Genomic DNA, 119,847 nt, shown 5'->3' on the forward strand with positions numbered 1-119,847 from the left:
TACCCCCATGTCAGATTTGCTCTAAATGCTTTGGTTTTTGAGTTATAAGCCAAAAACTGCATTTTACCCCTATGTTCTATTTTAAGCCATGGCGGCCATCTTGATTGGTTGGGCGGGTCACCGGACACACTTTTTGAACTAGATACCCTAATAATGATTATGGGCAAGTTTGGTTAAATTTGGCCCAGCAGTTTCAGAGGAGAAGATTTTTGTAAAAGTTAACGACGCCGGACGCCTAGTGATGAGAAAAGCTCACTTGGCCCTTCGGGCCAGGTGAGCTAAAAATTAAAAATTTAGTTAGCATATTTTTTTCAAAGATGTAATAGGAAACACATATATATTTTTTTTTTGCCTAGACATATGCAAAATGGGAATTATTTGTATCCAAAAGTAACCATAGGCAAACTCACTTATGTCAGAAAGGTATACGAATAAGGAAACAATACATCATCAAACAGTTATATATCATTTTTATTTTGTGTATAATAATCTTGAAATAATAAAATAAACAACTGTTACACAGCACATATAATACACATATCACAACCTTGGCACATGTATACAACAGTATGGAAAAAAATTAAATATTTGTATAGAAAAATTAGAAGGATACATCTGTATCAGTTTTTAGTTAACTAAGGTTTGAAATTATTACTTTTTAGAAGTTGAAAGTTCATCCAACTTAACAAATGTAAAATAAAAATGTAGACTCCATACTTATCCCATCTGCAACAACTGAGCTGCATCGGATACAAATCGTCCTTATGCAAATCAAACATCAATGTATCTGTTAACCTATTCGGTTTTGAAAACCAATTGAAAAGAAAGTATAGGATTGTTTGCAAGTTGAATTGTTAATCGAATGCTACAAAACTGACAAAACTTCATCTTATATGTCATTGTTTTTCGTAAATAATTAGTCCAAAATAAAACAAGACTACTGTACATGTACATATTCACATTAACTTGTATAAGGTCAATTTCTATCTGACGCAGCTCAACTTTCATACAATTCACACAAATCTCTCACAGCTCAGACGCTCATACAAAATGCTTTCAAAACATATATCTAAACAAAGAATGTTATCAATTGGAATGGTTTTTTTAAGGTAAGGCATTGCTCAAAGAAATGCCTGATAAATTGAATACATATTGTTGCATAAAATGTAATCAATCTGAATGGTTTTTTTTTAAAGGTTTGGCATTGCTCATAAAAATGCCTTTAAAATTGAATACATATGTTGTATATAAAATGTTATCAATCAGTTTGGTTTTTTAAGGTCTGTAGTCAGACTCTTGTTTTTTAAGGTCTGTAGTCAGACTCTTGGAAATTTTTACAATTTTTCTAGTACGAAAAGAATTGGGTACTTAGAAATGTCACACTTTATGGGAAGATTGTTTCACACCAGCCAGCACATAGTTTACATAGGCAGTATCCCTTGTAATATTTTTCAATATAAAATATACAAGGTTAACTTGATGACGGTGGAACTATTGATGCCTGAGACAATTCTGCTCGTCTAATCTCACCCGTTATCGACAGCAAATCCTGAATGACTACACGGATCTGAAAACGTAATTTTACATATTATATTCTAAAATGAATCATTCCAAGTGTGCAGAAGTATAGTAATGAGCCACACAAGATGTTGAAGAAGGGGAGGTAAGTACTGGCAGCAGCAGCAGAGGAGATAACTCTATGATGATGATGGCACATAGGCAGAAGACACAAAGGTATCAGATCTTTTCAGTTCCTGTACGATGTCCTTCAGATCATACAAAAACATCTGAATCTGAAATGATAGCAAAAGAAAATCGGTCAATATTTATACAGTCAATGCAAATGACATGAAAAGAAAAACATCAAGTCATACAAAACACATTTGATGAAAATAAAATGAATAAAGGATATGGATAAAATGCAAACACTAGTTGCTAACCTTTATGTTTTATTTAAAAATGTGTGCATTTTTATTGTGATTTATTGTTAAATTACAGTGATATTTTGTTATTTAAAAAAAAACACTTATTGCAAGTTACATTCAAATATAGTCCAGATAAATTAAATATACCACTTTTAACGAGGAAATTGATATATTATTGGATTCTATATACAACCACATTTCTAGATGTCTATAAACGAGGTAAAATATATCTTTTAAGTCAAATATAAAGGGAAGCAACTCTTTTGATACTACTTTCTGTGGTCACTGGTAGGTACTAGAAAACACACATCAAATTTGTATTGATTGTTTTGGAGTGTATGTTAAAACACAAAGATATGTAAGAATTATAGGGAATGTTGATTCAAATTGGTGAAGGAATGAAGAAACATGGAAAAATTTGTGTATAGAAAAGGCATCTGTATAAATATAACATACAAAACTAATGAATAACTGAAATTTTATCACAAGTTTATACAAATCTCAGATCATAAAACAGCTCTGTATGTAAATATATTAATTTTACACCCAATTCTATTCAAAACTATTTAGAATATACTTAAAATAAGCATCAAAAATATATAATGCATAAACATCAAGTTTGCTATAAATATCTAAGCATGCTATTTTTTTTCAAAAAAAAGTTCTCACCTTTTTTCAGTGTTGGCCTTGAACTTGTGCTGCCCCAGCTTGGTACATTTAGGGAGATTGTTATACATTAGAAGCTAGGCTATTACACAAGCTAATGTGCAAGCTAAGTGTGTCACACATGCACAAGTGACACTATTACATACAACACATAGTTCAAAGGGTCAAATTAGCAAGTGTGTCCACTCACATTCACTGGTGAAAACAGGATGTGGCATTATCAAAACCATGTATAATTTAGTATTTTAAGGTTTTATTTAACAGAAATTCTTTTGATTGTTTCAATTAAAATTTAAAAAATGGCTTAACATAAGGGGAGATAACTTAGACAAATAATTTTAATTTTCCAAGGAAGTTTCATCGTATGTTTATATGTAGCCAGAAAAGTACTTTTATGGCATATTTTCCACTATTCTATGTACTTTATCACCCCTTAAGTTACTAATCTTTATTATTCAGGCTTTTGTTTATTTTTAGGTATTTTTTTTGCTTGACCCATTATTCTCTCCTTTGCAAACCACAGCTGTACCCTCATATAAGAATACAACTTACATAAGAGTTATATAACAGTATTTTTCCTACAACTAAAGGGCTAATAAAACCTAATCGTTTCAAGGAGAAGAGTGCTACACCGTCAATTCTATTGATATTTTGATGTGTATGAAATATTCCTAAGTCATGTACTCTTGTATATTACTATTTTATACTTCTATACTTTACTATATATATATATATATGATATCTACTCAAACATCTATGTGCACAACCTTATATTTAATATATGTTTGAACTCAAATCTTATTTAAGTTTAAGTTAGTAAAGATCATACTGGGTGAATTATTCATGCAGTTAGGGTATACAACATGCAGGTGTCTCTAAAGTAAGGGAAAAATGCTCTCAACAAAGGATTTAAGGCAGAGAAGTTGATAACCTGTTTTTAGAACCAAAAAAAATAGTGAAATCTGTCTAAATTGAACATGTCTTTAGCCAAAAAACTGGTCTTGAAAGACATATTGAATTATTTTACAATAAATATTTTCAATCTGTTTAAATCAAATGCTTTTCTAATCCCAAAAGACTCAAATCCCAAAGAGCTCCGAATTGGTAAAAATATTACAAAATTCTGATATAGAAAATTGTAGTTGCACTTCTTTAATAGTTATATTAGGTTTTTTTTTAAAATGTAAGTAATCTTTATTTCAACAAATTATGAAAAATAGCATCCAATGTTCAGAGCATTTTGTTATCTTAATGCAAAATAAACAGGCAATAAAAAGGAAAATTGACTGGAACTCAATTAACTGTAAAAATGAAGAATACAAAAATTATAAAGAAACATAGTCAATCAATAATTTATACTGTAAAAAAAATGTAATAATGAAAACTACTATAAGAAATCATTTTTTTTATGGCTGGTACTCGTCACTACCACTTGCTTTGTTTGAGTGCCATCGTGAAAAGATTTAGTCTTTCATTGTGATTGCTCATTTGTCAATTATTCTATGCTGAAAAATTTTGGTCAATTATATTTTATACACAAAGATAAATAGTTTAACAACACCATTTTTTTCCCTGTACCAAGTTTAACTATTTTGTCTGTAAATTATTTTTCAGTTTTAAGTTTGACAAGTTACTGCACCATTTTTTCCTATATAGGAAATCAGAATATTTTTGTCCATTTGTATTTTATTCATTTTTCACTTTGCCCATGTTTTTTCTTCCTTGTACTTATTCTTTAGGTTAGTTAGTTGTATATGAGTACCTAATTTTATCTTTCTTTTTTAGAATAAACTATTCCTAACTTTATTATTCAAATTGATATTTTTCTGCTCTACATGGGGGGTCTCATTGGGGGGTTCCAATCCCGGATCTTGCTTACACTATGAACGTACAAGCAATTCTCATTTTTTTGTAATTTCCCGGGTCCTGCTAGACCTCATTTCCCGTTTTCACGACATAATAATTTGACTTTCACGTGTCATGCTTACAAAAAAACGGCAATCCCGCATCACGCTTAGACCCCAATGAGACCCACTACATGTAGGATAGAAAGTTGATTGTAGTGTTACACTTTACCTTGTTAACAAAAGAGTTTTCTCATCAGTCTAATGCAACCAATGTTCTTATTTTTCTTTGGTGAGAAGATCACTAATTCTTCAAATTAATGATCCATATCCATATTTAAAGCTAGCTCATAGCTGTATTACATAAATCAAATCAAATGTTTCGATTTCCTCAACATATGATACCAAAATAAATATTATTAGATTTTATACTTTTACAAATGTACTTCTGCTGTTGGTCAGATGTTGTCTCTTTGACACATTACCCATTTCCTTTCTCAATTTTATTCAAAGGAAGACAATCAAAAATCTTTATCTTTATAGTGCTTTTGAAAACTTAAAATATATATATATCCTTCAAACATACAAAACATCTACGAGTACAGTTTTCACTGGCATGACAAACACGCATATATGTACATGTAAATATATTTCTTTTCACAAGGTGAGAAATCTGTTAGATTTTCCTCTCTGATTTCTGTTTTTCTAGTTTCGGAAATTCAATCCCTTTACCTTTTATAATGTTTGATCTTTATTTGCAAAAACATAGATATATCTTCCTAAAAAGTTTTATGTTTGTAGGTCATGTTGCATGAGGACTGAACTTAAACCCAAATGCTGAAGGTAACTTTGTTGAAATCAAAACATTATCTGTGTACAAAATAAATATGTATGTTTGTCTTTGAGTATTTGTATATTTTGCAAAGAAGTAAGAGAGTACTTCAACAACAGATTTCCACTTTGCTTGTCGATATTTTAAAAACCAAACCTTTGTCAAAATGCATACATATGACATCCAACACCAAATATATATATATATATATATGTGTAATTTAAGGTACAATTTTACCTGTGCTAATTGTTCATGTGTTTCTTCTTCTTCTGCTGACTGTTTTTGGTGTCGTTTAACTAACTGGTACAAATTTCTGGCAGCCCTATAGAAACAAATATAAATGTTTTTAACTATTGCAAAAACAAGTTGTTTATGAATTCAATTTATTATAACAAATCAATTATTGAGTAAGAAAATAATTTTCTTGGATCTTGCAACTTTGATCAAATGTTTGTGGGTAAGGGTAGGTTTGGTGTGAGAAAGGGGTGATAAGAAGGACTTAATTGTTGAATTATTTTTCCTTCAACACACTCATATTATTTGATCTATCTGGCATTTTGTTTGCTTTTAAATTCATGTACTGTTGACTCATTTATTTTTGTTAGTATCAATTTTCGTGGATTGAGGAAAACTTACTTTTTCATTGATATTTGAATTCGAGGTTTGCCGATTTCTGTGTACAAAGCTATAGCAAATTTGCAATTCCTTGAACATATAAATTTGTGGTTCGCCTGTACCCATGAAAACCACGAAAATTGAATAATAGCGAATCCACAGTACATGTTTTTTTTCCACCACAGAAATGTATGGTGCTTATGTGATAAAATATGCACAAATATACTATGAAAATCAACAACTACCACCACAACAGTCTGGTCTGACTTAATCAATATTGTGTGAACTTACATTTTAATTCTACCAAGTGTAAGTGTTTTTGTAGCAGCAGTATTTTTAATATGAGTCCATGCTGACTCCCATTTTACAGCCTCACTCTGAGCTGTGTCAAGTTGAGTTTGTAATCCTGATAACTGGTTATTACAGGATAAAATTTCATTGTCTTTTTCCTGTCAAAAAATATTTGTAATTATACTTTCATACTATAAACAGTGCATTAACTTTCAGTTCTTATTACTTGAGATGTTTATATAAATTATATAAAAAATATTTACCTATGTCTGCAAATAAATGTTTACTGTTCTTTCAAGAAAACAGACATGAATAGTTTCCAAGGCACTCATTATTTCTACCAAGTTCTAAAGGTTGTATATATTTTTTTTCTTATTTGTTGACAAAACATGTATTTTCTGAATCTCTAATAATGTTGAACATTTTTGTAGACCAATCAAATATGTTTTGCCCTTTTTAATAATAATTCATGATATCTTCAACATTCTTTTCCCCAGATTTATAATGTCTGTTTTCAGAGTTCGAAAACATATTCATGTCTTAGGACATTTTAGATACCTAAGCATGTACATTAATCTTATAGGTTAATATATGATATTTATAAATATTTAAATAATTTCAGTGTTACAGCAAAGCTTTTATCAAACTTACCTCAATGTATTTCATCAAATTTTGTCTTTCCTTTTCTATGACTTCCTGATTTCTTTGGTCCTGTTCTAATAAATCCTGGAAAAAATTAAAACAATTAATAAATAAATATTTGAAGTTACTACCCACCTCAAAGTATTATACTATTAAATCGTATGACGAACGGAGAACAGACAGACGCACAGACCAGAAAACATAATGCCCATAAATGGGGCATAAAAAAACTACTAATTATCTTGAATTTGTGGAAGTGGGATTAGCCCCAGATGATTAAAATGATGGGCATAACTATTCTACTTTCAGGTGAAAAAGAGGGTATGTTTGGTAGGAGCTGAAATTTTGCATAGCAATGAATTATTCATGAAACCCTCAAATAGTTGAATAAGTTGTTGCAAGGGTTCAACAAAAAACCTTTTTCTTTTCATTTCTCGTGGACTAGGTCAAGATTTATGACAATTCATTGCCATTGTTTGATTTTTAACTCCCTTTCCCCCTCTGATTCATCATGAGAGGTTCTTACTTCATGTGTAGCTGTCAAGGTGTCATGTCTAGCTATAATATCTCTCATTTCACCAAATTCCTCTCCTGCTTCTAGCACCTTTTCCATGTAGGTGTGATAAATTTTAAATCTATCTAGTTTTTCTTGTAACTTTGATTTGTCTTTTTCCAGTTTTCCCTTTTCTACTTTTAATCTGAAAAAAATAATAAGATACACTGAAGTATATTCAGACAATTCTGGCTATTTGCATAGCCTATTTGTCAGACAAAATTATGCAATTAAGCAAAATATCCTTATATCAAAATTGCATCATTATAGAATAAAAAGAGATCAATAAGAAAGGAAATCCTCAAATAAGAAAGACAGATAGCTGTGATCCATAAATACAGTTTTGAGTTTTGAGTTTTGAATTCTAATAGATATTAAATTTCTGATGTCATTTATGTTATTTTCTTTAAATTCTTTTGATTAAGTTTATTAAAAAGAATTGTTTGTTTGTTTTTTGTGTACCAACCCTACCTTTATTTGTGATATAAATATGGTTACCCTACCAAAAGATTTGTTTCTGTTACCCATGTGTACAAGGAATAATAAGATTTAGACATTTTCATGACCCCAAGGCTTAAATAGAAAAACCTGGGAAGCAAATATACCTGTGCAAATTGAGGGAAATTAATCAATATCGCATAAAGTATTCAAGAAAGAAACTGTTATAAATTTTATTGAAACAACACAAAAGTAAATACAATTAAACTGTTGACACAGAGACATGTCTTGCCTGTGGACAGAAAATGCAGAAAAAGACAAATGGATGGACAGCAACAAACTTATTAATTCAAAGTTTGCTGGACCATGACATAGAGGTCAGCACGTCAAAATGATTTTAAACTGTTATAGTACCGATAATACATCTTTATAGAAAACAGTATTTATCAATTACAACTTACAACTTACAGCAGAATGCATTGAGTGTGCAGGTAAAAGTAATATCTTTGGTTAGCTTGCTTTTTACCAAAACTGTTAAATCATTATTACATTAGGTATACTACCCTTCTTTAAGAGTAGACTGGTCCGACAAATAACCAATCTATCTGTATGTGGGCTACTCTACTCCTAAAAGAGGATAGTATATGTTACCTAATAATGAATTCACGGTTAAGCTAGCAAGCAAGCTATCCTAAGATATTACCTTTACCTACACACTCAATGCATTCTGCTCTAAGTTCATGATCAAACTGACTTAAGCAGAAAACTTTTAACAATTGTTGACATCACTGATCTTTGTCTTGTCTTCTGCAACTTTTGTCACAGGTGAGAGAAAAAATAATGAAAATAACATTGCATTAAAAAAAATTACTTACATACTTGATGTTTCAAGGGAAATATAAAAACCAGTTTAATTGAGCATATATATCTAGCTGGGGATTATTTGCTTTGCAATTAACCAAAAGGCTATGCAGATAACCAGATTTTTCAACATAAGATCTAATTTTTAGTCTTAGTTTAAATTATGAGTCCACAAGCTAATGACACCATCAAATCTTCAAGACAACAAAACAACAATTTGCTGCATAAAATGTACATAGTTGTTTCATTGAATTTCTTTTTATGACCAAATCTGTGAACTCTTCAAGAAAGGTTAGCTGGATAGGATGAGAAGTTTATATATAAAAGAAAAGAAGTGTACATAGATGATAAATTTAATCCATTTAAGGCTAAGTTTTGATATTTTGGCTAACTCATTAAACCTTATAAACAGACCAAAAGTAATATATCATTAAAATTATGTTCAATTATTCATAATACAATAAATTAGCAAAAAGGTGACTGTTTCTTAAATTTTCAAAAGCATAAAAACATCTTCAACAAGAATGTATCCATAGTACACAGATGCCCCACTCGCACTTTCATTTTCTATGTTCAGTGGACCATGAAATTGGGGTAAAAACTCTAAAACTAGAAAGATCATATCATAGGGAACATGTGTACTTAGTTTCAAGTTGATTGGACTTTAACATTATCAAAAACTGCCTTGACCAAAAACTTTAACCTGAAGCTGGACAGACAAACGGATCCACACACCAGAAAACATAATGCCCCTCTAATATCATAGGTGGGATATAATCGTAGAGGGGCAATAAAAAAATACCTTTAAAATATACAGGTATTGTGCCATGAGAGGTAATTTTGAAAAATATAATAATAATTATATTGTGACAAGGGAAGTAATTATATAAATATAAAGGTACAAATGTATTGTGACAAGGGAGGTAATTTTGAAAAATATGATAAAAATATATTGTGACAAGAGAGGTAATTATGACACATTTAAAGGTATTGTGACAAGGGAGGTTGTTTTGAAAATTATAATATAAATAAAAATATTGTGACAAAGGAGGTAAATATGAAAAAGATAAAGGTATTTGTGAAAAGGGAGGTAATTTTGAAAAATATTAAAGTATTGTGCAAAGGTTGGTTAGTATGACAAATGTAAATGTACTGTGCCAGTGAAGTGATTTTGACATATATAAAGGTAGTGTGCCAAGGGAGATAATTTCTTTAAACAGAGGAAGGTTTTGCACCAAGAGAGGTCACAATTGTTTTTTGTAATTACTTCTCAATTTCTTTATCTTTCTGTTTCTTTGAATCTCTTTCCTCGTCAGCTTTTTTCAAAGCTCTTGCTTTCTTTGAATCATTTTCCTGTAATCAAATGTTATTTTATGATGTAGTGACGTTTTATTTTATAATTTTACCAACTGATATTATAGAACTTTTAAATATGAAAGTTTATAGTTTAAGGATGTATTCTTCTGACATTTCAGTCTCGTTCAGTCTCGTTGAAATCTCGTTCTGGAATTATGTCTCAAACTTAAAATATGAATGAATTTAAAAAATGTAATAATCAAACTCAACTCTGTAAAAAAATTGGGTATTTCCAATGAGTAGTTTTTGAGTAATACATTTTTCAAATGTTATTACCAATCGAGTCAGTCTTTTTAGCCAAAATATCGAGAAAATAGGTGAGGGATACAAAAAATGATTTTACCAGAAACATGTACATCCCACATCCCTTTTTTCTTTTCAAATTTCTTAGATATGTATGTTTTCAATCATTTATAACAAAGAAGTTGAAAAAATATGCAATTTGTACTTAAAACGGAGAAAAATCACAAATTTACAAAATTGACAACATGGTAAATTTGACACAAAAAAGCATCAAAATATGATAAAACTTTCTTATATTAACACCTACCTATAGTTTTTAAAATTAAAATTTATTCAGATTGGTCCCCTTCATCTTTATTGAAAGTATGACAAAAAGTTTAATTGTAGAAATGTGATTTTTTTCATGATTAGAGCCCAAAAATAGGTAAAAACTGATGAAAAATGGGAAAATCATGAAAATTGGGTACTTTCAAAGGGCCGTAGCAAAAAAAGAAGTGCACCACCGTATGATTTTTTCTTCACCAATTATTTTTTTACAGTCATATGAACACAAAAAACAGGTTTAGAAAAAAAGTTTAATTCTAGAAATTTTTGGCTCCTCAGAGGTGTACATCCTTAAACTAAATATGAACATAATGTAATAACTTTTAAAAATGTTTATATTATAAAATAAAGTACTTTTAAAGAGCTCAACAGAAGAGTAATGTAATTTCCATCAAGTCATACATATTTACCTATTGCTGATAGTACGAAAGCTTCAGCTTCCATTTTCAAACATGAATTTTTAATCTTAAATGATATCACAGTCAACTCAAATGTAACAACATCTTCAGACAATTTTTTTTATGTTTTTGCACATACCTTTTGAAATATATATTCATTTATGACAGAATCATAGATGTTTACATGTATTTTTCCTTCGTTACAAAATCCTTTTTCAAGACATGTGAGATGCTTTTAAATAGGAATAATCTACATCTTCATATCATTAGCTGCATTTATAAATACAACCCATTCAAAAGATGTTTTATTTATAAACCTCTGATTCTAACCTTGAGGAAATGATCAAACTTCAGTAACTGCTCCTTTAAATCACATTCTTTTCTTTCTAGCTCCTCTCTTCTCTGTTGTAAACTTTCCATTTTCATTTGGAATTCCTTGAAGTAGAATATTATATGATTGTTAAAAATATGAAAGATATAGTTTCATTCTATGCAGCTGGTTGGGGGAAAGGTATATGAAAAATATTAAAAATGAGTGGTCTTTTGTTTTTTTAGATGATTGAGTTTTTAACCTTTTCTCTGCCATAGGGCCTATCTGGCCTATTCAAAAACACTACCGTTGAGTGCCACGCTAAGGCCCAAAGGCCAACGGAATTTTGACGTTACGTAATAATAAGCATTACGTCATAGTGCCAGAGTGCTTGATTTGGAAAATGGCTGGCGTCAATGCCGTGGATTCGGGTTTTGCCTGTCAGAAAAAGATGAAGAACCAGAGTTTAACGTTACCCAACGGGGAACAATTAGAAAATCAGATAAAACTGGATTTTTACAAATGTTAATTATGCTCATCATCAAAAATACTTTATCCGTACTAAAAGAAATAATCTAAGTAAAAAAAGTAGATTTTCCTTCTTTGAAATCATAAAAAAAAAATTCTAAAAAGAATTTCTCAGTTTATTCAAGGTGAGCAAGCGAGAGCACCTGATAGCTTGGTATATACATGTTTGAAATTCTTTATTTTCGAAAAATAAAATGATGTCGCATTGTTGTTTTGTTTAGGAAAGTTGTATTTTTTTTTTATACTAACTATAAAAAAAACATCAGTCAGAAACTTTAAATTGCCCTGTATCAACTATTCAAATTATCTTCTGTTGTGTTTGTCGGTGTTTCTGTTTCCATGTACTATATGGTTACTGAATGAATTTGAAATTATATAAAAAGTGTCATAAGCTAAACAAAACAAACGTATAAAAGGACAAACTAGCACACAAAATTTCGAAGCACAAACATGTTCTGATAACATTTACAGGGTACATGTTTCTGGAGAAAAGTAAAAACATTAGATGACTCAATTATCTGCAAATATTCTTCAAACAATTCTTTTTCTTTCTAATCAAAAGTAAAATCCAATATAATGTGCCTTCAAAATATATATTTTAAATGTGTTAAATATTTGAAACCAATAGCAAAAGATTAATACTGTACATCCATAAGACAGAAAAAAAACGATACAAAAATGGAAAGGAAAGAGAAGGGGTCAACAAACACTGCCGCCCATAAATTGTATGACTTGATCCCTACTACACAAATATTACACCCAATTTGATAGTCAAACATTTTTGTTTCTAAGCAGAAATTGCGTAGCGTGAGATATATAAGTAATATTTTGTGTTGTCCCCTTTGTAATCATATGTCAAATCGATACTGTGTCGTTCCCTCAAGATGCTATGTCGTTCCCATAAGATAGTTTTCTCGTTCCCTCAAGAAACTATGTCGTTCCCACAAAATAGTTATCTCGTTCCATCGTGATGCTATGGCGTTCCCTCAAGATGATATGTTGTTCCCTCAAGATAGTTTTCTCGTTCCCTCAAGATATTATGTCTTTCCCATAAGATAGTTATCGCGTTCCCTCAAGATGATATGTCGTTCCCTCAAGATATCACGTCGTTCCCTCAAGATATTATGTCATTCCCTCAAGATACTTTGTTTCCCGTCAAGATGATATGTCGTTCCCTCAAGATGCTATGTTGTTCCCTCAAGATAGTTATCTCGTTCCCTCAACATAGCAATAAAATCATATTAATATGAGGGAACAACATATATAGTATCTTGAGGGAACGACAGAGCATCTTGACGGACCAACATAACATCTTGAGGGAACGACATTATATCTTGAGGGAATGACATAGCATCTTCAGGGAACAAGATCACTATCTTGTGGGAACGACATAGCATCTTGAGGGAACGACATAGTATCTTGAGGGAACAATATTTTTTTTCTTTCATGGCCGCATTCTGCCACCGTACAAATCAGCACCTGCTTGTGGATGACATGAGAACAAAAAGTGCGGAAGATATAAAGGGTAAAACAAAACCGGTCCTCTTAAAAAGTGCCCGAGACCGACCGGGAAGAGAAAAAGAGCCCGGAGAAAATAAATAGCGCCTGGAGAAGAAAATATAGGGCCCGGGAGAAAGAAAATAAAATATTTTATAACAATATTTTTTTTCAGAATAAAAAAAAATAAAAATCATTGCTTGTTTTGTCTAAAGTGTGAAGATATTGTTGTTGCACTTTTACATTTTAGATTTCAAAATTGTATATAAGTAAGTAATTAAGACGTAAATATAAACAAGAGGAAAAAGAAAAATCATGAATGATATTGTCCTCGATCAAAACGTATATTCTGTTATTAAAAATAATCATTGCCCGAGTTCTAATATTCGCAACTGTATGGTGACAACTTTTCAAAGTTTTGTATTTTATTAAACACACTTGAATAACCATTGGACGGTCGTGGAAGGGTTTCAACATGCCTGTCACTAAGAAAAGTTAACCCCACAGCTAAAGCAAATATGATATTCTGACCTTGTGGATTGTGCAGTTAGAATTATAATTTTTTTAATTTTTTTTTTTATTAAACCAAACCTGTTCAAACCGCGGCTTCTAATTGGTGATTCAATGTTTTTTGTTTTATATCAAACACCTGCTTTTAACATGCATAGTAGAATTGTTTTATTTGCTGATATGCATGTGCGTGTCACTTTTATCGTTTTTGAATAATGTGTAACTCTTTTAATTTTATAAAATTACGGGTAACGATAGAGTAAAATGTACTGCACAATAAATAAATAACATAAGTACGTCTGAACCAGTGACAACACTACGACAAATTTTATCGGATCATTGGCTGAAACACATTCTGTATATATAATTCGTCTGAATATCAGCCAAACAATGTAATATCTGTAAATTTGCGGAGTTCTATATTCTGTTCAATAGGGGAATGGCATAGTAACGTCGTGATTAAATATTGCATTGTGCATCAAATTCTTAATTCAAAAGTTTCTCTATATATAACATGTACATTTGAAAGGATTCAAACAGTAAACACAAATTCGTGTACTCCTGTAAATATTATGTAAAACGGAAAATGTATTGCCATAAAAGATAGTTTCAAAGAGCTGCATCGGATAAAAATCGATCGAATGAAAGTGCGTGTATATATGTGCATGTATATAAGACTCAATTTAAGACTTTGTTTGATTTTGGAACATTCAAATACGAAAAAGAAGATGAATTAGTAGGGTTCTTATAACAACTCAGTTTTCAACACTTACAGACTTTCTGTAGATTAACAGATGTATTGATATACATTTGCATAAGATTGATTTCTATCCGATGTAGCTCAATTTTGATACATTTATGCACTTCTTTCTGAAGAATATTAAATTCGCTCTTTCCCACGAACTATAATATTTCTTGCATCCTTTTTTATATATATTTTCTGCTCTATCAACTTTCCATATTTCTTAAACATCCGTTAGATTGACCATTTTCGTTTATTATCAAACAAAAATCTAACTGTCAAACGTCGACCGTCGAAACAGAATTGCGTCCATACGGAAAGCATGACGTTATGCATTGTTACGCTTCCTTTGTGACGTTTTCCGTTGAAATTTGAAATCAAGGGCCTATCTCTTGGCACTCAACGGTAGTTTACCCAAAAAAAACGTGGCACTCTAAGGGTTAAAAACTAATTTCATGTGAGTATTTGAAGTACTACAACAAGTTACAGACTTGCATTGTTCAACATTTTCAAATTCAGAGGAACACAATAAAAGATCATACATGAAGTCATAAAATGTACCATACTTTCTGATACTCTAATTATGCTAATGAGCATCTAATATGGTAACCCAAATAATGCAGTAATTATGCTGATGTGCATTAAATTAAATAATTCAGTGTAGTCCAAATGATCGTTTCTCCCACTGTCAAGGACCTGAAATCTTTATAGGATTTAAAGGCATCACAAACCAAGGGTTTTAATTGGAACTCTCTGGGTGAGCTAAAAGCTTAAAGTTTTCATGGTAGGTAAATCCAGAGCTAATTCTGAATAATTAATTGGCTACTTTCCATTGTCTAAGCATTCAGTTGTTAATGTAGCAATATATTGAGGGAATCTGATTGAAATTTGATGACAAATTCTGCTTGTGCTGAATTTAAAGAAACTATGACATTTAACAATACCTCTTTCTGTGCTAGGAGTGCCTGATCAACTTCTGCCATTTCTCTTCTTTTTTCCAAAAGTCTTGTTGCAGGTGTCAAGTGATCATCTTCCCGCTCAGGCATTTTGCTAATGAAAGAAAAACAGGAAACAAAGATTTTCTCTTTTTTCTCATATATATATGTTAAACGTTACATACAAAGGGAGCATGATTAAAGATGGCCTTTCTCATATGCAATAACCAAGGGAATAAAACTTTGACATCCTAATACTAAATTTCTGGTCTCCATGAAGGAAAAATCCCGGGCTTAAAATCCTGAGGTCCTGAATTAATAAAGTAAATCTCGGCATCCTGAAATCCAAAAAAACAGAATTCCCAGATCCCAAACGGGTCAATCCCAAAATCCTGAACTTAAAAACAGTCGATCCCGGAATCGTGATACACCTTATCGCTATTAGATTTATCGGCCGGCTGACCCAGCTGCTGGAACTTTTCCATTGTGGCGCCAGATATTTTGTTTTATGACGTCAAAATTTTACGGGAACCTGTGTGATATCCAGTAATGGTGGAAAAATAGCAATAAGGTGTATAAAGGTCCTATCCCCCCTCTTGTATGCGTAAAAGTTCAAGCTGCGGGTCAGTCAGGATTATTATAGCGATAAGGTGTATAGGGAAACATGACAGAAGAAAACCACATTCTGCATATCTAGGTCTATAGTATATGTTTTCTTAAACTACTTCTTCGATTTTTTACATTGCACCAGTGTGAAATTCTTATGCATTATTTTTTATATTCTACTTATTTCTAGACTACAAAATAGGAAAACGTACACAACGAGGGTATCCTCGAAGGTCGTCTTGAAGTATTCTTCCAAATCCACAGACATTTTGACGGTATAATGTTATTGTCTAAATAAAAACAGGAATAGTAAAGGGCACTTTTAAATTGTTGTTCAATGATCCGCCATTTGTAAACCAGTCAGTAGTTGCCATGACATCGAACATATCAAAAGTTTAAAAAAGTAGAAATTAACATTAAACCCCAATGATTTTCAAATTAAACTAAGATACAATCATTTATTTACACAAATTTCACATTAAAAAGAATTCAATGAAATAAATATAAACAAAATACGCTTCCGGTTATGTTGACTTCCGGTAACTTTTCGAGGTCAAAAAACAAATCGAAAATGGCCAGCATTGTTTTGAAGCAAATATTTTCTAGAACAGCAACAGCTTCTTGTTGTCATGTTAGAGCCATCGCACAGAATTCAAGCAGGTACAATTTCTTTGTCGAAAAACATAGGTTAAATAACTTTGTTTGGTTTAAAGACCAAATTTGCAGACGAATTTTGTAACAGCTGATGATGCAATGGCTTTTCTTATGTGGGCATTGTCAGTATAGACCAATGACATTGAAGCATATTTACTGTACAATTTGATGTTCATTTAACTTATTTAGCTATAGGCAGATAGCTGATACTTAATGATGAGTCCCCTAACGGCATAAGGTTATTTGTTAATCATTATCATTTTTTAAAGGTTTGATGAGTTTACTGAGGATCACAGAGTGATTTTCGCGCTTTAAGTATAACGTTTACCATAAAATTCAGGCTGTGACATACCGTTATTAATAATTTTTCTACAGGTACAGCCAAATTAATTTATCAAATCTTTATATCTCATTGTATATAAATAAAATTATAAAAGAGGGACGAAAGACACCAAAGGGACAGTCAAACTCATAATCAAAAATAAACTGACAATGCCATGGCTAAAAAAAAAAGACAAACAATAGTACACATGAAACAACATAGAAAACTAAAGAATAAACAACACAACCCCCACCAAAAACTAGGGGTAATCTCAGGTGCTACTGAAGGGTAAGCAGATCCTGCTCCACATGTGGCACCCATCTATTGCTCTTGTGATAACAAATCCGGTAAATGGTATAATTTGGTAGGTCACATTCATTAAAGGGAAGGGGATTGTAGTTACGAAGTAAGGAACATATCCGATATCATTTGTGAAACGGTTATCTGTCAACAGAATTTTAAGGACCAACAAAAGCATGTATTTTATCTAAAACATTTAAAGAATTTTTAACACTCCAAAAAAAATTAATACCTTTATTTTCATATGCTATATTACAAAAGGGAATAACAAGTTCTTTGATAGAAGTAAGGGAGGAGGGATTAACAAGTTATTTGATAGAAGTAAGGGAGGTAGTTAGAAGCACTGATAGATTAGTAGTAGAACACTTACTAGCTGCAGAACTTTAAAAGAGGGACGAAAGATACCAAAGGGACAGTCAAACTCATAAAATTAAAACAAACTGGCAACGCCATGGCTAAAAATTTTAAAAAGACAAACAGACAAACAATAGAATACACAACAAAACAATGGTCGCATCAACTTGACACGAAGTAAACATATCAATGTTTAAGTGAACTGTTTGATACAGTTTGTGTATATTTAATTACAAAATAAGGGTTTTCATAAATTTTTTAGGTTCACTGAATATCATATATATTTTTTTGTATTCTTGTTTAGTTATTGAGAGGTTCTTTGGTTAAGCTTTGGCTATCTAATTTTGCCATTTGAATTTGAAATTGTATAAATTTTTGAAATCTCTTATTTCAGATCTTTAAGCACATCCCATACACTGCTTTCTAATAAAGAGGCTGCTAAAGTGGAACCACAACAAGAAGAACAACAAACATCCAAAAATGGAGGATTCTTTAAAAACTTACTCAGAGTACGAACATTAAATCCTACTAAAGAATCACATTCTAGTCTTCTTTCGTCCAAAGAAACAGTTTATGAAATACAGTGTAAGTACATGTAATAAGTTTTTTCGATGAATATCATCTTAATTTCTTTATTATGATTAGTACTATAAGAACACATGGCTTGAAAATAACTTCTGCCATTAATATTCATGAATGGAAAGAGATTGGATATACCTCAATGAAACAGAAACATAACAAATACAAAAAACAAAAAGTCATCAAGAGTATTTTTGTAATGCTTAATAAATGCTATAATTAATTTAATGCACCGCCATGGCTTCAATATCAGGTTTATTTACTTGAAACAGGAGGGCCTTTCAATATAAAAAAAAAGTGAAAATACAGTACTCATTAGAAAATAATTTGGTTTTTAAATCTTTTGCACAAATTTTCTTTCGAATTTTCATATTTGTCATGTATGTGCTTTTGCATTTTCAGAAGTATGAAGCTAACAGGGAAAGTCAATTTGTTAGAAGCCTAAATGCAAATCTTAACACATTGTGTTTTGGGGTCTTCTCAAAATGTTTGTTTGACCCCTTTTGTTTATAACCATGTAGTATTTTGAGATTTCTTTTCTATGTAGTTCATGCTGTGAAACCTGAGTTTATGGAAGATTACTTAAATCAGTTGTAAGTAATATAGATTGTAATTAATGGATAGAATTTGTTTTTCAGGATCATTGTTTTAGCAGATATGAATAAGTGGTATCTCTGACATTGGATATGCCATTATTTTATCTTTTCAAATTACATTTCATTTCAAAGATAATTTAATGGATTTCATCACAATTTTTTTTAATAATTATATAAAATTATACAAATGATAGATTTAGGTAGATGAAGTCAGTCTGTGACCTTCTGTAAGGCATAATTCTTTAATTTAACAAATTTGGCGTTGTTTTCGAGTGGCAGTCTGAGTTACATTTATAATATTTGTTTTTTACTTGTTCTTGGTTTATTTTAGTCACGGATTAAACTCAATACTTGTTGGTCCCTACATGAACTTTGTAAATTTGGAAACATTCAACATTTATTTTTGAGAAATGAAAAATATACTCAATTTCTGATCAACGAGGATTTAGTGCAAGAAGATATCAGTAATTTGAAAGAGCATGCTTCTGTAATCTACTATAAATGTACTTATTTCTTGTGTACTTATCTACACAAATGTCAAATTTATGTGTTTTTGAATTCATGGTACATTTTGTGTATTTCTGAAATTTCATATCTGCAGTATATACATTTTTTAACTTCAAAAAAATGAATTGGTTCTGTTGACCGAGACACATATACGAACCTCTCCTGTCTTTCTAGTACAAAGCAGAGTTGATATTCATATTGTTTTCATTTTGAATATGTATTAAATTGGCCATTGGACATTTAATGGTCATAATTCATCATCATCTTAGGTTTAAGCTCACTTGGCCCAAATGATCTGTGTGATCAATTGATATCCTTGCCATCATCACCAGCTAATTTCAGCCCTTCATGGCATAAACTTTTCTATACATGTTGTTGATTATATTTTTAGGCAGTTAAGCTGCCTTAAGCAAGCACCCTGGATTTCTGTGCTACCCAGTAAATGCTGAAATATGTGCCATTGTTATCATCTAGCTGACTACTTTATTATTTATAACTTATTGGGCAGTTTTTTCATACTTTTCATTCTGGATTACAAAGAATATGACCAGAAAAACCTTAAATGATCGTCGATTTTCCCAACAGTTTTGAAGTTGCACATAGGAAGTAGAGCACATTAGGAATCCTTGTGTAGTTTATTATCCCCTGAGCTTTTGGTTAAGATGTCAAAGAACAAATGTATGAAATATTTTATATAAAAGACAAGTAGTTAAGATTTTCCAAATTGCAAAACTCGTAGGAATATTATTTGTCAGTATATACGTCAGTGGTCTATTAATATAAGTTCAACTGATCACGCTGTTGGCGGCAATTTTGAATAAGAAGACGAAATTTTCGTATCTTTTAAATTTGGACGCAGGGTTTCAAATAAGCGGTGGTCCGAGGTCTGTGACCTTCCACTTTTGCAGACGGACTTACTTAATTACAAGCTACGCCCGACGGACCTTGAAAGAAAGTAAAAAAATAACTTTACAAACATTTTTACCAAAGTTTCCTAAAAAATGATCTCAAACTTATTTTCATCATTTCTATTCATGACAGCGATGTTCAATTTGTTCAACCGCTAGCTTTATACAGAAAATCGCCGATAAATAATGTGTACATCTGAGTGAAATCGTATCTCACTTTCTGTCAAAAACAACACTGTAAACAAAATGGCTGCCGCGAGATTACAGTAATGGATCCGATTCCGGAAGCGGATAAGGGTAATCCCGGGTTTTGGGGCTATCAACAAAAAAAATCCAGACAGGTTACAAAATACATCTATGCATGGTAAATAAATATAAACACTAGAATTGAAAACCAATATTGTGTAAAAGAAAGAAAAAGCAGAAAATATTTTGTACACCAATTTTAATGTCAAAATCCAATACAAGTGACAGTTGGGAACAGTTTATCTAACAATATATATGTTCCTGGTAACAGTATAATTTTTTTTTATCAGTGATAAATTTTGGTAATGCATGTTAAATGCTTTTCAAGTTAAACATATTAATGCAATTTCAAAGGTTATTTTTTTCTTCTCAATTTTGATAGGTCAGTTAAAATAGCTGGAAGTTTCTTATATAAAAAAAGATGTGGTATGATTGCCAATGAGACAACTATCCACAAGAAACCAAAATGACCAAAACTTGGTAACGGTCAAGATCCCCACCCATATTCATAAGTCAATTACACTTCACTACAGAGTTCGACTCGTAACGGGAAGAAGAAGATGGGACAATATAACAAATCATATGAAATATAGGTGGAGTTCGTGGGCCCAGTCTACCTCTTTCTGTTTGAGAATTTATAACGGTCGAGATCCACAATCTTAAACAATATATATTAATGTATAGGACAATGTTACAAATCAAATAAATTATAAGGGGGTCCCAAAGGTCACTCTACACCTTCACGTTTGAGAACTTGGAAAAATTCGAGATCATCACCCCTTAACCATATATACTCATGTATAAGACTATATAACAAATCAAATGAAATATAAGGGAAGTCCCTGTGGTCAACCTACCCCTCATGTTTAAGAACTTTGAAACAGTTGGGATCCCCAACTCTAAATTAAATGAAATATAGGGGAGTCCCTGCAGTCACGATTGAGAAATTGGAAACAGTCGAGATCCCCACCTTTAAATTAAACCATATATATTCATGGTATGACAACTAATCAAATGAAATATAGGGAGAGTCCTTAGAGTTACCCTACCCACTCTTGTTTGATAACTTAGAAACAGATGAGATCCCCAACCCTCAACCATATATATTCACGTATTGGACAATATAACAAATCAAATGAAATATAGGGGAAGTCACTGGGGTCCCCACCCCTCCTGTTTGAAAACTCGATAACAGTTGAGATCCCCACCCATAAACCATATATATTCATGTATGGGACAATATAAAAAATCATTGAAAAATAGGGATAGTCCCTAGGGTAACCCCACACCCTCTTGTGTGTGTTTTGAGAACTTGTAAAAGATTTAGATACCAACGCCTAAACCATATTCATTCCTGTTTTTCATTTCAAAAAGATTGAATGACATACAAGGTCAATCTCATAGCGTCATAGGCGACACATATGCATATCACTTTGCTAGCCCCTAACACCTGTCATTTTATTCCAAACTTAGACATCATGGACTTGGGGTGAAGGTGGGAGTCATTTACATTTACTATGGACAGGTCAGTCAGACCCCACCATTGATCCCTTTAGTAGTAAACATTTGTCTGATTTGTGTCTCATAACTTTTGTGCTGTAAAACACACTTGGTTTTCTTTCCAGGGAAGCAAGTTCATTCATACTTTTACAAGCTCGTACTAAAGTCAACTTGAACTACTAACAGTCAACTAATACAAACAATTACGCCCAACTAGAAGAACTGCAATCATTGCAAATTTGTACCACTGCTGACTCATGAAAGACTCATGACCTTCGTGGTCATGTGCGTTGCTATTGAAAACCTTGATAAATATGAATTATTTGCCTTAAATGAACATAAATGCACAGTCATATATGAATGTTTAATGTTTGTTCTTTTAAATCTTTTAAAAAAAGTTAAAGCAACATTGCCACAGTTTTCATAATTATGTTTGCCTTGGTTTTTGGTTAACTGCCTACAGTGCTTACAGCACTTTGATTATATACAAAAGCAAAATGAAAAGGTCGGGTCAACAAATTAGGGATAGTACATTTGTAATTGCGAAATATCCTACACAATTATTCCAACATAGTTCAACTTCACAAATGCCTTGAAATTAAATCTGTCAGGGCTAATGGACTACATTGGAATGTAAATAATTGATAAATCCTGTACAAGTTTTCTGAAGGGATTTAGTTTTGATATACAAGTATCAATTTAAAACCTGATTATACACTGTTAATTATATAAATGAAGATATTTGGGTTTTTTTGCACTTTTGTGTGTGTATTATCAAGGGTGTTTTATTTCAGCTCAAGGTTTCAAGGTCTGATGCATGAAAAGAAAACAGGTGCAAATTTAGTGGCCAGTTTTACAGTGGAAATAGGAGATCAAGATGAAGCTGGTATGTTAATAGGTTGATGTTATAAAAAACAAGAAGATGTGGTATGATTGCCAATGAGACAACTATCCTCAAAAGACCAAAATGACACAAACATTAACAACTATAGGTCACCGTACGGCCTTCAACAATGAGCAAAGCCCATACAGCATAGTCAGCTATAAAAGGCCCCAATAAGACAATGTAAAACAATTCAAACAAGAAAACTAATGGCCTTATTTATGTAAAAAAATGAATGAAAAACAAATATGTAACACATAAACAAACGACAACCACTGAATTACAGGCTCCTGACTTGGGACAGGCACATACATAAATAATGTGGCGGGGTTAAACATGGTCCTTTTCTTTTCTTATGAATAGTTTTACATGTCCTATCAGGGCCTTGTATAGCTTACTTTGCCATAAGGGTTTTGCTCATTATTGAAGTCTTTGGGAAGAACAATTAGAAATACTCTCATCTAATCAGTTAATCCCTGTTGTATAGTTTTCTCAATGGCAATCATACCGCATCTTCATATTTTTATATGCAAATCATTGATAGTAATTAGGATTGACAAGAATGGATGTCTCCACCTCAGTGAAAATAAGGCAATAGATAAGTTACAATTAGTAATATGCTTTGAAACATTGTTTATCAATTTAATCAGTTTGCAAGAAGATATATGCTAAAAGGCCAAATATTTTTCTATTGTTTAAAATTCTCAAATCTTCAAAAGAAATTGATTGACATATATTGAAATATATTTGCAGTGTCCATTTTTATATGAACAGTAGATGAGAATACAGCAAATATGATATGTTATTTCAAAATCAGCAATTTTAACAGATATTTTTCAGTTATTTTTTGTTGACTTCTAAACTTTGCATTATTTCCCCTTAGACATTGAAAATTGCATAAATCTTCAATAATCATTAACGACTAGCTTATATTTCAGTACACATATGGGAATATAAAGGTGGTTATCCAGTTTTAAACAATGCTACAGAAATTTACAGAACAGATCAGGTTAGTGTACTGTGTTTTATAATTCTTCTAGGAAGTTATAAAGAAATAATTAAAAGAATATGTTTTGAGATTAGAAATGTAATTTTATATTAAAATTTTGTTGAGTAAAAAAAATAATTATTTATGCATATATTGAAATCTACTACACAGTTTTCATGGTTTTAGATAATTATAGATTATTGTTGATTATCTCAACGAGATTGATTTTCTCGCTTGAGCTGGATGACATCTGTTTATCGCTATTTTACCTATGACGATGTTGTCAATTTCAATGTCAATTTCGTTAGCAACGCCACATGGCCTCCTTAGTTTCTAGTGATAATTTTTCCATCTCAAGCGAGAAGCATGATATGAAAATTATCACCAAAAAAGATCAAAGGAAAAATGCACAAAATAGCGATAATATGAATTAATGTGATTCCAAGAAGCTATCAAGGTTTTAGAGTTGACATCTGTATCATGTATACTTTTGCTTTTTCAAGATGAGACTTCTTTGTTGCTTATTTATTTCTCTCTCAATTTAAGTAAGGAAAACTATAAGAGTATTGAAAAAGAAACTGATAACTGTCAGATCAGATACTGAGATAGCTATCTATATAGGCTGTATGCTTAAAAGAGTAGATGTGATTCATTTATAGCTATAGAGTTTATCAATGTTTATTGTGATTTTGCTTGATGTATTTATTTAACAACATGAGATATGAAATCTGTACTGAAAAGGCTACAAATGAAAATTTCACACTCTTTAAGAAGAGGCCTTAGTTTTATCTTGCTCAGCCAAATCAAGTCAAATACAACATTTCTATTATTCAGAAATCCTACCAGTGCGGAATATAGATTCCTACACTGCAACAAGTGTATTACGATATTTCTCCACTCGAGACAGTTAAATTTAATTATCTAAAGCACGAGGCTTGCCAAGCTCTTTAAATAACTTAAATTTAACTGTCGAGATTCAAAGATTTTCAGAAACTTGTGTTCTTTATATTTGACGTCATCAGGCATGGTCACCTTTTTTCATGACGTCACAATAGGAAAATTCAGAAAGAACAAAACATTTAGACTTCATAATCAAATTTCAACTAATCATTTGCCGAGAACATATCTTTCACTAGTGAAGAGAAATATTTTTCTCACACCGTTCAGGAAATATGAAAGTAGCACAAAAATTAGAGAATGCATGTTCTTCTATCCCTTAATCATAGACTCCTTTTGTGACCTACATTTTTTACAATTTGATATATTACAATTTTTTACAAACATTTTATCTTTCTTTTTTACAGGACTTTATAGAATACAGATTAGCCAGAAATAAAATGTTAAGATCCAGAAAGAATCAGATCTTGTTAGCATTTAGTTTTTGGCCAAAACTTGAACCAAGAAAGGGTAAAAACATTTATGAGATGAGAAGTTATACACTAAAGGTATGAATCATTGGTAAAGGATTTTCTGATCTGTCTGTCACTTATCAGCTAAAAAATTTGGTTTACCAAAATTTGATAACACAAGTTTCCATACAACAAAGGGACAGGTAGGATTGGATTTGGATGGTTATGGCTCAAAATCATTTAGGAATTCGAGGCAAAAAAGGAGAAAAAAAGGGTTTCCTTGCTAATAGACAATATTAAAGCAGTGTAAGGGAGGTTATCCTGAAATAAAATTGTACAATGTTGGATTACCTTCCTTACGCTGACTTTATATATCTATTTTAGACTTTTATGATGTATTTAAATGGGTAATTAGGGTTGCAAACTCCATCAGAAATTTGAATTTCAGATGTCAGAAATCAAACAACATTTTTGCATATAAGAGGTTGGTTGGTTTTGTTTTTTTTTGTTTTTTTTTGGGGGGGGGGTCCAATATGCAACATTTCAGCAGAAAATGTCTATCGGTCATGAAACAAGAAACATTACAGCAGACCCAGTGCATTTTCTTATATCCTATAACTACATTTTGTCTTAAAAATTATATTTTTTTTTCAGGCTGGCACAATGATAGAATGGGCAAATTGTTGGTAAGTTATTCAAACATTATTACCTTTAATATATATAGAAAAACAAGTCTCTTGAAAAAAAACCTTAAAAGTGGATTAAAAGGAGATGATAGTAAACATCAATGAGGCAGCAACATAAAACATATAACAAAACTGTCAAAAGACTTGCAATCTTCAATACAAGACCTGAGTTTAAACAACATGACAAACTTTTAATAAAGCCGATAAAAATTAACAGACACAATCGGAGATCTGTTGTAAACACTCAGGAAAATACATGAAGAGAAAAATAAAGACATGGCTCCTGACTTGGGAGAGATATATCAACCTGAAGCTGATGGTCAATTAAATGACATTTATGCAAGTAGGTGCAGGTACACATTTTGTTATTGCCTATTTCAAAGAACATGTATGGTAAAGTAATATACAAAAGATTTGATTGCTATTACAATGGCAATGTTCAAACTGAATATTTAATGAGTTAAAAGTAAGATTAAGTAAAAACTATGTACATTACAGGGGAACTTGGTGAGCATTATCTGTTCAGATTTTGTTACTTTTTTGTTCCGTTAGAAAAAAATCATAGTTGTCTTTTATTATTTCAAAAAGTAAATTTTTTAACTGGAAAACAAAAAATCTTTAATATTTTAAGACTATTGTTCTTACTTTTAAGTTTTAGCGCATCAATGTTTTTACAAATGCACACTTTTACATCCATATAGATTTCCCATCAATTACAGGGCAATATAGATTTCAGATAATTTAAAAACTGTAGACAATATACAACAATTGTGCAGTTATTTGATATATCATGGAACATTGTATTTATTATTTTACAATATTACAAGGGATTATACATATTTCAAGACAAGCAAGTGCTATTTGTTAAGCAGATAAGTGTCATTAGCACTCATACCACATCTTCTTATATCTGCATAATTTTATTTCAATGAAATTGGATGCTGAACTGATAACATACCGGACCATGTTTTATTTTATGAACCACATGTTTACAACTTGATTTTCAGATAACTTCAAAAGTGAAAGGAGAATTTCTTGTATTTGATTTTTTTCTCCAGGCAAACAAAGAAGTATATAACCAAATTAGCAAGTAAAAAAGAAGAATTTAAACCAAAGAATGATTTGAATATTATCGCAAGTGATACTTTATTAAAAGACTGTTTACTCTTTAAGCAGACAGTTTATTTTTCCCTCTACAGGTGAACCAAGGCTCTCATTGAACATAAACTGAGCATTTTCAGAAATGCAGTGATACAGAATACTTTTTTTCTATTTTTAGATACCAGGTTATTTTTCAGTAGGGTTTGGATTGGGCATACAAAAAAGAAAATAATCAACCAACACACCAATTTCCAGTTATTTTTTTTTATGGGAAAATCAATTGACATAAATTTCGTCATAACATCTTTACTATTCTGTACTTTGTCTTACTGTGACAGTTATGTAATGACATAAGCATTTTGTGAAGTTGGAAATGTACAGAAAAGTGCTCGAATTCCTTAGTTGTCTATACTTTAGAAAAATTGCCCCAAAAAATAGATTTTTAAGAATAATGAGGATCTCCAAAATTAAAGAATACAAAAATGAGATACCCTATCCAGACCCTCATACATGCTCTTCCAGTTATAATTGGTCTCCATTTTCATGGTACTTTCGTTTAATTCTCTTCATTCATCATGTGTAAAAAAAAAAATCCATCAAAAAGCTGTGTTTAGCAGGGGAGCCAAGGCAACACGATCTATTGTTTTGCCTTGTAATTACACAAGTTCACCATAATGGTGTTTTGAGATGATGTTACATAGGTATAAAGATTTTTGCCTTGTGTGAACAAAGATGATGCAATGCAGATTTTATATTTTTTTCTAATTTTAATCCTAATTTAAAGGGCTAGAGGTATACAGTCCAGAGGACAGGGAGAGGAACCTGTACTGGGTGTATTTTCACAGATAGGTGACCTATATATGGTCCACCATGTTTGGGGTAAGTTGTGAGTGGACTTAACTCAGTCCACCTCTGCAAGCTTCACCCTCATAATATAAAAAAATATTTCAGCCAATTTCTAAACTCAAATGTAATAACAATATGTTTTGAAAATTTAATTGCTGCTATCAAATTCAGTATCAAAATTGTCTTTTTCAAATTTATTTTAGAAAACATATCTATATTTATATTTTTAAAATTCAAAATTTAAAGCAATGATATATTGTTATTGCATTGTGAAGGTACTTTTCAAGTTTGTTCTTTCACCAGAAAAAAAACCCCACCAAAACACTCTCTGCTGCTAGCCCACCAGGCTAAGCTTGTAAAAGTTTTATTAGGCCTTAAATGACTTCTTCTACAGGCCAATTGAATTCATACAAATTTAACTGCTGCTTCAAAGTAGTTGCACAATTACAATATTTTGGAACTTTTGACTTTGCACTATAGTACTTCTTTTTCAAAACCAGTCATTAAATAGTTTAAAAAGACCATATCTTAATTTTCTGTTGAAAGAACAATAAGCCAGGATTAAAACAAATTTCCTGTCAGAAATTGGCTGGCATGATTCATGTTTACTAATATGTTTTGATATTATATGTGTGTAAGTTTTTGTTTTGCATTTTGCTTTTGATATTCATGCTTGCATCAAGCAAAATGTCAATAAAAAAGTAATATATATGGTTATATTTTTTCAAATATTTTATAAACACATGTCTTCATAAGAAAAAGTATATGTTGCATTTTACTGACATTTTGTTATAATGTACATTTTTGTGTCAATTAATATATGATTTGCGTAAAATTTTGAGTTTATTGTAAACTATTTCTGCATGGCATTTTTTTTGTGTTTGAAATTCCAATCTGAAATTGATATTGTATATATGTTTGTACATGTTATACACAAACTGTATTTTCACTTCATAAATTGAATGTATCTTTTTCATCCTTTATAACAAAAATCCATTTATTTTCATTGGCTACATTGATAACAAGCTTTTGCTTATAAATGATTTCCTAAGCAGAGATATTTTTTATAGTCCTTTTTTGTAGCATTTAAGACATTATTGCTTTTATTTGTATATGAACATCATTATACAGTATTGCTATAATTGGAGCTTAAATTTCTTGGAAACTTTGTCACTTCCACCTTTGGTAGTTTTTCTAGGAATATAGAACAAATATTTCACTTTGTTTAAACTTGGTTGTAATATAATTGGAAATGAGAAAGTATTTAGAATGTTAGGCTGAATATAGAAAGTCTTCCAAAATACATCAATTATTTGCTTTGTTGGGGAAAACAAATTTTTCCAAAAATGTTTTCGATATTATTTTTGCATCCTTGTCTTTTTAGTGATTCATGATTTCAAACTCTTTTGCATTCTGCAGAACCTTTTCAAAAGCAAACAGCAAGATTTTGTGATTGGTCAATAATGTTCTAAACAGTGAAGAATCAACCAATGGCATAATGTCATTTTCATTTTGATGTACAATCATTGAAATAACCCATAATCCTTAGAAATTATGAAACAGCTAATTATGGTAGAGAATCTTTAAGATAATTAGTATAAGATGTTCAGATATAAATAATATAAATATTAATGCTTATGTAAATTTAATAATGCAATACTAATTCATTTCAGTGTGAATTGCTTACATTTAACATATGAGTTGCAGTTAATATGTATGAAAGTGCAAATGCTTTTAAAAATAGTCTTGAAATTTGCAGTTCTTTGAATTAAAGTGATTTCCACTCTCAGTACTAATAACTAATTTAAACAGAAAGAAATGTATTGAAAGAACTGGCAAAGACGTTCTATCTAACATTTTTAAAAACATGTCAATACATTTTTTTCTGAAATAGTCATTGTATTTAGGAGCAGATGATTCATGCTACAGAAACTATCTGATCATTTGTGCTTTTTAAGAGTTGCTTAGAGCCTGATTTTTATTGTGCTTTTGCATGTTATTTTCAGTTTTACCTCATGGCTTGTACAGAATATCATATGCGTAGTACACAGTGCAGTACTGGGTAGACGATTGAAAACTTCTTAAAATTTTCTAGTGCATGCTGAAAGAACTATTAGTTTTCAGGCCGAAACCTCTTGTCGATATGACTGGTTTGTTAGGACTTAAAACCAATAACAACTATTAAGAATGCTTTAGATAAGATTTTGATTTGTTGTATAGGGCCCGTGGTATAGAAAACCGGAAGACAAATAACGAGCCTGTCGGAGGTTTCTTCTCACATCTAGGAGAACAATATGTTGTACATCATCTATGGGGTATGTTTTCTCTATAGCATGTGACATCCCCCAGGTACAGTATTGTTCTGTTGTCAATACCTGCATAACTTTCAGTCCCATTGCATGTTAAATGAAAATCTAAAAAAATCTTTAGGTTGATTACTGTGGATTCATTTATTTTCGTGGATTGAGGAAAACTTGTATTTCATGGATATTTGATTTCGTGGCTTTTCAGAAGTCTGCATAAACTTCTATACACAATTTGTAATTCTTTGGACATTTGAATTCGTGGTTTTGGGGTTACCTTGAAATCTACGAAAATTAGTATCCAAAGAATAATAATGAATCCACAGTAATTAAATGGCATGTACTAATCAAAGTTGATAAAATTAAGAATTCAATATGAAATGCACTGTTATTATTGACGATTTAAAACATAAACACATTATAGCACTGAATTTCAACTTATTAAAAGCACTGTATTTAAAAAAGTATAAGCTTTTAGAACACTTTTATACTATTTATTTTATCATCTTTAAAAATAATTGTATTATAGTGTATATGATTAATCCAAATCTGAAAAAAAAACCCATTATATTCCTCTTAGGAATGTGAAATCAACTGTTGAAATCATCAGAAATATCACATATTTTGTTACCAGTAGGTGAATATTTCACTCATGTATGTCATTTCTATAAGATCATTTTCTAATTTGAACAAGTCTTATAATAAGAAAAACAGAATAAATAGATTGTTATAGTTTTTATCTTAGAAATATTAAATACATGTATGTCACTTATTGTTTTAGTGACAGAATATAGTTAATATACAAGGCCAAGTCATTTTTTCAGTGTACACTTTTCCTAGAGGATTTATACAACTTTTTCGGCAAATAAATATACATAACTCACATATTACTAAACCCCCAAAATGCTTAAAAGTTAACACATATAGCAAAAGACAAATGAAAAAAATCATGAAGTTGTATCAGAAATTAATCTCTTGGTAACAGAAATTTGAAATGGAAAAGCCCTTATTTAGCTATAAAAGATATACACACATGAGTTGACACTGTATATTTTCTCTCATGGAATATGGAAAATTGTTTATGATGAATCAATAGTTAAAAAATATTTCATTTACCATTACTCCTTGAATTATTCTCCAAATTTTAATTTCCAATTTTAACATTTGATCGTCTCAAGAACGGACTACAATAAAAGTTATAAAGTATTCTTTCAATGATCAAAATGTGACTGAATGTAGACTTTTTAAAAGAAATTGAGGCCCTGTTGTGTACCTTTCTTCATCAGTCTTTTATTGCTGTTGTAGGATATACAGATTTACAGACCCGTAAAGAGACAAGAGAAGCAGCATGGAGCAGACCTGGCTGGGATGAATGTGTAGCTTACACAGGTAATATTATATATATATATATATATTTATTATATACTAAGAAGTAAATACAGATAAATTGTATGTGTAATACAATCATTGGCAAGTGTGCTGTATCAGCCTACCGTGATGATATCGATATCAGCACGGTTGCAAAAGCTTTATCACACCTTTAATCTGTATGACGTCACGTCATCGATTGCATTCACTGTTCTGTATGAAGTCATGTCAAACCTATAATCAGTATGACGTATAGGAAAGTATTCAGTTTAAAGCAAATCATAAAACTGCAAATGTTGCTCAATGCAGGGTTATTGGTACCAACTTAAATAGATAAATCCACAGTATTTAAAAATTACTTTGTGAAGTGGAAGAGAGTATGTGTTATTATGATGTTTTGATAAATCTAGGAAAATCAAATATAAAATGTAAAAGCAGATCTTAGATAAAAGGCACCATATTCCTTAGATAATACAATTTATATTTGAAAGAACAGTGCATTTTTTTGTGAAAAGTTTTTTCCAAACGAACCATATGAAAATAAGAAGATGTGGTATAATTAGCCTTGAAATAACCCTCCATCAGAGAACCCATATTGTAGAAGCTAGCCAAACGGTCCAAAAATTTTAAAAGGTAAATTATTCAAAAAGAATACAAAGAGCCTATATGTACAAAGCAATGAACAAAAAAAATGTGAAATACAGCAACAGAAGTTAACCACTGAATTACAGGTTCGTGAATAGGGATAAACACCTAAAAATGTCTTGGTTTAAAAATGTTTGTTGTCCTCCAATCCCTTACTTGGGAGTACAACCTAAGAACAAAGTAAAAAAAGTCAGTTGAAAAAAGCTAAACTCATCAGTCTTTAATATCTACATCCATACCACCAATTTGCATTCAAAACCTACACCATTCTACAACCATATTATATTATCTATTTCAGTGCCATTGATAAGACATATGCAGTCTAGAATCCTGATACCAACACCATTCTCACCTCTCCAGTAGGAGAGTTACTCAGGGAGAACATACAATGTTCAAAGATTGCATTATAGACTAAACAGTATACACAAACACAGTATCTTACAAGTTGTAGGATAGCATGTTTATTTCTTGTTTATAAATTCAAAAGAGTTGATAGAAATACTTGTATTGTATATCAGACATTTCAAATGAACATTTATTTTGTTTTCATTTTGAAAGGAGTATGAATTTCTGAAGAAAACAAAATATATATTAAAATGTTTTAGGTACATGTATTTGTAAAAATGTAATTTCAAGATTATGCAGTTAGACTAGATAATTAACTTACACAGTAGATATTTAAAACATAAATAAAGTCACTGCATTTAAGAAGCAGAATTCAATAAATTAAAACCTGTAAACACGTACCGGAATTTTAGAAATAGTGATGCCTAACTTGTGGTATTGATTTGTAGATAACTTAAGAAGATTTTAATGGATTACTTGACCTTGTCCTAATTTTCATGGTTCATAAATGTTTTTGTAATACCTGTATAAACCCCTCAATCACAAAGTTCCAAATATCATTCAATCACAATCAGTAAAGCCGGGGATACTTTTCAATATGTCAATTTTTTTGCTGATTTTAATATTTCTAGTTAGTTTCTTATGATTCATTGTGACCAGTTAAGAGGTTTTTACTTTTTTTTACAACTACAAAATTCTTTACCTTATATTTTATCAGAATATAAATGTGAATTTGAGATCTTTATTGTGGGTCTCATTGGGGTCTAAACGTGACGCGGGATTGCCGATTTTTCGTATACGGGAAACGTGAAATTCAAATTATTGTGTCGTGAAAACGGGAAATGAGGTCTTGCAGGACCTGAGAAATGACCAAAAAAAATAGAATTGCTTACGTACATAGTGTAAGCGGGATACGGGAATCTGACAAAACAGTAAGCGGGATCCGGGATCGAAACCCCCCAATGAGACCCTCTTTATTATATGCATAAACTATCTATCATTTAGGGTAATAATGAATTTGAAGTTTAAACTATATTTGGATAACTTGTTTTTTTTTAAAAGACACTGAACTTAAATGTGAAGGTTTTATAGCACTTTGTTGTATTATTAACATTTTTTTATGTACATGTCTCGTCAGTTCTGGTCAAAGTTTATGTATACCTATAATTATTAATATAAGTACATATGAGAAATGTTATTGAAACTAATTTTTGAAATGAATAAAGACGAGCTGAGCGATTGTATTTGTGAATGGTTTGATTGTTCACCTAACTGTTTTACTTATGAAGACTAAAGCAGAGTTATCTCCCTGTTGTTTCATATCTATATCTTATGTTACTGGGTTGTATTGGTGCATGTACATTGTGGTTTGTGTTATGTTCAATTTTCTCTTTTTATTATATTATATGTTTTTTTCATGGAATGAAATGATGAGTTGTTAAATAATACTGTCGGTTTAAAAGTATTGATATTTTACTGAAAATAAAATAATTAAGTTATGGAAATGTATAAATAAAATAAATTTAATAAATAAAAAAATAAGTTTACCATATTTATTCTTTTAAAAAAAGGACAATTATGTATAATTGAAAAAACTTATTACAGAGTTTTATAGTACTTGTGAAAAATAATTGCAATATATGTAGTATTATTTTTCAAATAAATGCATTTTGTCCATTTAAACTTTTCTTTATTTGTAACACTTTTTTGGTGAAGTTTATTTTAATTGTAAAATGAATTGCAAACAAATTGAAATAATCTTTTAGTATTTGATTAATTACTATTAATTTATTAATATAAATCGTTTAAAATTATTAAGGACTATGTTGTAGAGGATTGTTATAAAACTCATTATATTTTTTGAGTAAAACTCGAACTGTACCTGCTTTTAAACTTACAATAAAAAGACAAAATGAAATGTCTGTCATATTATAATAAAAATGTATTGTGAAGACTGAGATCTTGAAACATGAGAAAATTTGAAAATGTTAGAAAATAAAAAATACTGTCTATAGCCACCATATATTACACTAGATCTCACAAAGTCTATGACAGCATTATATAAAGATCTATAAACACACCTGTATCCACTTTCTTAGATGTGTGTTATATAGATGGAATATATTTTAAAACAATAAATTGTTATTTAAGTGAAAAATCTCGACTTTTTATTATACCTTCTTTCATTGTCTTATGTTTCAGTACACATTTGATATTGGTGAATATTAAAGTTATATTGTTTCATGATTCACTGATTCAGAATTTACAGGATTGTGGGTAATTTGTAAAAATAACTGTACTTGATTGGTTGGATATCCTTTGTTTGAGATTTTTTTAACCAATCACAAAATTTGAGTGAACCATTTATAAAATACTTCCCAGATAAAATTAGATTCAGTGTTCTTCCCAGGAATTTTGGATAGCACCAGGGTGACGCGTGACGAAATGAATTTTACAGTATTTTGTGTCGCGTTGCGTCGCTAATTTTTTTCTTGTTAGCTCACCTGGCCCGAAGGGCCAAGTGAGCTTTTCTCATCACTTGGCGTCCGTCGTCCGTCGTCGTCGTCCGGCGTTAACTTTTACAAAAATCTTCTCCTCTGAAACTACTGGGCCAAATTTAACCAAACTTGGCCACAATCATCATTGGGGTATCTAGTTTAAAAATTGTGTCCGGTGACCCCGCCAACTAACCAAGATGGCCGCCATGGCTATAAATAGAACATAGGGGTAAAATGCAGTTTTTGGCTTATAACTCAAAAACCAAAGCATTTAGGGCAAATCTGACATAGGGTAATATTGTTAATCAGGTTAAGATCTATCTGCCCTGAAATTTTCAGATGAATCTGACATTCCGTTGTTAGGTTGCTGCCCCTGAATTGGTAATTTTAAGGAAATTTTGTTGTTTTTGGTTATTATCTTGAATATTATTTCAGATAGAGATAAACTGTAAAAAGCAATAATGTTCAGCAAAGTAAGATCTACAAATAAGTCAACATGACCAAAATGATCAGTTGACCACTTTAGGAGTTATTGCCCTTTATAGTCAATTTTTAACCATTTTTCGTAAATCTTAGTAATCTTTTAGAAAAATCTTCTCCTCTGAAACTGCTGGGCCAAATTATTTGAAACTTGGCCACAATCATCATTGGGGTATCTAGTTTAAAAATTGTGTCCGGTGACCTCGCCAACTAACCAAGATGACCGCCATGGCTATAAATAGAACATAGGGGTAAAATGCAGTTTTTGGCTTATAACTCAAAAACCAAAGCATTTAGAGCAAATCTGAAGTGGGCTAAAATTGTTAATCAGGTGAAGATCTATCTGCCCTGAAATTTTCAGATGAATTGGACAACCTGTTTTAGGGTTGCGGCCCCTGAATTGGTAATTTTACGGAAATTTTGCTGTTTTTGGTAATTATATTGAATATTATTATAGATATAGGTAAACTGTAAACAGCAATAATGTTCAGCAAGGTCAGATTTACAAATAAGTCAACATGACCAAAATGGTCAGTTGACCTCTTTAGGAGTTATTGCCCTTTAAAGTCAATTTTTAACCATTTTTCGTAAATTTTATATATCTTTTACTAAAATCTTCTTCTCTGAAACTGCTGTGCCAAATTGATCCAAACTTGGCCACAATCATCTTTGGGGTTTCTTGTTTAAAAAATGTGTCCGGTGACCTGGCCATCAAACCAAGATGGCCGCCACGGCTAAAAATAGAACATAGGGGTAAAATGCAGTTTTTGGCTTATAACTCAAAAACCAAATAATTTAGAGAAAATCTGACATGAAGTAAAATTGTTAATCAGGTCAAGATCTGTCTGCCCTGAAATTTTCAGATGAATTGGACAACCTGTTTTTGGGTTGCGGCCCCTGAATTGGTAATTTTACGGAAATTTTGCTGTTTTTGGTAATTATATTGAATATTATTATAGATATAGGTAAACTGTAAACAGCAATAATGTTCAGCAAGGTCAGATTTACAAATAAGTCAACATGACCAAAATGGTCAGTTGACCTCTTTAGGAGTTATTGCCCTTTAAAGTCAATTTTTAACCATTTTTCGTAAATTTTATATATCTTTTACTAAAATCTTCTTCTCTGAAACTGCTGTGCCAAATTGATCCAAACTTGGCCACAATCATCTTTGGGGTTTCTTGTTTAAAAAATGTGTCCGGTGACCTGGCCATCAAACCAAGATGGCCGCCACGGCTAAAAATAGAACATAGGGGTAAAATGCAGTTTTTGGCTTATAACTCAAAAACCAAATAATTTAGAGAAAATCTGACATGAAGTAAAATTGTTAATCAGGTCAAGATCTGTCTGCCCTGAAATTTTCAGATGAATTGGACAACCTGTTTTTGGGTTGCGGCCCCTGAATTGGTAATTTTAAGGAAATTTTGCTGTTTTATATTGAATATTATTATAGATATAGGTAAACTGTAAACAGCAATAATGTTCAGCAAAGTAAGAACTACAAATAAGTCAACATGAACGAAATGGTCAATTGACCCCTGTAGGAGTTATTGACCTTTGTAGTCAATTTTCAATCTGCTTCCTTTGTTTAATATTCACATAGACCAAGGTGAGCGACACAGGCTCTTTAGAGCCTCTAGTTACTTTTTGTCATTACCTGTTTGCCTTTGTTTTGTTTACTGTGGTACTGTGTTGTAGGACTTTGGGTCAGAAAATTATTGGTAGAAAAAGTAAATCAATAAACAGTTTGTATACTTTAATATCTTTGAAGAATAAATAAAAGAAAGCACAATTAGTCTTTAAGCTAAAGTCACTTCTTATATTTTGATCAAGCCATTTTGTCCCGATACTTGTAGTTACACTACACATTCCCCATGTAAGATTTCACCATAACAATGAACTTTGAACAAGATTTTGATACAGAACCTTCAGTAAATTAAAAACTATTTTCCATATTTTTGGACCTGATTCTTTAAGACCACAACAAATTTATTTTTATGGTTATTACTTTGTTACAGACATGAAGAGTATTTTATAAGAGTTATCTATAAGCAAGATTCATCCCTAGCTATAGTCCTGCGTTGGAATGTATTAGTGTTCTGGCAGCAGGCTTTCTAGTCCTGTTACAGTCTAATAAAATTAACGGTACCAATTTTCTTGCACCAGATGCGCATTTTGACATTACATGCTCATGGCCTAAATATTTCAAATCAAAGCCTCAATAATAATAATAGAAAAGCTATAATCCAATAGGTGTTAACCAGTCTAACAAAAAAATTACAATATATTATAATATGTCTGTGCATCAACAATGGTATGATTCTCAAAAATAATTTGCAAAATATTTTCGTTGGTGTGTTCTAAGAATGTTTTTATCTTTAATGTAACATTCTAATATAATTTTGCATTCAATTTGTACTTTATTTTTATTTGCAATGAGAAATTATATGTGAGGAGCATTTATTTGTAATTAGCAAAATCAGGGGAAGTAACTCCACAGTTAATTCCTAAAAGGCAAATTATTTTGACTTGAGACTGGCGTAATAGGGTTCATTAACAAATGTCTGCTTGTCCCTCACAAGTCTGTTATTAAAATAATGGTCTCTTAACTAATTAAAACACAAAAGAATCAGGTACATCGATTAAATCCAATCATCAAGGTTAACCTCAACAGGTAAATCGATCACATGGTGTAAACAATCTACTTGTCAATACTGGATTAAACTGGTTAGAACTGGTCAATTTTGATGTAAAGTTGAAGTCATCTGAAACTTTACCGATTTCGATACGATTTTTTTCAAAAACTTTAGCACCACGGAGAAAAATTATACATCGCGGCAAGAACGATACCACCGCGGTAGAAAATTATACATCTCGGGCCCGTGGTCCTTTAAGGGCCTGGGGGAGAACACTGAGATTCTAAACATTTATCAGTCATCTGGTTGCCACTTACAAACATTATCATCACGATAGACATTTGAAGAACCCTCTATATAAATAATGGTATGATTGCCAATGAGACACCTATCTACAAAATTTCAAATTAAGTAGAGGTAAGCAAATATTGGCAACTGTATGGACTTCAATAACGATAAAACCCCTTCTGTATATTAAGCAATAAAAGCCAAATTTATTGGTTCAGTGTATGTTAACTTGTGTTAATGTCTTTTGATTGAGTTAAGCCATTTCAATTGATATTTTATAGTGTGTCTTTCTATGTTGTGATTACATACTATTGTTTCAGATAAGGGTGAAGGTTTGATACCATTAAAACATTTAAACCAGCTTCAATTGTCTGCACCTATTTTATGTCAGGATTCTGGTAGACCAAAACACAAAAACTTAACTATAACCACTGAACCATGAAAATGAGGTCAAGGTCAGATGCAACTGCCAGTTGGACATGTACACTTTACAGTCCTTCCATACACCGAATATACTAGCCCTTTTGCTTATAGTATCTGAGATAAGGACTTGACCTCCAAAACTTAACCTTGTTCACTGATCCATGAAATGAGGTTGAGGTCAAGTGAAAACTGTCTGACAGACATGAGGACCTTGCAAGGTACACACATACCAAATATAATTATCCTATTACTTATAATAAGAGAGAATTCAACATTACAAAAAATCTGAACTTTTTTTCAAGTGGTCACTGAACCATGAAAATGAGGTCAAGGACATTTGACATGTAACTGACGGAAACTTCGTAACATGAGGCATCTATATACAAAGTATGAAGCATCCAGGTCTTCCAACTTCTAAAATATAAAGCTTTTAAAAAGTTTGCTAACGCCGCCGCCATCGTAGCCACCGGATCACTATTCCTATGTCGAGCTCTGCAAAAGTTGCAGGCCTGACAAAAACTAACAAAAAAGGAAGTAAGATTTTAAACAATATATAAGTACCAGAACTAAGATAACTCTTGCTTTTAGGTTTAAAATCCTTACATGTAATTTTTATCATTGTATATAATATTTTACCATTTTTATTGGTACCATAAGTAAAAGGAGAGAGAACACTATGACAACAAGTGAAACTGCGGGCTACTGCTCATGATACCCCCGCCCCAAGTGGATAATTTTAAGTGTAAAATATGCAAGTATTCGGTAAACAGGAAGTTGTTGTGTGATAAATCTGTAAACACATCACGTGGTATAGCTGACTTGTAGAAATCCTGAAATCAAATTTCAATAATCCTTTTATGTGATGAAAATTTTCAACTTGGCTATCATGTATAAAATCGTACAAGTGTTTGGTAGACAGGAAGTTGTGGAGTGATGAATCTGAAAACACATCATACGGTATAGCTGACTTATATAAACCCTGAAACCAAATTTTAGAAATCCTCGTATTCTAGTTCCTGAGAAAAAATGTGATGAAAAATATTCATGGGACAGACTGACTGATGGATGGACAGACAGAGGTAAAACAGTATCCCCCCCCCCTTTTTCATAGCTGGGGTATAAAAAGATGAAGACAAAGAAAAGGTCACTATAATCATAATAGATTCAGCAACAAGAATCCAGTCATATCATAAACTAAAGGTAAAATCAAGTGACCAACTAGTATCACTTATTTTATGGCTGCTGATTCATGTAATTTTACAATTATATTATAGACACAGACACTGCAAGAAAATACCCTTGTCTAAACACAATCAGGCTGGTCAATTATGAGACAAAAGAGAAAAATATAATATTGGTTTTTTTTTAATTTCCCATCTGATATTACATGAAAAAATAGTCATCTTTGGGTCTGCATCAACCAATCTATCGATCATCTTACTCTGACAATGTTTAAAGCTTGTTATTGCACACACATCCTTCCTCTTTGCTGATGATGATGATTCACTACCTATAGGATACTGGTGGTATGTGTAATTCTTCTTTGAAGTTACACAGAAATGGATGGAGCTGGAAAGAAAAATTTCCGATAAATATTCTAATAGTAAAATTATACAACACATATTCTGTTTAAATGGGCCCTGATTAAATTCAAAAGGTTACACCCAAAAGTAGTCCTTTGTAGAAGATTCTTTTGAGGAAGGATCTTAATTAAAAACAAAGAGGTAACACCTATGTAACAAATATTCTGCTTCTAAATAAAATAAAATATTGTATGTTAGAAAAGTATTCTAGTATGAATTTATAATTTTGTTTGCTTCCAAAATTTTTGTTCTAGCTTTTGTATACTGGTACATTTGAAGGGTCTCAAGATATTCAGAATATTTTTATTTCCAGAATAGGATACATATGCTAATTTTTAAGACGCAGCATAAAACATAATAGTACATTTTTATACGACCCCAAAACATTTTTTGGGATCGTATAATGGTATGATGTCGTCGTCTACGTCGTCTGCGTCGTCCTAAGACACTTTCCGGATAATAACTTTAGTTTAAGTGAATAGATCTTAATGAAATTTTTTCAGAAGGTTCAATACCACAAAAGGAAGCTTGGGATTGATTTTGGGGATGATGGTCCCACCCGTTTAGGAATTAGGGGCCCAAAACAAGCATTTTTCTAGTTTCAGGATAATAACTTGTTTACAAGTATTTCAATTGCTCTGAAATTATACCACAGTGTTTAAAATCACAAGTAGAAGGTTTGGATTCATTTAATGGGTTATGGGGCCAAAGTTTAGGAATTAAGGGTCAAAAAGGGGCCAACACAAGCATTTTTCTAGTTTCCAGACAATAAATGGTGTGTAATTGCATGGATTTCTCTGAAATTATACCACAATATGTACCATATAAGAAAGGGGGAGCTGGGATTAATAAATTGGGGGGGGAGGGGTTGTTTACCATTTTTTTAAGGGATTTTTTTTTTTCAACATTTTTCAAATTTCGAATTTTGAAAAGTTTCAAGAAGAAATATTCAGTTGCACAGTATTGTGCAATAGATGTGTTAGATCTTTGACCACATTAATGTTGTGGCAAAAACCAATATTAAGTCAAAAATTTGATCACAATCAAAATTCAGACAGTATCAAGCTTGAATATTGTGACCAAATTTGCCCCAACTGTTCAAGGTTTGACCACTGGGGTTGTATAAAGCTGCGCCCTGCGGAGCACCTGGTTTCATTAAATATCATTAAATTCAAGGTGTTGATAAACTCAAGGCTCAGGAAACAAATATTATGTCATCTACAGTAATATCAGTTTATGAAAAGAATCATCAATAAAGGGAAATAACTCTTTCTGCACTTCAAACATGAAAAAAGTTTAGATATATTAGCATACTTCTATCTGTTCATTACTGTTTGCCTGTAATCTGTTCAGTTCCATTTCATACTGCTGTACTGTACTGTTAGAAAAAATAAAATACATAGGAAAAATAGAAGCCTAAGTCCATAGAACAACATAATTATTTGAATCACCAGCCATTTTGGGAGGCATCTAAAACATATCACTATTTTCTTTCAAGGATAAGATATGAGGTGTTGTAACACTATTGTCAAAGGTTTGGGGATGGTTCCGCGCTCAGAAACATGTTAAACCCTGCAACATTCTTAATATGCCTGTTCCAAGTCAGGGGCCTAAAGTTCATTTGTTGTGGTTGGTTTATGTCTGTCATATTTGTTTTTTTATAAAATGTTTTGTAATAATTTAGGCCTTTAGTTTTCACATTATTTCACTATATTCATGTCAGGGCCATTTATAACTAACATAGGGTGAGGGTCTTTCTCTTCATTGAAGGTTATACAGTAACCTATAAGTGCTTATATCCACCTCATTAAAGCTCTAATGGATAATTGTCAATCATACCACCTCTACTTATTTTTTCAATGTCAACTATTAGAGTCTTCCTAGCCAATAGTTAGTTCTCAGAAAAAATAAACATATAATGGGGGTAGCATGGTCTGCCCCATCTTACCCCAGTTGTGTTAATGATTAATAAAAGAATTTTTAATTACACCAGGGGAGATAACTTTCTTACAAATAGTTCTGTTAATTCATAGGCAAATAATTTAAATTGGATGTAACACGTCTTCTGTTTGGCTGACGTTGTTTTGTTTATCAGCCCATAGTCATAATTTTGTCATGCGACCGTAATGTTATCAACATTTTGTAATGATTTATCCCCTTTTTCTGCCTATTTACAGGTTAACCGTTATTCAATGTGCACCACATTTTTTATGTTATTTCTTCATAGACAGAAAAAATATTACAATCATACCTTAAGTAATTACACATTACAAATAGTTGTTAATCCAAGGGGATATAATTACACATAACAAATTACTGAGAATCAACATTTCATTGACTAGTTAAAGGAATTTCTATATGAAACCAATTAAAAAGGGGAGCATACAGAATTCAATAGTTTCGTTAATCATAAAAATAATTTATATGGCTAGTATAAGGATTAAAATGTGGAGGCATGTAAGACTGTGAACATATTTGTTTTGCTCAATTGTACCAAATGTAATAAGAGAAAAGAAAGAAATTTGTGACAGAGTAGTCCAGACTGTCTTGTTTTCTAAATAAATGATAATGTTCTTTAGAATATTATTGTAACATAAATTTTGACAATCCCTGTTTTGTTCATCACATTCCCTAAATGCTTTTGATAAACAAATCTTACTTTTCTTCCTCTCTTACAACTTCTTCTAGAATTTCTTCATGGTTAGCAACATTCTGCGATTCTCCTGCAGCTAATCTCTACAATATTTTTCAGAAAGAGTAATATGTCATATAAAAGTACTCTTTCTTAGTATGATAAAAGATTCTATCATTAATGAATAAAATTGAAAACTGGATAATTTTCATTAAATAATTCTTTCAAGAAGAATGAGATATAATATGATGGTTAGTTTGCAAGTCAACAGTATGAATTTTGATCTGATTTGACAGGTGTGTTTGATCGTCAGCTTGATTGCCATATTTGACGTTCTGATTTACTTCTGAAGTGTAGTTTTTACCTGTATCTGTGTAATTTTCTTGATGTCTCCATAACTTTTCACTGGTGCTCTTAGTTTTTTCAACTGATCTTTAATACTGAAAAAAGAAATCAGTGACTTAAAATATTAGCCCATCATGTCTTGATCTACATAATGTATTCAATTTAAAGGAAGAGAAATGAGAAATGAAGGGAGACAATTAGTGTTTTTCCAAAGAAAATTAATATTCAGTTTAGACAAATCTGATTAAAAGTTAAGTAATAAATTTGATTGATTTTTTAATAGGCTATTGTTGTTTAACCGTCAATGGAAAATATTATAAGTATATTCGGGATGAAGTGTGAATATAGGTTGTGACCAACAACACAAAGCAAGTGTTGTTAATAATTCTTGATTTTGTGATAGGGACCCGACAAGTATGATAAACAGTATGAACCAGATCTAGATACACCCATCCTATGCATATTGAAATTGATTCAAGAATAGAATGGAATATTGTAGATGGCATTAAATCATAAATCATAAATATGGATGAGCAGAAAAACTTGCAAAAAGGTATTACAGCTTTTAAAAGTTCTCTGAAGTATGATGGTTGACTTCCCATAATTCCATAAAGGTCAACATTTTTAAAATCATGTAGAGATGCACAGACAAACAAAGAGCATCTACTTAATATTTGTATATGTATCATAAAAAAGCATTGATCTATATGAATAAGTCTAAGGAATAGACACAAACATATATGTTACAAATTGTGGGTGAATAAAGTTTGTCAAAACTTCCGTAGTACCAACCCTTTTACTGTTTCAGACAATTTATCCTGTAGGTCGTCCACATCATGGCCTTCATTTGTTGCTTTAGACAATATGATTCTAAAAATAAAATAAAAAATTGTGTATCTATCATTTTAGTTGATGTTACCTGTGGCACAATGTGTATGTTTAGTGTGCTATACAAGACTGCAATGATAGTTTGCATAATCATCGAGACAGAAGATTATCGCTATTTTGTGCATTTTTCCTTTGATTTTTTTTTTGTGATAATTTTCATATCATGCTTGTTGCTTGAGATGGAAAATTGTCACTAGAAACTAAGGCCGCACATGGCGTTGCTAATGAAATTGACAGGTAAAATAGCAATAAACAGATTATCATTAGTCATCTCAACTCGATTGCTTTTCTCGCTTTCTCCGTCCCGGCTCAAGCGGGAAAATCAATCTTGTTGAGATGATCAACGATAATCTATAAGTATTGGCTTGTATGAAGTTGTAATTTGAAAAAAATATAGTGCCAAATTGCCTATGGAAAGTTTAATACCTTCATAATGTCACACACCTGTTACATGTGGGTCTCAATGGGGTCTAAGCGTGACGCGGGATCGCCGTTTTTTTGTAAGCGTGACACTTGAAAGTCAAATTATTGTGACGGGAAATAAGGTCTAGCGGGACCTGGGAAATGACAAAAAAATGAGAATTGCTTACGTACATAGTGTAACGGGGAAACAGGAATCTGACAAAACAGTAAGCGGGATCCGGGATAGGAACCCCCCAATGAGACCTCCTTACATAATACATCAATAAGATAGTTGGTGCTAAACATATTCTAAAAATCATGGTAATAGTTTGTACAAAAAACAGGAAATAGTACACATTTATAACCATGATAACATGTGAAATGATCAGCAAAATAAGTATATTTTTGTGTTTTAATTACTGTTCTTTATCAAATTATGTGCCTGTACCAAGCAAGAAGTTTGTAATGAAGATGGATTTTTTTTGGTAGCTGTCTACAATTAATAAAAGTTCTTTTAAAAAGAACTTTTATTAATTGTAGACAGCTACCAGTCTTTTATAAATAGTCTTTTTTTTTGTACTGGTCATCAGGCATACCAAAGCTTGCTGCTTACTATACTGTATGAATTTTGCTGATTGTTAAACCATACATCTGATTTAATGAATGTGATGTTAAACTACAATGGTAACATTACACATCATTTTATATAATAGCGCCATTCATTTAAAATATCTGTTCAATGATCATGATATGAAATAATGGCATTAAACTACTGTTAATTCAGTAATTTTTGCGTGCATTTAATATTACGATTTTATCATTTTAGACTTATTAAAATGCGATTTTGTTTTTTAAAATTTTGAGAAAAATCCAGTATTCCTTTTTAATTCATATAAAATATTTTAAAATGCAAGTTAAAGTCATTGCGTTTAGAACTCTCTTGCATTTTTCGCAATAATCAAAACCTTGCAACAATTTGTGAATTTACAGTATCTTTTTATGAAATAATGGTGAATGGTGATTTATAACTAACCTTACACCTGTTTCTAAACATTCACCGATATATTCTTGTGTTGACTGATGGATTACTTTCCAGTTCTTGGTTTGCTTCCCAGTAAATGTCTTTTTCTTTACTGAAAAAAATGTGCAGAATGTAATTGAAACACTTAGTCTATGGATACATGATTTTTTTATTAAATAATGTATTTATGCTTTAAACTACAATTTCAGTAACTAAGAGTACTCTCAGATCTGAACCCTGTTCATGTGTCTATTGTGTTTTTGTTAAGAATAAGATATTTTATCTTTGTATTAATCTAACAAGAGAATGCCTTTTCAACTGATTTTTAAATTATGTTCTAATGTTGTACTGTACCATCATGTTCCCAGGTTAAGGTGAGGGTTTGGCACCAGCAAACATGCTTAAACACCCCCTGTAAGGCTGTAACTGTAATTCAGTGGTTGTACTTTGATGCTGTTTTATATCAAATTTGTATTTCATTTATTGTCTATATTAAATACAAAAATCAAGCGGTTAGGTATTGCTTATTGATGAAGGCTGTATTGTGACACATAGTTTTTAACTTCTAAAAATTTAAAACATATAGACCTCAAACATGGCTGTAAAAGGGAAATAACTCCTTTCTCAACTAGTGTTGTTAGAAACCTACATGTATCAATACATACATATTGAAAAAGCGTTTTTTATGATTTTTTGAATTCTTTTAGATACAATTTCTTGACTCTAATAAATTAGTCTACTCAGGTATCTGTGCCTTTATAAGGGGACAAAGTCCACCAATTACGGTAGAAAAAATATCGGGAAAAATTTCTTGAACTTTTTTATCTGACTTTTTTTAAATCCCTGCATTTGCGCAGAAATCTACTCCCTTTTCCCGGTCTTGTTTGCATGAGACTTTGAATAAATTATATATTTATCAATGTTTATCAGTCTAGTTAAATATCGGATTCAAACTCAACACCAAATTAATCTTTAATATGGGGACGAAGAAGTCCCCTATTACAGTAGAAAATTCAATATTTTTTTTTTTTAAATTGAAAAAATTTCCCGAATTTTTCATTGTACTTATGAACTCAAAATCGTTCAATAATTGTTTTTGTCATGTTTTGAATTTCCAGATCGGCGCAGAAATCTACTTCGGTTTCCGGTCTTGTTTACATGAGACTTTGAATAAAATGTATATTTGTCAGTCTAATAAGGAACTAATATAATTCATTTAAAAACAAATGTTTGTTATTAAAAAAACGTTACCTAATAACAGCGTTTCTTTGTTTACATTGAATATGACGTCATAACTTAAATAACGTCACAACTAAAATCCCTAACAACAGAACCAAAATCGGAAACATTACAGTATTTCCGTTTCTCTTTTTAACATTGTTGATTTATTAAAAAAAAAAATCATAGTTTCGTCCCCATTCACAGGTAATTCCTGCCTCATATTATTTGTTTGATATGATTTGATACCTGTCATCATGTTTATATTGAATATGACGTCATTTACAGGTATATATGTATGCCTCACCATTACACTCTGTGGTTACAATATCACCAAACAAAGTTACAGAAGTGTCACTTCTATGTGTTACCTAATGTTTCAAACTTTTTGGAGCTAATAAGACTCTTTCTTTTTACTTCAGATGCTGGAACAGTAAATTTGTGTATTGAAGTTTGCAAAGACTTATTTTTGCTAGAATTCTGGTTAGTTTTTAATTTTTTTGCAGTTTTTTTGTCATTCGCTTCTTCTGTATTTTTCCTTTTTGTTGTTTTAGTTTTAGCCATACTCAAGTGATCTCAAGTGATGCTACACATATGTTGTATTAAGATAGATTCATGGCATAAAAGCGATTTCAATTTTCGCAGAAAATAATTGTTCAATGTTAATTTTCAACTTTTTATCATTTTACACTTTCACTTGATTTCAAACGCAGAACAGATGAAAATAAAAAAATCTAGTTTTAGACACGTATCTGGATTACACATGTTTCAGCTGTCAAAGATCTACTACAAACAAGGGAAGTGGATTTCTTTAGGTATAATCAGAGACATATATACACAAATATGTCTCTGGTATAATCAATGACATGTCAGTTCCCTCAAAATACTCATGAAGTGTCATATGCAGTCATTTCATGCAAAGAATATATTTATATCACCTGCACAGTCTAATATTTTTACTTTAAATATCTGTTCAAATTTCATCAGTACATCATCATGAACATGTTCACAGTTCATCAAAGATTTTTCCTGACATATATACATCTATGTAATTCTAGAGCGTCTGAGCCTCAATAAGAACTTTTTTGGTGAGTGAGTGTCATGGCCAAGCGAGAAAGCTTCATATTGTGTTCAGCGGCTGATATTTCATTGTTTGATTTTACTCCTTTAAAATGTAGAGTGTCATTCTCTATAAAATATAACAATGATTGCCGTGTAGAAAAAACTTGATAAAATTGATAAATAACAAATATACTTTATTTATAATATAAGTATGTTCATAGTATACAGAAACACAAAAATCATGGAATTTAACAGAAAACAAAAAAATAAAGGTCTTTGAAAAAAGAAGAGTACTTGAAATAATTGTCTTGTCTAAAAGTACCTATGACTTTTGATACCTTTTCTAAAATTCTCCAGACATACAATCTTGTACAATAATTCATCATACAGCAATTTAAAACATACTTTCAACCAAGCTTTAAATGCCCGCTATTTCGCAGGTGTGTTCTGCTATTTTTTATTAAACATTTGATTTAATCAGGCAAAAAATAGCCTAGTACATGCAAATTATCAGCAAAATTTAAATATAGATCACAGCTGTATCGTATGCCCTTAAAGCCATGACTTTCCAGGTTTAATTTAGGTGAACGAAGACTATAATGGTATTTAGACTGGGCTAACACATAGTCTAAACCTCTCATAAATCTAATAAAAATTATGCTGAATATCCATCATTCTCAAGTATTTTATCTTAATTTATTAGTTATTTACTTAATTACTTTGTTCATCTATCATTCTATCATCAGGCTTATCTGGTTTTATATTTTAATGTGATATCTTATTCAGTGACATTTGGTGCCAAAATATTTGTGATCAATTTATCTATTTGTGAAAATACTGAAATTATTATGACTCGTATGAGAGACTTTAATTCAGAATTGGTATTAAAGGTGTGAAAATTTTATAAAGAGATAAAATTATAAGAGTAATTGTTATCATCATGATTATGGTAATTATCTTTTATATTGATTAATGTGGATGCTGTCACTTTTCATGCTTATGGTTAAAGGTATGAAATGTCATTTTAAATAGAGTATTGCTGCTAATTTGTTTTTTTAATTGAGTATTATACATTTTCAATTTTTAGTATAAATATTGATTTTGAATTTGAAAATATTCAAAAAGAACACCCAATTGAAAAGAGAACATACAAATAAAGGCATGATTAAGATGGACACAGTAGAAGTTTTAATGTAATGCTGACATGGCTCATTGTATTGTTAGACTATTTAGTTCTTTGGTTTGAATGAAATTCATACCTGCCAACATTTTAAAATGTCCATGGGGGTTTTATGTGCAAGATGGCTTTCATAGTCATAAAAAACCTTAAGAGCTAGGGCCTTCTAATAAGTTTTGATGTTGTATATTTGCATCTCCATATTTTGAAATACTATACCTATGGTAAAATTGATTGCTTTGTTTTATATTGAGAACAAAATTGATATTTCAAAATTTCTGTTTAAGAGCCTCCAATTGGATATTTTTTAAATGCACCCTAGTCCTGTCATTGAATTCAATGGTGACCTTCACAAAATGCTTAAGACTTAAAAATGATTTTCTAATTATTTTACACATGAAGTCATGACCCTGTATCATAAGGGGAGCCCACCCAGTGCAGCAGGCCCTTTTTAACACATCCTTCCTTTTTAACTTAAGATTTTGGCAGCAATCTGGTTTTAAATTGTACCAGTGTAAACTAAAGGTGCATTAGTCAGTCGTACATATCAAATAAGCTCCATTTCAAATTAAAGAAATATCAAAATTTTAACCTTTATTTCAGGAAAAAGATAAATATAATCATGGAGGTTGATGAAGAAAACCAGCAGCAGTGTCCTCTGTTGGATTCAAACATATGGAGAACCAGATCAACCGTCACTTCTTGTAACAGCTTTATGTTGCAGAACAAAGTAGCTTGTGATATAACCTTCACACTAGGTTCTGAAAGTCAAGAGGTTGTGGCTCATAAATATGTATTAATAAGCAGGTCACCAGTGTTTTATGCAATGTTTTGTGGACCAGTAGCAGAGAGCTCTGATGTTATTAGTGTACCAGATATTGAACCAGATATATTTCAATCTTTATTAAGGTGAGTAATGGAAACAAACAAATAAAACTCATGCATATCCTCATTTCTTTTTTTTTTTTTAAGTTTTGACATGAATGTGTACTTTTTTTTCCACCAGATTTTATTAGTCATCTTTATATATATATATATATATGTATTTAGGCCTATGAGTAAATGATAAACTAATTTCCAGAAACCAATACAATATATAGATTTAAAAAGTATTCTCTGCATTCTCAGATGGGTTTTAGTAAGTACATGTACCCCTTTATTGTATGGCAAAACTTTCAATAGACATTATGTTTGACTATTGTTGATGTGATCGTTGTTGTATTAGAAGGCAACTTGATTTCCAGTTTAACATTTAGAAAGAATTATGCTTCTTAACTTTACTTAAATAAGATATTTACATTGTTTTATATATGTTCGGAAAATTGTGACTGGTAAGGTTTTTGAAGAAATAAAGCTCACGTTTTAAATTTCAATAACATGATTTGTATGCAGCATTTTCTTAATTTAATATTTAGTTATCTTGCAATTTTGTTTATTTTTCACAATCACCATTATTAATGCATGCAAGACTAGCAAACATTTCTGAATTTTCATTATGAATTTTTATATTTCAGCTATCTGTATTGTGATGATGATTCTGTTGTTGATAGTGATTCTGTGATGGCATTGTTATATGCGGCCAAGAAATATTCTATTTATAGCCTTGAAGATGTGTGTAAACAATTCCTCAAAGACAACATTAATTTCGACAATGCATGCCTAATTTTAGAACAATCCCATGCATTTGATGAGAAAGATTTATACGAAGAATGTCTGAAGTTTATATGGAAAAACGGTGAAGAAATATTAGAAATGAGCTGCGTTAAAGATCTATGTGAGAAATGTATGCAAGATATCATTGCTTCTGATGCACTGAATGCCGATGAAAAACTTGTTTATGAATGTGTTGTATCATGGTCAGAAATACAATGTATAAAGAAAAAGATGGAAGTAAACGATCAAAACCAACGGGAGGTACTTAGTAACATTTTGTACCAAGTAAGATTTCCGTTGATGCCCTTATCGTATTTCGCTGATCATGTTTCAGAGAAACAAATATTATCACCTGAAGAAAAACTCAACTTATACAAATACTTGTGTCAGAGCAGATCAGGGGCAGTAACTCCATTTATTTCACGGTATAGAAGTAAGAAGACAAGTCTACATTGTAAGAGGTTTAAAGGTATGGTTGATAGTAGTGATTGGGTTCAAAAGGGTAAAAAGGATGCTGTTTCATTCAGTTGTAGTGTACCAATATTGATGCATGGAGTCTGCATGTACCGATCAGGACTTACTGGCGCCCCCTATGATATCAGACTAGAACTCTATGATGAAAGTGATAATCAGCTTACATGTGTACATCGTACAGAAGATACTATTGAAAGTACGGTTGAAGGAAGATTTCTGTTTCCTGTTTTATTTGATCAGCCATTGAAAATCCTTTCATGCTCGTATTATACAATTGTTGTGAAAATGATTGGACCAAAGAGTTTTTATGGTGAGCGTGGAAGGAAGAAAGTTGTATGTGGTAACGTTACATTTGAGTTTATCTCCGCACCAAATAGAAGTACAAACTCTACCAACGTGTTCACTGGTCAAATTCCTGTCATCTTGTTTTCTCCATGGCTGTAAATGTTAATAGTCATTTCGATAGACATTTGATCTGTTCAAATTACAAGCAACACTATCAGCAAGGCATGGACACACAACTTTTATCACTTTCAATATTTCGTTGATAAAAGTGTTCAATTTCCATTGACTGGATTGCTGTACAAAAAAATTGTTATTTCTCGTTTCACTTGAATAAACAATAACAAAATTAAGATTAAAAAATAGCATTTTGCATATTTACTACGGTTAAACATTGTTCATGAGTAAACTCTCATTCTAGTCATTAAATTTTATCCTAATTGTTTTTGCCATTACTGTACACATGTTACATGAAAGTAAGTATGGATAATGATAATATAATATTACCTAACTTGTTTCAAACTAGAAGTTCATAAGGAATATTTATACTTGAAATAATACTGTAAATTCAGAAATTATTGCGAGGTTTTTATTATTGCGAAAAATGCGACAGAGTTGTAAACGCAATAATTTAAACTCGCATTCTGAAATATTTTATTTGAATTTAACAGGATTTTTCTCAAAATCGTAAAAATTAAAATCGCATTTAAGTCTAAACTGACAAAATCGCAATAATAAATGCACGCAATAATTTCTGAATTTACAGTATACAGAACTTATAATGATATTTCAGTTTAATGCTTTTTATGCCCCTTATGCCCCACCTACGATAGTAGAGGGGCATTATGTTTTTTGGTCTGTGCGTCCGTTCGTCCGTCTGTTACACTTCAGGTTAAAGTTTTTGGTCAAGGTGGTTTTTGATGAAGTTGAAGTCCAATCAACTTGAAACTTAGTATACATGTTCCTTTTGATAAAATCATTCTAATTTTAATGCCAAATTAGAGAATTTATTCTAATTTCAAGGTCCAGTAAACATAGAAAATGATAGTGCAAGAGGTGCATCCGTGTACTGTAGACACATTCTTGTTTTTATATATATATATAAGATGGGGGCCAAACCTTGAAATGTGAAATTTTTGTTTTTTACTCGATTTGTTATGAGGTTGTTTTACGCATTGAATTTAGTATTTTTTAATTGGAATCTCATGCTTGAAATTTTGTGGCTGGTTTTGCATTACTCTCTGACATGGGTTAAGACATGAAATATATGTAAAAAGAGGTATTTTTGTGATTTTGTCATTTAAGACTAATAATATGCAATTTTAATATTTACAATATTGAGAAAAATCCTGTTAAACTTATTCAAAATATTTTAAAATGCAAGTTTAAATTATTGCGATTATAACCCCTTTGCATTTTTTGCAATATAAATGAAAACATCGCAATAATTTATAAATTTACAGTATACCTTCATGACCTTATATGTATGATCATTTATGCTCCTTTTAATGATGATCATGTTTTATTACTTCAGAACATATTTAGATGTATTTATATAGTCCAGTGAGCATAATATATATTTTACTGTATGTATCATGTGTATGGCACATAATTATTGATTCAAATGTGCAAAAATGTGCATCTATACAATGTTTAACTTATTTCTCAAAAGATATGTATTTGCACAGGATTTTGAGTAAACATAAATATATATATATCTCTGTTCAATAAAAATATTTGACAATTTCTTGAATTTCTTTTTATTACATATATAATGTTAGACATTATTCTTGATTGCTACTTCATTGACCAAGTCAATATGGGAGATAACTCTGGCAGTCCTAGGTTAAAACTTATTCATTTTCATGTTTCAGTTGAATGTTTACATAAACTGTATTAGTATTTTTTAAAGCTTATTTTTTTTAAGATATAAATATTAATGTAAAAACAATCCTTCAAGAAAAATATTTGAAAGGTTTCAGTTGTATTGTGGTTCAGTAAAGGTAGTTTATTTAAAGCATCATGTAAATATAACGGAATTTGAGGAGACTGTTATTAAAGTGAGAGGGTTAGCGCTATAGAACCAGGTTTAATCCACCATTTTCTACATTTGAAAATGCCTGTACCAAGTCAGGAATATGACAGTTCTTGTCCATTCGTTTTTGATGCGTTTTGTTATTTGATTTTGCCATGTGATTATGGAGTTTCCTAATTGATTTTCCTCTGAGTTCAGTATTTTTGTGATTTTACTTTTTACAACTTCTTCAATTTCTGTTTTATTGCATATTTTGGACATAAAAGTCACATAATTCTTGAATGCTACTTCATTTAAAGAATCAAAATGTATGGTAACTCTGGCAGTCATAAATGAAAACTGTTTCATTTTATATGTTTCAATTGTAATAATAATCTGTTGAAGTACTTTTTAAAGATGAATTTCCTTAAAATATACATATTAATGTAAAAATCAATCCCTCAAGAAAATGTTCTGAACATTTCAGTTATATTGCTGTTCAATAAAAGAATCTAACAACTTCTTGAATTTCTTTTTTATGACATATGTTGGACATAATTCTTGATTGCTACTTCATTGAAAAAGTCAAAATGGGAGGTAACTCTGGCAATCCTAAATAAAAACTTTACATGTTTCAGTTGTTACAACAAACTGGGAACAGTATATCTACTGGTATGTTCCTGCAACAAAGAAGATACTAACATAAACTATTGTTGTATTTTTTAAGATGAATATTCTAAAAATATAAATATTTATGTCAAAACAACCCCTCAAGAAAATTATTTTAAACATTTCAATTCTCTTACTTCTTTAGCTTGTAAATAGTTTTACATTGTAGATTTTGGTCTTTGTAAGTTCAACTTGTCATACATGTCCAGTAGTTCTTTAATCAGTGATTCACTATATCTTTCAAGTTTTATAACAAAAATTCGTCAATTTCACCAGCTTTCCATTACAGCTTGTTTTTGATGTATAAAAAATAAGATGTGATATGATTGCCAATGAGACAACTCTCCACAAGAGACCAAATGACACAGAAATAACAGCTATAGGTTACTGTATGACCTACAACAATAAGCAAAGCCTATAGACAGCTATTAAAGGCGCCGAAATCACAAATGTAAAACAATTCAAATGAGGTTGACCTACTATTAACAGAATTTCTACTAATGTACTTTAATAACATATTCACATAAGTTGAACTTCCTCAGGCTTTTTCCATGGCACCAAACAGGAGCATCTATGTTGTCTCTACAAATCTTGTTGTTTTACCTATTGAAGCAGGGTATTTAGGCCATGAAATTGAGGTCCCCTTCTGTCCTTTCTGTACACACCTATGCTATTATAGTGCTGTCCTGTGCTTTTTGTTTTTAAGGAAAATGTTAACTACTTCGAAATACTATCAATACAGACAAATTGCAATTATTTCTTCAATCATCTTAATTTTTTTCTCTATAAACATTATCAAGTGTCACCTTTAAATCAAGAAGTCTAGCTATTTTGTCCATCATCTTGATATTGTGTCCCTATAGCCATTGATCTTACATAAAACACTGTTGAAATGTTTTAAGTGTTTCAATTGATTACCCCTTGACAATAATTTAATGTAATGTGACCTGTATAAGTCAAAGATTAAATAATCTATATAGTATATGTACTCATAAGTCTCAAATATCCATGTTAAATTAGTTTTAAAATAAATAAAAATATTCTCAAAATCATCAAGGATTTGTATAGTTAACTATACAAATCCTTGATATCATTAACATTGGTATTTTTTTTAAACCAAAACAAATAATTTGACATTATTTCCACAAATATAAAGCAATGTATTAAATGTATTAAATTGCAATATATTTTTATTGATTATTTTTGTACAGGATTAAAATTCCTTTGTCAGGAATATTTTTTGTCTGGGTTTCAAAGGTTTTAAAGCAGGAGAAATGATTCTAATAGATTTAAATTTTAGTATTTAAGGTTAGAATTCACAATGACATCTATTGTTTACTTATAACACCATTATTATAATTACCAATCATTTCATAAAAAAAGAAATTTAAACTTTTAAACATATAGAATTCCACTTATCTTATTTCGCTTAGTTATTGTGTATTGGGGTTATGTTTCAAGAGGACATTCCTTTCAACTGGTAATGTGTATTGGGGTTATTTTACAAAAGGGATATCCTTTCATTTGGTATTGTGTATTGGGATTATATTACTGAGAGGAAATTCCTTTCATGTTATATTGTGTATTCCCTCAGTTGTTTACAAAAGATCAGTATAGCATATAAAATCATCTAAATAAACAAAAAGAGAGAAATGTCATATATTGATTTGTGTTCAATGGAATACAATGTTTCTTTTGATCCATGAAATTATTTTATACAAAACTTTTTTTTCTTAATATATATGTTTATCGATATAAGACTTAGTATATCAAAGTTTCTATATTGGAATTTGAAATTGTTTTTTGAAGACATAAAATGTACAATGTTTCTCTGTGGTGCATGAAATTCTGTTGTTTTTTTCTTCTTTCTTTTTTCATTTAATATGGATATAAGACTTTAGTATCATATCAGAATTCTAATAATTCATTTAAAATATTTTTTGAAGCCTTAAGAGTAAGAAATATTTTAACAAAGAACAAAAGTACATGCATATCAAATAATTGTCTTTTATCTTTCCCTTTGGGGTTTTCCCCACCTATCAAGTGGCCTTGCTGTCTGAGTAGCCTAAGTGGTTGTTTGACATTTAAGTATTTAATAATTTCAGTGGCTTATCATATTTGGGATATACAATTTTTAGCTAAATTTGATTCCAGCTGCTTGATTGGGATAGGAAATAGGAAGATGAGTTTACAAAGGAGACTGATGTAACAAAGTCTGGCCTTCAACAATGAGCCTTGGCTCACACCAAACAGCAAGCCATCAAAGCACCCAAAATGACTAGTGCAAAGCAATTATCGACGGTCTAACAATATAATCTATATACTAGCCAACTACTGAAAAACAGGTTCCGGAATGGGAATATGAATTGGACCTATCACAAAACAAGATTTATTCAATACAACTGTCCAAAAACATGTTTTTGGCTAATTCATATTTGCTTGCTTATTATTCAGTTGCAAATATATCAAATACATTTTGAACTATTCAAAACAAGAAATATCAGCATACTATTTGCTTTCAAAGAAGCTACATGTCTTTTGTTTTTTGGTTTCTGTTGGATAGTTGGGTCACCTAAACCTACATTGAGCCATTGATGGCTCTGACTTTGCTTTGTATAAAGGCATCTTAGAAACTGTTGGAAGAAGTAGGTATGACTTTCCAACTATTTTTTTTTAGCTTTGGCATTGTATGATAATCGTATATTTATTTATAATTAAATTGGTAACGCCGGGTCCGTTTAAAACAGTATCCCCACTTACCAGGACTTTGCTTCTCAAACAAGACTGATTCCTGTTGATATAGGTAATAGATCATATTCGTATAATACAGAAAAACGCAATTATAATTGAAATTAATAGAGAGAAAAAATAACGGACTTAGGAAAAAGGGGGAGGGCAAATAAAATTGTCTAGACCCAAGAAACTATGTTTAAGACGAGTCAAGTACAATGGAAATGATGAGGAGTCGGTCAAAATTTGTTTGAAGGTATAACTTTCAAAAATCTATCATTGAAAAAGTCGTTCTAATAAATGGATTAACAGCAAAAAGATATTTACCATGAAATATTATTTCATCGACAAATTAGTAAAATGATGAGCACAAGCTTCCCTAGGGCACATGTCCCACAATTGAAAATTGACATGTTGAACTATGGTGAAGGAGTAGTTTGTTACACCCAGTTTATGAAAGTCTCAGAAATATTACAAATTCTGTCAGCCAATTATTATTTATGAATTACAATTATGAAATTGGTATGCGGATGCCATGTTTGGGATCAAATGTAGACAATCCAGAGGAGCAAAAAACATCTCAAATCCTATGAACTCTAAACGTAGCTGAACTATAGCTGCATCAACAGTGCAAGTATTTCTCTTATGCACGCCGTGACTTGTCATATTAAAATTCATAAGTCATTTTCAAAGACAGGAACATGTTGAAACCGGTTATAAACAAGTCCTTATAAGAGTGACATTATACATGCTACTACATTCAAGGCCGTACGCACCACAGACAGTCATATAGTAAATAATCATGTCACTACCAAGGACTTTTCTGAACATTTGAAGGTTCACACTATGTATTGGTTACATAACTACAAAAGAACATAAAAATGCAATACATCTCGGTTTTTAGTATCTGTTCTACTACTTATTCCTTTCTGTGCCTTTAACGAGCTCTTTTACTACTTTCAAAGACCTCATCATTATAATTTGTAATAAAACATGAAAATAGTGAAATTGATCATTTTTGATTCGGATGACAGTTTTGACTTTTCCACTCTTTATACTACACTTCCACACAATCTTTTCAAACAAAATTTTTTCCCTATTAAATGCTGTTCAAATCACTATACCATGTTAGAGGGGGATTGAGCACTTCTGTGTATGTCTGTTCCAATGCAGGAGCCTGTTGTTTATTGGTTGTCGTTTGTTACTGTCAGTCATAATTATTTTTCGTAAATTTTTGTTATAAATTGGGCCGTTAGTTTTCTCAATTGAATTGTTTCATATTTTTCCTGTTGGGGCCTTTTATAGCCGACTATACGGTATGGGGTTTTCTCATTGGAGGAGGTTTGCGGTTGCCTTTAGATGCTTAAATTCACTTCATTTAAACTTTGCGGATGCTTGTCTCATTGACAATCATACAGCATCTCTATGAAACCCTACCCCTTTAAGTGTGCATTAAACAAACTAGGGTAAAAACTAGTAATAAGCAAAAGGATTAAATCTACAGGAAGACTTAAACACAAAACTCTATTGAAAATTGAGTTAAGTGAAGTTTTATAATGGAAACGATAAGGAAGTGAGTCTGCTAAGATTGTTTGAGGGTGTGACTTTCAAAACAAAATCATCCACTCGAAAATAGATAGCACTGAAAAAATTGTACCACTCTGACAGCAAATATAATTTCATTGATATTCTAGTGAGTTGATCAGTTTGAGCTTTTGATGGGCACTTATCTCATAATTAAAGTTGGTATATTGAATTTTGGCTATAATGAAACAGTCGCTTGTTACACAGAGTCAAATATAGACAAAGCACAAATAGAAAAATAAATGAAATCGTAAGAAACCATATGTATCTACTAGTATATATAGTTGAGCTGTAGGTGCACCAAAAACAGTGTTAACAAGAATGTGTCCCCAGTACAAGAATTTCCCACTCGCACTATCATTTCTATGTTCAGTGGACCGTGAAATTGGGGTATATACCCTAAATTGACAGTAAAATTACAAAGATCATATCAAAGGAAACATGTGTACTAAGTTTGAAGTCGATTGGACTTTAACTTCACCAAAAACTACCGAGACCAAAAACTTTAACCTCAAGCGGGACAGACGGACGGACGAACGAACAGACGGACGATATATATTCCGTCAAACATCAGCCCACCAATGTAAGATATATAATTCGTCTAAACATCAGCCCAACAATGTTAGATCTGTAAAGGAGTTTGTCCGATAAGTACTGATTTTGGCCTCAAATTTCAGGTTCATCTGACAAAAGATTTCAAGTTGACAACTTTTCAAACACTTTAAAAGTGTCTATTTCATTTGAATCAATCAGTTTATGTGAAAGATTTTAACTGATTAAGTCATTAAAAACTATCCGATTCAAGCTCAAATATGAAAAATTTATCAAATATGCCGACAAATGTCACTTTTTAGTTGGTTTTGGTTAAAGATGAAAGTGACCGCATTCGTGTTCATCCTCAACCTTTATAAATGTCATGTATTACAATAAAATACAACTTACATTTCAATATTAAGGATGAACACGAATGCGGCCACTTTCGTTTTTCACGAAAACCGTCTTAAATTTAACTTAAATGCTAGAATTGTGAAGATTTCAGTAATTTAGCATGACTGTATGGTGCTAGTACTCGATATATGTGCATTGTATTGTCAAAAACAGCCCAAAGTTATGTAGCAGAAGCATTTTACTGTCCAATAAATAACTAAAAGTTTACATTTTTTAAACAATTTTGTAAAACTGCTATATTTTGGGGCCAAAAAGGGATATTACTGAACCTACTCCTTTGCGAATATGATTCGTCTTAACATCAGCCCAACAATTTCAGATCTGTAAATTGAGAAAGATTGTTTGTCCCCCCCTCTCCGTGATTCTAACTCATGCTGTTGATTTGTTTTTGTTCTAAACATTATAAAATATGTCCCACTGGACATTCAACAACCAATAACAATCAATATTCAAGACCCGTTTAAAACATCTACCATTCCACAGCTATATTGAGGATTTTGTACCCACTTCCCGTATCCAACTTCTATAAAAAGACCATAAAGTATCTCAAGTATTGCTTCACTATCAAACGTTTATAATCGAGGACCAATAAATAATTTATATGTATTGCTTTATCACTCGTGCAGTAATGTTGATAACAGGACAACAGAACACCTGCTATATTTTTGTTGTTCAATATATTTTCTATCTTTGTATGTCAGACTATATTTATTTCATGTGTGGTTTCTCATAATCCACCCTATATACTTGGTCCATGGCGTTTAAAATCTCGTTTAAATCTGTTACGGTGCTTGATTTATTCAAGGGTCAGTCTACAAAATATTGTTTTAGTACTGAAGTAGCATAATGTATACTAATATTTGTTCACCATTTCATGATATGACATCATGCTGGACAACTCTCCACAAGAGACAAAATGACACACAAATTAACAGCTGTAGATCACCGTACAGTCTGCAACAATGAGCAAAACCCATACCGCGTAGTCAGTTATTAAAAAAACAGAAATCGCAAATTCAAAGCATCACTCAGAAGTCAAAACGAACGTGTTATTTTATTGTCCACATCTTCTGTAGTAAAAACGTTCAATGAAAAAGTATACCAGTTAAACCTACATTTACATATATATGACAGACTAAGTTAGTTTTGTTTCGATGTCAAGATCTAAACCGGATATAGGAATGATAATTTGTCAGGCTGCACATCTATAGGAAAGGAACAAATGCCAATACAAAAAGAGCTAGCTTTTCGCACCCCAAAATCTACTCCCGTGTATTTAAATATAACCTCTAGTCCGAACTGTCCACTTTCCGTACTACTCCCAAGAGATTGAGGACAAATAAACCATAATACTATTACTGTTTGAACACACTTTAAGTGTGAACATTTTAAGGTAACTTTTCAAACATTAATTTTGTTTTCTTTATTAATTATTGACAAGTAACTGTTAATAGAACTTAAGCTATATTCATCTGAAATTTAAACAATTTCCAAACTTTGACATGTAATAGAAGATTGTTTGACAAATAATTCGTGACTTATTAATTGGTTTGGGGATTTTTTCATTGGTAAACGAGAAAGAAATTCCCTTTTATGAGTATGATGGTCAGCATGGGTGGGGGTCCTTTAATTCTGTGTTCATTTATTATTATGCTATGACTGTTTCCCTCTTAAATGTTGACCATTATTCTCCATTTTATATATTTTAGCCACAGACATTTGTCTCAGAAAAAAAGTTAAATTAAGGTATAAAGGGGAAAACAATTTCTGGGACAAGTGCCTGTGATTTTATTAAATCCCATTATTCTCTATTCTTTAATTTTAGGCCTATTTTTCTCTTATCTTTAATTTGTTTTTATTGCCCATATTTTGTAGTATTGCACTATTGGCCTAATGGTTCCCTATTCAGTAAAGCACATCTATATATAATCAGTATTGGTTTTGGGTTCACTCTAGATGGAAATCATTGTAAAATATTGGGAGCACGATGTATTCGATTCACGTTTTGCATTTTTTATTCACCAATGGCGTTTATTTATCATTAGATTTTCGATCAAATTTCGATGGGAATTCCACAACATCATATATCGATGATGAATAGATGGTTTATCGGTGTTTCTTGTTTTTACTACATCACTTTTAAATCCAAAATACTTTTTCCCATAAAAAGGAATGCAATTTCGTTTACATCATGTGAAATAGAATTACATTTATTATGCATAAGAACGTGCAAAAAAGAAGTATACATGCATTAAATTATTTTTATGTTAGCTGGGACATAATATGCATGTTAGTATAGCTATTCCCAGATGTTAGCTGTCAAGTGGATATGTCTACATGCTGCTTTGGTTGATGTCTTTGCTGTTTACATCTTTACTTCACATTTGTTTTAAAGTGCATATAGGTACTAGGTAAAAGTTTTGTTTTCTAGAGATATTGGTACCATTCGGCAATCCTCGGTAGAATCCGCTACTCTCATTCGGAGGTAGGCTGGTCTTCTCCCTTGCAACATACGGGTATCACAGCCAAAACAGATAAAGGACAGAGATCCAGTCTAATTCTGAGGGTACGGAATCGGCCAAGTTGAGACGAATGATATTGGTACCAGTTCTCTCACGTCACGCATCGCCGACTCAAACAAACGTAAAACACAAACATAAACGTGCGTCTGGCGTATATACTAAATTTAGTACTGGTATCTATGATGAGTTTACATACACAATTTGCCGTAATTGTTTTCGCGTTACATCCCATCTGAATAATTTGAATGCAATTCTTATACTGAAAAAATGGTGATATAGTCACAAAACTATTCAGCGGTAAACAAGTATAATTAAATGCATTGACAGTCAATATACATACATGTACATAGATATAAGAAGATGTGGTATGAAAGCCAATGAGACCGCTCTCCATCCATGCAAGTCAGAATTTGTAAAAGCAAAAAATATTATAGGTCAAATATAAAAAAGAAGATGTGGTATGATTGTCAATGAGACAACTATCCACAAAAGACCGAAATGACACAGAAATTAACATATAGGTCACCATACGGTTTTCAACAATGAGCAAAGCCCATACGGCAATCAGCTATAGAGGACCCCGATAAGACAATGTAAAACAATTCAAACGAGAAAACTAACGGCCTTATTTATGTAAAAAAAATGAACGAAAAACAAATATGTAACACATAAACAAACGACAACCACTGAAAATACAGGCTCCTGAAGCATGTACGCATGTTGCTGCTCAATTTGAGTGTTACTATATCTTAAAAATCGAATTCAAGTTAAATCTTTTACTAGTACACAATGTGAGATACACATATTTATACAATTGCATAATTGACAGGATATGGAAACATGCTGTCAATTTATATTATATTAATCCGTTTCCTAAATTCATTTAGAGACAATATTTGGTTTTAATCCGAATGAACCAAACATTATGATCTAAACATTGGTTGATTGGACCACACCATGATTCCTGCAGGAGAAACAAATCATACAGCACAAAAAATAAACACAAAGACAGTGGCGAAAATACCAACGATTATGAATTGGGGAGGAAAAACTATCAAACAAATTAATTTTGAAGTAATGAAATAAAGTATGTGGTTTCATCCATACATATACATTATACATATATAACATGTTTAAAACGACAACAATTGGCGTCCATCGTTCATTATTTACTTGTATGACCACTTATAACTCATCCAATTTTACCCAAATTTGCTAGCATAGTATTTTAAGGGTACACATTTGGTTCCGATCGAATTAAACCATATTCACAATGAACATTTAATTCATATCTGCAAGTTTTTTGCAATGATATGATAATCTTTATTGCAAAATAACGTCAAAAAGAGTCAAAGCAATACAAACAAACAAATCAATAAAATACAACAGATTACAATATAAACTCCTCTAAATCAACCAGAAAAATATTGAAACTTAAGGAGACAGCTGATTATAAAGAACCCTTTACAATCGACCACATCTAATTTTGTTCGGGTAACACACTAAAGCCTTCCAAAGCTTTTAAAGTTGTCAGCAGTTATCGTCTAGATAAATTTATCAGCTAAAGCGATTCACGCTCCCTGGAAGCCTCTAGTTCTTTGTTCGAATTATCAAAACGATAATGTATATTGAATCTGCCTTATCATAGCATTGAATCTTCAGACTGTCAGTTAATTGTATCAATTATGAACATGCGAAGTTAATTTCACGGAATAAAACATCTGGCGAAAAGCATAAAGTCATTACTGACAAAAAACTATCACTGATCTGAGAACAAAGGACAGCAATACACATCCCTGAGTTAGGGAATACACATCCTTTGTAGCCAGATGTTAAAGATCTGTAAAGTAGATTATCTCAGCTCCTCGTAACTTTCTACAGTCTGACGTTTACGATTAGTTCGTCTAATTGTATTTGAAACATACTAAATCAACGTTTTCTTATATTTTAGTCTATTAGTTATCACCTTTTGCCCTTTTTTTACAAGCTCCGATGATTTTCTTCATCAGTGTATTCGAGCTCCTGATCAAATTTCAATCTTTTGTATACTTTTGTATGCGCTTTGTGTTCTTGGTCGAGTTTTTTTTATAATTTATGTTTCCAAGGACACTTTTATATTTAAGTCCGCTACCAAAATTGTCATAAATCTGTTGTGAAGATTAATTTAGTGTTAGCCTAAGGACATGAGCCAATAAAAAAACCTTTCAGCTTGCTATATTTCATAACTATAAAGTTAAGAAGTTGTTACATTCTAATCCGGAAGTCTTTATTGAAACATCAAACACAATTTCAAGGATGTGCAATATGAAAAGCGTTTAAATTAAAGATGTATGGTGATGTTTAAGGGATTATTTATAATCTGCTTTCAAAAATGAATAACTGATTTGTGAAGTTCGATTACATTATAAGTTCGTCCGTGTCGCGTGTGCTTTCACTTTTTGTGCATTTGAAGGAATTATATCATAAAATTGGGACTTTCAAAAGGTGATTTATGTTTCGGAAATATCGATTTTTGAAAAAATATATAAAAATTGAAAACCTCCAGGCTTACAAAATTTAGTGATTTATATATGGAAAAATATCTGATTTACAACTACTAGTACATCATAACATGTATTTGGTGATCTATTTCGACAAGAACGTTTGAAGGATGCACTTAAATTATACGCCCCTAAGTGAACTCTGATAGCGATCTCGGAGATATCTTGTTTTAGATATGGTTCATTTGGACATGATTACTTATCTTATAACAAATTCCTCAAAATAAAAATATACATAACGTGTGTCGAGAGTCTGTCAAATATTATTTTTCCTGACACGTGTGATTGATTTTTATAAGTTCTGAAACTTTTGAATGATTAAAGTACTGAAAGTTATTTTACCAACAAATGTCAGTAGTAGAGATTCGGATACAGAGCCTCAGCAATTATTAATTCATATTTATATTTTACACGTGACACATGGTAAAACGATAAACATGGAATACACAACTTAATATTCTGTGTATTTAAATTAGGAACAATCGGAGTGAGACCTGCATAATATGTGGTAATCACCCACAGACGTGACTTGAACATTTGATCGATACAACACAGACGGAATAAAACGGCGAGTGATAAAGGGAAGATTTTCTCTTTCGTTGTCACACATTTTCAGAATAGAATGGCACTGTTAATTTTACCCATATTTAAATGCCTTTTAATCATGTGACTTAGGATTTTAATAATACCGGGTATTGAATCGAAGGTAAGACATAATTTTATTGATATTTATTCGGCATGCCAGCCAGTGATCCGTTTACTACCTTAATACTCTCAAGTCTTATTAGTCATGGCAAGTTACTACCTATAGCACATACATGTTTTATTTTCGTTACAAAAATGTAATTCATTGACGAGGAGATATTATGTGGGGCTGGTGTGACCCTAAATTCTCAAGGAAGGACCTGAAGTACTAAGGAATAAATATGGATTATTAATAGTGCCGTTCTAATATATTTCCGCAATGGAGAGTCCAACTGAGACCCCTGGTACGTTATTAGTCCTGCAGCTGAAGTCTTTCGTGGGCTTCAAAAGTCAGGACGAGTACCTATTAGCCATGAAAGAGGATTTAGCAGACTGGTTTACATGTCTATATAAATTAGAAATAGGTGTGGAGAATTTTTTCGATGTACTCGACACTGGAGTCCGATTATGTGAACATGCAAATAAAGTGCGAAATTTTGCTCAAGAGCGACGGAAATTAGGATTACTAGAACAAATGCAATCTAATTTTGTGAGAGGAATACAAATTCCAGAATATGAGGTCCAATATCGGTCGGAAGTACGACCCCAAACATTCCATGCCAGGGATAACATATCAAATTTTATAAAATGGACCAAAGATGCTGGAATACCCGAAGTGCTTTCATTTGAAACTGATGATCTTGTTTTGAGAAAAAATGAAAAAAATGTTGTGTTGTGTTTATTAGAAATTGCTCGGATTGGAGCTAAACTTGGCATGTTGGCTCCGACTATTGTTCAAATGGAGGAAGAAATAGATGCAGAGATTGCCGGAGACCCACCACCTCAAATTATCACATGTGATGTTAAAAGTCTTGATGAAATGGTAAGAACCTCAATTGTAACTTTTTAGCCTTTGTTTGTCTTTCCTTATTGTGAATTTTCATGTCAGTCGAACAACTAGCCGACTACGGTTTGTTTATTTTTATTTAACAACTGTAATGTATACTTTTTCTTCATTCTCTTCTTTCTTACTGTTGTTATTGTTGTTTAAACGTTTCGAGTTTTAAGCCTATCTAACAACAAACCCAAGCAAATAATCAGTCAAATATTTACTATACCTGCAATTGATTACATTTTAACATGCATATGGTCTTAACAAATGTACATGTACATACATATCATAAACAAAAGAAAAACAGACTAGATTTTGACATTTTCTTGAGTAATTTATTTGAAAACAACAGATGTAAAAAATACATGTTAAAGAAGCCTGTTAAAAGGCTATTAAACATTCTTATGTCATACCTTTATTTAACTTTGGATCAATTTCAAATTTTAAAAACACCTTTTGATATACCTGTTTTCGCCTCTTTTAACACTTGACTTTTATCTGATTTCGTTCTAAAGCGATGATTAGAGAGAAAAATATTATTATCAAATTGATGTGCAAATTTTTATCTGCAAACTTTGAATATTAACCTGTCGATCAGCAGGTGCTCTACGTGAAATACAAACGTGCTAAATATTGACAAGAATGCTAATTACATTATGACGTCATCAAATCAAATGGCATTGATACATATGGACATGAAAATCAATAATTTTTAAGGATAGGTATTATAAATTAAAATTGTCAGTACCAATGACCCTCTACTTTAGATACGTGTATATTGATACAGATCAATAGGTTGAAGTCGTCCCTGCTTTAAATATTTTAGATGGCTCTGACCCCTTGAATTGTTGTTAAGTATGTACATAAACTGTGTATTGGACATCTATGTATATCTTCACAGTCATTATTGATCTTTTATAGCTTATTTGTAAATACTGGACTCCAACTATTTTATGACCAACGCATTTGTAAAAATGTGAAAATGTCTAGACTATGATTTCAATATATATACTGTATGTAGAAGAAAGCGGCATAGTTGGGGAAAAGTGTCAAGCTTCAATTTTAAGGAAAATATACTAAAAAAGGGGGAGTTTGCTAAAAATATATCAAATGAAAATCGGTTTTACGCTGCAAAGGTTAGGCCATGAAGCCTCATTTTGCACAGTTATTGCAAAAAATAATTTTAATTTGTTTTGTTCACATAACATTCCGTTTTTGTAATGTTGTTTAACATCTGCAGACATGCTGAAGTTATATAATACAAAACATCGCACGAACACACACTTAAACCGAGACTTTAAAACCAATAACATAAGGCGGAATAAGTGTGTACTATAAAGTTGAACGTCTATGATTTATTCGTTATAATGACAGAATCTCATTTAGTACAAGGTTTTGTTATGACAGAAATCTGTCATCATAAGTATATGTATGTAGATTTCAATTAAAATATCGAGTATATATAGAAATTGGCATCTTTATTCTGGTAGCTAATATAATTCAGACAGTATTGTGATTGAAGGCAACAAACACATTCTCTTAATTGAAAATAGATTGGCTACTATACTATCTGAATTGAAATTTTAGTAATGAATATACTGATAGAAATGAAATTTGATCGTAATTCATATGAAAGGATGTGTATTGTGATAAAGAATGATAATTGATTTCTGTCTGTGAGGTCACGTGTAAGGTCAAGGTGACTATAGCATGATCTTGTATGTTCTATCTAGTTCTCTAGAATTATGCCGAGTCAGCATTTTCAAGTCCTTTTTTCCATTCGGGGCTGCCAGCCTCTGCCAGCTCAAGTTTTATAAAAGTGCAAATACGATGTGTATGCAAAGCTACACATTTTGCCAAAAGTATGTGTACACAGCAGTCGATTTGCACTAGATAGTGAGAAGTCGAGAAAGCTCTTTAAATTGAGACCTATTTGACTTTTAAGTGTCATCTCTAAGTGAAGAACGAGGGTACTCGAGAAATCCAATGGCGATAGTATATTTTATTGATCACAACACTTTATGATACACACTATTTAAAATCAACCCATACTTTCTTTTATAATCCACAAACAGTAAATAATACCGCATTGACTAGATTTAGACACTTGACACATGGGCGGTGCATACATGTCTTACAATGAAGCACCTAGGTCGATGAAGATGAAGAAAAGAGTTAGGATGTCGTAACAACTGATGTTTAGAGTTACATCAATGGCCGGATCGAGCTATTTAAAAAAAGGGGTCCAATCCAGGATAAAGAGTACTCCATTACTATGCCCCCATTTATAAGCATTGATCCTTAAAAAAATTGATGGTTCCAACCCCAACCCCTCTCCCCAACCCCACCAATGGATCCGAAACTGATATATCAAAAGAAATATATAGCATAGTTGGGATTCAATAATTCGGACTCCGACGGGTATACTGTGTAGTAGGGCATTGAGATCACGAAATAAACTAAAAAGTTTTGGCAATTAGTCATAGCTGGGATTCATCGAGTGTTTGAGCAGTATATTTTGATGTATGCAGACTTTGAAGACTTTATATATAAGAATGCTTTGAAAACCTTGCATGTAGACTAGTACAGAGACGGATAATCATGATAGGGATGACACGGACCTCATGACAATGCTTGCAATTCGGATTGATTGATTGTCTAATGCTTAACGTCTTTTGGAAATACTTGCATTTGAACATGAACTATTAAGTATTGTGCTAAATTCTGTATTGAATATTAGGATTATGATCTTTTTGACTTTTGAACAGTTAAATAACCAACACATGTAAACTGTTTATTACTATGATAACAAATAATTAACTTGACTAACTAAGTTAACTTGTAATACTAAATACATATGGAGAATATTAACGGTATAATCTCTACATAATATACCACTAACTAGGCTACAATTAATGCAAATTATTACAAATACCACAATTAATTACAATTTTACACATTAATCTACAACTGAGACTACTATAACACAGTGTTATAGTAGTCTCAGTCTACAATGTACTTGATGGATAAATCAATGGATGATATAATGTGGTTTAAACTAGACAAGACATTTTTCAGTTTTGATAGAAATGTATTTTTATGTTTTTTATATATTCCTCCTTCAAACTCATCTTACACATTAAGAACAAATTTTGATAAACAAATTTTTGAGAAACTTGAAGCAGATATTGCGAAATATAGTATATTAGGGGATATAATCCTTATGGGAGATCTAAATGCACATATAAACTGTAAAGAGTTAGATTTCATAACAAATGAAGTAGATGACAGTTTGGACAACTTTCTTCCCACTAATTATGTGGCAGATAATGTATGCAAAGTTAGAAATACTCAAGTTCACCAAAAAACTAATAACTATGGAAAATTAATACTTGACTTATGCACAGAATCTCAATTAAGAATCCTTAATGGAAGAACTCTTGGTGATTCAAAAGGTAAAATCACTTTCTATAATCATAATGGTGTGTCAATTGATGACTATTGTTTATGTTCATCTGAATTTTTACCAAGTATTGTCAATTTTAGTGTAGGACAATTTGAACCAACAATATCTGATCACTGTCCAATTTCGATAACTTTACATTCTCAATTAGTGAATAAGTCATGTGATGATTATGTTAATCCAACTCTTAGAAGAGTTAAATGGACTACTAAACGAGAAGAAATTTTTAAGTCCAATATGTTGAAAGTGAACTTTAGAACCATAAATTCTGATGTAGATAATTTAACCCAAAATATAGATGCGAATAATACATGTAATTCCAATGTAACTCAAAGTGTTAATGACACCGTCTCCAGTATATCATCAATATTATACAATGCTGCTTTTTTAAGTAATACTAATAAGACCCCTGGTAAAGACAAGAGAAGTAAAAGAAGAAAAATAAAAAAGCCATATTATGATAATGAATGTGAATCTAAATATAGGTCCCTAAAGAGTCTGACTAGAAAATTATGTACTGAGCCCTGGAATGACAGTCTTAGACACAAAGTATTATATCATAAAAAGGAACTGAATAAACTTATAAGGAAAAAATATAGACAATTTAGACATAAAATGATAAACCAGATTATAGATTCAAATAATAGCTGTCCAAATGATTTTTGGAAAACAATTAAGAAACTAAAAAAGGAGAACTTCAAGGATCCTAGTTCTAACATACAACCTAAAGAATGGTTTAAATATTTTAATAAATTAATGAATATTGATTATGATAAAAATGTATGTAATGACAAGAAAGAGTATACTACTTTTAAAGATTGTAACACATGTACTAAGATGTTAAACAGTTCTATTACAACTGAGGAGGTGGTTATTGCAGCAAAATCTTTAAAGAATAATAAAGCAAGTGGTTCAGATTGTATTACGAATGAAATGTTACAAATATCTTGTTATATGAATATTGATGTGTATGTAAAATTGTTTAATCTTATTCTTAAGTCTGGTATCTACCCAACTTTATGGAGAAAAATTTTTATTAAGCCCATTTTCAAGGGTGGGTGTTTTAATGATCCATCTAATTATCGAGGTATAGCCCTTTCAAGTTGTTTGGGAAAATTTTTTCTAAAAGTTTTACATAACAGATTAGAAAAGTATCTTGAAGGAAATGAACTTATATGTCGTGAGCAAATTGGATTCAGAAAGGGAAGTCGAACAAGTGATCATGTTTTAACTCTAAAAACTATAATTGATAAAGCATTTAAATCATCAAAAAAGATATATGCCTGTTTCATTGATTTCAGGAAGGCATTTGATACTATTAATAGAGATGCCCTCTTTTACAAATTGTCTTATTACAACATAGATGGTCCCTTTTTTAGTATAATGAAAGATATGTATAAAGAGGTTTTGTACTCGGTAAAGATCTCGGAAGGTATCACTGATTTTTTTTAATTCCTCAGTTGGGGTAAAACAAGGGTGTATTTTAAGCCCTACATTATTTTCTTTATATATTAATGATTTACCATCTATTTTTGACTCAACATGTGAACCACCCAAGTTAAATGATAATGATATATCATGTCTGTTATATGCTGATGATTTAGTTCTTATTTCTGAATCGGCTAATGGCTTACAAAAATGCCTTGACAAGCTTAGTTTATATTGCACTAGTTGGGATTTAACAGTAAATCTTGACAAAACCAAAGTTATGATTTTTAACAAATCAGGTAAAAAACTTATAAAAGACAAGTTTGTTTTTAGTGATAATATTTTGGAACACTGTACAGAATATAAATATTTGGGTATACTGTTTAAACCATCTGGTAGTTTTACCGAGGCAGTGAGACTTCTATGTAAAAAAGCCTCAAAAGCTATATTTTGTATTAGAAAACTGTTATTTTCTGAAAATATCAATGTATTACCTCACTTAAAGCTTTTTGATGCTTGTGTTAAACCTATACTTCTTTATTGTAGCGAAGTTTGGTCTCTGTATATGATAAAAGATATTACAAATCTAGAGTCAAAATATTGGTCATTGGCTACCATCAAAGTCCAAATTAAATTTGCAAAAACTTTAATTGGAGTAAATAAATCAGCTGTCAATTTAGCAGTACTAGCTGAACTTGGTATGTATCCAGTTTTTATAGAAGCTTTAAAACTGTCAATTGGCTTCTGGTTGCATGTCATAAAATCTGATAACAATTGTTTACTAAAAGATGTATATTGTTCCAACCTGCAATTAACCAATGGATTTGCTAAAAAGATTGAACAGTTACTTGCTACATTAAATTTTTCACATGTTTGGAAAAATCATGATACTATTTCAAAAAAGCGTTTATTATATGCAATTCATACCAAACTTAATGATAGATATCTTAATTACTGGAAAGAAAATATATTTTGTGATAATAAATCAGTACATGGTAATAAGCTGAGAACATATAGACAGCTTAAAGAAAATTATAAATTGGAAACCTATTTATTGTTAAATATAGACAGAAAAGTAATAGGGCATTTTGCTAAAATTCGTATAAGTAATAGTGTTCTTAGAATTGAACAAGGGCGTCACACTAAAACCCCTGTAGAAGAAAGAATTTGTCTTTTGTGTCTCTTAGAAGTAGAAGATGAATTTCATTTCACTTTAAAATGTACAAAATTAAATATAATTAGAGACCAACTGTTTTCCAGAATTAATGAAATAGTTCCCTCTTTTTTCAATATGACTAATGAAGCAAGATTTAAATTTTTGTATACGTGTGTTGAGACTGATATAATTAGAATTATTGTTAAATTTATAAGCGACATGTACATTTCTAGAAATGCTTTATTAAGCACTAAATAACATTGTGGTACCACCTCCTCATATAATGTTTATAAATTTGGTATGATATATATATATATATGTTTGTATGTTTGTGTATAACAAATTTGTATTGTCTTGGTATCAATCCTGTAATTTTGGATTTTAAACCAATAAAAATTACTTACTTACTACTTACTTACTTACAATGTATACAAATAATCACAATCAGTAACAATAAATAATTACAAGTTCCTACATGATGAATTTGACACTGAATCTCTGTTTTGTCACTCAATTGTGTTTTCTTATTGTGTATTTTGTCAATAATCCATAACAATAAGTATAGCATTTTATTTATCAAAACGACCAAGATATTTTCTTAAAATTAAGAAGCAACCATTTACTGTATTAAATGTAAAAAAAAGTATGACATGACATAATTTGATTGTAACGTGTTCATTTTGCCAATATAATAGAAATTCCTGATTATTTCGTTGGAAATCGACCAAAATTATAGAATTTAATATTTAACCTTTTAAATCAGTTAAATAGTTACTAATCTAATTAGTAAATTATATTCAAATTGTATATAATGATATAGAGGACATAGGTTTGACAAAAAATGCAATCTTTGAAATTAAGTAAACTGGAAAGGGCCGATCGATGCCAGGTGTTCGGTCAAGATCATAATGAATTAGTACAGAAAGTGTACTAGTTACCATTAAATAAACCAAACTGGTAAATTAAGAAATAGTTGATGGTCAATAGAGAACGCGGGATACACTGCTATTCATCATAATAATTAATCTGTCACAGTCGATACAAATGAAATCAAAGATGAGTATGAGAAATGGTTTCCTGTATTCAAGAGTTATCATAATTCCAAGGCTTAACAACCTGAATAATATTGTGGTTCAGTAAAAAAAACTCGGCGTGATACCACCGTTTTTGCATGCTTGTGCTGTCTTCGACGAATTTATCATAAAGGCGTTGGAGTCGGTGCCTAATCTGGAAACCCTACACAAATATTTTTTTGAAATTATGCTGTGTCATTAACATGGTGCACAAGTTGAAACTAAAATTATATTATTTTTCAATTTAACACAATACTAGTACACTATTGTTCTTCAAATATTTGTTCACGTTATATTGTTCTGTGTTATATGCACTCCTATATATGACACTAAATCATTTAAATAGGTGAATGAAAATTCTTATACAAAAACATTTTTTTGTGTCATCTTATGAAAGTTTGCAGCTAGATGAGCTGCTCCGTACTTTATCATGCATATTTGAAAGTTAATGTTGTGATGCCCGAAGAATAAACTGTTTTTAGTTGTTGATGCTGGCCCGCTGCCCCATTTTCACCGACCATGGCTTAAACCTAAAAGTGTCAATTAAAATGGTTCCAAAATATCAGAAAACCCCAGCAGTCATAACAAGTATACCACAAGTTTTACGTTTTACAAATAATCTTAAGCTAAGATATATACTTTAGTGTTGAATTTTCAATAAGCAAATTAAATATTATTTTCCAGATATTGATTTAGATTAAAAGGTAGATTAACACTCTTATGAAAAGATTATAAATTTAACCCCCGCTATTAAAACATTTTACTTGTCAGCGAAAGTTAAAATATAATGAAGTAAATTCAAATAGCTGTAAAAATAATAAAATACTATTCAGACCGTTGATCGATTTTATTTACGCCTGATTGCTATCAGTTTTGAAAACTATTTAAATATACGTAAATAAATATTTGTAAGATAAGAAGAAAAGCTTACTATTTTTGTGTATATTGCTGAAGGTTTAACATGGTTAAATGATAAGAGAGTTCAATGAAAACATTCATGATGGATTTGGTTATATATTTCACATTGACAACAATGGATATAGTTTATTTAACCTCCTTAAACTTAAAACGTACTACCAACATGTAGTTTACTGACTTTCTGTCTTAAATATTATGTTTCATTGGTCGACATTAAAAGAGAGAGGGTTGAATACTCTAAATCTAGATGAACCTGTTTCCTGTTATCATGGCTATATGCCTTTTCCTATCACGAGTCTGAACATATTTCTTTAATTGAATGTTAGGTTGTTTTTTTTTTTATATAGAAAATAAGATGTGATATGATTGTGAATGAGACAACTCTCTACCAGAGACCAAATGGCAACCGTTTATATGTCACCGTAGACGGTAGGGCCTTCAACAATGAGCAAAATCCATAAGTCCTCTTTAAAAAAACGTATTGATCTAAACAAAAAGTCTGATGATGATGACACTCACATGTCATAATTCATAGTTGTCTTAATATTTCAGAAAGTTTATCCGATTCAAGATAAATATAGAGACAACCAAAAACTAACAAATATCTATGGTACACAAACTCGCATTTAGTTTTATATAGAATCGAATTTCTCACAGCTATGCATTACATATTAAGTTTCAGTTTTTTAGTCTATTCAAGTTGCTTATGGACGAATAATTTACCATACATTTTATGCTAGGAATACTTGCATTATAGGGTTATTAGACAAAGTTTACATGTATTTCCGGAACATAAATTCAAATCAAGGATGCAAAGTGACATGTGATATATCATACTTGTTTATAGTAGAAATACCTGCATTTGGGCTATAACATATTCAAGATTTCGTTTTACGTGTATATCAGAAAGTTAAGTGTATTGAATATATACTGACGTATAGCTTAACATAAATTTAACATATGAATTCTTGTTGACAATATACCCCCTTTGTCCTGTTATATCTAAAGTCATCTGAGAATCCTACGGTGTTATAGCTCCTTTGTTGTAATCTTATCTTTATTTAAACTTTGGATTCAATAACCACTTTAAAAGGGTAACCTGATAAGTTTAGAGAACAAAACTGGATATTTACCCTTTCAGATATACATTATATACACTTACAGTTTTGGACACAGATGTTCAAGTTCGAATACGACTTAACAGTGGGGGATCAAGAAATTTTCACAAGAGGGGCCCACTGACTGCCTAAGAGGGAACCGCTCAGTCATGCTTTAGTGGTTCCCTATATAATCAATCATTTTGTCCCCAAGAAGGGGGACCCGGCCCCCTGGACCCCGTAAATCTGCTTCTGATCATTCTCAGTCTGTTAAATAGATTCCTTGTATTTATTTTGAATGAAAAATCATTATATTTTGCCTAATTTTTGTCGTACGTATAAAACTGTTAGATTATGTTCACATTGAGCAAGGGCATCTCGACTTCACATCTTTTTCTTAATGACACGTGTGTATCAGCATATTTGATATTGGAAAGGGTCATATATCATATGTATATTGGCGAAAACATTGAATAATATAGTTTAACATTTACTAAAACTAGAAAGACATGTCTTTATATTACATGACTTGAAAACTTAAAATTATATTTTCTTTTTCACTGACAAAAAACTCGGAAATATAAATTGTGTTAAATGGTCTCAAACTTAAATGAACTTCGAAATATTTTAATTTAAGAACACCGTAGTACCATCTCATTTACAAACAAAGTTGTAAAGTGTATACGTAAGTGACAACAAAAGTTCTTTACATATAAATAATTATATAGACATCAGCTTACATTAAGTTATATATCTCTTAATTGAAATAGTTTGTCCATAAGTCACGAAGAGACTTGTCCGGACTTTGTAATATCCTCACCCTACCTTTGTTTATATTTATATTAATGCGTTTGAAGTATACGTTAGGTAAGAATACATAAGTCTAATAACACCGCTTTCAAGTGCTTCAAATGAAAATGAATTACAAATAGTTATGACAAACTTTGACGCTCGTTATGCATACGGTTGAGAGATTAATACCAAGGCATTTATTTCTGATTGTTAAAACGTCCTTAATTTGTCCCTTATCGGATGTGACGTAATTTAAGGGGATTAAAATAAGTGGTTAGCACAATCAACAATAAATCATGCTAACCTATACAATATAGTACTTGATATTAACTTTCGTGTTGTCTTGGGAAAACTATTAGCCTACCGTTCGAGCCCTTCATGGGTAGTCGAGGTCGCTTATCACACTCTAAAGCGTAGTAGTTTTGAACTCATGTTCTTAACCAAGTCTTTCACCACAGGCATTTGTCTCTGGTTATAACCGTTATAGTATATAAAAGCTAGGACTATTATACTAACGTTACAGTATAAGAGTCCAAGATAAAAGGTAAAAAATACCATATTTTGTAAAGAGAATTGCATGTGCTTGTACTATATGATATTCTGCATATAGGATAGACACACGTATTGAGAAATGTCTTTCAAATTAGTTTAAACAGATGCTACCCCTAAGACCTCAGAATAAAAATACGCGTTTTACCAAAATTCGATATTATAATTGCCATAATTAATAAACGATATAAAAAGATGTTTAAAAACGCACGATATCGACTTCTGTTTTAATAGTAGACTGACTGCATACACAAACAATTTGTCAGAGAACATGCTTGGCAGGAAACCATGATGTGAAACCTATATATCAATCTGCTGATCTGCAATATGAGAAACGCCATGATTCAATCATAATACACAGTTATGTAATGCAATGTCAATTACATCAACTTTAAACTTTATCTTATCGACTGGTGATGCACTTTTAACACATGATGTCTGCAACACGATTTATGTTCTGTTTACATGTGTATGTAGTATTTATATACAGCTAAGTTTTCGTTTTTTAGGTGTGAATTAACAACCTTTTTGTGTCTGGAATTTATCTTTTATTCAGTCGTCGTTGCAAATACATGTAGTATCTTTTCTATCGGAATAAAGCATATAATATTTATGAATTTCTGCATTGTTTATTAGTCCAAAAAAAAATAAGATTTGCAAAGATTCCTTAAAAAGTCAGGCTATGAAGTCATCTATATATAAATGGAAAAAAAGCACGATTTTTGTACTTTGACTCAGTTATCAACCAATCAAAGTATTGCATCGAGTTGGTGTTTCGAGAAACCATAAGTGTATTTTTTATGATTTAGAGCCCATATCAATTGAGCAATGTTCTGCCTAAATGATTGGATTTTTTTTATTTCTCTTGCTCGATTACGAAAAATAATTAGTCAAATTCAAAGCCAATTAAAATATGTAATATTAAATCGTAATGTCTGAAAGGGACTTTAGTATAAGTATATGGTATCAACATTCCTTATTAATTTTATGACCATATTACTGGTGAAATTATTCTTTATCATAATGAAATCTGTTGTATTTTTCTGGTATCTAAAATCGACAAGGCCCAGAAGAAAAATTCATAACAGTTTATATTGATGGTTTATAGATAACATGCCTGAAGTGCCTATATTACACTGCCAATTTTCACAATTCTATTAAAATTACATGCTTTTAATAATCAGTTTCAATAAGTAATTGATTGTTTGTCTACCGATTTGGTTCAGATCACATTAATGTTATGGATTGCGTATTGAGCCGTTTTAGATATGTCAAGACATTGAGGTTGTTACTGAATAACTTAGTTTAAAAAGAACGTACACGGTGTGTTTGTGCTGAAATGGTACAGGAGGGAGGAGGACAAAACGACTGCATTTCATGTTTAAACTAGACCCCTAACAGCCAAATTTTACAACTGAATGAACTTAAGGACAAACATCAGCTCAGTATTGATCAGTATTCGCTAAAACTGATGAAAAAGCTGCCATGTATATGAAATTTCCTATTTTTTTTAGTCTAGAACATATAATGTATATCGAAAGTAATACAAACAGAAATAAACTCATTTGGAAACTATGTTATCGATGCAGTGTCCTAATCAAGCAGGGAATATTTGCCACTGGACGTTAAGCAACCAACAATCATGTAATCGAAATGTACATAATGGCCGTACTAAATATCATCTCGATACCTCCCAGAATAGCTGAAAATAATTACGAAAAGTAAACTTTCGTCGTGAAACAGAAATTCAGTATTCAGGTCAAAAATTGGTCAACCAGCCTAATGCAATTCGACATTCTGACAATCGACTTCCAGACAGCTCATTCTGAGATGATAACACTGACATTTTTGTATACCAAATGTCCCCTTAATACTTGCATGGAAGATGACAAAATATATCAATATGTTTTTTTTCATAAAATCTGAGGTCCATTAGTCCATTATACATGTATATCATGTAGAATGTAGGTTTAACATAAATGAGGGGAAACCAAACTCCTACTGTTCTATACACTAGTGTGGAGGACGATTGATAGAATAGATAACATTTTCAAATTTTAGCTCCAACTACCGTGACATAGATCGAAACAAGGTCAAATTGAATGTTACAGAATATATAAAATTTCATATTTGCACAATTAGAGAATAAATCTTTATGTACATATTTATAGTTGCGGTGGTTATGTTAACGGACCGGGAGGTATCATTCAGGTTGGGTCACGTTTAGTTTGAATTAGCTCATTTTGCAGAAGAGCAGAACATTTACGAAAGTGGTGTAAAAGAGATGCACGCAAACTGGCAGAAAAGCTTAGCAGACTCTGTTCGTGTCCCATAAACGTTAGGGTCCGCTTTGTAAGTACTAGGCACTGCATCATGTACATGTCTTCCGGTTTATTTGGCCCTGGAAGAGACATATGTTGCCTTTTAATTTTGACTATAATATGTTTTGAGAAAATTAAATTTAACTGTTACTGTTTTTGGAATGCATATATTCATATGTATCTATCACATCTATATTGAAACAGACTGAGGTATTGTAGTGTATATTTAAAAAATATTTTGTTTTGCTTTAAAAGGCCATATGAGGGGGCGGATTTTAAACTAACATTCATATGGAAAGATGATTATCTATCTGTGACGAACTGATGAATCTTGTCTTATAATGCTGACATTAATGTTAAATAAATTGCACAAAACTCTTCATCTTTACGATACACGTACACATTAATTTGATAGTCATACATTAAAACACAATATTTATTTTTAAAATATACTTAATAAAAGATAAGACACAACAAGGATTTGTGAAGTAAGTATTGCTACACAAATCATTAGACTCAATTACTATATTTTTAATGTACTTTATGAAAAGAAAATACATTCTTTAATACAAAATTCCTTGAATTATTGCATTATTGCGCCTTTACTCATATTTAAGGTGTTCACTTGATATTTTACAATATTATTATTCCAGTAGAACATTAGACCCAGACTAATAATGTTTTATAGTGATAGCAATGGGTTTTTGAGTAGTTTTTATTAACAAATTACAAACATGTAATGATGTAAAATTTGAATTCAGTCGTTCAAATAAGTTATGAAGACTTTTTCATTTTACCCATTCTGCATTACAATTATATTTCAATTTGCATAAATGACATGTAATAATTTCGAGCAGTATCGGTATTTGATTGTACCTGTACCGTAAGTTATGCATATGCACCTTTACATGTTACAATAAATATCTTGTATATGTAGTAAACATTGTATTATTTTATTATGCGAGTTTTGTGATTTTATTACCTGCTTGTTGACAACACCTGTTGTAATAGAAAGGTGTGACATATTTAAGAAGACTTGAAAAAAAGATTTATATACAGCGGTAACAGATGACAATTCAATAACATTTTACGCTTTCTTCTCCTTTTGCATTTTGCGAAGATAGATTTCTATATACATTAAGACATATGAACCGATCCATAATATCATATTGAGAAACTGTCTATATTTTATTAAGACATAGGAGAGGTTTAAATTTACTATTTGACTGTTATTACGTTCTTGTCCTAAATATTCATGAAATATTTGTCACTGGACTTGGAAATAAACAACAATCAATCAATCAGTAAAAGCAACCAAATTTAAAAACTAAATGCATAAATAAACTGTTTGATTTCTGTAAATTGTCGTAAAAGACAAAGTAAAAGGGATTAACACTTTAGGAACACTATACATGTTGTCTGACAATTCTATAATTAATAAGCATTAGTATTTGTCAGTAAAAATGTATTCTTTAAGGAAGAATATAGATGTAATACCAATCTATGGGAAGACACACTGACTCCGACATCCAGCTTATGCAGTCCACCACACAGCCCTTTATTTTTCGCTCTTCTGGAGCGCTCTTTCATCTGGTATTAAATGTCAGATAAGCTAGTAGTATCTAAGTACTTGTCACTTTCAATTAAATATATCATTGTTTCAATTTTTATCTGTAAAAAGTTTAACTATCATAATGTACTAGATGTTGGTAGAATCTTTGCCTCGTCTCGTACTGATCTAGGATACCAGACTATCTATCATATATCATTATTGATTTATTCCTCCGCCGCTATGTTAAATATGCTGTATCTAGTCATTCTTTGTAAATCAGTCTGTTACATAAAACCTTACCAGATGGTAACATATGCAAGAGATTCCTTTATTTGATTATGAACCATAAAATTGGTTTTTATATGTCGGCGATGTGTTAACACTCTCTTTGGGTAAATTTAGAAAAAGATAACTTTGTTGCTTGGGTATTCAGTAAGGTTTAAAAAGTCGTTAGTTTTATCATCACAATCGTTATCATCACAAGTAGAAAAATAGAAGTTAATTTGTTTTATGTGTGTGTGTTAAAAATGTAATTTCACTGTCTGATCTTGATAGCAAACTTAATGGATTCTGTTAGATTTCCCTCCTACTAATAAACAGTTCGTCCTCATATAAACACGTTCGTTCAGTATTATATAAAGAGAGAAGCGTTAAAAAATGTATCAATCAGTAAATATATATATATATATAAACTTAGTATGTAAAAACTATTCTTAGAGCTATTTTAATCGTACCAATTTATAATTAGACAGAATACGGTAACACAGACAGTCTATATGCGTCTTTAATATCGATTTTTCATACGGCGGGGGAGGGTACCCATTCTTCTGTGACTATGCACTCCATCTTTCATATATAACCGAAATTGCATATTGCATGATTTAACATTTTGGATCATTTTGGCGTGTATTTGAAATATCTGGTTTATTAATATATGTTTTATTGGTTAGTACATGAAAATAAAAGATCTATCAATTGATACGTTAAGCTTAGTAAGTACTTTAGTTATATTTACTTTTCTCGTTATCAAAGTATTTAGATTGATATAAGTAACATATGTTACAAGATAACATGCCGAACAAAAAATAAATTTCATGTAAGTCGGATAAATCACTTAGATTTATGTTTCTGGTTATGAGTAGCTTTGTGTTGAAATCTGATAAAATATATCACTTGTAATCGCATCATAAACACACTTCTTATATGAATGAATTTGTATAGAATTTGTATAGAATGTATCACAATTTATTAAAAATTGATATAAGATTCCATAACTTTGTTAATGTAGATGTCAGATAAAAAAAATCTTTTCAAAAGTTGCCCTAGTATTTTGATGATCTTATACTTTCATGACCTCAAAAGCGGTATGTAAGGCAAGTTTTCTTCAAAGAAGGTCACTGTGTCCTCTGTAAGATCGTACGACGACAGTATGTTTTGACTTCTATATATATAATGCACCAGCTCGATGTTTTTTTACAACTATGTGTTACAAGATTTAAACCAGCTTGAACATTTGATAATTTTAGACCTGTAATTATATCTATGCTACAAGATTAAATACTGACAAAAAATAAATCATATAAAATATATTCCTCAGTGTTGGGTTATCTTGTCATGACCTCATGTGTCCTTTATAAGATGTTACACGACAGAATGTTTTGACTTCTGAATATGTAATTCAATATTTCAGTATTTTGTACAATTGTGTGTTACAAGATTAAAAACAGCTTGAACATTTGATATTTTTTGGCTTCTTGATATTAACTGGAATTATATATATGAGCTGTACAAGTTTAAATTCTGACATGTATAAAATTGTCAATAAGATTTTTTTCAATACGTGTCTTGATATTTCTGTTGGATTATTCTTTCATGACCTTAGTGATAATTTTTAAAGTAGATTTTCATGAAAAAAGGCTTCGTGCCCTAGCGAGTATTGACCTGGACAGAATGTTTTGACTTCTTCTCGATTAAAAATAATGAATGATTTATATAGTAGGTTTTCTAGGTGAGGGTATCGTGCCCTTTGCGAGTATTGACTGGGACAAAATGTTTTGACTTCGTCTTGCTTAAGAAAATATGCAAACATTTCAGTATTTTCTTACAATGTTACAAGGTTAAAGAACAGCTGGAACTTTTGATTTTGTTTTAGCTTTTTGATATCAACTGAAATTATTCTATATAAAACATATGACAGTTTGCCAAAATAAATGAATGAGTTGGCTGTTATATCATTTCAAGCGTTAAGATTACAGCAGTAATTTAATGTAGCTGTGAATCATATTTCTGGGGCAAGATACAGGTCAAACTTTAAAGAATTGCAAATTAATCTTATTTGCATAATAATGTCTTTAAGTCTTATACGATTAGAGAATATAAAAATATTTTGATTTTCAATACAAATTTAAACTTAAGTTCAAACACCGTCTAATTCTTCAGCTGGAATGAAAACGAATGATCGACTGGTCTATCACCTTATTGTATATTAGCACACCAGCTTCTTGGGGCTTTTGATGAACCTAAGATAAACATTAAAACATAAAAACACACAGATACTCTGTACATCACAGAAGCGATACTTTCTAAGTAGATATAAACTTTGATACAATGACCTATGACTGCAAAACAAAATTACTTTTTCTTATTGCTCTTCAAGACTATATATTTCTTATCCTTCATTCTCCTTCTTGTTTTTCGTGTCGCGTCGTTCTTCATTCTCCTTTTCACGTATTTTCGTATACCCTTCTTGTTTTCATATTTTTTTCTGGTTCTTCTTGTCTCAGAGCTACTTGTCCTTTTTTTCCCTTGCTTATCATTTCTCCTCGTTCTGCATGTGTCCTTTTTGTTTTTTATTTCCAATTCTTGCTTTGCATGTGTTTTCGTTCTTCATTAATCCTTCTGATACATCTGGTCTCTTTCTGGTTCTTCGTGTTTCATTTTCGTTGTTTTTTGTTTTCTTCTTTCGTTTCTCTTCCTTCATGTCCTTTTGATATTCCTGTCACCTCGTTCTTTACCTCCATCTTATCCTTATTGTTTTTCGCCTGTAGTGATGACATGTTGAAATTATTCAAATTTCTACGCAAAGAGCATGCAGATGATTTAATCGTTATAAATTTTGGAGTTTGGACAAACATTTTGAAATTAGCTGTGTTTAATGTGTATTTGTATGGAAGGTAGATAAAGAGCATAATGTATGCCAACTTTATTTAACATTAGGCCTAAATTAAAATATTGTTTGTTTGCCCTTTTCCGACCCTATGTTTTGAAACAGGGTAGGTAGGTAGGTAAAATATTTTATTTTTTTTCCCAAAAAAATAACATGGCTCGGTATATTATTTGTCATGGGTAGGCAGGTAGGTATAATATTTTATTTTATAGATACAAACTCTGCAAAATGTTATTTGTGTCCGTTTTGTTTTTGCAAATAAGTTTTCTGGGACTATTAGTTTAAAAAAAAATATCACGTATAATGTGAAGCTAACTCATATGCACTACTATTTTGTTTTCAAATATAAAAAAAAAATAGAGCTGTGCCGCATATCTTCAACGTTTATATTCCTGGAACTTTGAAGAGTTTGAAAATCAGTTTGAACTAGCACCTATATTCTGTACTACGTACCTTGTATGCTTACCTTAAGATTTTCTGTAAAAGATAACTTTGTACTGATAAGATTTGTCCGGGCAGACATACATTACTAGTAGAAAAAGTCCCTCCGAGTGTTAAAAGATCTTAAAAACATCGTGTGTGCCTTTGTTTCCAATAAAAAATGCTACAAGACTTAAAACGCTGACAATTGTCACGCATTTTACATCGCATTCATAAATGATCTGTATGGACAACTTGGCGATTTTACTGCCAGATATTCTCCACTTTACAGGGTTTAGCCACTTTTGGTTCATGTCAGATATAAATAATATAGTGGCATCGTTACCTTAATCATCCTGATCTGCGGATCACAAAAGGCCATCCCTACATAAAATACAACGTCCGTTACAAATTAGATTGTACACACGTTGATAATTTTGTATCAAAGGAACTTTTTTGAAAACGAACCCTGCACTTGTATAAAGGTACAGAGCAGCGTTCACATGCTGAACATCGATTTTAAACAAATGCTTTGAAACTTCAAATACAAGTGTTCATGTCAAACGCTCAGGTGATACCAAACGGACTGGACCTTTTACGTTGAAGATAAAAACCCGAGAATTCCGGATAAAATAGTTTTAGCAGGAAATACAAATATAAGATTTTTGGTAGGAACGAAAAAATAAAATAAAATAAAATCTTGCTGGTAAATACAAATAAAAGATTTTCAGGCGCAACGAATTTATAGGGTCGGTCGGTAAAGGGCAAACAATCAATATTTTAATTTAAGCCTTATCCCTTTTAGCAATTTTTCTTTAACTTACACAGACGAATCTTTTGTCTTTAATATGATATATTTAAGGCTATAACCCCAGTATAACGACATGTCTTTATGTAATACATTGCGTTTTTCAGCCACAATATTCAATGTGAATGTAAATCAGATAACAACAATGTTTTGAATGTCAGAATTTGAATATTTTGACAAACTATTATGTAGTTTTGACATTTGGCGGGATAAAACGACTTTATTTGATGGTAACAGAGCATTAACTGGTGTAATCGGACATGATTTTATATCGATTAAACAAGATTATTGATCATTTAAACTGTCTGCATTGGTTCAAGTGCATGATAACATTACATGCATTCAAACGTAAATCAATTGCTGAACCATGGGCCTGGATTTTGAAAAGGGGCGGCACTTATAAAATTGGAGAAAAAGTATAAGATATAACAATGAATAAAGGCGCTATGCATTTCCTATATTTTTCGCTGAATAAACAAGACGGTGTTTACGAAGTAAAATCCCTACCGTTGCTGGTAAACTGAAGCAAGGGGACTGGTGTATACATGTAATTTGCAGGGTAGAAATGAAATAAGATCGTGTAATTTTAAGGGAAGAAATGAAATGAGAAGAGTGCTCAAAATAAACAACAATTTGAACAGACGTCCAATGTTTGATTTTTAAGACAGAAATGTAAAAACCATAAAAAGAAAATTGTATAATCAATGTCCCAAGTCAAACAATAAACTGGTTAAAATATTGCTGCTGTTAATGTTTCTTTTAACTAACGACAATTGTTGTTTCACAGATCGATAATTGACTTTCTGTTTTCATCAAAATTAATCAGAAATAAAACAAAGCGTTAACTACACCTGAGAATACCTACGTACATAGGAATGCACATAAATGTTGGGATCATGTTTTATGTTAGGTTGATTGATAAATCGATTATCTCCCCTTAGAATGGTAGATTAAAAAATCAATTGCTGCCAGTTAATCACACAGCAGGCTTGATTTTTTATTTTCAAATTTGAAAAATTAACTCCTACCGATTAGGATCAAATAAGATTTATTACGTCTTTGAAAAACAGCTGTTTTTCGTTGTTGATAATATACAACAATGAGAGAAGAAATATGATAAAGTCCTGTCCGACTTTTTAAAGATTTTATCGGTTTTAATCACGACATGTCAGCGATATCTTCAGTGTAAAGGACGAGAACACTATATTCATGACCTCACGTCATTGTCAATTTTGTATACAGTCTGTGGGAATTGTGGTATTGCTACTCTGTATAGTATTCTGATCAATAATGAATAAATGGCTTTTCCTTTTTTTAAATACCAACATTTTTACTCTTATCTTGAACAAATAATCTCCTATGAATGAAAACTATTTTCTGATTTCAAAATCGATATCCCATTTGTTACCAACCAATAACTGTCAGCTGGCAATTTATTTTAACTTTTACTTTCTATCAGATAACACTAGCCTGACAGTCAAGTATTTCTACTCATAGTTTAAAAGGAAGCAAACCCAAACTGCTTGTAGGCTCATTGAAATAATACCCCACCCCTTAAAACTACTATACTGACCAGTAGATTTTGTGTTTGCTTAACGTCCAGTTGCAAATGTTTCCTGCAATTTCAAGGCAAACGTTCGGTTCAAACAGTTAAGAATAATCCAATAAGTAGGTTCTGCGAAATTGGTCGACCGGGAATGAAGTTGGGATAGGGGACAAAAATCACACATAGCAACAGACCAGCTATACACCCCACCCGAAATAAGAGAAATAAAAAAGATGAAACAGTTTGGATTCAATGCCCTAATTCTAAAATGGACATGTATGTGTTTTTTTTTTTTAATCCCGCAAAGACAAACGAACACATCCCAAACAGCATTGATTAACTGTCGAACGAGAAAAGTGCGTCGATATCGTTGTCACACCTTGTTATTATGGGAAAAGTATTGATATCAAGTTAGAGTTATCTTTCTTTACACACAATTTCATTGTACTTTTAGTCTGGATTATACAAACGTATATATTAAAGTTAAACTTTGAAAAATTGAGCGGCTATTCGTTGAGTCTTGTGATGTTAAAGTGTTTTTCCGTTACAAAGTTAGTAGTTCTTGGCGGTTATTACTGTTTTCACTATAGTATTCGTAAATTGACTATAACATAAATGTAATACTAATTTACAGCGAATATAGTGTTTTATTCTAAGTATTTTCGTTGACAAAGCATAACTAGTTAATCATATTTTCTAATACTGCATGGATAATAGTTGAGATACTCATTTTCTTTTTTGTTATGTGTAATTCAATGCAATACTTATTCGACAAAATAATAATGAAAACAGTAAATAAATAGGAAAGCTACACAAGGAAACTCATCGCTTTAATCCCCCAAAAATGCAAATAAAGCATTGGTTGATTCATGCAGCATTGTATCCACAATGCATTAGAAAAGATCGTTCCTTTTAATCTTAACACGATAGATACATACAATTTCAAGACACTAATTTGAAGAAGATGCAGTCAGAAACATAATACTATTATGTACGTTTGAAGAAAAAAAACACCTTCAAACATATCCTAAAGAACAATTACTTTTTAAAGTGTCTGTAAAAATTCTAAATGCCCTTAAACTTTTTAAAATCATTTCATTCAGAAACTAAACCAGTCAGTGTATTTAAACTAAAACATAATTTGCACTTTGTAAACCGTTCATGCAAGTTTAAAGGTAATTCAAAAGTCAATGTTTTAAAAACAAAGAATAAACAAAAAAGAAGTGTCTTGAACTTTCCATCTTTTGTTTTATTCTTTAAATCTTAACTAGCTAGGGTGTTGTTTAAACATGCTAATTATTTTCCTTTACTTTTTAATTCGGGGCGATTGTCACGCAATATCATTCTCTACTAGCAAGGACATTTTTATATTAGTTATACCATCATGGGCATAAGTGCTTCTATTGACCCACACAACGTTGATGCAGAGGTAAGGCCGCGCCAAAAATCTTTTTTTGATTGCATTGTGAAGACGATATCTTTGAATATAGATGAATACTTTCGGTACCTTTTAACTGAGATACTAGTAAGCATTTTACCCATGACGGGGACGGATCAAAAAGAGGGAGGGTTGTACTTGTATTATCATGCAATATGGGTCTTTTTTCTCTAAATGCTGAAGAGCATGTTGTCAATATTGGTTTTCTCCGGGCATTCCGGCTTCCTCTACCAATAAAAACTGGCCGCCACGCAAAAGTTATAGAATCGAACGCTCAATCAATCCTTCTTGGTGGTCGTACGATAACCTCCGTCTCTCATTTTCTGTCTCTTTGGTTGTGAGTGGTATAATATCTCGATATTTTATACATAGCTACTGATAGTTACACATTTATGTAGCCCAAACAATCCAATTTTTACATATCACTCCATTACCCAGAGGACATTAGATCATTATAGTTTATAAATATAAACTGAAACTATCGGTATATAAATCAGTCACGGTTTTGGATATTGTTTTATGGATATTGACGAACTTTGGTTTGTAAAGGCAATAATTTGATGTATAAAGATAATACTTCATAAGTCATATAAAGTTCATTATACACGTTTGTTAATCCATACGAAAATGTACTTTCATTAGATAGAGCCTATATTAGGTCAAAATTCCTCCTCATTACCATAATCAATTCATGGGTAAAGCGTATTTAAATATCCATGTCAAGGAGGTATGAATATTTTCTTTACTTCTCTTGGATATTTTCTGTATTTTACGAAGAAACCCTTATAAAAAAGGTTTTCGTCAGAAGAATACGATGAGCTGGTTGAATATATATTGTTTTATTTATCTCAATCTGTAGTGGGAAAAATTGACAGAAACCCAATCATTTTAAACCTTTTCCCCCATATTAACAATTTTCTTTCTCCTATCGAAAGATCCAAATAATTTGCTAATATCATTTCTATTAGACATTGAAGAGGACATTTTTCTCGTTCTCGTCCTTACTTACATCTAGCTCCTTTAGTTGTGAAGAGCATATTTTCAGAACTAAAAAATATACACATGAGGTACGTCTGACGCTGACGACAAATAATGTCAAACTAGTCATACACATTTTTATCTGTTAGTGATTGTGTTTTAATGTTGAGAAGGAACGCCAGTTGGCCAGGTTGACGAATATCATCCATCCAACAGTTTGTCATTTTGTTTTCTTCTTCAGTTTACCCGTAAAAACTGATGCATGTTTAGTCACTTCCCGCTGACGCTTACGTGCAAACCTTTAACGTTTGTAACATCGTTATGTTTTTCTAGAATGCAAAGCTAGTCTTTGTGCTATTCATTCAGTCTGATCTCCGACACAACTGTTATATTACAATCATTTTGAATTATTTAGTCCTTTTAATTGGTACATTATTTATTAATGTGCATACAATTGCGGTGTAATATAATTCAGTATAGAGTTATCTCCCGTGGAATCGTTTATTAATAATCATATCTCCATATTCGATCAGAAAGATAACTCGTCCCCATGATAATAGTTGCTATACATTTAAAGAACCAACAAAACTTAATGCAAAAATCTACCTATTGTCTCATTATTGTACACAAACAAGTGGAATGTATAGTTAAAATTATTTACTTTCCTTCACAATCAATACACAGAATAATGGCGTGTATCACGCAGAAGGAAAAATATTCCAAAAGTATTTTTATGGACGAAAATTTTGAATACTATGATGATGGAAACTTAACGACTGTTGAAGATACCCACATCAGCAGATGCGTAAGATGTTATGTAAAAATATCATCAGATTTCACCGCTTATGTGCAAAGAATTTGGCGCATTCTATATTTTATGGTTTTATTTTCAGGTGAAATGGTTGGCGGGAAGATGTACGTGTCCCGTCCAGTTCCCAATAATAAAAGTTGGAGAAGGAAAATACAAAATAGGAGATTCTCAGACTCTAGTGTTTGTTCGGGTAAGGCTATATATATATATAGATAATTTGTAGATATTGGTTGGCACCGTTCCAATAAAAGTGAATTAAACTGCATGTGAAAGGCCATGCATCATTTTGATTTGGTACTCTCTTCATAAGAACTGAATCTCAGAAATACAAACCTATAAAAAGAGGTGGAATTTGGAGTATGCAAAGTCAGAATGACTTAAGAAATTTTCGACATATTTTCAATATTTGAATATTTTCCAGATCTGATTCAGTTTATAGCGTAATACCAAGGCAAGCCGTTTGACTGATAATGTTTAATTTTTGGCTCTAAAATCATTAAAAATGACATATATATTTATAATCATAAATGTAATAATTAATGATCGTTGGACGTGTTAATTGCTGTTGGCAAGGTCAGTTTTATACTTACAGATAAGACCACATAAGTACTAAGTGCACGCATTCCTTTATTTCGCGTTTTATAGTCTTTCTCATGGGCCCACTTCGTTGTCATTTCATTTCGCGATTTTCGTATTTATTTAATGTAGTTTAATATGCGGAAAGGTCCAATTTTACACATTCGCGACAATTTCTATTCGACTTAATTTTCAACTCGCGAAAGTACCGAAAAATAAATCGCTCGCGAAAAAAAATGGTTTAGAGTAGTATCTAATGCACGAATTAATAATCATTGCACGAATTTAAGGTTAATATGACAATATAGGTTTGGAATTCCATTCCATAGAACAATGATTTGCCATTCCCTTTCAAAAATAATTTTGAATGCCGTTGTTGGCGATATCTAGGGACAATTTCAATTATATTAATTAAGTAATTTTCCTTGAATCTACGAAGACCATGGTGCAGGCTATTGATTTGATCAGTTTAAAAACTTCAGTTTAAAGAAGACGGCAATGCATGTTAAAGAGCTGATCAAATTAAGCCTAATAAAAGGGAATGTGTTGATCAATATCTGCATACATATCGACATGAAAGCAGTTTCTATTTACAAGAATCATAGCCTTTTTAACAGTCTTTTTAACGACGCTTTATTTTGGACTGCATGGGGTTTCTAATTGTATTTGATTATGGAGCGATTTTCAAACGAAATTCTTAATTAGAAACAATAATATAATTTAATAAACTACTGACAACTAATTTTGTTTCTATTAATAAAGTGCTTTAAATGTTTTTGTACAATTCATGTATTATGTAATCATTTTGTTTCTCAGCATAAAAATCTTAGTCGTTAGGAAATTAAATTGATGGAAAACGTGTGAACTAAAAGAGGGTTAAACAAGATTGCAATTAACCAAGCACAAATATGAACACAAAACAAACAGCTCTATAACGTTTAATGCGAACATTACTAGAAGAATGGGCTAAACCTTGGTTAACCGGAAGGGTAAATAGCACTGTCTGTTTTACCAGGGACTTTCTATATTACTATAGAATATAGAAAGACCCTGGTTTTACGATACCCACTAGGTATAGTTAAAACGTATGATAAAAAAATGTCGAAATTTTAAACGTTTAACATTATACTATCATTTACTAAAACACATCTCTACTTTTACAGATATTACGTAAGCATGTGATGATTCGAGTTGGTGGAGGTTGGGACACGCTAGAACACTACCTCGATAAACATGACCCGTGCCGATGTAACTACGGAGGTAAGTTGTTGTAACATGTCACTTATACCGTGCACCGTCACCGTGTTGTCATATAAACATGACCCGTGCCGATGTAACTACGGAGGTAAGTTGTTGTAACATGTCACTTATACCGTGCACCGTCACCGTGTTGTCATATAAACATGACACGTGCCGATGTAACTACGGAGGTAAGTTGTTGTAACATGTCACTTATACCGTGCACCGTCACCGTGTTGTCATATAAACATGACCCGTGCCGATGTAACTTCGGAGGTAAGTTGTTGTAACATGTCACTTATACCGTGCACCGTCACCGTGTTATCATATAAACATGACACGTGCCGATGTAACTTCGGAGGTAAGTTGTTGTAACATGTCACTTATACCGTGCACGATCACCGTGTTGTCACATAAACATGACACGTGCCGATGTAACTTCGGAGGTAAGTTGTTGTAACATGTCACTTATACCGTGCACGATCACCGTGTTGTCACATAAACATGACCCCTGCCGATGTAACTTCGGAGGTAAGTTGTTGTAACATGTCACTTATACCGTGCACCGTCACCGTGTTGTCACATAAACATGACACGTGCCGATGTAACTTCGGAGGTAAGTTGTTGTAACATGTCACTTATACCGTGCACAATCACCGTGTTGTCATATAAACATGACCCGTGCCGATGTAACTTTGGAGGTAAGTTGTTGTAACATGTCACTTATACCGTGCACCGTCACCGTGTTGTCATATAAACATGACACGTGCCGATGTAACTTTGGAGGTAAGTTGTTGTAACATGTCACTTATACCGTGCACCGTCACCGTGTTGTCATATAAACATGACCCGTGCCGATGTAACTTCGGAGGTAAGTTGTTGTAACATGTCACTTATACCGTGCACCGTCACCGTGTTGTCATATAAACATGACCCGTGCCGATGTAACTTTGGAGGTAAGTTGTTGTAACATGTCACTTATACCGTGCACAATCACCGTGTTGTCATATAAACATGACACGTGCCGATGTAACTTTGGAGGTAAGTTGTTGTAACATGTCACTTATACCGTGCACCGTCACCGTGTTGTCATATAAACATGACCCGTGCCGATGTAACTTCGGAGGTAAGTTGTTGTAACATGTCACTTATACCGTGCACCGTCACCGTGTTGTCATATAAACATGACCCGTGCCGATGTAACTTTGGAGGTAAGTTGTTGTAACATGTCACTTATACCGTGCACAATCACCGTGTTGTCATATAAACATGACCCGTGCCGATGTAACTTTGGAGGTAAGTTGTTGTAACATGTCACTTATACCGTGCACCGTCACCGTGTTGTCATATAAACATGACACGTGCCGATGTAACTTTGGAGGTAAGTTGTTGTAACATGTCACTTATACCGTGCACCGTCACCGTGTTGTCATATAAACATGACCCGTGCCGATGTAACTTCGGAGGTAAGTTGTTGTAACATGTCACTTATACCGTGCACCGTCACCGTGTTGTCATATAAACATGACCCGTGCCGATGTAACTTTGGAGGTAAGTTGTTGTAACATGTCACTTATACCGTGCACAATCACCGTGTTGTCATATAAACATGACACGTGCCGATGTAACTTTGGAGGTAAGTTGTTGTAACATGTCACTTATACCGTGCACCGTCACCGTGTTGTCATATAAACATGACCCGTGCCGATGTAACTTCGGAGGTAAGTTGTTGTAACATGTCACTTATACCGTGCACCGTCACCGTGTTGTCATATAAACATGACCCGTGCCGATGTAACTTTGGAGGTAAGTTGTTGTAACATGTCACTTATACCGTGCACAATCACCGTGTTGTCATATAAACATGACCCGTGCCGATGTAACTTTGGAGGTAAGTTGTTGTAACATGTCACTTATACCGTGCACCGTCACCGTGTTGTCATATAAACATGACCCGTGCCGATGTAACTTCGGAGGTAAGTTGTTGTAACATGTCACTTATACCGTGCACCGTCACCGTGTTGTCATATAAACATGACCCGTGCCGATGTAACTTTGGAGGTAAGTTGTTGTAACATGTCACTTATACCGTGCACAATCACCGTGTTGTCATATAAACATGACCCGTGCCGATGTAACTTTGGAGGTAAGTTGTTGTAACATGTCACTTATACCGTGCACAATCACCGTGTTGTCATATAAACATGACACGTGCCGATGTAACTTTGGAGGTAAGTTGTTGTAACATGTCACTTATACCGTGCACGATCACCGTGTTGTCATATAAACATGACACGTGCCGATGTAACTTTGGAGGTAAGTTGTTGTAACATGTCACTTATACCGTGCACCATCACCGTGTTGTCATATAAACATGACCCGTGCCGATGTAACTTTGGAGGTAAGTTGTTGTAACATGTCACTTATACCGTGCACAATCACCGTGTTATCATATAAACATGACACGTGCCGATGTAACTTCGGAGGTAAGTTGTTGTAACATGTCACTTATACCGTGCACAATCACCGTGTTATCATATAAACATGACACGTGCCGATGTAACTTTGGAGGTAAGTTGTTGTAACATGTCACTTATACCGTGCACAATCACCGTGTTGTCATATAAACATGACACGTGCCGATGTAACTTTGGAGGTAAGTTGTTGAAACATGTCGAAAATACCGTGCACCATCACCGTGTTGTCATATAAACATGACCCGTGCCGTTGTAACTTCGGAGGTAAGTTGTTGTAACATGTCACTTATACCGTGCGCAATCACCGTGTTGTCATATAAACATGACCCGTGCCGATGTAACTTTGGAGGTAAGTTGTTGTAACATGTCGAAAATACCGTGCACAATCACCGTGTTGTCATATAAACATGACCCGTGCCGATGTAACTTTGGAGGTAAGTTGTTGTAACATGTCACTTATACCGTGCACAATCACCGTGTTGTCATATAAACATGACCCGTGCCGTTGTAACTTTGGAGGTAAGTTGTTGTAACATGTCACTTATACCGTGCACAATCACCGTGTTGTCATATAAACATGACACGTGCCGATGTAACTTTGGAGGTAAGTTGTTGTAACATGTCACTTATACCGTGCACAATCACCGTGTTGTCATATAAACATGACCCGTGCCGTTGTAACTTTGGAGGTAAGTTGTTGTAACATGTCACTTATACCGTGCACAATCACCGTGTTGTCATATAAAGATGACACGTGCCGATGTAACTTTGGAGGTAAGTTGTTGTAACATGTCACTTATACCGTGCACAATCACCGTGTTGTCATATAAACATGACACGTGCCGATGTAATTATGGGGGTAAGTTGTTGTAACATGTCACTTATACCGTGCACAATCACCGTGTTGTCATATAAACATGACACGTGCCGATGTAACTTTGGAGGTAAGTTGTTGTAACATGTCACTTATACCGTGCACAATCACCGTGTTGTCATATAAACATGACAAGTGCCGATGTAACTTTGGAGGTAAGTTGTTGAAACATGTCACTTATACCGTGCACAATCACCGTGTTGTCATATAAACATGACCCGTGCCGTTGTAACTTTGGAGGTAAGTTGTTGTAACATGTCACTTATACCGTGCACAATCACCGTGTTGTCATATAAACATGACAAGTGCCGATGTAACTTTGGAGGTAAGTTGTTGTAACATGTCACTTATACCGTGCACAATCACCGTGTTGTCATATAAACATGACACGTGCCGATGTAATTATGGGGGTAAGTTGTTGTAACATGTCACTTATACCGTGCACAATCACCGTGTTGTCATATAAACATGACACGTGCCGATGTAACTTTGGAGGTAAGTTGTTGTAACATGTCACTTATACCGTGCACAATCACCGTGTTGTCATATTAACATGACAAGTGCCGATGTAACTTTGGAGGTAAGTTGTTGAAACATGTCACTTATACCGTGCACAATCACCGTGTTGTCATATAAACATGACCCGTGCCGTTGTAACTTTGGAGGTAAGTTGTTGTAACATGTCACTTATACCGTGCACAATCACCGTGTTGTCATATAAACATGACAAGTGCCGATGTAACTTTGGAGGTAAGTTGTTGAAACATGTCACTTATACCGTGCACAATCACCGTGTTGTCATATAAACATGACAAGTGCCGATGTAACTTTGGAGGTAAGTTGTTGTAACATGTCACTTATACCGTGCACAATCACCGTGTTGTCATATAAACATGACACGTGCCGATGTAACTTTGGAGGTAAGTTGTTGAAACATGTCACTTATACCGTGCACAATCACCGTGTTGTCATATAAACATGACCCGTGCCGTTGTAACTTTGGAGGTAAGTTGTTGTAACATGTCACTTATACCGTGCACAATCACCGTGTTGTCATATAAACATGACCCGTGCCGTTGTAATTATGGAGGTAAGTTGTTGTAACATGTCACTTGTACCGTGCACAATCACCGTGTTGTCATATAAACATGACCCGTGCCGTTGTAATTATGGAGGTAAGTTGTTGTAACATGTCACTTATACCGTGCACAATCACCGTGTTGTCATATAAACATGACAAGTGCCGATGTAACTATGGAGGTAAGTTGTTGTAACTTATCATTTATACCGTGCACCGTCACCGTGTTGTCATATAAACATGACCCGTGCCGATGTAACTATGGAGGTAAGTTGTTGTAACATGTCACTTATACCGTGCACAATCACCGTGTTGTCATATAAACATGACAAGTGCCGATGTAACTATGGAGGTAAGTTGTTGTAACTTATCATTTATACCGTGCACAATCACCGTGTTGTCATATAAACATGACACGTGCCGATGTAATTATGGAGGTATGTTGTTTTAACATGTCACTTATACCGTGCACAATCACCGTGTTGTCATATAAACATGACAAGTGCCGATGTAACTATGGAGGTAAGTTGTTGTAACTTATCATTTATACCGTGCACAATCACCGTGTTGTCATATAAACATGACACGTGCCGATGTAATTATGGAGGTAAGTTGTTGTAACTTATCATTTATACCGTGCACAATCACCGTGTTGTCATATAAACATGACACGTGCCGATGTAATTATGGAGGTAAGTTGTTTTAACATGTCACTTATACCGTGCACAATCACCGTGTTGTCATATAAACATGACACGTGCCGATGTAATTATGGAGGTAAGTTGTTGTAACATGTCACTTATACCGTGCACAATCACCGTGTTGTCATATAAACATGACACGTGCCGATGTAACTATGGAGGTAAGTTGTTGTAACTTATCATTTATACCGTGCACCGTCACCGTGTTGTCATATAAACATGACCCGTGCCGATGTAATTATGGAGGTAAGTTGTTGTAACATGTCACTTATACCGTGCACAATCACCGTGTTGTCACGTTCATATAAACATGATCCGTGCCGATGTAACTACGGAGGTAAGTTGTTGTATCATGTCGTCAATACCATGCACAATCACCGTGTTGTAACTTTCAGTAGGCCGGGGTAATGCATAATACAAAGTTATTAGTAATAAAAAGTCTAAGGAAAAATCTTAATCTGGATAGAGATTTGAAATTAGTATAAAAATGTCTGCTCACAGTATTTTTGTAGAAATCTAAGTTGACGTTACACAGGTTATATACAATACACCACACATGATGTGTTGATTGGTTATTCAGTCATTCATGCTTCTCTTGAACTACATTGAATTGTTGGAAAACCTCTCGATGGTATCCCATTATATATTGGCTTTTATTTATAAGTTAAAGAAAAAGCAAGATTACATAGCCCACCGTTGGTAAGAGATATAATTTCAAGTCAAGTATTTCAATAAATTGATCATGGACCTTCAAGGGGCAGCAACAAATCCCGTCGAGAATATTCTAGAAATATTTGTCGTAGAACGTTTTACTATGTCAGAAGACGATTATATCATATTTTGATTTTGTTTGTGCTTCGTCGTGGAAAGAAAGCAAATACACGAAAGCAATGTAATAATACTATAGGTTAAACAGTTATAGTTATTTACGATCTTATCTGTAAGTAAAAATTGTGAAAAAAGTATACCAAGAAGGCAATGATTGTAAATTTGTCATTTTAAAAAGTCATTACTATCTAAGTACAACGAAGTGAACAGTTAATTTATGGCAACAATTAAAATAAAAATCTTATATATTTGAAAGGTCTGAAATGAATCAAAACTCGTTGCAATCCAAATAATTATACCACATGCATAAAGCAAATTGAATACATAACTGCATATCAGTTAATAGCTTCGCGTTGAATAATCGCTGAGTCAAAACAATATTAAATTGTTTAAATATTGGACCAGAGATTTCCTCGTTTATATACCTGTAATAAATCTGGAACGGGATTTGTCACGAATATAAAGACGTATTGACTGCCAATACACAACTGTAATAAGATATTTAATACATCTAATATCACAAACTATTTTGTTATTGAGGTTACAGTAGATTTAACCTGGAATCCAAAGTAGTTAGCTCATTCCTGCACCCGGTTATAATGTGTATTGGGAAGCTATTTGTGACGTCATAGAATTAAATTCAGTCTAATTTGGGGCGAAAATAGTTCTTAATTCTTTGATTTTTATCATGATAATCTACTAAGTACTTAAATTTGCGTTCATTAAGTATAAAGGAAAGGTCGTATATATCAATACTTAGCCTTACAACCGGACTTCTTCACGGGGGAATCGGTGCAATTATATAGATCAAAGCTTAAGCATAATATAGTTGTTCACAACAGTCGACACACAAACTGTCAGATTTAACGGCATACGATATATATGACCATATTTACTTTATCTGTATGGTTGACTATGGTATTAAAATAAGGACTTTTCCTGACTGTCAATACTATTAGTTTCCTGACTGGCAATAATAATTGTTATGAGGGGCGTTCTTCTGAATGGTTGTGGTAAATACGTTTGCATCCAGCACCATGTTCCCTCGGAATGTGGAAGCAATATCCGATGTCTCTTGTTTGAAAAGTGACATGCCCTCTTAACGTACACAAATCCTTGCAATACGTAAGGTTCATTAGATGACCTATATTACCTGGTAAAACATCTGCCCCTTTCAAAATACTGTGTTTCCCCTTGTTTTCGACTTGAAAACCGGTATGTTCACTTTGAGTGATATACATTCTAGTAATTTAGTTATTTTTGATTTGAAATGGTTGCGACTGGACGTGACTCTATCTGATTCTCGATCTTCCGCTTTCAGTACTCTTCTAGGATACCTGTCATGAAAAAACCCAACCTTTAAAACAAAAGAAAAAGGGCATAAGATATTTAAAAAGCAATTATCAACCACAAGTCGATACAAGACGCCCAACACCCCCTGATAAAATAAAATAAACTTGATAATTGAGAAATAAGAAGCCCACAAAACGGGCTGAAAACTTTATTTTGGCAATTTTTAGTAAAATGATATTCTATAAAAGTCACTAAAAGTACACACAGAAAGAATCTTTTTACACAAGCAGGTATCAACACATTTATTTTGTATAAATAACTTACTTTGTCACATTAAAAAGAACAAATTAATTGACATGGATGAACTAATTGGTTCTCTTTGATCTCGATTCTTCAGGATACTTATATTTCCTATATGATATTGACGACAATCTCAATATCTTAAACGGTAATTTGTTTTTTATTGGGTGAGGGATTGACTAATGTATAAAAAACTAAAGAAAATGATTTTGCAATGATGTCAATGAAATATATTTATAGTATACTTTTCACACCTTTAAAAAGTTTTATGTAAATACTTTTGATGTATTTGTTAAAAAGTACAAACTATAATAATTATTGACTCTAGATGTAAGAAGTATGCTCATGGTTGTACGCATTGACACCGGAACATTTTTTGATAATTTGGAAATATTTTTGTTTCTTCTTACGAGAGAGAAATAGAGAAAGAAAAAGAGCTAGATCTCCCACTACCAAAGTCTGCAGATAATTTGAATCATTTACTGCATGTTCAGCCTGGTTGGCGAGTTTAAAAATTTGCCTTTTCAACGAAAAGTATCTTTAAGTTGTTGCTTGTTTAAAAAAAAAAACAGAGTTCCAAAACGGAATTTTGAATAAGTGGGCGATAATTGAATGGTTAATGGCTTGAAGACGAAAAAACGTTCCCCTTATCTCTCTAAACATCAGATTTAAAATTGCTTCCCTTTATTGTTTTAGGTTTCATTTAATAAATTAAGAGATAAATGTCACTGTGTCTGCGTCATATTTCAAATTAGAAATTAGAAATTAGCCAAAGATTCGATAATGGCGTGGGGATTGATGGGTACATATTTATAATGGTAATAATGATGTTCTATAAAATTACAAAAATAACCGCATTTTATGTCAACTAACCGTATTTCATGTCAACTTTAACTATCTTGTAACAATGGATCGATTGGACTTCAATTAAGAAAATCAATGGTTTTATATCTATATATTTATCACCAAGCATAGTGTTACCCACTGTGTCAAGTTTGATCAAATTCCGATCAATAATGCCGCGATTTTGTCTTTATGAAGTGTGTGATTACTTGGACTCAGACCAGCAAATTCTGTTGTAAGAATTTTGTAATACGTACGTCCCTCCCCAATGTAAAAATACCTATTTTCTGAACCACCTGTAGATTACAAAGTTAATTTTCAGTTCAGAATAGCAGAATGGATATTTTTCACTAATTATTAGATTCATCCACCGAAGAAAACCTATAGATTCCCATACAATGCGAAAGAAGATTCAACATTCAAGGCCCGTTTGTGATTAATTATGTAAATTCTCTAGGGTCAGTGGGGTTAGTGCTGCTATGTGAGCCTGCATGCTTCTGCTTAACCGACCATCTATATATATATATAAATGCCTAGAGAACATTAATGTCAAAAATATTTGCAACAGCTGAAAGTTATAAAAAATTTAATATCACCAAAAGATAAATGTGAAATATTTCAATTTACATGTATTTTCTGTTTCCATGACAACTGGTTACTAGAAATCTTCGATGGTCATCTGAATAGAATTATCAAATTACGGTGTTTCTCTCTACTATCACAGGACCCTGCATGTGTACAGTCGCTCTGTCCCTTTTTTGTAAATCAAGTAATATACGTACATGTTATTGAAGGCTTCGTCGGCGATAATATCTTGTGTATCGACTGCAGTTGAAGTGCAACAACTATATACTGTATAAACAAAAGCTGCCATTTGCCTTAAACCCTTTAATTATTTTAGGTCACGACAGTTCTATTTATCTATAGAAAGATTTTTAGATTTGATACCCAATTCCATTTACAAATCTGTAGTGAATCAATTTGGTATCATCCAAAAATTATTGAGACAGCACACCCACCAAGATGAGGGTCTATACTAGTGTTATATATTAAATAACATTGTTTGGATTTACTTCAGAGAATATTGTAGTTCCGTCAAAATACAGAGTCTACTGCAAATTGTTGTAGAGTAAATTATGCTTCCCTCTAAATTATATTCATTGGTTTGATGCAGATCCAAGATTTTGCAAAAATGGTATGGGAGTCGTTAAAGTATATGCATTTACCAAAGGTGTTGCCCCATAAGGGACCAACTACCTAAATCAGCCTCTATTGGTTATTTATTTTCGTCTTTTTCCCGCATCTCCTTTTATTCATATAGGATACTTTTACTTTACCATAACCGGCTCTTGTAGCTTGTTAAACATAAACCAATGAAATTTAATATGTTTTTCTATAAAATCCAACCCAGCGGCAAAGAAGCAATTTGATTGACTAAAATAGTTATAAAGATATTTATTGATAAATAAATAATTGTACAGGATACGAAACATTTACAGATTGTCATCCTTATTTTATCTGAGGCTTCTTTAATATGTGTTATAGTATTCTGACATTTTATCAGATTAACAATGTATTATGTTTTATGCTCTATTCAAGGGCATAATGTTTTTCGGTATGTGTGTCCGTTTGCTCGTTCGTTCGTTCGCTCGTCCGTTCGTTCATTCGTGCGTCTGTCCCGTTTCAGGTTATAATTTTTTTTGTCAATGTACTTTTTTATGAAGTTGAAACTCAGTACACATGTTCCCTATAATATCATCTTTATCATTTTGGGAGAGAACCGTTTGCGCCAAAAATGCGTCCTTTTGCGCCACAACTGCTTTTCTTCCAAGCTACGTTTGTGCCACATGTTTTAAAATTACATGGTATCATTTGCGCCAAAAATAAAACATACGATTGCGCCAATTAGAAGAAGAACGACTTCCCTACATATCTTCTTCTTACTGTTGCTGCATGGGTACTTCCCAATTTAATGTATGTAGTAGCTTATAACTTCACTTTGTTGTCCACAAACACAAATATTGAAGGTTAAAATGCATAAAACAGTTTATTATTTCCAATAATAATAAAGCTCATACGCATGGTGGGAACAAAGCACTGTGTCATCAACATATGTGGCTAAAACATAATCAGAAAATTATAAAGCTTATATTTTCTTCTCTATTGGCATATATCTTTATTAAATATTCAGCGAAGCAATAATGTATTATTCTCTCACTAAACATTGACCGTCAAATACAATTTAAGTAATTTCTCCCCAGATGCGCATCTTCATGGTGAAATATCTCCGACCATATGATACTTTTTACGCCAAAAATAAAAATAAATATACATGTATATTAATCATTCATATTACTTATAGATATGTGTACAGGTAAATTGGGGAAATAAGTTCCGAATTTTGGCGCAATTGATACATTTGGAAAACAAAATTTGGCGCAAATGATACCCCTAAAAATTGTAATTGGCTCAAAAGGACTGCTGCCATAATTTTAATGCCAAATTTGAGTTTTTACCCCAATTTCAGTCCACTGCACATAGATAATGAAAGTGCAAGTCGGGTATCCGTTTGCTATGGACATATTTTTGTTCTCCTTGGCAAAAAAACCGGCAAAAAATCCTGATCAGTCGAACACTTAATAGCTGCACAGGAGGGGAGGGAACTTGAGAAAGCCTACTTTTATACAAAAACCCTTCAGTAGGTGACACACAGATGTTTAAACTGAGAACGGTCATTTGAGTTTATATATATTGAAAAAGTATTAAGCCATACCGGTCTTATTCATGCCAAAATTTGAATACAATTAAAAAGGAGTTCCTTATTTTCTTTAATCACATTTCGCTTATGAAATTGCGGTGTAAATATTATTTTGAAGTATTCAGACTTCAGTTCAAATAATATAGTTAGTGACAAATTCATTATCCTGTGTCTAAAAGTGAAAAATAAATAGTTAAAAGAAATTATTGACATAATTCATTATACAAAGAAAATTTTTGAGTGCGTCACTTCGATTTTCAATACTATCAACAATCTACTGTCTATAGACTTTTTGTATTAAATTAAGCATATCATCCGTATCTTCACGAATCATTTAGTTCCGTTTCTGATTTATTTATTTAAATTTTAATTTTCAACAAAAACATTGTATAACATTTAATTTTTTTAAATAGAATTTACACGTACGTCAGTAACATTGAATAAGTTTAAAAGCAAACAATATATTTTTGTCTATTTATTAGGTCATCGTACTGGCCAGAGACAACCGGCCACACCTAGAAGATCCAGTACCCCTGTCTTGTCTCAGACTCTTCCAAGTTCCATGAAGTCACCCAGAAAACATTCAGTTGCTTCCAACTCATATCAAGGTGTTCAAAGACCGCCTTCACCTGTACGCATGCGCAGTGCTTCCCCTGGACCTAATCCAAGGAAATTACCCACTCAACCGAACTTATCTGGAAGTAGTAGTAAATCTAGTTTGTCATCAAATAGCAGTAACAATTCTAGTGTGAATGTGACTAAAAATAATTCTGTGTCGAATCCGGGAAATAATAAACTGAGATCTCCGTCACCGGTTCCGTCCAATACAAAATCATCAAAAGTACCAGGGATACCTAGTAACAGACCAACATCTCCGATCAAAAGATGCTCATCTCCAGCACCTGCAAAAAGGTGCACCTCACCTAGTCCTGCTAGAAAAACTCCGACGCCGTCAAAACACAAAATTATTGCAACATCAAGGTAAGAATATAGGATAAAAAAACCTTTTCTTTGTTTCTTTTAAAATGTTTAGAATTTATATTTAAAATGTATGAATCAGTCAATGTAACGTTAGACTAGTATAGCCATGAACGAAGTTATTTGTATAATATGTGCATTTTTAAATGAATTCAACACCAGTGTTTAAATGGAATTCGTTTAACCGTTAAAGGTAAACAAATACATTATGGTAATAATCAATACATAGTTTGAACATTGCAAATCTTAACAAGTCGAAACTGTTAAATCAATACCTGTTAATTGACAAACAATTTAATTTTTCACTTTAATTAAGCCTATTTTTATGATATAATGAAATTATAGATACATTATCCTAAAGGGGGCCTTTGAAATCGTCAGTTTGTTTTTATACTGTCGTACACAATAGCGAAACTTGTGGTATTTAGTTTAAATTTTGAAGACATGTTCGAACCTATATACAATACCTTTGTGTAATATTACCTATTTTCTTCTAACCATTTAAATTGACATTTTATTTGTGATGAAATATGAAATTTTCTTTGACAAAACAATGAATTATTGAAATGAAAATCAATTTATCCTTGATTTTTTATTGAAATTCCATTATGAAATCTTCTTTGATTTAGCTGTTAAAATATTCACAATCAATATTTGACAATACATTTACCTTGTCTTGTCCAAATACCCCTTCCGATTTGAAGGTAGATTTACATTAAAGATTTTAAGAAACCACAATTATCATGCTTGTTGTATCTTTTGGGAATCTTTGCCATAGACATTGTGTAATATAAATTCATTGTACGCCTATCAATTTAGAAAATTTCAATTTGAATACATAATTTAGTTAACTATTTAATACAAACATACAGGAATTTCCTATTCGATCAGATATTTAAGCTACTTTATGCAGACACACATAAAGCTGTTTAAATTATTACTTATCCCCTTTAGTTCTATAAACAGATACTATATAGGGACGATAGAATCGCCTACAAAATCAATTGGTACATTCCATAGACTTTGTCTGTTGTTTAGGTCTATTATCGATGTCTCCATGAGTGTTCTTTGTCGAAGTGGAAGATTTATATTACCTGAATAGATCATATTAATTGAATATTATCAAGATAGGAAAAGCTTTGACCAAAAATAATGCTTTTCGACTTTAATATATGAATAAGGATCCCGAAAAACATGCACCAAGCTTATATAACTAACCCCTCCCCCCAAAAAAAATAAATAAAAAAAATGATAAAAAATAAATAAACTAAAAGAAATAACTAGAATTATGCATACTCGTGATACTTTTTCAATATATATAAATACGACCTTCATTTATATGTTTTGGAGTTTGACGTCCTTTTTTCCTTAACTAGTAGAGCATCTGTATTAACGGTCCGGCTGAGGTCCACCTCCGGGTGCGGCGTTTAAGACCCATTGGTTGGCTCAGGCAGTTATCTGTTCTTTGGTTCCCTAATGTCCATTCTCAATTTGATTATTTTTTCAAATTTTGTTTTAAAAAAACCATTCAGTATTAATTGAGCAACGTCTTAAAACACGTCTTGCTTCCTTTTACATATTTGAAAAGCATTTCAACGGCGAAGAATTGTAGATAAAAGAAAAATAGTGGCCTGAAATTTTAGCTGACTCAGCTGATTTTTTTATTTCAAATTTAGTATTCAAATGGATTTCATGTTTTCAAATAAGTACATAAGTAAGGACGACTTTATTATTTGGTAAGACTTCATAAAATTACTTTAATATTTGGCAAGACTGTGTGACATTACTTTATTATTTGGTAAGACTTTATGAAATAAATGTATTATTTGGTAAGACTTCATAAAATAACACTGAAAAATATGATTAATATTACATTTAGGAAGATTACCATTATAGAAATATGCTGATAATCTGGATTAAAGCATAACTTCACTGCCTGATTTGAAGTGGATAAATCTAATGTAGTATTGTTACCTTAATTGGTTTATCCTAGACTTCGGAGATTAAAAGTCGTATTTCATGACTTCATCAAAAACTCTGCCAAAAGTAGTTAATTTTTATATATTAATGAAATTTTTATCGATTGAAATTTGTCAGAATACAATCTAGGATAAATTTTAGTATTGAATTTTGGCCATTCTCCAGTAATCAACTTAAATTGGATTTTGAAGTGCTATTTCATACGATAATATATTGGTTTGCCCCTGTTGTTAACACACTTTGTCAAAATTTTATAGGTACAAAAGTAGATATAAAACCTTCTGTTGAAATTCTTTTGTTTGCTAAACACAATTTAGTAAGCAATTACAGTTTATATGAAAGAAATACGTGTATAAAACATTTTAAAACCGAAAGTTCAACGGGTCACTCCTATTAAATTCATTAGACTAGATTTTCTTAAAAATTGTATTTATCTTTTCAAAGAGACATGTAATGAAAATTTAAAAATAATCTTGAAAATGAATGACAATTATTGTAAATACGTTAAGTCTGATATGTTTTTTAGGATTGGGGTATAATCTGGGATTATATGATCTCATGCATAATTTATTGATATATTTCTTGAAGAATCCAAACAAACTTATTTGTGGCAAACAGCGGGAGTTGCGGTTTTATTCTGATATACAATTTTAGCAGTTGAACTTTTGACAGAATTCTTTTATTCTGTGTTAGTTTTGCATCTCTCTATGGATTTGTATTGTATTTATGTTTGGGGATTCGATAACAAACTAGCGGAAATTGGCAGAAACAGTTTACTTTGTGTATTGCTGTGCACCTGTCGTTTCGTTTTTCGATCTGTTGTTGGCGCTTACCCCATCGCAAAACTTGAACATTTTTTGCAAAAACTTGCCAACTTACAGTCTCTTATCGTTTAGTTCGAAAGGAACTGAGCTTTACGGAATTGATTCAAGCTATGTTCAGTTTTAGATTTAACAATTTTGGAGAAGCATATATATTATCTTTTAAAATGATATTACTCATACGAACTGGATAAAGTGGAAAAACTTGTGTATTTGTATGCAAAATAGGCTTCAGTGGAAGGTATTGGTTGATTTCTGCTGCACAAGTTTTTCGTTTACTATATAAACCGACCGTTGGTTTTCCCGTTTGAATGGTTTTACACTAGTAATTTTGGGGCCCTTTATAGCACGTTGTTCGGTGTGAGCCAAGGCTCCGTGTTGAAGGCCGTACTTTAACCTATAATCAATAATGGTTTACTTTTTAAATTGTTATTCGGATGGAGAGTTGTCTCATTGGCACTCACACCACATCTTCCTATATCTAATAAATGCTTTCGTGGTGGACTGGACTAACTATTCCATTCGTGCGAAGACACCAACACACTGATAATCATTTTTTTTTGTCAATGGTCCCTATATAGAAGACTGATGAATATATATCAAATCTGAGCGTAGGCATCAAGATAGCGGTCAGTATTCGTCAGTCTAGTGAAAGTAAAATTGTTCTGTCAAAAATAATTTGTAAAACGAGTATTCTTAACTTCCAAACACAACGACCAAATATAGGTGTGAACAGATAATTCCAATTTTATGAAATACACATTTTTTACAGCTAATTTTCTTATGCATGTAAAGCCAAACTTTGGTTGGCTTGCTTGCTTTGCTTGTATAATTGTTAATACAAGCTTTGTAAATAAGATTGACATCTTTAAACAATATATATAGGCATAGTTTTACCTGTATATATAATATTTGAATTTAATTGGGTGTTATCCTTATGATTATACAATATAAAAACAAAGCAAGCAAGCTAACTTAAGTCTTGCTCTACATGCTTTAGGAAATTAGCTGTAAACAAAACTCGTCATATATCTATCTGATCTTTTAAAATCTACAAATATTTTAGTACACGAGCTCACTAACAGTGAATGTTTGTACTCTACGTGAATCATCAGTAAATTCATGTTTAATCAGACGGAAATAATAAATTGTACTCTGTGTGTCCAAGTTTACATTTTTACCCCCAACTTGGAGGATTTCAGATAAAGACACATTTTGTTCAACTATTTAGAAATGAATACTTGTAGTTTATTTAGTACATCTGCGTTGGTGTCCATTTAGAAATACACGGTATTTGTCTGACTTTACAAACTATATTGCAAATTAATTAATTTTTAAAAATACAATGTGAAGGTCTTAACGTAATATTTTTTCTATAATGTATACTGAATAAAATAAATCTCTAAAAGGAATTGATTTTCTCCACTAGGTTTATACGAGTGATAGGAAAGTATAAAAGGAGTTGAATTTGCATATTTTATTTTTAAATAGGAAATATAACAAATCTGCCAAAACTATAGTATCTTCATACCGAATTTTAGACCTTTGTGGACATGAAGAGTCTATTAGAGTTCATTGAAAGTTTATTTTGGTAACATCGGCAGTATAGGTAATACCTATTACCATGAATGTGTTTAAAATATGTTAAGGTATTCAGACAAAATATTTATAAGGACAAAAAACTGTATGTATTACAAATTACATAATACATATATGTTTTGTTAAGTTGAAATAGTCAAAAACTTTTTTTTGAATTTTCCAAAAGAAATGCTTTTAAGTGAAAAGAGGGGACAATAGCATTCAAACTGGTTGCACGGAGACATGTTTTTGTGTCTAACCAAACTTAAAAATAAATTTGAAATATTTTATCATATCAATAATCATTTGTTGTCAGGAAAGCTTTAAAATGCTCCAAGGACATATATTTTAGTCGATTTATGTCACTAGTATATATATATAAGTAAGTTCCCTTTTTCTTAAACGTTTAAAAAAAATATGAATTCATTTCCTTATATCTTTTGTTATGTTTCTAAGCTCAATTATAGAATACTGCGTACAGTAGGAAGAATTAATTACCATTTAGGATATTTTTGCAATAATAGATAGTTTTCTGTTTAGTCAATGAATAGTACTTTCTGTTTTGTGTACTGTTGTTGTTTAATTTATATATGAAGGAGAGGCGAAAGATAACAGAGTGGCAGTCAAACTCATAAATCCAAAATAAACTGCCAACGCCATGGCTAAACATAAAAATACAAACAGACAATTAATAGTACAAAAGAAACTTAAGACTAAGCAGCACGAACCCCACCAAAAGCGGGGGGTGATCTCAGGTGCTTCAGATCCTGCTCCACATGGGGCACCCGTCGTGTTGCTCATGTATGATATAATTACTGAAGGGAATAATTTATTTTTTTGAGGTACTCTAAGTTTATAGTTTTATTTCTATTTATAGGTCTACACCAAATACACCAGGATTACAACGACGTCAGCTACCACACCAACCAAATATGGATTCTTGTGGAAATAGCGAAAGTTCAAATGGTTCCGTACCGAGTATGGACCAAATTAGTACAATGACTCTGGATGAGTTTAAAAATTTATTGAATAATGCTTTATCTGTGCCGAATGGAGAAACTTCCGAAGCTAGTGTAGATTCGCCTCGGTCTCAAAGTAGTACTGACAGTTACAGAAACTATTCAGCGAATACAAATAAGAAACCACCGGTCGCCGATCATTCGAAATCTAAAACCTGGTCTCATTCTAAAACTGCGTCAAATGTTTCCAAAAGTTTTGATTCAAATCATAGAAGTGTAAAAAATCACACTATTTTAGAAAAGCCAGAACTGCCCGAGAAACCGAAAAAGTTGGTCTCTTCGTCAGGTTCTTGGAATAGACCAAAGACTCCAACTAGTTCTGTAAGACCAAAAACACCGGTATCATCTGTGACAAACTCAATCAGACCAAAAACGCCAGTTTCATCTGTGACAAACTCAATCAGACCAAAAACGCCAGTTTCATCATCTCAACCGAAAACACCAGTGTCTTCTGGTCGACCAAAGACACCAACTTCAAACATTAATTCAACTGATGCTTCTACTTACAAAAATGTATCGAGTGAACTGGCAAGTAGAAATTCTTCTTTAAAAAATAGCGCAGCAGGAAAATTTGTAAGTGATTGGGCAAATCAAAGTACTGTAAATTCACGGTATTCCACAGAAACAAATTTAGGAAATGATGCTCCATATAATACAAGTGTTTTTGAATCTAAAGACCTTTCAAAAACATATACAAAGTCATATGACACAAGTGATAGCACGACACCGAATAGTAGTCAGGTAAATACATCACGTGACAAATCATCCATGGGAAGTTTTACGGGAATGATGGCATCAAGGTTCTCGCAAGATTCCGATGACACCCCAAAAGCAAACACAACTCAAATTCAGCCGTCATCGTTTCGAACAAGTACAGAACTTAAATCAAATAAAAGTGAAACAAATTCCTCTTTTATGTCTGGTAGATCTAAAAGTGTAACAATGAAAAGCGATGGATCGTATATGCCCCCAAAAGAGGACGTTAAACCAAATGTTGGATATGTTTCGATAAATGCTGATGACTCTCAATACTGGAGAAAGCAAGGCGGTAGTCTTACTTCATCTAATAATGTTGTTGAACATGTTCAAAATAAACTTGGACTAACAGACAGTAATAGAAAGGATTTAAGTGTTACAAGTGAAAATGCAATGGAAAGCAAATTTGACCTATTTAAGAAAACATTTCAGTCAAGTAGTGTTTCAGAACAGAAAACAAGTAATACGTCAGACTTTCTGCGAAATAATCCGTACAGTAGAGACAATTCTGTGGAGCAAAAGTCATCTGAAATTATCTTGCCAGAAAATAATAATGACACTGATCGTGTACTTCCTCGTCCGTCAACACCTTCAGGGCGTTGTACACCCTCTTTAATACCAAGACCATCTACCCCTATTGGAAATCTGAAAGAACTAAAAGAAAAAGCAGAAAAATTAATAAATGATGATGTTACAACTGTTACAAGATCGATTGAAAATTTGACGTCTTCAATTCTCACGGAGCAGACGTCACCTGTAAGTACAGAAGCGCCTTCTAGAAGAATATCTTTGCCAGCACAAAGTTCGATGTCGTCTGGTAGAGCTGTTGTATCATCACAAAGCTCTAGTAATACAAACAGTGCAGGTAGACCGCCCACTCCTCGTAAATCAAACATTCTTGTTAAAGCTCAGTCACCATCAGCTTCAAATGGAACGTACACTAGTCAGTTCATGCAAAGACGAGCGATTACACCTGGTCCCAGCAAATCTGAAAGTAAAATGGAACCAGTCAGAAGGTCGCGGACGCCTGGTCCAAATGAACTTTCTTTGAGGCGATCCGAAAATTTTGAAATGGACCTTAATGAAACAAATACAAACAACACGCCACGTAAGCAAAATGTAAGAACGAGTGCTAACTTCAGCGAGCCACGACAAAGCAGAACAGTACCATCTAGCCCTGTTGTACAAAGGCGATCTGTTACTCCTAGTGGACTTTCTAGACAAACCGCAGTTGACGAAGAAACCGTTATCATGGTAGATAGGAGCAAAGGACAACACTGTTTAAGTGTGCAAAGAAATGGAGAATCGGCTTATAAAAGTCCTAAACCTAGTTCTAGTCGAATTATAGCTAGATCTCCTGCTGCCGGAAGATCTAAACAAAACGATATTGATGCAACAGAACGGAATCGATTGCGTTCTAAAAGTGTGGATGTTACTCAACAAAATGCCCGGAGTAAAAGTATTGATAGGACACGAAATAGAAATGAGTCTGGTGAAGTTGTTCTTTCTGTAAATAAAACTGATGGGTCTCATGTTATCAATAAAAGAACAGAAGCTTGGGTAGAGGATGCGGTAAAAACTGTTGCTAAGACTCGTCACGGGTCAAAATTAAACAAGTCTTTGTCTCATGGCTATCAGAGATCAAAAACTCCAAGTCCGATGGACATGCGAAATCATAAATCAAAGTCATTGGACGAAATCAAGGCAGAACTTTCACTGCCAATTAATGGAATAAGTTTAAACACAGAAACTCTTGAAGCACCCCCTGAAGACCCAGAAATGTATGCAACCATGGATAAATTATTTAAAGAAATGAGAAAAAATGAACTACGGGCCTCTGTGAATGAAACTCCAGGAAAAGCTCCGAATGATATTACTAATGGCATTAATGATGATGAATATTCATTAGACAGTAACGAAAATGTTAAAAGAAAAGTGTCGGTACCGTCTCGACCATCAAGCAGACAATCAACACCGTCACGTGAGTCTGTGAAAAGTACACCGTCTCGACCGAAAACGCCGTCAATGTCACGGTCTAGTTCGTCTTCTCAACCTATAAATAGACCAGCATCAACACCTCCACGACCTTGTACTCCAACAAGGTCAAAAACATCTTCTCGACGATCAAGTATGCATTCTGAGGAATCATCTGCTTCTTCGGATCAAATTAAAAGGTCGAACTCTAACCATGCCACAATATTAGTTTCCAAAATTAAAGAAATGCTTAATGTTAAACCACGTAAAGACAATATAGATGGTCCTAAAACAAGGATTCCTGCCCCGGCTTCCTTGTCTAAATCAGGGAAGTCGAGGTCTTTTTCAAATTTATGTGCTGCAACTGAAAAAGACAATCCGTACAGCCGACAATCATCTGGAAGTAATATGTCAAACGGTGGCTTAAATGGTGACGCGTATGATGATTACGATGAATGTGGAAACGAGGTTGGATTCTATTCAAGAAATAATGGAAGTGACAGTAGCTCTGACAAAAGTGATAAATATAGATCAGGGTCGGGTTCTAAGACACCGGTTCCTAAAATAGCAACGCCGCTGTCTACCGGAAGGACATCGTTATTGAATAATCCAAGAGACAATTCTTCACGCTCTTCCTCAAAATTGATAAGAGCAGTATCGGCATCTAGTTTATCAAGTACGACTTCCCAGACATGGTCTTATACAGCTGGTGAAGATGACGGGTATGTGTAAACAAGATATTCTGAACCGTGATAGGCATTTAACTGTAATACATGTATGGAGTTGTGCTTTTATTCTGCGTTGAAAAAGATACAATATATAGGCTTAATCTTGAGCTACAATATTATTTCAGCATTACATGGATCGAAGGTTATATTACATACAGGAAAGAAAAAGAGTGTATACCTTATTATATTTGGAATTTTCATTCATAATCTGTCTGTGATATTTATCTTTTATTTTACCATTTCATTCAGGTGATCTCATTTTCGTGACATTTTTATCTGAAATTTTAAGTGAAAAGTGATGGATCGATATACATTATTTAAAAAGGATTAAGTAAATTTTTCAGTTTATATGTAGTTATTTGATATAAAGTCTATTTATCAGACAAGGTTTTTACCCAAGGAAATTCTATTTGCCAATTAGTATGTTAATTTAATTATAGGTAGGACTGCTTGCGGAACGTCCATATGTTGATGGTTACCGTCATTAGATAAGGTTATTGAACAAACTAAAAAGAGTTGGATAAGGTTTGAAATTTATAATTTCATAAATATCTATATTATACAAGAATAAGACATATTTTAGGAGAAGGTTTGACTCAATATAATCATATAAATCTGTTATCTTACAAGTCCAACATTAAAAAAAGAAAATTAAATCCTGTTGTACAATTTAAATTAAACGGATTTTTATCAGTTTAAATTTATTCAATATAAGGCTGGTATTACATGAATCATCGCTTGTAAAGAAGCTCCCTGTTCAACAAAGAAATACCTTGAATAAAATGTTATAGTCTATTAAAAATGCTTATTTCACAACCCGAAAAGGTATTTTAATCTTTTTGATAGGTTTACCCTCTTTGAATCTTTACCACTTCAACAAATGCCTTTCGTTATAGGTGATTGCTACTGAAAATTTTGTCTAAATATTTAGATAATAAATGTATACAGAGAAAAATCATTTAATTTAATTTAATAATGTTATAATTTTATAAATTTCTAAAACGTTAGAAAATTACAGATATTTAAGATATGTAAACGTTACTAAACCCACAGATACTGGAATATGTTATTATTGTTTGTGCCAATTACTTGATGATTACGATATTTCGAATTCATATTCATATTTAAATAATTATTTTCGTATTTTATGCAAACGAGCATGTTTAAGTGCCGGTAATTCATATGCTGTCTGACAATTCTTTCTATCGAGAGTAAAATACGAAACTAAACTTTCCATCTTTACATTCCATTTTGTATATTATTTTTGTTTGGTGCATAAGTTGCTATCACTATTTGTCTATGCAAGTCGTTTACAAAGATAAAAGTGTGCATTCCCTAAATATTGGTACTAGATTTTCAAGTTGAAAAGCATCTGTTAATTGTAGACATTATTATATAATTCTTCAAATTTGTTGGTTTGTCAAGATTTATATTTTGGCGGGAAACATGCGAAACAGTTATGTTTTATTTTGTGCCTAAAGCAGACTTTAAAAGACAAAAATAGTTGAAGGTCTGTATTTCGTTATCTATTGATTAACAGGTGATTTTAAACATGGTCTAGATTAGAAAAAAAGTGATCCTATTTATATTTAGATAAAATAGAATTATTTTTATAAATAGTTGGCTTGGTATGAAAGCTTCTTGTGTGAGTTAGAAATGTATGTAGACCCAAACTGCAAGGTAGTGGTGTGTTTATAACAGTATTATAGGTATATTTGGTTTAAGAGAGACAATTCACACATGGTAGACCAAAGGGAGATGACTCTCACAAGGTGTATATGAAATCCTGTGTTATCAATAATTTAAAGCTATGTCTGTGATTATTTATTTATGTATTTTTGTGACTGTAATGACTTGCTGACAGTATAAAATAAAGAAACAAACTTATCATTTGTATTATGAATTTTATACTGTCTTAGATTAGAAATTCCGTAATCTTCCATTGTATGTAGCCTTGTTTCTGATTGTAACTTTCCGGGTGTTAACACGAGGAGGAGTATCAGTAGTTGAAGAGCAAATGCTGATCTTTCAGGAAACTGAGTTAAACCAGGTTGAACCTACCATGTTTTCGTAATATGCCATGTACCAAATCAGGAACGTAACAGTTGCTATCAAATAGTCCGTTTCCATGTAGGTTTGTTTTTGAAGCAGTCAAGAGTGTCTGTTATTTCGTTGTTTTCAACTAAAAGTTGAGGGGTTTCCCTCCATTTGGGTATATTTGGGTTTGTGGCGAGGATTTGTTTTCACATAATTGATTGATAAGTATTGAACAGCGGTATACTACTGTTGCCTTTATTTAATTTTGATTTGTCGTGGGGTTGCCTTTTTTTTTGCAGTGTCTTGTTGGATCTTATTTCTTCTTTTCCATTTGACCGTGTTGTTGTTTTTCTTTGACTTATGATTTTTGATTGCCCCTTGCATGTCTTGTCTTGGTATTTTCTTTTTAAAAATGGGTAAAAATATGGAGTAACAAGTCTGTATGTGTATAATATGGAGTAACGAGTCTGTATGTGTACCTTTTAAATGTTAGTCATTGTTAGAAACAATACCCTTAAGTAAATATACAATTACCACATATGCATATACATGTTAATGTTGCTTTATCGAAAAAAAAAGTATTATCTGACCACTGGATCAGGCAATATTGCCATTATCACATACATAAATCAAACCGACTTATGTTTCAAATAGTTTTCCATGCAGTTTATTATGGACTGCAGTCTCCTTTTTTTTTGTCATGGTATTTTCCGTCTTTGTTTATCTAATCAATTTTACTTCTATGGTTTCTTCCTTTTTCATTTCAAACAGTTTTTCGAACGAAATAGTTTTGGAAGGTATCATGTTCCAATCAACTGAATTTAACCCAGTGCAAGAGGAATATATGGTAACTAAAGCAATGCATGTTTATAATCATTTTAAGATACAACCCATATTGCGATTCAAAAAGTGGTTAAAAGGCCTTTGCTCTTATGAAGTTTTGTATTTTGGACGGTTATGATCTCGGCGAAACTCACTACCTAGTGGAGCCAGTGAAGTACACGAAGAGGAACTCCAGTGTGATTGTAAAATATTTTTAAAGAACGAGATTGCCTGAATAAAGTGTTCCTTCTGGTCGATATAAAGGAAGAGAATATTCCAAAAGAAAATACAATAAAAAAGACTGGTAGGAAGAGGAAATATAAAACAATAACACAACTATGAGAACAAACAGCAAAAGAGAAACAACAATCTACAAACACGACACAGAAAATAAAAAAAATAAGCAACACGAATCTTAAAGACAACCAGGGACGGGAACTAAAATGTCCCGGAAGGTAAATAGTCCCTGTTATATAAGTTGCACAGGTCGTGTTACCGTTGTTAGTTAAAACAAAAAAACGTAAAAGTTTGAACAGGTTTGGTAAAGCTGTGTAAAAACAGGAAAACATGGGTTTGAAGAAAAGCTGTAGTTCAGCGTTAGATGGTAGAACCTTTTGTACTAATACTGAAAGTCTAAAATGCGTGATATACATTTTAATAAGTGGTTAATTTTCACGAAATCTTGGCGAAATCTGTTTACGCAGTTTAATTCACATTTTTTCGTACAGGAGTTTGATTTTCCTCAAAGATGAAACTTACGTGATGGATATTTCACGATTTGTCTTAATCACCAAATTAGTTTATATAAACCCACTTTATCGTAATGACATTTCACCAGGTAGTGATACAAAACTAGCAAAAGTAATCTTAAAAATGTGTGTTTGGCTTCGTTTTATGCAGATTCTTGGATGAAGAAAAACTAAACGATATTTAGGGAGGGGAAGTATTGATCATAAAAAGAAGATGGACAGACCAAACAACGACCAACAGATAGAAACAAGATTATGTTTGTTATTTAGTCAGGTCTGGTTTGATGTTCTATGTAATTTTTCATATTTGGTATCTTCGAAGCTTATTTTTAAAAATCACCAATATTCATGGATTAAGTAAAAATTGCATTTTCTTGAATTGGCCAAGATCACCGTAAAAGTCCATAAATTTTTCGTGTAAAGGTTGTATTTCGTTGACCCTTTCAATTCATGGTATGCATAACCCACGAAATACACAAATATTGGTATACCAGAAATTATCATAATTAATCTGCAGTAAAATCAAGCAGTCAATTAACGCCTCAAGCGAAGCTGAAAAAGTAGCATCGTTTCGACATAAAACCCCGACATAAACTCCGTCAATTTCACAATCTAGTTCATTTTCTCAACCACGACAAAAGCCATTATCCGCGGCCTTCTTCTCCATCAAGGTCAAAATTAAGCAGCAGTTTAAATGTGCATTCTGGGGAATCATCTACATCTTAAGATCAAATCAAAATGTCAACATAAATATCCGCCTTTTCAAAAGCTTTAAAAATTGATCAAAGTCTCAAATGGTTTGGTTGCAATATTTGGGACAACATTTTTCTGAACAATTACTAAGTTCCAAATACAATTCCATTATAGCCAGGTGCACATCTTCAACATATGTGCAATAGTCTCTTGACATTTCAGGGATCTAGGCTGAATTCCTGGCAAACATTAATGAAATGCTTTATGTTAAACCACATAAGTAAAAAAATCTATGGAAGGAAAACAAGGATACTGTAAGGTTCGTATCTCTCAATTCTATTTGTGTTTCATTTCATGTATTTGTGTGCATTTGTTTATGCTGGGATATCACTTGTCATTTGTAAAAGATGTTCTCATGCAATTAGTGATCAGTATCATGGACATTTCCTCAAACTCCTGGATAAGAATGTATCTCCTATGAATGAATGCATTTCTGATTGAATGTCTTTAAAATGTAATTAATTCTATGTCCAAGTATCAAATAACTAGACGTAATATAAATAACTATAACAATTTCATATCTACTGAACAAACAGACTTGACCGGCTGAACTGAAATAACTATGTATCTTGTATACTTTCTACTTAAGCAATGGTTACCAGTGAGTAAGTTTAAAACTTGTGTTCAAAATAAATTTTAATTGAAGTTTGGTAACTTATTGGTCAGAAACTAAATCCAATTCTTCACATCATGATTAAATTTAATTCAATGTTTAACTAATTAATATATAACTAAAATTGAGAAAGGAAATGGGGAATGTGTCAAAGCGACAACAACCCGACCATAGAGCAAACAACAGCCGACGGCCACCAATGGGTCTTAAAGCATTGTTTAACTAAAGCTTTTCTTTAGTACTATCGTGAATAAATATAGATGAAATATGAACTATCAAACAGTCTTTCTCCATTTTTTTTTTTATAGATTTCAGTTTTTTTCCTTTTATACAGAAATAGAAAGTTCATCTCAAGCCATTATCAAATTTTGAAGTTTTTTAACAATTTTACTTTTTTATAGCTGTTTCATGTAGAGATTGTTTATAATCAGTAACTTCGATCTTGGAGGTATCTAATGACCAATTTCCTTTCAGATCGGTTTGCTCTTATCAGTATTTATATAAAGAAAAGGTTACAATCAATAAAAGTGATAGGTCTAGCAATAATAAGAGCGCGTTTTCTGACAGTAAATAAAGTGACTTTATATCATCATGATTTATATACTATGAAACCAAATTAGGAATATCATTATTCTAGTAAATTAATACCCCGCAATTTAGTGATTTGTTCAAATGGAAAACTGCTTTTCTTATAAAAAAAAATTACAATCTTTTTACAATTGGTTCAATGCCATTCTTTATCTTAATGTCATTTATATTTCTCGGATTCTTGTAGATAGTACTTCATATATCTTCTGTATGAATTTATCAATTTGATATAATATGTAACTTACTTTTAAGCAAAATACAATTTTACTCAACATACAATTTTATTTTCAGGCTGGAGCATCCGTGGTTCTTTTTCCCCAACATAAAATCCTAACATACATGTATATTAAATATTAACCACCAGTCTGTTAATATGTGTCCATTGAAAAGATCGCTGTGTACATAGTATTAACAATAACTGATGCGTCTGAACGAGATGGTTACGATAGTCCAAATAATAATAATTTCCTATTATACGTTTTTGTCAAATTGGTATTCTTGAACTTTAGAAGTAGTCATAATTTATGAATAGCATAAATGAAATTTAATTATATTAACAGTTTTTATATTACTTCCGGTAACCTTACATCGGTGTCAAAATAATGAAATGTTATGCGACTGTCAAACAAGTGAGAGGTTTAGCTAGCTTTATAAACATATTTAATCTATCATTTTCTACATAATTAATGTCTGTACCAAGTCAGGACGATGACAGTTGTTATCGTTTCGATTGATGCGTTTCAGCTTTTATTTTGAGACTTTCTGTTTATTTACTTTTTTCGGTATTTTTGCTATTTTACTTTTTTTGTAATACTAGAAATGTTAGATTTCAAATACTGGAAAATAAAAATTCTGATTCCCTTTGTACGTTACAAACCACTATGCCAACAACAATTTATACTGTCACGAATCGAACTCAAAGTTTATGATGGTTTTAAGGCTATTGAAAAAACGAAACGTAATATATGGTAGGTAGATGTTTGATTGTTCTACCAGGAAGGCATCAATCGCTGTCCACAATATTTGAAAGGATTCAAAGTATACTTTATCAAAAAATATAAAGTTTAGTATTTGCAAATTGTTTTCAGAAAACCTAATGTATACACACAGAAGGAAATATAATTTTTTTCAAAATATCACTTCGACTTGTAAGTTACATTTCTGCACACTAATAGGAAGAATGGGTTGATTTTTGGTTGCTTAGCACAAACAGGATATATCGCGGAGATTCTCATAGGAAGAAAACTATGGTGCCAAATAAAACTAGGCCAGTTGTTTTTAGCATTGTATTATACTGTTAAATGATTTAGTGCTGATAGAAAATCCAATAATTGTTGTCAGTATAATAGACTTTGATGCGACTGTCACACAAGTGAGAGGTGTAGCTAGCTATAAAACCAGGTTCAGTCCAGCAATTTCTTCACAAGAAAATGCCTGTACCAAGTATTGACTATGACAGTTGTTATCCATTGATATGTTTGAGTTTTTACTTTTGCCATTTGATTAGGGACTTTACTTTTTTAATTTTCCAATTGCAACCTTGATGTGTGTTACGAGATTTACAAAAGTAACGACATTATAAAATTCCAAAAGGTTTATTTAATCAGAGAAAGCTTTTTATAAAGTTGTTTTCTGTAATATCAAGAGACATAACTCTTGATGGGCAAATGACAAAAAAGATAAATTCTCTGATTAATCATTACTCGACCTGTTATAAATGGTTCTAC

At 32.0% G+C, this 119,847-nt stretch overlaps 5 protein-coding genes across 10 annotated transcripts; 3 read left to right on the plus strand and 2 right to left on the minus strand.

The window, feature by feature from the left end:
• Window positions 1-1,338: 1,338 nt before the first annotated feature.
• Window positions 1,339-16,465, minus strand: LOC134699212 (coiled-coil domain-containing protein 42 homolog). Of its 2 annotated transcripts, none has more exons than XM_063560821.1 (9): window positions 16,329-16,465; window positions 15,520-15,625; window positions 11,319-11,423; window positions 9,935-10,020; window positions 7,342-7,513; window positions 6,825-6,899; window positions 6,174-6,331; window positions 5,505-5,589; window positions 1,339-1,567 (listed from the first exon to the last, which is right to left on the minus strand). In XM_063560821.1, the coding sequence occupies exons 1-9, from the start codon at window positions 16,382-16,384 to the stop codon at window positions 1,472-1,474; spliced, it is 939 nt and encodes a 312-aa protein (XP_063416891.1). In that variant the 5' UTR covers window positions 16,385-16,465; the 3' UTR covers window positions 1,339-1,471. The 2 variants fall into 2 exon arrangements, with proteins under 2 accessions (XP_063416891.1, XP_063416890.1); XM_063560820.1 differs by having other exon boundaries at window positions 1,339-1,793.
• A 184-nt stretch (window positions 16,466-16,649) lies between these two features.
• LOC134699312 (protein NipSnap-like) lies at window positions 16,650-34,752 on the plus strand. Of its 3 annotated transcripts, none has more exons than XM_063560924.1 (10): window positions 16,650-16,776; window positions 18,141-18,331; window positions 18,873-18,918; window positions 22,877-22,968; window positions 23,904-23,974; window positions 25,258-25,398; window positions 25,957-25,988; window positions 27,874-27,968; window positions 31,544-31,627; window positions 32,550-34,752. In XM_063560924.1, exons 1-10 carry the CDS (start codon window positions 16,688-16,690, stop codon window positions 32,612-32,614), a joined length of 906 nt encoding a protein of 301 aa, XP_063416994.1. In that variant the 5' UTR covers window positions 16,650-16,687; the 3' UTR covers window positions 32,615-34,752. The 3 variants fall into 3 exon arrangements, with proteins under 3 accessions (XP_063416994.1, XP_063416995.1, XP_063416996.1); XM_063560925.1 differs by lacking the exon at window positions 27,874-27,968 and adding an exon at window positions 30,156-30,250; XM_063560926.1 differs by lacking the exons at window positions 27,874-27,968; window positions 31,544-31,627; window positions 32,550-34,752 and adding an exon at window positions 30,156-30,282.
• A 5,518-nt stretch (window positions 34,753-40,270) lies between these two features.
• LOC134699253 (uncharacterized) lies at window positions 40,271-47,687 on the minus strand. Its single transcript, XM_063560864.1, has 7 exons — window positions 47,382-47,687; window positions 45,805-45,904; window positions 44,274-44,351; window positions 43,501-43,576; window positions 43,164-43,240; window positions 41,819-41,882; window positions 40,271-40,490 (listed from the first exon to the last, which is right to left on the minus strand). The coding sequence occupies exons 1-7, from the start codon at window positions 47,572-47,574 to the stop codon at window positions 40,428-40,430; spliced, it is 651 nt and encodes a 216-aa protein (XP_063416934.1). The 5' UTR covers window positions 47,575-47,687; the 3' UTR covers window positions 40,271-40,427.
• Window positions 47,675-52,970, plus strand: LOC134699251 (BTB/POZ domain-containing protein 6-like). 3 transcript variants are annotated; one of them, XM_063560862.1, is made up of 3 exons: window positions 47,675-47,825; window positions 49,853-50,158; window positions 50,764-52,970. In XM_063560862.1, the coding sequence occupies exons 2-3, from the start codon at window positions 49,872-49,874 to the stop codon at window positions 51,818-51,820; spliced, it is 1,344 nt and encodes a 447-aa protein (XP_063416932.1). In that variant the 5' UTR covers window positions 47,675-47,825; window positions 49,853-49,871; the 3' UTR covers window positions 51,821-52,970. The 3 variants fall into 3 exon arrangements, with proteins under 3 accessions (XP_063416932.1, XP_063416933.1, XP_063416931.1); XM_063560863.1 differs by lacking the exon at window positions 47,675-47,825 and adding an exon at window positions 47,877-48,098; XM_063560861.1 differs by lacking the exon at window positions 47,675-47,825 and adding an exon at window positions 49,098-49,265.
• A 12,135-nt stretch (window positions 52,971-65,105) lies between these two features.
• On the plus strand, window positions 65,106-114,446 carry LOC134699308 (uncharacterized). The gene is made up of 5 exons (XM_063560921.1): window positions 65,106-66,232; window positions 89,840-89,947; window positions 91,497-91,593; window positions 103,207-103,705; window positions 108,959-114,446. Exons 1-5 carry the CDS (start codon window positions 65,630-65,632, stop codon window positions 112,560-112,562), a joined length of 4,911 nt encoding a protein of 1,636 aa, XP_063416991.1. The 5' UTR covers window positions 65,106-65,629; the 3' UTR covers window positions 112,563-114,446.
• Window positions 114,447-119,847: the final 5,401 nt, after the last annotated feature.

The sequence above is a fragment of the Mytilus trossulus genome, unplaced genomic scaffold (assembly GCF_036588685.1).
Source record: "Mytilus trossulus isolate FHL-02 unplaced genomic scaffold, PNRI_Mtr1.1.1.hap1 h1tg000050l__unscaffolded, whole genome shotgun sequence".
Lineage (NCBI taxonomy): Eukaryota > Metazoa > Mollusca > Bivalvia > Mytilida > Mytilidae > Mytilus > Mytilus trossulus.

What these genes read in the sequence shown, in the direction of transcription:
- LOC134699212 (XM_063560821.1), bottom strand. Translation starts at nt 16,384, where the DNA reads ATGTCTGTGGATTTGGAAGAATACTTCAAGACGACCTTCGAGGATACC. An exon ending in ATTTGATGAAATACATTGAG is followed by an intron (nt 6,332 to 6,824) that starts GTAAGTTTGATA and finishes ATTTTTTGACAG; the next exon opens with GAAAAAGACAATGAAATTTT. An exon ending in CACATGAACAATTAGCACAG is followed by an intron (nt 1,568 to 5,504) that starts GTAAAATTGTAC and finishes TTACGTTTTCAG; the next exon opens with ATCCGTGTAGTCATTCAGGA.
- LOC134699312 (XM_063560924.1), top strand. Translation starts at nt 16,688, where the DNA reads ATGGCCAGCATTGTTTTGAAGCAAATATTTTCTAGAACAGCAACAGCT. An exon ending in AGGAGATCAAGATGAAGCTG is followed by an intron (nt 22,969 to 23,903) that starts GTATGTTAATAG and finishes CTTATATTTCAG; the next exon opens with TACACATATGGGAATATAAA. An exon ending in ATAGAATGGGCAAATTGTTG is followed by an intron (nt 25,989 to 27,873) that starts GTAAGTTATTCA and finishes CCTAATTTAAAG; the next exon opens with GGCTAGAGGTATACAGTCCA.
- LOC134699253 (XM_063560864.1), bottom strand. Translation starts at nt 47,574, where the DNA reads ATGGCTAAAACTAAAACAACAAAAAGGAAAAATACAGAAGAAGCGAAT. An exon ending in CAAAAAGTTTGAAACATTAG is followed by an intron (nt 45,905 to 47,381) that starts GTAACACATAGA and finishes CATTTTTTTCAG; the next exon opens with TAAAGAAAAAGACATTTACT. An exon ending in ACAGTAATGAACAGATAGAA is followed by an intron (nt 40,491 to 41,818) that starts GTATGCTAATAT and finishes TTTTCTTTCCAG; the next exon opens with CTCCATCCATTTCTGTGTAA.
- LOC134699251 (XM_063560861.1), top strand. Translation starts at nt 49,234, where the DNA reads ATGATTAAGATGGACACAGTAGAAGTTTTAAT. An exon ending in GACACAGTAGAAGTTTTAAT is followed by an intron (nt 49,266 to 49,852) that starts GTAATGCTGACA and finishes CCTTTATTTCAG; the next exon opens with GAAAAAGATAAATATAATCA. An exon ending in ATATTTCAATCTTTATTAAG is followed by an intron (nt 50,159 to 50,763) that starts GTGAGTAATGGA and finishes TTTATATTTCAG; the next exon opens with CTATCTGTATTGTGATGATG.
- LOC134699308 (XM_063560921.1), top strand. Translation starts at nt 65,630, where the DNA reads ATGGAGAGTCCAACTGAGACCCCTGGTACGTTATTAGTCCTGCAGCTG. An exon ending in AGACTCTAGTGTTTGTTCGG is followed by an intron (nt 89,948 to 91,496) that starts GTAAGGCTATAT and finishes CTACTTTTACAG; the next exon opens with ATATTACGTAAGCATGTGAT. An exon ending in AAAATTATTGCAACATCAAG is followed by an intron (nt 103,706 to 108,958) that starts GTAAGAATATAG and finishes TTCTATTTATAG; the next exon opens with GTCTACACCAAATACACCAG.